The sequence below is a fragment of the Melitaea cinxia genome, chromosome 16 (assembly GCF_905220565.1).
Source record: "Melitaea cinxia chromosome 16, ilMelCinx1.1, whole genome shotgun sequence".
NCBI lineage: Eukaryota > Metazoa > Arthropoda > Insecta > Lepidoptera > Nymphalidae > Melitaea > Melitaea cinxia.
In genome coordinates this window covers 5461017-5605195 of record NC_059409.1, presented here as the reverse complement: position 1 = coordinate 5605195, position 144179 = coordinate 5461017, and the positions used below count along the sequence as shown (strand labels likewise).

Genomic DNA, 144179 nt, shown 5'->3' with positions numbered 1-144179 from the left:
TTGCGTAATTTCTTTCAGGCTATCCTGATCTGGACCGGACCGGGTCCTGATCTAGTATGCCTTACCATGCTTGATTATATTTTACATCAGGCTATCCTGATCTGGACCGGACCGGGTCCTGATCCAGTATGCCTTACCATACTTGATAATATTTTACATCAGGCTATCCTGATCTGGACCGCACCGGGTCCTGATCCAGTATGCCTTACCATACTTGATTATATTTTACATCAGGCTATCCGTGACTGGACCAGACCTGGTCCTGATAGAGCTTGCCGGATCTGGGATGCCTCATTCTATCCTGATCCGGTCCAGATACATGATCTGGTTGAGCCTGACCTTTTTTCTAGTCGGGTAGCAAATTACCGAACACTTCTTCACCGACTTTACTTAATTGTATTGTATTTATGACAGTCGATCCTATGACTGTACTATATTTAGTCATCGTGTTAAGGGTTGCCAGGTCGTCAAACCTAGTAGCTGGACAGACTATCTAGTTTGGCCGGACTTCTAGTTAAAATTAAAGGAATAATACGAAATATTACAAAAAAAATTTTTGGTTGTAAAACTACTACTATACAGACTATATTATTTTACTACAATAAATCTTTTTAAATTCAAACTAGACAAAATTAATAAGAAATTAATAATAAAGGAACTTCAATTGAAACAACACATAACATATAAAATATTTTGTTAAAGTAGGGCAGACAGTAGACCATACATCTTGTAGAAATTTTGGTGTACCTACTGATCTGATCTGATTCTCACTCAATTTCTCATTTTAAGTATCGTGCTGAAAATCTAAAACAACCCGATTGGAAAAGTACGTGTCTATCTTACTGATCACACCAAAATAGCTACTCTTAAGTAGTGGTGTGTTCCTGTAATGAGTACGATAGTTAGCAAAGTCCTAGTGCTGCATCGGCCCTTCGACTACGATATCCGTTTATCCTTAGTCACCCAATAAAAAAGCGCCGCTACAAAAACGAAGCGACAAGAAAAACTGGTCACCCCTATCTGTAATCTCTAAATGAAGAAAATAAAAATAAAGTTACGAGCAAAAGATAATTAACTTTTTTGTCAACTAATTATTGTCATTATACTACGAATCACGATCTCAGAATCAATTTTTGGAATAAATAGATATTTTATTTACATTAAACCATGACACGGGATTATACTAAAAGCTTTGAAATACGGGTTTTTATTACAGGTACGTACAATGCTCATTCATTCGTAAAATACGTAAAAAGATTGTGTGTTTTTTGTTATGAATAAACTCGTCGCTTTTACACAGTAATTAAAACTTAACACAACGGTTCATATTTGAAGAGCAATTTGAAATACAAGTATTAATAATTAAGATGTCTGCAAAGCATCTAAGAAAAGGTCAAGTACAAACTAGGCCACACGCACTATTTCTTGTTAGTATTTGTAAATTTATGAACAAAATAATTGTAGCAGGTACCAACAAAAACAATATTTATATATTAAATAATTGTAAAAAAATAAAAGCCTAAGGTTGACTAGAAGAAAATGCCATTAGGCATTAAGCCTACCTTTGTGTGTTTAAATTGTGATGAATCCTCAGTTACAAAATGGTGCCAAACACAGTTTCAAAGTGTTAACACAATTACACGTTTGTGGTCACGTTTGTGATACACATTTGTGATCGATTATAAGCAAACACGGCAACCATCTTGGGGATAGCTTTCTCATACCCAAGTGATCCTTCAAAATAGAAACCACTGAACCATGAGACATGCCTGTTGCTTCCACACTCTTCTTTCCACACATCAAAACACTGCTCGGCCATCATCACACCGTGAATATTTTCAACCGTTTCAAGTATAGCGACTTTATTTTGGCGTCCAGAACGTTCAACGTCTACTTTCCTTGTAACAAATACAGAAATCTATTTTTAGTCACAAACATTTTTCAGTCCCTATAGTATTTTCAAGCTTAGTCTTGATTTGAGTGAAGGTTTTTCGAAGCAAATAATAATGCTTCATGAAAGTCTAGCTACATAAAAGAAATTTCGAAGTTGCAAAATGTTAATCATCTATATAAATAAAAACTAGCTGACTCTGCAAAATTTGTTTTGCCATATATGTTATTAACACCCTTAATCCCCTCCCCCCTTATAACTTAGGGGTATGAAAAATAGGTGTTGGCTGATTCTCAGACCTACCCGATAAGCACACTTAATTACTCTTTTAGCTATTGTAACTAACATTGTGACTCGAGAAATTTATATATCAGATTTCATGTCACGATGTATGTTAGCGATAAACTTTAAAACTACTACCAAACGTAGACGGGAATCCAATCTGCAACCCGCGGAACAGAAAGCACTACAAACTGCGCCAACGGGCTAGTCAAAAAGTTGTAAAAAAGTTCTAATACGTATCTAGCCGTATTAATGTTTATCTTTCAGTTACCAAATACAATACCATATTACGATTCAACCTGTAACATCCCATTGCTGGGCATAGGCCTCTACATGTAAGAGAAGGATCGGAGCTTAATCTACCGAGTTGGACGATCGGTATCAGGTGTATTCAATAACAACCAGGACCCACAGCTTAACGTGCTCTCCATGGCACGGTGGGAAGACCCACAAGGACATACATCCGTACCAGAAAGAAATATTTATGCAAATACAAATTATCTATCCCGATCGGAAATAGCCCCGCAAACCTTTGGTGTTTTAATCGCTTACACGTACACTTAGCAAATACAAGTTTCAAAATATATAATTATCATTGTTCAATTATAAATATGAGCAATTTTTCATGTGACGTAATATTCTACTGACACAAAAATCAATATCGAGTAACGAGACGTAATTAGTATGACGTGTTTAAAAATACAATATTTAATTAGCATCATCAATTACTGTAACAGTATTAAATAACTGACCTTCCAAGTACCACAAAAAAGAATAATGCATTTGAAGTAAATACACAAACCATTATAATGTAACCCTATTACGACCACAAAAACCTAAATAAGATAACAATAGTTTACTCAGTGGGTTATAATTAAATCAGTTGGGATCGGATGTCTTATTATTTATCTTTTTTTTTTAATATTGTACATAAAGCGATTTATACGGTAAAACATTACGTATCTCTAATTAATATTAGTTTCACTTACTTTATTTCTCTGATTTACTGATTTCATTTGTTCAGCCTAACACTTTGATTGAAGCTTCGTGATATCTAAGCGGACAAAAAAATTCTGATTGATGCAGATTTTATAGATTTTCTTCCCCTGTGTGTTGTACCTAGAGTTTTGATTGATTAATTAAAATGCTTAAAATAACTTATAATACAAAAGAAACACCTTATCTAGAAGAAATAATGATAAAAGAATATAAGGATATCCATAAAAGAATCAGATTCATCTACATAGTATGTAGTATTAAAAAGTAACTAGAGTCCATGGACTCTATAGTTTTTAGTAGTAGGATTATGATAATAATGATTTTGATTATGTAGTAAGTGGATAGATAGAGTGACTTATTTCTTTCGGCGCACAACGAGTATTAGAAATTCACATAAGAAGCCGTAACCGACTAAAAAAAGGTCAGGCTCAACCAGATCATGTATCTGGACCGGATCAGGATAGAATGAGGCATGCTAGATCCGGCAAGCTCTATCAGGACCAGGTCTGGTCCAGACAAGGATAGCCTGATGTAAAATATAATCAAGTATGGTAAGGCATACTGAATCAGGACACGGTCCGGTCCAGATCAGGATAGCCTGATGTAAAATATAATCAAGTATGGTAAGGCATACTGGATCAGGACCCGGTCCGGTCCAGATCAGGATAGCCTGATGTAAAATATAATCAAGCATGGTAAGGCATACTAGATCAGGACCCGGTCCGGTCCAGATCAGGATAGCCTGAAAGAAATTACGCGAACTGAGCCTGAAAGAAATTACGCGAACTGAGCCTGAATCGCGCTATTAATGTTTTTAAGCGCACTTAGTATATATACAGTTATCAGGACAGTCTAGCAGGGAGTCCATCTACACAGTGGAGCAGTCGTAAGTAGTAGGAAGTAGTTAATTAGTAATTAATTATTAAAATTTAATAAATAAAATTTAATTAAAAACATTAGCTAATTAACAATATAAAAATAATTTATATTTAAAGTAAAAACATAAAAAAATTATACATTGGAAAAAATAAACGGAAATGAATATCATAATAATTATGTTAAGTAACATATTTATAATATCAATTATATTTTTTTTGTTAAAAATTTTTTTTAACATATTTATAATATCAATTATATTTTTTTTGTCAAACAATTTTTTCAAGAATATACATTCGTGTTTTTTAAAAGGACGGGACCGAACCGGCTGATCAGGATGAGATGAGATTTCCTGATCTGGACCCGATCAGGAAATCTCATCTCATCCTGATCAGATCCAGACCAATCATCTGCGTTACATGCCTTATCTAGTCCTGATCAGGCATGCCTGGTCCGGTCCTTCTAAGGAAGATGAAAAAATTTCTACTCGGGTAGTTGGTGAACGAGTAATTGTTGACAAAAACCATGTCACAGATTTACTACAAAGAAGATATTTTAGTTCTCTATTCTAAATTTTTTAATTACTGCATAACCATCATCACTTCAGCCTATCGTAGTCCACTACTGGATATAGGCCTCCACACAGTAGCGCCAAAAATGACGTGAATTTATATGTGTTGCCCATAGTCACCACGCTGGGCAGGCAGGGTAGTGATCGCAGGACTAGGTTTGTCGCACCGAAGACACTGCTGCCGCCTTCGGTCTGTGTAATTTAAAGCCAGCTATTAAATGGCTATCCCGCCATCGATCACCTGTTTAAGTTCCAAAGTGGTAGTGTAACTATGTTATCTCTTAGTCATCTCTTACGACACCCACGGCAAGAGAGGGGGTAGCTATATTCTTTACTGCTGTAACCACACAGCAAAATTTAATTATTGGGTAAATTAATTATTGACTGAAACTTGGGTAAATTAATGATTAACTGACAGTTTAAAATGTCTAAGATTCGCGTAAGGACACAGAAGTTATGGTTTTATCACAATGTTTCACTCTTTTTTCTTATCGTGCTCAGCCAACAGAAGTTTTAAGTAAATAAACTCCTTGAAACTCAACACAAACACTACTAGCATGAATTTGGCATTCCTGCGCTGTATGTCCATATTTTAAAAACCCAGGCGCAAAAAATAACAAGCAATTACCGTTGTCAGTCCTACCAAATCTGTTTGTTTATACGCTTTTGTTTCAACCTGTAATATCCCACTACTGGGCATAGGCCTCTTTCCCCATGTAGAAGAAGGATCAGTGCTTAATCCACCACGCTGCTCCAATGCTGATTGGCGGATATATTCCCTACTATGAGTAACAATCGCTATCAGGTGTACATGATAACAACCGGGACCGACGGCTTAACGAGCTCTCCGAGGCACGGTGGGGAGACCCACAAGGACTGCACAAATACCCAGACCACGGCAAACACCTGTATGGCCAATACAAATGTTTGTCATGTGCGGGGATCGTACCCGCAACCGCCAGCGCAGTAGGTACAATCCATGGCTGTAACCGTTGGGCCAACGCGGCGGTGTTTGCTTATATTTTAATCATTAACACGTAATCGCCCTTGTATATATATGTGTTATTTTATTAGTATGGGAAATATTTAGTTAGTGATGTTAATGTCCAACATACAACCTCTACATGTTTTACATTATAAACATATTTTATATCAAGTGTCTATGATTTTCATATATTTTTCTTGACCAGTGCTTGCTAAGATATACTCCATTATTATACATTACACACTCCATTATACACTCCATTTATTTCCACTATATCATTTAAAATAGCAACTTGTAATTACGAGTAATCTAACATACGTAAATGTAAATGTACTCCTTTATTATTTTTTTATATGGCCAAGAATAAATCATTTGGTAATGTTCAAAAAATGGTTAAGATCTAATGAGGAAAATTTTTATTGGGGTTGGCAATAATCTTGAAAGCTAGCAACATCTCGGAAACAACATACAAGAACAACAACAACATACAACTAGGGACTGACAAAGACAAAAAAAATTATAAAGCGGCTGAAGGCTCCCGCAGGGGTTTGGTCGGTATTGCACCCCCAAGTAATGAAGCCGACATACGGTCTAGGACTGCCTATCCGGGCGTCCTGGATATCGCCCGTAAATGGTTTCCCCTGCGATACCAAAAAAAGACAAATCATATTTAAGCTTAACCTGTAGTAATCAATTTTGATGGCAAAAACAACCAGGTAATCTTACTAATACAATTCTCTTGTTGATTGACACTGTAAATTACCATATTAGTTATTTCGAAGACATATTTTCTAGAATATAAATGTTAATTTCCATGCCAATCTGCAATTATATTCGAAATAAAATAAATTTTATCTAAATATGCTATTAAAATAATCATAATTGAGTGTGTATGTTTAAATAGAGATAAAAAAATCAATTCTATTTATATTTTAGTGTACATGGACGAAACAAGGCTTGCGTTTCAATTTTTTTTTCTATTATTTTATTTGAATGAATACTTAAACAGTTCCTTAATCTGTCAGTCATTTTAATTGCCAACCATTAAATTCGGCATAGCATATGTAATCGCAAAGATAACTAAACTTTGCTCGCTGGACTGCTTCAGGCAATCTTGCAGATTTACATTACTGATTGCCGATTTTTCTCGACACGTATAGAATTTGTGACGATATTTTTAGACATATGCGTTTTTTTCAGCCGCCCGCAGTCTTTTGCTGTATATTGACCTCCGCCAGTTTGTGCCAAATATCCCAATTGTTCTCAATACCAATTCAGCTTCTGTCGGAGATCTTACAGATATCGTCGGTCTAGTTGGCTGGAGAATGACCCATACTGTGTTTGACAACACGCGGTCTCCACTGCAAGATACCTATGTTTACTCCAGCGGCAATCCTGCGATATACGTAACTAGATTGCTCCTTTGCCATATCTGTAACTTTGTTTCTCTCGCGGATAATCTTATTTCGATGTAGGACCTAGCAAGAAATATCCTGCTTAAAATTTGGAACAGCCCGACTGGGAAAATACCTCAACCGTGCAAAAAATTGCAGCCAGATAATACTGCTTTCAAGTGGTGTTGTGTTTTTGATTCCTGACTTCCTTTGTGATTAAGGTGGCCAGAGCTCAGGAGCTCAACACTTGCGCTTTGCAAGCACCTCTCAGGGGAGGGTCGGGGCTACGGTAGGCAAAGTGATTGCGATCCTTCTTCTTCATCAAGAGGCCCGTATGTTGTTGGCTACCCTAGTAGTATAAAAACAAGAAATAAAGATTTCTCGAAGAGAATCGTAGGCGATTTGAGTTCAATTTGCCTTGTATTACCTGTCTATACTAGTAAAACAACATTTTGTATTATTGATAAATGTCTCAAGATGAAAGGACGCTTATTGTGTGACAACTAGTTCTTGACCCATTTTCAATATTTCAATTTCTGTAGTTTTATTTTTAAATGAATTACAAAAAATATTGTCGTCGAATGAGTAGTCGAAAACTTAATTGAAGTTTTGTATGTTCTTATTAATAAAACTAATTAATACATGTAAATAAAGCAGTAAATCTACAATGTTAGCAAAATTGTGAAAAAATATATTCGAAATTCTTTTTATTGAATAAAATTGTGCCCAAACTATCTAATATTACAATGCATTAATAAATAATTTACGACCCTATTTGTTAGATTAAATATACTATTTTTAAAACCGCATGCATTGAAAGAAAATCTAAAACATTTATAAGTTATCCGAAGAAGCTCTGGAGCTGGATGAATAGGGTGAATATAACTCAACGAGTATTATCATTCATAAATAAATTTATAAGAACGATAATGCTATTGGATTAAATTAAGTAAAAAACAATAACATTATTATTGTTGCAATTATATAACATTGATAGAGGACATAATAATTTAATTGCTTTCACATAAAATTTACGGTCAAACAATATAAATATTGGAAACGAAATGCGTATTTGTATGACGTGTTTCAGGTAACCTTATAAATGATTGGCACAGTGTCTACCCTTATTTTTTTGAAACGTAAAAGTTTACTGTTATTGTTGAAATGGTAATAAATTTTAATCGTTTATTTGATATACGTCTCAAAATTAAATTATATATTCGATTTAAACTATACCATTAAAATAATGATTTCCTACAATCACTTTATTCAGTATATTTTTTTAGTATTCTAATTAAATTTATCAAGATCTAAATCTTATAAACATTTACATATTTTTACAAATTTGCGTAACCTCGGCGTATAACATACTATAATTATAAATTTAAATAGTGACCTACATTAAATAGCTTTGTACAAGTCCAAAAATAGATTTTTATTTAATAAGTATAAAAAACTAATCCTAATCCAATATGTGCTGTGTGGCTACGGCACTAAAGAATTTAGCCACCCCCTCTCTTCCCGTGGGTGTCGTAAGAGGCGACTAAGGGATAACAAGGTTCACAACCACCTTGGAACTTAAGAAGCCGACCGATGGCGGGATAACCATCCAACTGCTGGCTTTGAAATACACAGGCCGAAGACGGGCAGCAGCGTCTTCGGTGCGACAAAGCCAGTACTGCGGACACCAACCCGCCTGCCCAGCGTGGTGACTATGGGCAAAACACATGAGTTCACGTTATTTGTGGCGTAAACTTGTGGAGGCCTATGTCCAGCAGTGGACTGTATAGGCTGTAATGATGAATCCAATATAACGAGCCGTGTTATTGAAACTTAATTGAAGTAAAATAAATAAGGACATTAAATACATAATATAAAAATACTAAAAACGTACGCCTTCTGGGTGATACCTGTTTGCATCGTTTACGTGTACAGAAAAACCGAAATAAATAAATTTAGGTATGTAGGTATTTGTGTACGTGTGAGATAGCGTTAGAATCAAGACCTAATCGTCGCCGTTATTGTCTATTTTATTTATTTTTATTTATTACTTCTTGCATACATATAATCAAACACTTTTATGTAGTAAAAAAAGGAAAAAAAAAACAATAGTACAGAAATAAAATTAAACAAAAAGTAGTTACAATGATAGCATGCAAAGGCGGTCTTATTGCTTTAAGCAATCTCTTCCAGACAACTTCAGGTAAAAGGAGATGAATGATCAATGAATGAATGATGAGAGAAATGTCTATATTAAAAATCAGAAACGTAATCCCCAGCTTAACAAAATTTACAAGTAGAGGAGGCATATTTTAGGAGTGGGGGGAATTGTGAAGATTTAGTCTCATTTCATTTTTAAACAATTTCAAAAAAAAACGAGGAGATTCTTAATTCGACTGTATTTTTTATGTGTGCTACCTCATAATCTTTATTTGGTCTTCACTGAAAAATAGTCATCAAAATCGGGACGACGGAGTTTCCAATATACGAGTTACTGATAGGCATTTACTTAAACTAATAAACAACAACTTTGGATTTTAGAAGTTTCGGACAGAGATATCTGTTAGATAAAATGGTTTTCGACGGTGAATCAAAGCTTCATTTAAAAAATATTTGTGTAATGTTAAGCCTGCTTATTCACGGTACTAAATAATAAAACATAACTCGTCGAATAAGCGAAGTAATAACATTAAGTGGGATACGAGTTAAGTACAATTCAACAAGTATTGACATTTGTCGTTGGTGGAACAATCTATTTGTATGCACTAACTAGCCAGTTATATTATTAACAATACGAGCAGCTTGTAGCGTAAGTTCTCAACACGTACATATCTAGGTATATATTTAAAAAATTAATGTTTGTCTGTATGTCCTTTATAGAATCGTAAACTATGCACTTGATCATGCCTTCATCAAAGTGTTGTGCATGATCCCACAAAGGTTTCTGAGTTGGTACGACCAAAAATAAAAATAAAAATAAGCGTAGCAACGCGCGCAGGTACAGCTAGTACCTATATCAATAAAAATAAACCAGTGAAATGTATGTACGCGCTTAATTTTCGAACGACTGCAACAAATAGGATTATTCCTTTTTCGTTCAGTATTGTCAAGACAAGGTATAAAGAAAAATCAACAAAAAAACTCCATATATTCACAAAAAAAAGTATGGCAGTATGAAGCCCGCCGGCTTAGCCAGTGAAATATGCTTCGATACATTAAAATGAGAAAAAAAAAAAATTATTCTTTTAAATATAGAGAGGTATAAGAAATGGAGGAGATATTAAAGTTATTTCAAATTTTTTAAATTTGGTATATTTTTTTTTTTGAAGTTGTCTCTTCATACAAAAAATTAAAAATAATGGTAATAAGAATTTGAAATACCTAATGGTTTTCGAATAATGTTGCATAAGTAAGGGATGCTTACAAAAATGTATAGAATTCATGTGATATAACATAAGCTATGACTTTTACCTATTGGAGTTTTGTAAACAAATGTTTCTTAAAATTATTTGCTTATTTATACTTTAATTTTTAATTTGATTTCGTATCACTTAACAAACTAAAATTTAACCACTAAATATACGTATTTGTTTATTTGCTTTTGCAATTAAGAAACCACATGTTGATAATTAAAAGAAAGAGATCCTTCACTGAGCATATTGAATTAGCTTCTCATAATAATAATAATAAAACTCACTAAAAATATAGATCTTAAAATACAAGTAAAACGGATGTGGAATCTAAATATGCAACAATAGTGCCGATAGTTACATTATAGTCCACAGAGGTAAACCTACAGGAATACAGGATTCAATTGACACAATAGGTCTACAAAAGAAGTTTTATATAATTTTACAAAAGGCTGTTATATTAAAGACTTGAAGAATTGTAAAAAAGTTTCTTCAAATCGACAAGTACATCGAACCGGGCCCGTGGACACTCACATTACCCGGTAGCTATGCCGAGGGCTTAAAGCTTACCAAGAACAATATTTATTTCAGGTTTTATCCATATTAAAACTTATTCTAGTGTTAGTAACAATTATTCTGAGTTGGAAGCCGTATTATATATTCAAGTGGCAATTAAAAGAATACGTGTGCAAGTAAAACAATGCATTTCGAATCCAATTCGGCCTACTGAGTGATTGCACTGAATAAAGCATATTTTGCTAGACTTGAGGACCGTTCCCAAGTTATAGATAGAGAAAAATATTTGTTAACGATCATTAGTAAATTTCTGTAGGTACCTATCTCTGATAGTCACTTTTCTGTAGATATAGATAGCTAAAGAAATCAAGTTCTCCGATTCGCTTAGCCTAGGAATTGCTCGATTTCGAATTTTCTGTTTTCTTAACACTGAAAACTACTTTTAAACGATAGCTTGAGATTCCGTGTCTTTTAAGTAAAAAACCGGTCAAGTGCGAGTCGGACTCGCGCACTGAGAGTTCCGTATAAACAAAATTATTTAAAAATATTTTTATAATATGATGTAACTGGAAATGTATGCTTTTCGGATTTTTTATTTTATTTGTGCTATTAGACGTTGCTTTCTACCAAATGTCAAGATTCTGACTTCACGGGAAGTACCCTCTAAATTTTGCAGCATAAACGGCTGTATCTTTTGATCAGTGACGTGCATAAAGTTTCTAGACAGGGTAAGCAGTCAAAAAAAATATGAACAGCCACACTGCACCTACTTTCTCGCAATTTTTTTCTAATTTGTTTCAATTTTGTTGGGAATAGAGGCTTTTAGATAATTTCAAGAGCAGACAAGTAAATAATTGGACACGTAAAGTGCATTTATACTTATAATAATGCAGGCATACAAATACACATACAGCAACCAACTGATACTTATCAAACAAATCAGTTACTGGATAGACACAGTGACCTCATAAAGCCGGCACTCTGATAATTTCGTTTGTGTCAAACATAGGAAATCATTGATAACACTATTAATTAATAAAGTACTTAATAATAAAGTACTTAATAATAAAGTACTTAATAATAAAGTACTTGTTTATTTATTAGTAAATAAAAAATTATAACGTCATTGTTATTTATATGTTAAATCGATACGCCTGAAGAATTTTTAATTTATCCGTAAAATCGAACGTATTGAATTTGGATGCACTATTTACTTTCATCAAACACACATCTCCGTTACATATTTCACAAGTAAACTTATTCATCACTAATTTATTAATTATTTCATTAATAACAAGAATGCACAAACGAAAAATTCAAAGCGAATTACTACTAATACGAAATTACTCTGTGGAATGTTGCGATTATGCGACCGTGTCAAAAATCATAATTATTGATAAAAACGGTATCGAATATAAATAATAATATAATATCGAAAAAAGACAATTTGGTTTGACAGGTTATTCTCTTAGGCTGTGCCTACTCTCATTTTTAAACCGACCAATGTTAAAAACACAATACTTTGTTCGTATTCCATATGACGCGCGACATTATAAAATTGTAGGATTAATATTATAATGTCCCACTGTCATTGCTAACATTTTGTTAGCGATTGTAGGCAAAAGTTTCATAAAAGGCCCGTCGTCGATTCGCGTGAAGCGCTGATATCGCATATATACATATATGATGGTGGGTTTTTCAATTGAAGCGGATTTAAATTGAATTATGGTTTATGTCTGTTTCAAAAATATGTAATGTTCATGTTTTATATATCATTTTTAGTAACATGACGAAGTAGGCAGTGCCTTTCTGCCTATTTGGAATTCACGCTACGGCTTTTGATTGCGTTGGCTTAGAAGTTTAATTTTTTGCAACTCCAACGAGCAATAGACTTGAGTAGTTGGTATGAATTTCAGCTTGATACCTCCTCGCGTTCCGAAGAAAAAAGGGTCTTGACAGACAGACGGACAACAAAGTGATCCTATAAGGGTTCCGTATTTTCCTTTTGAAGTACGGAACCCTAAAAACTGGAACATTCGTTATTATGTTAAGGGTTTTTGAAGTCAAAGGATGGTTAGCAAGCGGGATCGATACAAGCGAGCAAGAACGCTCTAATTAAGGCTACAACATAAATCAAAGTCAATTTAGTTTCATAGTATTACTCTCAAGTACACGTAACTCATCAAGGTTTTTTTTTTAATGTGTATGTTTTAGCAACGTGATAGTTTATTTTTAGATATGCAAATGAATGCAATTTAAATTTAGAACTAGTATTAATAAATATTTTTAAGTTACATAAATATACAAAGGTAAACGAAATCATTCGTCTGTATATTTTGTAATTTAGTATATCATATTTATTCTATTTTTTGTCTCGATTTCTTAGATAAAAATCATATAAAATAAGTATAATAAAGTATGTGTAAAGTAGTAAAATCTATACATACAATAAAATGGTAGGAAAGTCAAAACTGTACATTGAATATTTTTTTTTTTTTTTTAAAGAATACTTGGGGTGTGATCTACAATCGATACCGAAGCCAAAAATATGTTTTTAGAATTTTTGTCTGTTTGTCTGTTTGTCTGTATGTATGTCCGGGATAAACTCAAAAAGTACTGCATGGATTTACTTCAAATTTGGCACGAATATTATTAAGAAGTCGGGTCAACATATAGGCTACAAATATCACGTTATCACCTACGGGGAACAAGCAGTGAACCTTTAATAATAATAATAATACACTTTATTGTACACCAAAAACAGAAATAATACATATCAAAGAAAGAAAGAAAATATTGACAATATATTCATTAGGTACAAAGGGCGGCCTTATCGCTAAAAAGCGATCTCTTCCAGGCAACCTTAGGGCAAAGGAAACGGTCTAGCGTCAGCATAGGTGTACAAGTTACAACAAATTTGTTATAAATATTCAAATAATTAAACATATACATACATACATACATACCTACATACATACATACATAAATAGATACATAAATACATACATACATACATAAATAGATACATAAATACATACATATATACTGACATATATACATATATACCCACGTACATGCAGACATACATGTAAATACATATATGTATACATTATAATTATAAATTACTTGTTTATTGTTGAGTTTGAAGAAAATGCTTCCAAACAGTCTTTTTAAAAAGTGCAACCTTTATTTCTTCAGCGCATTCTGTAACAACGTGTAATCTAACGACGCATATTTGAATGTTGTTATTATGTTAATAACCATGCTATAAGCTAGCTTCATACTATAAATAAAGACATTCTGTAGTATATTTAGTATCAGCATTGCACCCGTGCGAAGCCGGGGCGGGTCGCTAGTAAGTATATAAACAAAGTATATTCAACTAAAATATCTTTTTATTAATATAAATATATTTAAATAAATTAGTATCAACTAGTAACCAATACGTCTTATCAGACTAGATAGACTTCATAGATACTAACATTGTAGATAAACATGTGAATGTCTATATGTAATATTTTCATTCGTTACTTATTTCTCAGGAACGCAGAGGCCACTAAAATTTTTATCTAATAAATATATATACATTAATATATAGTAATAATAAATATATATACTAATATATAGACACATAATACTACGAGAGGATGTTCCAGATATGTATTGATTAATAATATTTATTTATTTTTAAAAATAGTTATTGGCTGTGTGACAATGGGCGGACTTATGGCGCCTATTTAGCCATTTCTTCCAGACAGCCTAAAAATAAGAAATAAATATTTAAATTAATCAATCATTCGACAAGAGGTATTTGTAAAATTAAAGGTTTCGTTAGTTAGTTCAATAAATTGTAAATTAGGAATTTTGTGAGAGCCGAGAAATCTAGAAAAAGATTTTATTTAATTTTTTTACAGGACCCACCTGATGGTTAGCGGTTACCGTAGTCTATCGATCATTTCCCATTTCCAACCCCACCACCGACCCACAGTGGGAGCTCCGGCTATCCTACTCTCCACAGGAACGCAACACTACTTGAGAACCTATGTTGAGAACAATGTTTTTTGGCTGTGATCTTCTGTGAGGTTGAGGAATTTCTCCACTCAAACTATTCTAGATTTTATGCAAAGAGAGAGGTTATGTACTAACTATTGTTTAAAATAAAACACAAATATAAAAACGGAATTCTCCAAATATTATACAATAACGATATTGTGCAGTGCACATGCACTCTATTTTATAGTCTGATATTATCGATACTATCAAGATATTTATTTGTTACTTTTTATTTTTATTTCTACTCTTTTAATTGTGTATGTGGAATGTGGAATTGTGAATAAAGTCTTTATCTATCTATTAAAGGGTATAACTTACTCTTTTGATCCCCTGCTTAATTCAGGATTGTAACTGAAATCTAGTAATATTGCCTTCTAATAATAATCACTAATTGCATTATACTGTAGTTCTAATATGAAAAACATATTATATCTATATAATTATAGTTATTTTTAATTCATCTTACAATACAGTACACTATTAAAGTTTCTAGAATATTTATAGACCAGTACGATAGTTATAACTATTGATTTGAACATGTATATTTATAAGTTAAATAAAACAATAATATTAATAATACTAAAAAATATACCGACAGGTAGTAAGACTTATTTTTTTCACATTTTTGTTGCATAATCCTATAAATTGATCATATTCTTTATATATTATTAATATTCTTATCGGAATTCTTTCTTTTAAAAAAACTATTTTTTTTACATTACAAATGTATACAGTTATAAAATATTGTTAATATATACATATAGTCTGTCAGCAACAGTATGGCAATATAACAACATGCAAGTATTATAAAAAAAAACTAGAACTAACGTAATAATATATACAGTCGACTCTGGATAATTTGACACTCGTTAATTTTGAATCTGTCAATAATTTGATCTTTTTTTTCTGATCGCATGAATTATTGAATAATATCGCTATCAATTGGTCCCATCGGTAATTTCGATTGTCTTGCTTATTTTTAATAATTTGAATTATTTACCATGTGTAGATTTATAGATTATTCTTATTCTTCGAACGTTAAAGAGATCGATTGTTTAACATTTTCAATAGTTTAAAAAAAGCATCATTTGAAATTTTTAACAAAATATTTAAGTATAATATATAAAAATATACCTATAGAAAGAGTGTGTAAGTAGTAAATCAAAATGGAAAAAACCTCAAACCAGCATAAAAAATATCATAGAAGTACCCTATCTCGATCCCTCTAAGTGAGCTAACTTATTAGCCAAACATTTTACACTGCGCGAAAATCCCCAATACGTATCCATATCCTAAAAAAAATACTACTACCTCTTGTTGGGTATGCCCAAGCGTTAATTTTTAATGTTAGAATTAAGTTCTTAATACACGACAAAACAACAAAAAAACGACCTATTTTGTTATCTGTAGAATCTAGTTCTAAAAACGCGCTCACCTACATACAGCCAGAACCGCGCGGATATGAAAGGGACAGGAGTGCGGCGTTCAGTTTACAGCTTTATATAAAAGAAGCAAGATTTCGCAACCATTCTGACTTGGAATCTCGTCGCGATCCCGTCGGGGTGCAAGCGAGAGCTGAGATCGATTCGCGTGCGAAAATTTGTAAACGCGTATTAATTTTTTTTTAATTTTCCAAAATGGCGGTTACAAGTGCCAGGAGCATTATCAATATGAAGGAGAAGGGGCATTTCAATCATGAAAAAACGAGGATGGACAAATATACGGTAACTTCTTTGTTTAATATACGTTTTATTGTTTTATAAAAAAATACATTATATTTCAGAAGACGCACCTGAAAATATACACGTCAATTTGCTGATTACTTTTTTTTTAGCAGTTGTTCCTTTTGTTCTTTTATTTATTTCAATGTACGCCTATTACTCATTGCACGTTAAAAATTAGATTATAGAAAATGACAATATTCTAACTTACAATACCTTACAGAAAACCCTTAGTAATAGCTAAGATATTAATTACATAAAAATATAAGTATGATTATTAATTTATTAAACTACCTACATATTATATACAGTAGGTGCGTATATAAATAAAATTCAAATAAGCTAAATATACGTAAAAATATATATAAAATATACATACATGCCATACACGTACGTATTTAACACAAATAAATAATTATATATATAAATACACACATATAACAAAAATAATTAAACATATGTTATGGGGGTAGATACATACAATAAACGATTTAAAAAAAGTAAAAATAGTGACCAGAAGATATCGTTATAAATATGTAAACAACACGTCGACAAGTTATTGTTTTTCTAACAAAATAATAAAAAACATTTACGTATAAAATATAATTTATAACAATATATATATATATATATATATATATATATATATATATATATATATATATATATATATATATATATATAATAACAATTTTCTTCAATAAATAATTTCGTAACTAATATTTTCCAAGGCTGTTGTCATTGGTATGTCTCGTATTGTTTTTAAGACAATAAGCACAAAAACTCTAGAAAGATGTAGAAAAATACATGTCTATAAAGTTTTCAAGTCAGTTGCATTGCTATGCAAAACATATTTTAAGAATTTTAAAACTGAAACGAACGGTAATATTGTTTATAAATATTACTGTCCAAACAAAACAATCTCACAGATATAAACAATTTAAATAACAATAAAAAGTTAATGTTGTTTGAGTTTTATTTCTACCAGACTGCACGAGAATTAAACCAGAATATACTGGAGAAATGCGAATATTACTTTGCTATAACAAGAATTCTTTCCTTACTTCTTTAACATTACTTAATATATTTATTTATTTGTTTTGGTTGACATGACATAAAATTATTCGATATTGTTTTTAACGCAAATATTATTATATACTAGCTGACCCGGCGAACTTCGTATCGCCTAACACAAATTTTCTCGTATGGTATTAAAGTTCAAATTGACTTTTAAGTATTATCATAAATCTTTTGTATGGGAGTATAGAAAAGTGTTGTTTTTAGACTTTTTCAGGAAATTAAAATTTTTTTTTTTTTAGAATTTTTCTCTCCGTAAGAACCATCCTCGTACTTCAAGGAATATTTTAAAAAAAGAATTAGCGAAATCGGTCCAACCGTTCTCGAGTTTTGCGCTTAGCAACACATTCAGCGACTCATTTTTATATTATAGATTATAATACTCCTTTATTCCTTTCCGTCACTTCGGCGCCTTCGTCATTCGAAACAAATTTCAATTAATTATGTTAATCATAATTTAAATCATTCTTCTTTCTTTCGTATATATAAAGATCATAAACATTTAAAAAAACATCGTTATCTCTTAAACTAATTAAACGCGACACAATTATTTCTAGCTTTGAATTATGTTAGTGTTATGATTACAATTAAATAATATAAAAGTAGGAAAGATACTGATTTATTTCTAACCGACTTCAAAAAAGGAGGACGTTTCTCAATTCGACCGTATATATATTTATTTTAATGTGTGTTCGCGGATAACTTCGTCGTTTATGAACCGATTTTGATGATTTTTTTTTTTTGTTGGAAAGAACATATCCCAAGACTGGTATCATGATAAGAAAACCAGGATGTGATGATGGCATCCCAGAGAAATCGAGGGGAACCTTCGAAAATCGTTGTGGCGACTAGTGCGTCCGTTAATATATTTTTTTTCGTCTTTTTTTTCGTCATTGTATAGTAATACAACAACGAAAAAAAAAAGACGAAAAAAAAACAAGTATGTGGATGTAATTGAAATCGGTTTTTTCGTTTCCTAGCAAACACAATTACATGTTTTTAAAATAAGATATCGAAAATGTTCCTTATAATCTTAACCACTCAAATGTCGAGTAAAATTGCGCTATATTTATTGTATTCTAAATTTAAGTCTAAATTATAATACTGTTTTGAAGTTTAAATTAATAAATTTAACTTTTGTTAGTGCTCTGGATTTACCTAATGGTATTATAACCTAATGCTAAGAGTGACCTGGGTTGATCTGAAAGCTTATTGGATAATACCAATACTAATTGGGCTATTTTATATAGATTTTTTGTCCTATTTTTACGCTGCTACTTTTTAAAAGTATAACTTTAATACTATATTTTTAAAATATGTCAATTTCATTAAATGACAGGAAGTCGAGCCAGTATCAAATGTGTTCAACCTTACGTAGACTTTTCTTTTAAATGTGTATCTAAAACTGTCTATATCAAATACCGGCAAGTAAGGTTGAGTTTTTCTATATTTCTGCTTTTGGAATCGTTCAGTCCAGTTTATGCAACCATTTCGGAACTTAGTATAATCAATTTCGACTTTATTCTCCAATTCAATGGGTTCTATTCACATCGCATTCGAATTCAGCCTATAACATCCCACTGCTAGGCGTAGATTTCTTTTCCCATATAGAAGAAGGATCAGAGCTTATTCCACCACGCTGCTCCACTGTAGGTTGGCGGATATGTTAACTACTACGAGTAACAATCGCTATCAGGTATTTATGATAACAATCGGGACCGTTGGCTTAACGTGCTCTCCGAGGCACGGTTGGGTGACCCACAAGGAGAGACATCCAAACCGGAAAGAAATATTTGTACAAATACAAATATCCATCCCTAGCGGGAATCGAACCCGCAATCCGTCGATGTTTTAGGTGACTAGTCGCACCACTAGACCAAAGCGGTTATTCCAGAGAGTTTTTATATTCACCAAAAAAAGAAAGCAAATCAATAATAAAATTTTCTACTTCAAATTTTTTTAATTGTTATCCTTTGAACCTAAAAACGTATTTTAAAAAATGTTCTCAAATTAAATGAAGCACCTATTCAGTTTTATAAATTAAAAGCTTTTTTTTATTTAACTTGCGATGCGTATGATGTTGCGATGTTGTGTATGTATGTATGTTTGTTAGGGTGGAAACTTGCAACTCAATTATAAAGCATATCTTCAACCAATTGAAAATAAAATTGAAATTTTGTATATACGTTTAGTATGGATAACAATGCATGGTTAGCTGTGTGGCGTTAATCAAATCCAAATATTAACTAATCATTTTTAAACACTCCTACAATATGTATTAAATGAAATATCAGATTGAGAAACCAGTCTAGCAATAAATAAGTAAAAATTAAATTAAAAACATTTTTTTTAAAAAGCTTTCATTTAAATGCGCTAAAATAAAAATGAAATCAAATTTTCCTTTAAAACTTTTACTAGTTATAACGTCCGTACGATTAACATATATACACAAATAAACAAGTAAAGTAAATAACTTGGTCTGATCGATCTTATTTATATAAATTTTAAAGTAAGTATATATAGTATGAAATAAATTATACCTCGCGACATACCATTTAAATTGTGACTAGCTCATTTAAATGGAAACTTGTGTATCAAAAAGTTTTTTTTTTTTTTTTACTCTTATTTTTACAGTTGAAATCTTACTGACAACATCTGCAAACAGGAAATAAAAAGTATTACTTGGGACGTTTACGTGATTAAAAAAATTACCTTTTAACAAATGTCTCTTGTCTGGATTTTTTAATCGTAATTTTATTTTCGAAAAAAATAAAAATGAAAAATGTCAAGGCCGTACGCAATTAAACTGAATGCATAAAAGTGTATATCCTCATATCTTGAGACACAATGGAGAGATTGTGCCGGTGATTCGACCTCGAAGGTACTGATTAGAGCGAACACGGATAATAGGCTTTACAGGTCTGGCATAAACACGTTAAATTCCTATGAAATCTGTAACTAATATTATATTCTAGAAACGATTACAAACCAAAAAGTGAAGCATTTCTATAATCTTTAAAACTAATTTTAAACAAGACACAGGATTTTGAGATTTATTAAGTCACAGAAAGTTTTAAAAAGTCTTGTGGGTAAAACTAGACAAGGGGCAGAGTAATTATCGTTATATAGCTTCTCTTACATTTGCAAATGCTCAATATAAACTGTTCTTCAGCTTACATTAAATGCATCTCAAATGAAAATTCCAACTCAATGTATATTTAGTTTTTGGCAACGTACCAACCTTGTAAATACCACACTTTATCTAAGTATTTATAATGTCTACGTTTATAGTAAAAGTATAGTGAAAATGATATTAAATTTCATAATTATCTTATTACTAACAACATGTTGCTCGTGTTGTTAGATGCAATAACTATTCCTTTACGATGAACCGTAACGTGATTTGTATCGTCAAACGTTGCTTCTTGACAGTGTAACTTCTAGATGTTGAGAAAATTGTTGCACTCGGTTCTACAGTGCTAAAGTTTCTATTATAAGGAACAATTTTCTTCATTATATAGATAATATAAAACATATTTAAATAATATACAATTATTAATTATAATTTATCTAGGCTTTGGTTAATATTTTTATACACTGCATTAAGGAGTGCTGATTTTTATTTATGTATGTGTTTCACACAGTTTTAATTACAAATAAATTTTTATAGTGTTAGCTTATAATTAGCCGAAGAACATAGTTATTAAGTATTTATTTAATTAGAAAAATATTGAAATCCGGTTGAAATACCCGCCTCAAACGGAACTAACTCTATTCTCCGAATCAACTTCGACATCCTATCACAGCATGGTTATTTTTTAATGATACAATGCAAGTCACGGAACTAAAACAAACCACGTCTTACTTCTTATTTTATTCGTAGACCAGCTGACCGTTGCCATTGCTTCGAACTGGCTAACGCGTGATATTTCAATAATCATACGTCTTCTAAAACCTTCCTTTTTTCTAGGCAATTATCGTAATTTTAAATTCTGTAAGAATAAACAAACAACAAAATTCTTGTTAGAGTAAATGTAATAGAAAATAAGACCAATTACTCCAGCCGTTTTTGAATTTTGCGCTTTGTACATTTAAGGGCTAATTTTTAATTATGTGTAGGTAGTTGACTGCAGAATTTTCCTTTAAGAAAACGAATCACTCAAATTTTACGGTTTGATAATTGATGAGTTTTGAGTAAAAAAATGCGATTACTTTTAAGAAACCTATAGTCGTAACGATATACCCCTTAATGTTACTATTAAGGGCTCAAACTTTCACGATAATCTTTTTTTTATCATCATGAATGATATTTTCACAGCATCATTAATTAAATAGTCGTTTTTTTGACCCAGTTTACTTAACATTTTATTCATTGGTCAATTGATTCAGCCTGTAGAATCCTACTGCTGGGCATACGACTCTTTCTCCATGTAGCTTAATTTCAACTAACCAAACCACCAAGTTTACCAAAATACACGCATGCTCTACAGCTTAATTTTTTATATTAATTTTTTGCTCTCTGCTTCAATAAGAACAACATTTGTTATCAATTACACAATTCATTACTTTTAAGATTTCCAGTAATTAATTTTTTTCTAAGATTGGTAATTTCAATTTACAAAAAAAAATATTTATGCGTTATAACCTATTATTATCTGATAATTATTTTCTATTAAGTTGTATAATTTTGTATAATTATGGTTATAAAAAAGTGGTAGAAAATAAATAACAATAAAATTGAAAAAAATGTGTCGAATTCCTTTCCAATGTGATTTTAAAACATAAACATACTGATATTCTAATCATATACTACTAAATTGTAGGCATTTTATATATCTAATTTTCTGTGTTGATATATGTTGTCCCTTTCAACAAATGTATGTGTTCCTCTCAGTACAGTAAGTTTATGAAAGGGACAGATTTTTCCTTTAAATACTAAATATAAATATAAAAAAATACATTACATTGGTTATGAAAATATTGTATTTGCTTAGCGATGTATTCAATTTCATATTTAAGTGTAAATAAATTTTAATTGCGCTGTGTGACTACGGCAGTAAGAATATAGCCTCCCCCTCTCTTCCTGTGGGTGTCGTAAGAAGTGACGAAGGGATAACACAGTTCCACCCACTACCTTGGAACTTAAAAAGCCGACCGATGGCGGGATAACCATCCAACTGCTAGCTATGAAATACACAGGCAGTGTCTTTCGTGCGACAAAGCCAGCCCTGCGGTCACCAATCCGCCTGCCCAGCTTGGTGACTATAGGCAAAATACATGAGTTTGCGCCATTTTCGGCACGAACTTGTGGAAGCCTATGTCCAGCAGTGGGCTGCGATAGGCTGAAATGAATTTAAATTAGCGTTTTATTTGTTTACATACTTACACACACTCTAGTGTGTACAACATAAATTAATATATCATGCTACCACTCCCTTGTAAAGGTGGGCTCATCTTTGATAGTGATTTCTTAAAGAAAACCCCTGACTAAGGAGGAAATATTGACAACTAAATATCTATTTTAATGAAACACTTTTTTCGGGTTTTATCGCGGTTTATTATTAACTTTTGATTCCCGACGTTTCGGATAATTTACAGCAACCATGGTCACAGGAGGAGGCAGTCCTCCAAAAGTTAATAATAAACCGCGATAAAATCCGAAAAAAGTGTTTCATTAAATGAGTAAAATTCGCGTAAACATTAGAAAACAACTAAATATATATATATATATATATATATATATATATATATATATATATATATATATATATATATATATATATATATAAATAAGTGTTTATTGGTATGTCCTTTATAGAATCATTAACTATGTATTTGATCATGTTATGATCTTCAACAAAGTAGTACAGCTAGTATAGTATGAATAGCTTTAGAATGTGAACCTATAACATAAAAAAATATCAATTAATATTACACATTATATTATACTATTCGTCAACCCGCAGTAGAGGAGTGTGGTGGACTAAGGTTTGACCCTTCTCCTAAATGGAGAAAGAGTGACTATATCTAGTAGTGGGATGTTATAGACTTACTCCAAATCAAAATCATTATATTATACTTTTTTTCCACGTACGTTTTACAGATCAGCAATCCTGAAATCCCTTTAAGCACTTATTTAATAATTAATATTTCTAATACTAATTAATCGTTTAAGGTATCTTATCTATCTTGTATCTATGTACTTAATTATTGAACAGGTATAATTTGAAAAATTAATTAATAAATACTCATAATACAAACAAAACCAACAATTTGTCAAACTTTCATCTGTAAAAGGTCAGGGATTTATGACAGGTTTTTATAGCGATAAACTTCGAGATTCAATTACGTTTCAATTCATTAAACAGTAATTGTCTTGAAACCCGTTGACTCAGTGAGCAGACCTTGTTCACGATCACTATCAAGGTCTAAGTTCGATGATCGCCTTTCACCTCGCTCGTGCTGGGCACTTGTCAATTAATTTTATCTTAAAAGAATTGTCTACTGCCTTATTCTTAAGAACAACAGGTTTTAGTAAAAAAAATGGAACCACCGAAAAAACTGAAAAGCAAAAAATAATAAACATTTTTTATTTAATTTTAATAACTAAGTTCATAAACTAACATAAGTAGTTTTGTGTCGTTACCAAACAATCAATGAACAAAGAACACTAAATTAATGTAAAGTTATATCCAAATTAAATTAATAATACAATCTCCAGCTATAAACTTTAACATTCAAAAAAATGCTCTCTCCGCCAACCTTAATTCAATTTTTTTTTGAATATTTCCACATACATACCAGTCTAAAGATTTAAATCATCATCATCATTACAGCCTATACAGTCCACTGCTGGACATAGGCCTCCACAAGTTTACGCCAAAAATAACGTGAACTCATGTGTTTTGCCCATTTAAATGATAAGATTTAAATGAATTGTTGAAATAAAAAGTCTTACATAATATTAATATAACATTTATAATTAATTATTAAATTTAAATCAATTGTTTAAAAGTATTTTTACTAATATACGATAGATACAGGGGGTATCACTGAATATCAGTGTTGGCTTTCGTTTTTATGAAAGCCAACTCCAAGCTGAGTGATATACCTTTTTTGGGCACAGAACTTACCTGCGGACGGTATTTGTACTTATATAATTACTTATTTTATACATATATTTTTTTTTCTTTCTAAAAATTAGAGATTTAATTTTTTTTATGATTTGTTTTTTGATGTTGATTGACTTTTTTTCTAAATTATTGCTGATTTTCTTTTTGTTCAAAAACTGTCTACGATATTTGTGATGTCCCAAATAAACGTGTTTCTTTCTTTCTTTCTATATAATGACTAAATATTAAAAGAAATAGGAGGATAGGGAGGTATGAACAGGGTGAATGTGGACATTTAGATACTATTCAGTTTTCAAGAATCGTATAAACAGACTAAGTAGCAATCAATAATAGTAATAATTAACAGTTGATTATTATTATAGTTAATTTGAGATTATTTTTCTACGAGCGCGGTGTACTACACTCAGCGGCACGGAATCTTGGCCAAACTCATAACATGCGATAACAAATTTTTAAGTGTGTCTAACTTTTTTCTTATTGTATAAGTGGGTAGAAATAATGTTTACGTTATTCCTAAGAGGATATTTAACTGAGTTGAAGGGCATATTGGTTTGGATTCTGAAGTTTAGTTGAATCGTGTCATTTATCCGACGAACTCTACGTTTTCAATTGTGTTGTGGAATTTGCGAGTGTTAAGTTGTCGAAGTTCTTTGGTTTTGTTGTGATAAATAAACATCTAAAGGCGCCTAAGAATCCATAAAAATGCCTTTGTCACCAAGTCAGATAGCACAAGCAGTGGCATTACTCGAACAAGGGATAACCCATCGTGAAATGGCTACTACCCTTAATGTACCGCGTTCTTCGATCCAATATGCACTAAAACGGTAGCAAGAGACTAGCCTCTGCACACGCAGACCAGGTAGTGGTGGTTTGCGTTGGACATCAGCTCTTGACGACCGCTTTATTGTGTTAGAGATTTTAAGAAATCGCTTCCTTACTGCTGTCGAGATCCAGCAGCGGCTTCAAATCTCCAGGAACGTAAATGTTAGTGAGCGTACGGTGAGAAGATGTATAGAGGAAGTTAATTTAAGGGCAAGAAGACTAGCCCGTGCCCCACAGCTTCTCCCACAGCATAGAGCACCTCGACTTTAATTTGCCCGCGAACATGCTAACGGTGTCATGAACAAAGGGCAGGGGTTTTCTTAACGGATGAGTGCAGGGTCGCTTTAAATGCATCTGACGGTAGACAACGTGTGTGGAGAAGGAAAGGTGAACGATATCTGGCGATTAGTAGCACTCCAACAGTGAGTTTTGGTAGAGGCTCTATAATGGTTTGGGGTGGCGTTAGTTCTGATGCATGTACAGAATTTGTTATCGTCAATAACGCTCTAACTGCAACACGATACGTCGAGGATATCCTTCAAGAACATGTTTTACTCTTTGGAGGGTTTATTGGATATGACCAATTGATTTTAATGCATTATAATGCACATCCTCACGTCGCTCAAATCGTAAATGAGTACCTTCAAGAGGTTGGTATTCAAAAATTGCAGTGGCCAGCTCGCAGCCCCGACTTAAATCCAATAGAGCATATTTGGGATGAGCTAAAAAAGACAATTAAAACAGCATCGAACCCACCACAAACTCTTAACCAGCTTCAAGATGCTGCATTGATTGCCTGGCGCGACTTGTCGCAAGTGGACATCAAAAATGTCATCCAAAGCATGCCAGACCGAATGCAGGCGGTCATAAGGGCTAGAGAAGGAAACAAGCAATATTAAAAAGCTCACCAAAGATCAAACAGTTCAAACAGTTTTTATTACTAGTGCTCAAAACTGCAGTGTTTAATTTTGTGTAAATGTGATTTTGCGCTTAAACTTCATTATAAACTAAAAAAAACATTATTTGTGTTTAATTACGTATTAAAGACGTTAATTGGATGAACAACGATCAAAATTGGCTTAAATTTGCAGTGTAAACTGAAAAAAATTAAAGTTATCACAAATTTTATACTTGGCCAAGTTTCCGTGCCGGTGAGTGTAGTTAAAAGCTGTAATACAATATTATTTTCAAAAGCATACGAAGTTCGTAACGATTTACGCTTTTTTTTATGTATAGTTACATAATTAAGGAATACATTTTTCTTAATGATTCAATACTTTAATTAGTAACACGAGTATCCAATGAAGAGATCTTAAGTAATGCCGTTCGATATTTGTTAAGTGTTCAGTTGTAAACAAACCCAAAAAGGTCACCATGAGTTTATTCAGTGTAAACTTATTGACTGACTGAATTGTGAGACTATCATAGTCATAGAATTAGAACCCAACACCAAAGATAACGTTAAATTACATAATATCGATTTTAATTATATTTTTAAACTAGATACATACCGACATACTAAGCGGCATATTTAATCGTCCACCTACATTTTTTTTTACAATTCAAAATTTCTACTAAACCGATTATCTATACATATAATAAAATGGTAGGAAAGTCAAAACTACATTGAATATTTTTTTAAAGAATATTTGGGGTGTGATCTACAATCGATACCGAAGCCAAAAATATAGTTTTTAGAATTTTTGTCTGTCGCTAGTTGTTGAATAAAAGCAATAAAAGTAAACAATTTGTACGTAAAATTGATTTGTGTATTGCTGGAACACCCACTGAAGTTACTCCTAGCACTCAAAGTGCAAGATAACAATAACAACCGATATCGCATTTTAGATGGATGACCCGTTAAATTTGCCACTGACTTGGTATATCTAATATTTAAATGTATCAAACTATGTCTATATACTGTGCCAATTGTTTCTATCAGCATACAATTGCCTTTGAAATCTTATATCCATACCCGATAACATATAAAACCGCAAATTAAGCTACAATAAATAGTCGGACTAAAGGTTCTATCTACATTATTATTAATAAAATTTTAAAGAAAAAGAAATATTTTTATGTTGACAAGACCTTTTTCGTTATCTTTAAATAACAATTCTGTAATAATGGAAATAAAATGAGCTTTCACGCACGAATATCAAATACAATAAACAATATACAACCAATATCATACTACGTACTAAAGTATATATTGCAGTCATAAAATAGTATTAAGTAGTGTTAATTTCGATAAACAGTTTATAATGGAATAAATATATATTATGCGTAAAGTAGTACATCTAATATATAAAATTCTCGTGTTGCGGTGTTTGTAGTTAAACTCCTCCGAAATGGCTTAACCGATTCTCATGAAATTTTGTGTGCATATTGGGTAGGTCTGAGAATCGAACAATATCTATTTTCATACCCATAAGTTATAAGGGGGAGGGTGGGGGCATTAAGGGGCTTTATAACATATATGGCGAAACAACGTTTGCGGGGTCAGCTAGGATATGCATATTTTTTAATTAAACTAACAGTGGCAAAATAAAATATTTAAAAAGCCATAAGCCAATCATTGATAACAACCGCTCTGGTGTAGTGGTCCAAGCAGTAGCCTAAAACACCCACAATTAGCGTGTTCGATTCCTGCTCGGGTTGGATGTTTATATATGTACAAATATTTCTTCCCGCTTTAGTTGTCTGTCCTTGCGAGTCTCCCCACCGTGCCTCGGAGAGCACGTTAAGCCGTCGGTCCCGGATGTTATCGAATACACGTGAAGGCGTCTGGATTGTTATCATAGACACCTGATAGCGATCATTACTCACAGTAGCGAATATATCCGCCAACCCGCAGTGAAGCAGCGTGGTGGATTAAATTCCAATCCTTGTTCTACATGGAGAAAGAGGCCTATGCCAAGCAGTGGGATTTTACAGGCTGAATGCAATAAATGATAAGTAAAAAATAGCGCGTTTGTCTATGAATTAAAAGTAATAATTAAGTATTTTAAATTGCACTTATAGGATACTCAATACTTCAAAACGAAAACAAAAAAAAAACGATACACCGAAAATTCAGATGATGGATTTTTTTTCAATTCAGAGTTCAAATTAAATCTGATGTCCATCCTATAAAACGTGTTAATGTCATAAAAAAATATTCATTATAATAAAAATACACATAAATAAATGAGAATAATATATCAATATCGCAGAAAAAGAAATGGAGCAGCAAAAAAAAACAAAGATCAAACGATGTTAGTTCGCTCCAAGCCAGTGAACGGGAAACTCATACTAGCTCGAATATAAATGAAATGCAGCACAGCGTAAACTGTGGAGAACGTCTCTATATAATTCTATATATGAATACATGAAGCAAAAACTTTGTACCCCTATTTACGAATATTGCGCGGACGGAGGAGTATGAAATTGCGTACTCTTATAGTTTATATAGAGAAGGAGTCCAGAATGCTAATATTTTTAATTATGCATACAAATATATTAAAGTAATAAAAAGACATTACACACACTGTAAGTAGACAGACGTTGTATATTATGTACCGTTTGTCTATAACTTTAAAAATATTTTCATTATATTTCTTAATAAATCGAAATTCATAATAAAATTAAATTTTAACTTAAATAAAAATTATGGCTTACTTAGTAGCAAATAAGTACTGCTTAAGACAATTCTTAAAGCAAGCTAGCGATAATTTTTTTTTTTATTAGAAGCCGAAGAGAGTTCCTCGAGCGAACAACTTTTATAGTATAGAAGGAAGTTGTGTGGGAAGGTTTTTCTAAAATTAAATTTGATCCTGTTTGAGTTGTATTGTTTTTACCACCCTATTCTTTTTTAAATTCTCAGTTAAGAAAATCCCATTGCGTCTCTCATAGATATTTTGCTTTCGGATAGGATTTCTTCGAATTATTCCCCTTATCGCTTTGGCCGCCTTTTTCGTACGAACATCACGAGAACGGCCAGATCTTTTTCTGTCACAAACAGAGGAGGTTTCATTGTATCTATCAATGGCCGTCACACAAATATTTGACTAATACCAAACGTATGGAGAGTTTTAAAAATTGTATTTGGCTCCATACCTAACTTTGTGTACCTAATGCAATCACAGCGATTCGGTTCTCTTTATCAACCCGCTCCGTTTTGATATCACAAAATATTTTACAATGTATTGGCGTGAAAATGAGAAAACCTTTTGAACAATCATATAAAAAGTGACAGATTCTAAATTCAAATGTAATAATTTTGTTTATTTTTAATTGTAACAGTATTTATGGCCATACTATATATCACATGATGTATACGTATGTATGTAGGTACTGTATGTATATATTTTATATGTATACATTTTTATGTATGATAATTAGTATTTATCGTACGTTTACTTATATTATTTTGTTCTAATTTCTCTCTGTACACTTCCTAACCGCTTCTTCTTTATCGTGTCTTATGGCCAAAAGTTGTCTGGAAGTAATAGCTCTTTTAGCAGTAAGACCGCCTTTGTACACATGTTATTTCATAATTACTTATTCGTTTATACTCTGATGTACAATATAGAGTATTATAATTATTAAATTCCGTATTACGAGTGGACAATTTATTTGTAAATTTTATATTTAATTTATTTTTATTAATTAAAAAAAAATTGAAAAAATCAAAGGAAACACAAAACCTACAATTCAATAATTAAAATTATTCAGTTCTTCAGAATCCTGTGAAAACTATTAAAAAAAACATGGATATTGATGATTTAAATCCATAGATTTTTAGTTTAGTTAAATTTAAGTCATAAAATCAAACTACAAGAAAATCTAGGTACTCCACTAAACAAAATATTCGATATGTATCTGATAGTGTTTTATGCTAAAACACGGTTTAACATAAAACTGAATATTTATTCTCAAGCACTTACAATCAGATATCGTTTATGTAAAATATTGCTTTATTATCACTTACTGAGATCTATTTTCAATTTATTCTTTGATTAGTGACTATAATTCAGTTACTAAAATACTTTTACTATTTTCATTCATAGAATACCACCTGACCTGGTGAACTTCATACACATACTATATATATATATATATATATATATATATATATATATATATATATATATATATATATATATATATATATATATATTAATTTTGCAATAAAGTTATCGCGGTTATTAATCGAAATAAAATATAGCCTATACTTTAAGTTGTACAAAAATACATGTGTAAACTGTAATGTGTAACTGTTACACTGTGTAAAATGTCATTAAACTCGATCCAGTAGTTTCAGAGGTTAGCCCACAACGACAAAAATCGTGACACGAGATTTTATCGTGACATCGTTTTTTTAATTTAATTTCGTTGACGTGCCATATTCTTAGCAGTTAAAATCAAATACGTTATTAGATATTATTTTTAAGTCACCTTATTATAAATTAAAGAGTATTATTGAATTGAATAGTTACTTCCTACATTAACAGCAATAGAAATTCATATGTGCCTTCATATTGATATCTATTTATAATAATATTTATTTATTAAGACGTATGTATTATCGATTTTCCCTCGTCACGAAAAACGATAACATATGGCAGGTTTGCGACGACATTAAGCGTTAATATTATTGATTTAGTATTTTCATAAGCCACGTGATAGTTATTATATCACATTAACGTGATTTTACTTTCTTAAACTTATTTATCGCTCTTATTCATTACATGTCACACAGATAACTGTATGTTTATTATGATAGTACTGCAGAAAAATAAGAAAATAAAATAAATATTAAATGCAATGCACAGCCAGTAACATACAATATTTTGCAGTTGGAGGGACGGTGTTATGGCTAAATTGCCGTTTATTCCAGACAACCTGAATCAGTAGAAAGAATTAATAACGGAGATATACATAAAAATCATGACAAAAGTATCTCATGGCATTTAAAAAAATAGTGACATACGTCACATATGAACTTCATATATCTAATTAACAACCGCAATATAATTATGCGTAGTCAAAAATTTCAGTGCCGCTTATATAATCCCGTAGGGAAACTAATCTATCCCTAATTTCATCGAATTCCCACTTGTTTAGAAGTTTAATGACCTACACACGTAAAAGTTACACATATACCCGTACATTAATTTAGTAATGGTAGGAATCTATATAATGATATATTTATTTAAATATACATATACGTATTGTCAACTAAAAATTTTAAGTTCATTGCCATAGCGCTTGCTTGAAACTTCTCGTACATTCTCATTAATCCACTGTCATAGCGAAGGAAGTAGGTCAAACTTTGAATATTTTTTGACTTGTCGAAGCGATCTCATAGCGTGGAAGGGCGTTTCGCTTGCTTTGTATTTTCAAAATTATTTGCAATATTCTGATTTTATCGCGTAAACTTTTCAGATAAACGTACCTTAAGTTTTGCAAAAACATATTCAAACTGAAGAGTTTTAGTTATTTAAATATCGGAATTTGTAAACTTTAATAAGGTTTTACATTATATTTTTGTTTATCTATTTTGTTCGTATGGCTATATAATAAGGCATTACTGTCAAGTAATTTGTAATAAGTAGATCGATCGATATAAGATACAAGGGATGCTCAGTAATACATAATTCCAATAAATTTTCTTAAATTGACGCTAACTTCTGCTGTTAGAATTAAAATAAAAACAAATACAATACATTTTATACTTTTATAATTTTATCTGTAATCAAGCTTATGTAGCATTTCCGTCACCGCGCGTTATTGTCGTCGTGTTGCCGTGACCAAACATCGACCTATCCTTACTTCCGACCAATTTATCATCACGACAGACAACAATTCAACGTCTTATATAAATGACAAGGTTTAGATTTAGATAATACTAAAGCAAATTAAATTTGATAATTGTTCGCAATCTTTTTTTTTTTATTGCCACCACCATCGGATATATTGACATTCGCTTCGTCAGTTAAGGCCTTTCTCACAATATCGGTCAATAACGGGAACTAAAATGCAAAATTATCTAAACCTTTTTCAATAAAATAAATCATGTATAAAATAACATAACAATACACTTTATTGTTCACCGTTACAGAAATAATACATATCAGATTGATTTTAGCAGAGTATCATAAGGTACAAAGGGCGGCCTTATCGCTGAAAAGCGATCTCTTCCAGGCAACCTAGGGGCAGAGAAAATGGTAATGTGTCGGTGTAGGTGTACAAATTGAGACATAAACGTGGAATATACAATACAATACAAATACTCTTTATTGTACACTATCAGAGAAAAATTTATTTACTTATATAAAAACATATACATAAAGGTACATACATACATACAAACATACATACATACATGTATATAATTAAAATAGTTATGATTAGAACAAAATTAACTTATCTGGAGTTATTACTCGTTTCTATCAATAGGGATTCAGCTATTAGGTACTAATAACTACATTAATTTATAGTAAATAGACAAATTACTTGGTTTTATCCATACAATTTACTAAGAAGCTACCCGGATACAAGTTATAAACATCAGAAAATACCATTATTTTCTGTAACTAATTGCTTATTCGTATTAACTTTGAAAATAAATCACATCAACTGGATGATTGTCTCATCTTCATTCTTAGAAAATTGCTAAGTATTATGAACGCATCTATACCAGCATATATAGGTTTTACATAATTGTGTTTGCTCGCAAACGAAAAAAAAAACCGACTTCAATTACATCGACGAGTAATACAACGTAGATCGACGAAAAAATAGTCAAGTGACAACGCATTATCAAAGATTACTCAAAAAGTAGTTATCAGATCTCGATGAAATTTAAATGTGACTACATAATAAACTTCGGCTTTCGATTAAATTAAAAATCATTAAAATCGGTACACCTAATAAAAAGTTATTGCGGATTTTCAAGAAGTTCCCTAGATTTCTCTGGGATCCCATCATCAGATCCTGGTTTCCCTATCATGGTACTAAGCTAGGGATATCTTCTTTCCAACAAAAAAATAAATATCAAAATCGGTACACCTAGTAAAAAGATATTGCGGATTTTCAAGAGTTTCCCTCGATTTCTCTAGGATCCCATCATCAGATCCTAGTTTCCTTATCATGGTACTAAACTTGAGATATCTCCTTTCCAACAAAAAAAGAATTATTAAAATCCGTACATCCAGTAGAAAGTTATGCGGTATAATACAATGTAGGTCGACGAAAAAAGCGTCAAGTAAAAACGCATTATTAGATATAGCTCGAAAAGTAGTTGTTAGATCTCAAATAAATTTAAATGGGACCAATTGGCACACACCACCTGTCGATTAAAAGAAAATTTGTCGAAATCGCTTCACCGAGTCAAAAGTTCTGATGTAACATACATAAAAAAAAAAAAAAAAAAAAAAAAAAAAAAAAAAAAACAGACGAAATTAAAACCTCCTCCTTTTTTGGAAGTCGGTTAAAAATATTAGACGCTACGAAGTCAGCTATCAAACTTTAAGGAGATATGTGCTTGTTCATGAAATAACTAAAAAAAGTTTTAAACGGTCAAGGTTGAATAAATAAATGAAATTTATTTTATAACATTTGCCAAGGCTATAAACGCATTTCCGCGCTCGATAATCTATATACCCTAAATGTCATTTTATTTTTAATGACGTGCGTACATTTACCCATGTACTGTTAAGAATGTTATGTGATGACTTGATAGTTTACTAATTTAATCACTGCAATACAACTTTTAAACTTTTTAGTTGGATTCGGATTGTTGATTCTGAAAAGCAAGAAAATCGCACAGTTCGATTCAACTCACCCTATAACATCCTACTGCTAGGCATAGCCTATTTCTCAATCTAGGAGAAGGATACTTAATCCACCACGCAATTACTCCTATGAAAAAACAAAACTGTGTTTGATTTTAGTGCATGGTCTATTAACTTTAGATTCGATTGATTTTGTCGTTAAATACATGGGTACTTAAATTTTAGTCCTATTAAGTTTAAATTGGATTAATTTGTCGTTGGGGACAAGGATACTTAAATTTTACGGCGTATAGATTAATCGCCACATATTATGTATTGTAATTAAAATCCAACTTTTTTATTGATTATATACTAGCAAAAAGCTCAGATTTACAAGGGCTTGCGAGGTTATTTTAACTTAGTAATAGTAAATTTGAACCATTTTTTATATAATGTTTTTCACACATTTTTTTTTTATTTTCAACAGTCAACAGTAACAGTCTGGTTGAATCGTTGAAAGGAATACGAGTATTCTTCGAGTTTACTCTAATCATTACTAATGGAATCAAATATATCTCGTAAAACTTACTTTGATTCATTTTGTCTATATAATGTGGATATCAAGAAATGTTTTTGGATACTTTTGATGTAAATAATAATTTTTCTTCTAAAAGAAATTCAATTGAGATTTATATCGATTATAATATCGGTTATCGATTATATATCGAATACCGAATATACAAGTATTCCCATTTTGCAAAGTCACCCAAGGAATCATACGAAAAATTTAAATCTAGGATGTTCTAAAAATCTGCCATCTCCATATACCACAAAGATTGTAAATATTCAGTATGATAAATTTTACAAACTCGTCTGTCTATCTCAAAGATAATCTTTACCAGTAGGTAAAATTTTCATGTAATGGTATACCCATTACATGAAAATTTAAAGAATGCAATTTCTGCTTCGGCATTTTGTTGTAAAAATTATTATTAAGGGTATTAAACATTAAACTCAAATAACGTTTTGCTACGTTTTTGTTGTAGGTACTTATATAAATTTAAACCGTTTCAATAAAATAGTAAAACTATTTTTTTCAAAAAATTTGGCCAAAATTATTATCACGTTATAAACTACATTTTTAAGCATTGTACGATTGTGTTCGTTGATTCGAAAACCATAGTTTACACAGCTTACTCAATTGGAGTGACTAATATCATAAGCCCTGATAGTCGACGTTTTAATTTTATAACAGACGACACGCAGTAGTACAATATCATTATTAATATGATTTTTTTTTCTTTATAAGTCTATCAATTTGTTTTGTAAGAGTCATATAAACATATATTTAAATTACTATGTAAATGCAACCTGAAAATTAATTAGTTTTTCCGTAAAGTGTACCACAAAACTGTACAAACTGTACTGTGGGATTTATTAACAGTAGTACCTATATTATAAAACATTTATGTAAATTGCAATCGTAACACCTGCCGGAGGGCACTGGCTAAATCAACTTGAGATTCAGATTGAGTGCATCAAACTACATAATTTTTTTACAAGTATATTTTTTTTTTTACGTTTTTTAGCGATTTTAAGTTTTTTTTTTTTGCCATTTACTGTAAATTTAGAGTGCTGAAGAGCCAAACTAACTTCGGTTTTTTTTTTTCATTTGCAATTCAATGCGTGTGCGATTTTAAGCCATTGTGGTGGTTTTTTGGTATTTACTTAAAAACGTACAATCCGAACGGATCAAATGGACCTCAAAATCGGATTTAACTCATCGAAATACATAGCTCTAGGGGGGTTTGGTTAAAGGTACAAAGCACTATTTTTTAAAATGACCAGTATTTTATATAGAATAATATAATTGTGATATGTATTTCTCGTAGTAATTTATATAATCATATGAATTAGTATAAATTCTAAGTGCAAACAATGACTTTTCAAAATTAAAACAATAAATGCATAATATCATATCAATGTGAAAGTTTGTGAAGATGGATGCATGTATGTTTATTACTCTTTTACGCAAAACTGCTGAACTGGCTATTGGAACTTGGTACGTCGATAGCTGGAGAGCGATAATAATCTATGGTTAACTTTTTTTTCTAAATTCTCACAAGGTCGGAAATTATGCGGGCGATATCGGTAACCGCAGCTACTTTTTTAACTAAGTAAAAATTATACAATAAAACGTTACAAAACATTTGTATTTGATAATAAAATATACAACACACCGATTAGTTAAAAAAAAATCTTCTTTGCAGTTGTATATTTGATGTTACATTTCTAAAAATATTTCGCAAATATGACTCATGGCCTAACATCTTCGTCAATAAACAGAAAAGGTTTTAATTGGAAAACGAATTATTGAAATATTTAAAAAAGGACGATATTTTAAAAACTTTTTCATCAAGTAATAAAACACTCATACTAAAACTACAACTTATGCTCTGATTTCAAAAACTTGCAAAACTAACGATAAAGATGAGATGAGCAAATATCATAAACGCAGTTAAAGCTACGAAAAACGTATAAAAATAATATAATGAACTTAGATACTATTTCAATTTACCTTAACTCAGTATTACCTACAACAAAAGATATTTTAACTGTCGCAACAAGAAACATGCCAATTTAACACCGCCTAGAATGCCTACCTAACCTACATATTTACAAAGGCTTGCGCTGAATAATACTGGAATACTTCATATATATTATTAATTCTGTTACGCAAATATAAAACGTAAATTGCTTATGATACAGAATTAATTTGTGTGACAGTTTCTGAAATTGACACATTACAGTATATCTGCCACCTCTAAGTCACGATTTCATTACGTTTAGCAATTTAAGGGTTAAGGCGAGAGGCCCTATCAACAATTATTTTAATTATGCATTGTATACTGTTTAAATTTATTAATATCTTACTATATCTGTATAGTTTTATTTTTATATGAAACTAGATAATATTAAGTGATTTCTTTCGTTTATTTTTGTAACTGAAATGTACTATATTCTCTTAAAAGCTAAGTAACTTACGAGTAATGCATTCATAATAAAAGAATTGCTACAATTAGTTCAGTAGCGCTTCAGCCTGTAATATCCCACTACTGGGGATAGGCCTCTTTCCCCATGTAGGAGAAGGATCAGAGCTTAATCCATCACGCTGCTCCAATGCGGGGTGGCGGATATATTCCCTACTATGAGTAACGATCGCTATCAGGTGTACATGATAACAACCGGGACCGACGGCTTAAAGTGCTCTCCGAGGCACGGTGGAAGACCCACAAGAACTGCACAAACACCCAAACCATGGCAAACACCTGTATGGCCAATACAAATGTTTGTCATGTACGAGGATCGAAACCGCAACCGCCAGCACAACAGGCACAATCCATGGCTTTGACCGTTGCGCCAACGAGTGGAAAGATGGACAAGTAATAGAAATACATATATAATGTGAAGGCAACGAAACAGGTAATAATACGTAACGATAAAATAACATATAACTAAACAATAGCAATTACAATAATGAAAAACGTCGTCTTAGACTAATTTAAATCTTCATTGCAAGTAGTCAAATAAATTTTTCATCATAGAACTTTTAGAGTAACTTTAAACTTAACTTTTATAAAAAAGGCCACTTCTGATTTACGATACATCCCAAATCGTTTTTTTTTTGTGTTATACATTTTTTTTTCAATCTTACGTAAATACCCATTGTTAATGATCCAGCGGGTTTATATATAATACGACAGACCTAAGTGCAGTTTGAATTAAAGATGAGTAAGCGTGTGACATTAAAACACTTCGCCATATCTTTTGTTCCCCATATCGTGTTACGGTGACACTAAAGCACAATATCCATTCATTCGGTCAGTTCGCATCACCTATATTCACTGGTTCAGACATTACTAAGTGTTAACTTTTCATCGGACAAAGACATCAAATCATTTTTCAATAATAATTATATCCATACAAATTCATTAAAATAAAGGAATTAAAATATAGACTGATTGTAAAAATGATACAAAGGTTTATAGGGATGATTCTTATCTTTAGTTCTTTAGTTCAACGAAATTAAAGTATTTTGTAATTGTAGTTGGCCGACGAGCTGCCAGCGCAGCTTTCGGAGCTGGACCTCCGGCCACGGACTATGGCTCCTTCGTTCACCCTGCGCAAGTTGACGCCAAAGGACAAGGAAGCAGCGATAGACTTCTTGAGAAGGTACCATCACATATAATTAATTACTCAAAGACACCGACGCAATAACAGAAATATCACTTAAAATATCACAATGTTTCTAACGACGTTTGAATATAATATTTGTCGAAAAAAAAAAATAGAAAAATTCATAATTTTCACGAAAATCATGAAAATCACGAAAATCGATGCTGATGTAAAATACATATATATAATCGTTAGATCATTCATTCATCACAGAATCTCAAAACCTACTTAACGTATAAATATAAAATTTGGTAGAGGACTATTTTATAGTTAGTAGACGTCCGCTAATAACGGACTTAAATAAATTATATATTTAATGGGATGAAAGTTTGTACGGCAAATCCATAATTTGTCGTAGAAACAAGAAATTTTATTTATGACTGCTTATAAAAATTAGTAAATATTTCATTACCTGTTTGTAAAAATTCTACCCTTAAAAGGTATTTTTATATTATTAAAAATTATTAAACACGTGTTTCAACGTTTGTATAAATTCTATCCTCACATGAATAACATAGGAGATGACAATTTGTATGTAAAATCGTCTTTTTTTATTTTTAAGCTAAACAACTTTTTTAATAAAACACTTTTTTCGGATTTTATCGCGGTTTATTGTTAACTTTTGATTCCCGACGTTTCGGATACTTTACAGCAACCATGGTCACGGGAGGACTGTCTCCTGACAGTCCTCCCGTGACCAAAGTGTTGAAAAAAGTGTTTTATTAAATGAGTAAAATTCGCGTAAACATTAGAAAACAATATCTAAACAACTTTGTTATAAGGCTACTAACCATAATTAGACGAGTGAAGCCACAGGCAAGAGTGTTAAAATTTTATACGTTTTATAATTTCCACTCCTGTCCAATTTTTATTCTAATTCTGCACTTAATAACTATTTCACGTTTTTATAAATTCATTAACTACAAAGTTACATATAGCGCACATCTCTGTTATTATGTGAATTTCGTTTTAAAAATAACGAGAACTATAAGTACGCCATGAACTTTCAAACGATACGCTATCAATTAAAAACATATAAAATTACAATTTGTTTGTAATCTTATATCACGAAGATTGCCATCAAACACTGTAACTGATTAGAATTATCGACGTTTTTCATTCATAGATTCTTCTTCCTTGACGAGCCACTGAACCAAACAATCAACCTTCTGGAAACACCTGAATCTCGATGCTACGAACTAGAAGACTACGCGGCCAGTTCGCTGGCTGACGGCGTGTCAGTTGCTGCAGTCGATGAAAACGGGGATTTCGTCGGTATCGTCATCAATGGACTGTCTAGAAGAGATGTAAGTATTCAATAATGTTGTTATAGGAAAAATGTATATCCACGTATTTGAGGTACCTTCGTTTTTTTTAAGTAGACCAATAGCGAAACTTTTTAATTCGACCCTCTTTTTAAGCAGACAAACTTGCGCTCATCTGAGTGTTTATAGGGGTTATAATCTGTATCATAAATTTATAAATATATTTGTAAATAAATAACGATTAACAAACACGAGAACACAACCGTTAAGCTTCGGAATGACTAATGGTGATGTCAGAATTAATTACGCGTATTTGTTGCAATAAAAGAAATGGCACATGACTAAGATAAAACTCGAGATGGACTATTAATTTAAGAGTGAAACACGACACTGGAACAAGTTCTCAGACACACAGGCGTCGACGACGTCATTGTCATCATCATGGGAAGATTTAGTTTTAACATTCATCATGGGAAGATTTAGTTTTAACTATCACATTTCATTCCCATTTTCTTTGAGCGTTATACAAGTTCTTAATGTTGCCGCAAATATATTCCTATATTTTACTAGCTGTCCCGATAAATATGCTACGATTATATTCTAACGATGACAAACAGAAAAAAAGAATTGTCCTATCCAGTCGTTCAAAAGCTAGGCGCGTACATACATTTTGACGATTCAATATCATTTACACATTTATTTAGTTTTAAACTAAGATAGAAAATAAAAATACATCGTATATGGAATCAGGGGTTCAAAAACTAACCTAACACAAGCATTTTCTATCTTGACGAACATCCATAAGGGTAAATTTCAGATATAAACTTATGAGCGTCAATCGAGCTGAGATCCATCTATGATTGATTGATCCATAATGATTTCATTATGCTATCAAACCATAATGCTGCGATATCATAACTGTTAAAAAGAAATATTCGAAAGTTATCGATCTAGCTTGGCCTTTTGGCTTCTGCTTTAGTAAAGTTAAGATCGTGATGCTGACAATAACTGAATATTCTGTTAACTCTTATCATTTAATACTCACTTGCTAAATGAGATTTGCTGTGTAGTTACGGCATTAAGAATATAGCCACCCCCTCTCTTCCCGTGGGTGTCGTAAGAGGCGACTAAGGGATAAAACAGTTCCACTACCACCTTGAAACTTAAAAAGCCGACCGATGGCGGGATAATAACCATCCAACTGCTGGAACACAGGCCGAAGACGGGCAGCAGCCACTTCAGTGCGACAAAGCCAGCCCTGCGGTCACCCACCCGCCTGCCCAGCGTGGTGATTATGGGCAAAACACATAAGTTCACTCCATTTTTGGCGCGAACTTGTGGAGGCCTATGTCCAGCAGTGGACTGTATTAGGCTGAAGTGATGTGAAGTGATACTAAATGAGTATTATTTTGTACAAAAAAGGTTTTCTATTACTTTCCAACACGTCACAAAGACAATTAATAATTGGAATTAAATAAGTGACAATATCAAATAGCCGTTTTAACATACTTGTACCTTAAATTTTTATTACACAAACGATGATTCATAAATTTAATAAACCCAATATAATAAACAATAATATTTACATACAATATTTTAAACTTGTTCTCAACAACCCTTTCCAAACTAAACCGAAACGTAAGCTATCCATTGTAAGATAATAAATACGAAACTTCCGCGCAGGTGTTGATTGAATGTCACCAAACGTGGTATGATTTTTAATAACCATGTTAACATTAAACGATTGTTTTCGTAACCTGTAATCTTGTATGCAAGTATGAGATAATAGCACTGGATCTAACATAATAGGCCTTTATTACTGGTTTTGTTTGGAGAATGTTATCTTGTAAGCCTTGAGAGACATTTAATCCATTCTTCGTGATTAATTCATTTGCTTTTTGTTAAAATTATAGATGTAAAATTACATTTGAATTTGTTATTAGATTCATTATTTTGGCGGTTTGAGAATTAATTGACATTGATGAATTTATTTTACAATTTTCGTGATGAATTTGCATAGTCTGATTTATACGGCGAATTGCGAGTGACAGAAAAACAATGAGTTTAACTTACTTCAATAGAATACCAAAAACGTTTCCCGGCCTTTCCCTTATCATATTTATGACCTTATTCAATTCATATTTTTAATAATCATTTTTTCAGTAATTATTATTAAACCATTATTGTATTTTAATAAATAACAATTATGACATTAGATAGATAGAGTTATAATTATATGACATTAGATAGATAGAGTTATTTAGAGAGATTAGATGGATGAGCCATGATTATTGTTTTTCTAAAATTAGAGAAAAGAGCCAAAATGTAATCAATACAAGTAAACAACTAATCCTTGGAGAAGACCAGAATAAGAAGATAATTAATATTAATAATTAAAATAATAATAAAATAAATTATTAATGTGCTGTGTGGCTACGGGTGCTGTGTGGCTACGGCACTAAAGAATTTAGCCACCCCCTCTCTTCCCGTGGGTGTCGTAAGAGGCGACTAAGGGATAACAAGGTTCCACAACCACCTTGGAACTTATGAAGCCGACCGATGGCGGGATAACCATCCAACTGCTGGCTTTGAAATACACAGGCCGAAGACGGGCAGCAGCGTCTTCGGTGCGACAAAGCCAGTACTGCGGTCACCAACCCGCCTGCCCAGCGTGGTGACTATGGGCAAAACACACGAGTTCACGTTATTTTTGGCGTAAACTTGTGGAGGCCTATGTCCAGCAGTGGACTGTATAGGCTGTAATGATAATATTAATCAGATAAACGTTCCACACCTTTTCGTATCTATCAGTCATGGCGCCATGAAATATAGCCTACAATTCTATTTAATACTTTAAAAATAAAAATAATAGATCAAAATTAACAATAAAAACCAAACGTTTAAATAATGCTTTGCATTGCACCACAGACTTAGGACAGACTCAGGCGGGAATCGAACCCGCAACCCACGCAGTAGAAAATAGGGTCACTACAAACTGCGCCAATGGGCGAGTCGAAATATTTCTATTATATTCTATTAAACTTGAATAAAATAATACAGTTTAAAATGAACGCAAGTATTAGTCACAGATATTTGATATACATAATTGAACGCCACGAGGAATTAGACACGATCGTTTTGTGATTCGATTATGCAACAAAATGAGTTGTAATACAAACCGATATTGAGCGGTTAGCTTAGTACTAAATAATACATTTTAAGGTACTATGTACGGTATTATAATAGCAAATTATTTAATTAAACTTGTTTTTAAAACGCTTCTCAATCTCGGCGGTGAAATATGAAATAAGGAAACCTATTCCTTTCGAAAGAAATGTTATGACGTTACGCTTTTATTCAATGGACTAGCTGTGCCCGCGGCTTCGCCCGCGTTGAAATTAGTGTGTCACAAAGTTTTGCCGGCAAACTTCCAGTGAAACTCTCATCAAAATCGGCTTAGCCGTTCCGTAAACCTTCCTCTTGCCAATGGTGGAGCCCTCTCTACAATGGTGAAACCGCATGAAAATCCTTTCAGTAGATTTTGAGCGAATCAATCACATACACTTTTGGGGACTTTGTTTTATAATACACTATTTGTTGCCCGCGATTACGTCCGCGTGGTTTTGAACATATGCATTACTATTAATATGATAACGCAAATTATTTTTTTATTTCAGTCACTTGAAATGCTTATCAAACTGAGTAACTTTTTAAAAGGCACAATTTAGTATAATTTAATAGTTATTTTTATAAAACCTCCCTATACACCATATTTTTGATTTTATTTTCAGGCTGTATATGTTTCATACAAACTATCAACCCCAATTAAACCCCCTTAGCGATGGAATATCGTAAAATCCGTTCTTAGCGGACGTCTGCTAACTATAATCTACATCCCTGCCAAACTTTATCTTTGTCCAACCTGGATGGATAGACCATCCAGCGGTTTTTGAGTTCTCGTGATGAGTGAGTCAGTGACCTTTCTCTTTTATATATATAGATTACGATGCATTATTTGGACACCTCCTCACCATCTATAGAGCATATATTTTAAATTTCAAGTCTCTTACTTCAAAAACATAAGACTTTCATACAAACTTCCGACCCCCGTTTTATCCCCTTAGGGGTCGATTTTCGTAAAATCAGTTCTTATCAGATGTTTACGTCCCATAAGGAACCTACCTGCCAAATTTCAAGTTTGTAGCTATTATAGTTTCGGAGATTTCGCGATGATTGAGTCAGCCTACCATCCCCCGTTTTAACCCCAAAAGGGAGTTAATTTCTAAAGATACATTATTTGGTCACCTTTCTACCATCTATAGAGCATATATTTTAAATTTCAAGTCTCTTACTTCAAAAACATAGGACTTTTATACAAATTTTCAACCCCCGTTTTACCCCCTTAGGGGTCGAGTTTCGTAAAATCCGTTCTTAGCGGATGCCTACGTCTTATAAGGAACCTACCTGCCAAATTTCAAGTTTGTAGGTGTTATAGTTTCGGAGATTTCGTGATGAGTGAGTGACCTTTCGCTTTTATATATATTATAGATTATAGATGAAAATTTAGATCGTAATCCAGTAGTAAGATATTTTCAGGGTTAACAGCCCGGATAACCTGTTAACGACAGAAAACACAATACTTTCAAATAAATTCCAATTGTATTTTTATTGTAATGACTATATTTTTCGTTTAACTATTTTTCATTTTTTTTAAATAATACATTTCTGCCATCATACATGGTTTAAAACTAAAAAATCTTCAAAGTTCATTGTATTACGTATATACAAAACATTCATATAAAATTCATGCAATACAAAATTAGTAGGAGTAAAGCCTAGTTGAACCATATTAAAATAGTATTTGGTCACAATTTTCGAACAATCTTTTACTTCTGTTTTAACTCCATTCAAGGAGTACAAATAGAACTATCACTAAGTTTAGGGGGGTATCCATAAATTACGTCACACATTAAGGGTTCGACGAAGTGTGTAACAAGGGGTTAAAAGGGATTCAAAATTTTATGATATTATATTCTAAAATAGAACATATCTAATTGTTTTGGTCCCGGTTGTTTTTATCATAAATACCTGATAGAGATTGTTACAAATAGTTCGGAACATATCCACCAACCCGCAGTAGAGCAGAGTGGCGGACTAAACTCCAAATCTTCTTCTACATGTATTTGTGTTTGTATTTGTGTTTGTATTTGTGTTTGTATTTGTATTCGTATTTGAACACGAAGAAAGAGCCTATGCTGTGAGATATTACAGGCTAAATGACTGTGAACTTGCACCAAAGGCTGCTACCAAAATTGATAAAAAATTTAAGCGTACATGTACTAATCTATAATATAAAAATGAGTCGCTGAATGTGTTGCTAAGCGCAAAACTCGAGAACGGTTGGACCGATTTCGCTAATTCTTTTTTTAAAATATTCCTAGAAGTACGAGGATGGTTATTACGGAGAGAAAAATTCTAAAAAAAAAATATTAAAATTAAAGAATCGACTGTTAGGCGATACGAAGTTCGCCGGGTCAGCTAGTGGTTAAATAAATATGATGGAATAACTTAAACTTATCCTATTTTTTGTTACAGGAAGTCGATTACACGGATAAGTCGGCAGACTGCCCAGATCCGAAGTTCCGAGTTATATTGAAAGTTCTCAGCGATCTCGATCGCCAGGCGCGGATTTGGGATAAGTTACCGCTATCCTGCCACACAGTCCTAGAAGTCCGGATAGCATCCACCCACTCTGGCTGGAGAGGAAGAGGACTCATGAGAGCTCTATGTGAAGAATCAGAGTAAGTTAAGATATAAATATACATTATCCTTTTAAGACTAAACCGAAGTAAATTTTCGTTAAAAATAAGTATACAAAAGAAAAGGCATCAGTCGCATGAAGTTGAAGACTTTCGACATTGACAGATCTGGAAATTCAGTATATGTAGATTTTTGTCCTTATCAACAAATAAATTCCATTTGACCCTATGTACAATAAAATTACAGCATACAAACGTGACTTTATATAATTTTGATGTATCTTCAATTCTCAATAATTCCTAAAATTGTATGCTTGTCCGTCTGTATATCACCTTTTTTATATTATAACTAACTGTGCTCGCTACTTCGTTCGCGTGGAATACTAACTTTGGACAGCATTTTCTCGGATATACGAGTATCTTTTGGTTTATTTTGGATTATGAACACCATCATTTGGGTATTTACATGTTCAACGTGAGTTTTTAAATTGTCATAACCTTTTTATTTATGAACCGACTGACATGAAACAAACACTAAATGTTAAGTGAAGCTTACCACAATATATTAGTGAAAACTACATCTAAATCAGATAAGCCGTTTCTGAGTAACGTGCACAAATGCACAGACAAACAGACAATAATTCTAACAACCATCATTTTGCTATTTGCGTTAATAAAGGTCTCATTATTGTTTTTTTACCGACTTCTAAAAAAGGAGGAGGTTCTCAATTCGACTTTATTTTTTATGTTATTTTTTATGTATGTTACTTAAGAACTTTTGACAGACTGGGTGGACCGATTTCGACAAAAAAAAATTTTAATCGAAAGATGGTGTGTGTCATTTGGACCCATTTAAATTTATTTGAGATCTAACAACTACTTTTGGAGTTATATCTAATAATGCGTTTTTACTTGACTATTTTTTCGTAGACCTACGTTGTAATATACCGCATAATTTTTTACTTGGTGTACCGATTTTGATGATTTTTAATTTAATCGAAAGTTGGTGTTTATCATGACATGATAAAACACCACATTGTGGTCACATTTAAATTTCATCGAGATCTGATTACAACTTTTTGAGTAATCTTTAATAACGCGTATTTACTTGAGTATTTTTTTGTCTACATACGTTGTATTACTTGTCGATGTAATTGAAGTCGGTTTTTTTTTTCGTTTGCGAGCAATTACAATTATTATCATATATCTTCCAAGTACAGACAGCGACCCTTTACATTTTTACTATATTTATTGATGATAATTGATTTTTATTTCAAATATAAGTTGTTGTGTAATTGCATTAAATTAATAATCTATTCTTATATTATGAAGAGAAAATATTCCATTATTTGTTTTTTTTTGCAATAAATGAACTCAAAAACTACTGAACCGTTTTGAAATATATTATTTTACTAGGAGAATGCCTCAATATCACTTACGATCAGTGACATCGGCTATATTTTAATGGGAAAAAACGCAATAACCAAAATCGTGTAATCGACGCAGAAGCCGGCGACGGAAATTTTTAGTTTTAATATAATATTAATAAAGTTAATGGGACAAGAGTTTTATAAAATTAAATTACTACGTACTTTGTAATTATAATTCAATTATATAATTGTTTATGACTGTTATAAAAACCTCATACAATATATTTATGCAGCATGTTTTATAAAATTAAAATAAATACACAGAGCGCATATTTCTAATATACACATACCTAACGTTTTTATTTTATTCCGCTATTGACAATGCTTGTGAATACACATTGGCGTGAGTAACATACTAGAAACTAGAGTTTCAGTTACTAAGCTACTGCTTATGTCTAGTACAATGTATACCTATGTACATTTATTATAAACTATAACAAGCCATTCTATATATAAGCCATGTTTATATTTTAATGAATGTTTTTTTTTTATATTTTCATATTTACTTATCATAACGAAGAAAGTGCTTTTGTACCGTAAGAATTCCTGAAATTTTCTTTGTTTTGACTGACTGAAGTTAATCGTTAAAATTTTAAGTTTCTAAGACTATGTACGTGTTCTTTCAAAGAGAATACGGAAACTTATACGCATAGACCTTTGCTCCTCTAATACGAGAGACATTAAAACTCTTATAGAGCAGAATAGAGGATCAAAGTTTTTAACAACCGTTTGCTCTTGCCCTCACATCCGAGACTCTAGAAATTTTAAGAACAGCTATACTCGTCGAGCGCACATAAACCTGAGACTGCTTAACGACAAAAGTCTTCGAGCAATGCTTTCGGCCTGTTTTAACATACGATGCCGACGTGGACACTGACGACGGGACTAGTCCACTAGTTTGAAGTCGCTCAGCGTGCAATGGAACGGGCTATGCTTGGGGTCTCTGTCAAAGATAGGTTTAGGAATGAGACTTTTCACAACAGAACGAAAGTAACCGACGTAGCCCACAGAATTATCAAATTGAAGTGGAAAGAGCAGACTTGTCCTGAAATAGAGACCGCGTGTTGTCAAATCCAGTGGTGGGCATCCTATGGCCCACTGGAGCGATGATCTACGTAAGATTGCCGGTGGGGACTGGATGAGAATCGTGGAAAACCGAGATATCCAGCACTGGACTGCGATAGGCTGAACTGACTGATTAGCTTTCTTTTCATTCAACTAGTTATGGCTGTTGTTTTGTTCCGGTAGGATTATAGCTACAATTGAAATTTAAGTTTAAACTGTATTTCGGCTACGTTTTCATACGAATATAACTCTTAAGATAACTTACGATTAATTCCGATGCTTAGAGTTAAGTATATATCGCATTTTAAATGCAGTGGATTATACACAAGTTTAATGTTTTTTGAAAATCGTGACTCAATTAACCCTTGTACAAAAAAAAAATCTTACTGACACTACGCTACAAAAACCTAGACGTTTTAGATAATTCTTATAAACCTTGTTTGGCTGAGCATTGATCAAACAGTCGGTTTCAGCTTCCCATATTAAGATTGTCGAGACAAAAAAAAAGTGATACCTTGATAAATTTTGTCAAACAATGTTCTAAATATATCACAAGGAAATAATTTCCAGGTTATTTAACATCTTAACGCACCGTATACAGTGTTGTCAAAATGATCTAATTAGAATGGACCTTGAGGCAAAAAACAACAGTCATTCTTAAATGACATTAAAAACAAATTTACATTGCACAATTAATCACAACTTTTTTTTTCAAATGACTAGCAAATTGGTCGCACTCTATATAGCCATTATATAGCGTTTTCAATATACTTAATCAGATTTTAGAACACATTTTCTTAGAGCTATAATATAATAGAAGCAATGAAATAATAGTAACTAACTAACATTATACAACTATTATAATATATTATATAATATGAGGCTTAATTTATAGAATATTCTTTGAATCTAATATGTCGACCTTACCAAGAAGGTCCAGAAGTGCTTCTTGCACGAATATTATAAGATATCAAATTTTAAAATAATAATAAATGGCAATAAAACATGGATCAAAGAGTTTTCTATGGAGACACTACTGATGAACCCTTATTTATCATGTTTGCCACAAAACTTTACATAAATGCTTGTAATTAGGAAAGGTTGAGGTACATTTATTATTTCTTGGTATCTTATCATCTATTATATGTATCTGATTGTTAATATTTTTCTCATCTTTATCCTATTCTAGTTAGTTATTTTGAATTTATCAATAATAAAAGTTTGATATAGATTTTATGTGTTAACATTATAAATCAAATTTAATTACCTATGACAAAAGGTCACAGGTCTAAACAAGTAAATAATTGTAATAAAAGAAAACCTTATACCTCTTTATCAACTTCCTCAAACAATTAATTCAATCAAACCTTTTTACATTTACCGTAATACCGTAATACAATTGAAGGAAGTTGCATTATTTCAAACGAGTCTTGTCTAGTTTGCCTTAGTTTTTTTTTTTATAAATCACAAGTAAACAAGTATGTCACTTCCATGCATTCGATTGTCATACGCGGTAGTGACATTAGAACAATCGTTTATAGCTGAAGGCTTCTGTGAATAAAAAAATATCACACAAGCAAAGACTTTAATATTGCAATTGACATCTATTAACATTGTGGGGACTTACGAGGATTATTTTGATGAAATAATCATTTAAATATAATAAAAATAAGTAAGGAATATTTAAATATTCTTACGTTTTAATTGTTGAAAAATTGGTATTAAAGACTTTTAAAAAAGATACATACATACATACATACTCGTATAATCACGCCTCTTTTCCGTAGAGGTAGGCAGAAACCACTTCTTTCCACTTGCTACGATCCTTACACACTTCTTTCGCTTCGTCCACTTTCATTATTCCCTTTATACATGCTCTTCGGTTTAGGGTACTCTTTACCAAGCTTTTTTTCAAGACGTCCCTTTTTTGGTCTCGTCCATCTAGGTCTACCCCTTCCAACCCTTCCAACCCTTCCATTCACACTCGCCTTATACACTTTTTTCGTCAATCGTTCTTCACTCATTCTCTCGACATGGCCAAACCATCTGAGCACACCTTTCTCAATTTTTGTCATTACATCTTCTTTCAGACCACAACGTGTCCTTATCTCACTATTTCTTATCCTGTCACTTAGTGTAACTCCTATCATACTTCCTAATGCTCTCATCTCAACGGCATTTATTCGGCTTTCATGTTTCTTCTACCATACCCAACTTTCACTTCCGTACATGAGTGTCGGAACCAACTCCCCCTCATGCACAGCCAAACGAGCCTTGTTACACACCTTCCGCCTGCTCATAAAGGAGTACAAAGCTCCGTTTACCCTGTTTCCTGCATTTACTCTTTCAATATCACTCTCACGCTTTCCATCTCTTGTAAACTTTGAACCCAGATACACAAACTCATTCACCTGTTCAATTTGTTCATCTCCAATCACGATATTGCAGTCTGTCACTGCCTCATCTCTTTCAAACACCATCACTTTCGTCTTCTTTATATTCATCTTCATTCCCGTCCCTACAAAAGCTCCACTCATAGCAGTTTCAATCTGCTGCAACTTCTCGGTCGAAGACGCAAGTAATACTTGGTCATCAGCATAGAGAAGACATTTGACGAGTAACTCATTCATTCTCAACCCAATTTCATTCTCTTTTAAATCTGTCTGTAAAAAAGGATATTTAAGAAACTATTTTGTATATTTGTCGCTTTTTTAAAAATGGGCTTTTGTTTAAATAATTTAGTAACTCTTTCATAGTCACATTTAGATTTTATCATTTCCATTAATATTTTAATTTGATAGATCTATTTCAGGACAGTGAAACTGTTAGGTATTCTATCTCATTCTCATAACACTACGTAAAACGTGGCAAGTAATTCACTGCATAACAATGTGCAAGCTCGTATCTAGGTTACGAAAACAAAAATTACTGTCCTCCGAACGAAACAACTTCATCTATAGCTAAATAACTCATTAATAAAATGGCGTGAAACAATAAAATTGTTAAATTATTACGCTGTCCATTCCTCACATTTAATTTAACAGTCCATTCTTAACAAGCTGTCGCAGAGCAAACGTGACAGTAGACCCATTTTGTACAATTACAACGTCAACCTTTGTTATTTATAATCATTTAGGGACATCGTGTATATCTTATATTGTTTTCGGTTAAATTAATATGAATAACACCGCTTATTATAAGTTTTGGAACTGTGCACAGAGAATATAATTTTTTATAAAGTTTGTTCCGCATTTCAAACGCAAATTAGAAATATTGTAAGTTTTTTTTATATATAAAGTTATATCCACAGGCTTATAGTGCCCGTGCTTTTGTTATTCCGATTTTTAGTTTTGTTACTGATCGTTTACTTGTTACACTACTGCAGCTTACATTAAGAGAACTAATTATTCTATCTTAGTATCCCTAATGCAGACGTGAGTCCACCGACCAAAATTATGCTAAATTTAATTGATATCTTACATGCAAAAAGACATAGAATTATATTGCGCCTTACTTTAATTATTGTTTTTATTGTTATTATTATTATTATTATCTTTGTTTATATTACACTTACTTGCTTATCTATAATATATGTACACTTATTGTCTAGTTAACGTATATGTACACTTATGGCCTACTTGGCCTGGCCTACTTACAATATACACTTAACCTATGTTATTATTAGTAGTTTTTTATTCCTTAGTATTAAATATTGTAAGTTGAAGGAGGTTAGATGTAAATATTAACAGATATTAACAAAAAAGTGTGTGTCCTTATGTACGCACGTAAGGAGTTATACTTTACTGGCTAGCTAACTTCACGTTGCTAACTTCTTCGTTGACTAGCTAACTTCAGGGTGTCGGGGTTTTTTTTTTCGTGAAGGTGTGCGCGCGCATCCTAAAAATTTACTCTCGAAATTTTTCCCTAACGCGCCAAATGAAGTATAACTCCAAAAAATCGTATCTATATATCGGTATCATTTAAGTTAAAGAAACGCGGTAGGTAAATATCCCTGTGGAAAAACTCCGATATAAAATGTTAAGTTCCATTAGGGATCCTGATAGTTCTGTCTGGATCGAAAAAGTTCCAGATAAAAATTGTATTTAAACGTATCAAATTTGAATAAAGTATTTGGAATCCCTGTTTCAAACATACAATAGTTTACAATAACTTCCTATCAACCATCGTTTTTTATTTGGAACTTTCAGCAGGGATTTTAAATACTTAAACTTTTTAGCAAAAATTGTGTTTTTCATCTCATAAACGTTAATTGTAAACTGGTTTTAATAGTTTTATTTCACTAATGTATATGAAGGGCTTTATGATTTTTATATACAAGTTGTGGAAAAGGCTTATACGGGACTTTATCACGAGTAATATTTATTGACAAACTTTTCTTTGGATATGTGTATTATTTAAAGTCTTACATTGTTTTCTTACTGCATTCTGTTCTGTGTAGCGTGCATGAGTTGCATTACTAAACATCGTTCATCACATTCAATTTCTGTAGTGTCGCAGATTGCGCGTGACAATTAAAGAAAATAACTTTATTAATAGACTATATTTTTACGTATAATAATTTTAGTTACGAATTAATTTAATATACAAAACATTTTATAAATATTTAAACCTGTTTTACAGTAAATGATAGATTACCTAATACTACAAATATGTATAAATATAGGTACAACTAAGGAAAAATTTGATTTTTTGTTTGTTGAAATAGATTTCAAAACTACTCGACCAATTTTAAATTTCTTACCCCAGAAGAATACTTTGTCAATGGTCAACAAAGATTTTAATTTAAAAGAAGAAAACGGAATAGCCAAAATAGTGTATTTGGATTACAAAGTGCGAGCAAAGCCGCAGACGATAAACTTAGTACCTATTACATAAAACAAAAGTATATAACTATTGTAACTATTTGTGTAAAAAAATTAACTGTTTGGGTACGTATTAAAATTTTAAAGAACGACTATGATTGTGTAATAAAAGGAAGAAAGCAGGATCTGGCTAACGAAAAAAATTTTAAGTGGTTCAAAATTAGTTTTTCTTAATTTTCTTTTTCCTCAGTAAAAAAAATTTAAATGGAATTTTCATTTGTTATGTTAAACAATTTATGACCAATTTTGAACTACGACTTCCAAAAAAGGAGGAGGTTCTCAATTCGACTGTATTTTTTTTTAATGTATGTTACATCAGAACTTTTGACCATGTGGACCGATTTCGACAATTTTTTTTTAATCGAAAGGTTGTGTGTGCCAATTGGTCCCATTTAAATTTATTTGACATCTAACAACTACTTTTCGAGTTATATCTAATAATGCGTTTTTACTTGACGCTTTTTTCGTCGACCTACGTTGTATTATACCGCATAACTTTCTACTGGATGTACCGATTTTGATAATTCTTTTTTTGTTGGAAAGGAGATATCCCTAGTTTAGTACCATGATAAGGAAACCAGGATCTGATGATGAGATCCCAGAGAAATTGAGGGAAAGTCTTGAAAATCTGCAATAACTTTTTACTGGGTGTACCGATTTTAATAATTTTTAATTTAATAGAAAGCTGATGTTTGTTATGTAGTCACATATAAATTTTATTGAGATCTGATAACTACTTTTTGAGTTATCTTTAATAACGCGTAGTTACTTGACTATTTTTTCGTCGATCTACGTTGTATTACTCGACGATGTAATTGAAGTCGGTTTTTTTTCGTTTGCGAGCAAACACAATTATTTATTCGATTTTGTAAAATATAAACATTATTTAGGTATTTAAGCATTAGTTTTAAGAAAAGAAAGCCCTGGTGAGGTTATCATTTATTTATATAATGGATCTGTTGTAAACATATTGCTATTCATCGTTTGCCTTTGAAACAATCCTAGTGTTATTTTAAAATTCTGGCCCTTAACTATCGAGTGCATGCTAGGTCATCTACTCGTATCAATGTTATATAATATTGCGGACTTCATAGTAACTTAGCGTCATACATTTATTTATTTCTATTTATATTTTCTAATATTTATTCGTGATATATGTATATTTTGCTTGAAAATTTTGAAAATGTACATAGGTGTCAACCGAATATTGCAGTATGCATGCTTGTGTTACTATGTATTGTAGCTAAAATTGCAATATGTAGTAGGTAAACTTTTTTTTTCAATATAAATAGTCTAAGATAGATAATAGATATATCATCTTAGACTAAGATATCAAAGATTAAGTTAAATCAGCCAATTGTTATTGTTAATGTTCGCGTCAAATACATGTCGAATAGCATTGTCTTATTTGTTGCTTACGCAGGTGAGTAAGCTTGGGTACAAAAACAGATGCGACATGCGGACAAGATGATAGCGTGTTCACTTAATCAAAAAGTCTGTTATAAAAACTTTATACGAATAATACATAAATACAGGTGTGGCTACCTACCACATAAAATTACTATTACTACTCAAGTAATATTTGTCCATCGAACGTTTTGACGGCTAAAGTATATTTTAAAAATTCATGTTTTTTTTTCAATAACCTAAGCTTAGCCTAATGGATATTTGCGACCAGTCCAGCTTTCCCTGTAGTTTTTAACCGACTTCAAAAAAAGAGGAGGTTACTCAATTCGACCGTATATATATTTTTTATGTAAGTTCAGGGATAACTTCGTCTTTTATGAACCGATTTTGATAATTCTTTTTTTTTGGAAAGGAGATATCCCTGGTGTGGTACCATGATAAGGGAACCAGGATCTGATGATGGAATCCCAGAGAAATCAAGTGAAACTCTCGAAAATCCGCATAACTTTTTCTGGGTGTACCGATTTTGATAATTTTTAATTTAATCGAAAGCTGATGTTTATCATGTGGTCAAATATAAATTTTATCGAGATCTGATAACCAGTTTTTGAGTAATCTTTGATAACGCGTAGTTGCTTGACTATTTATTCGTCGATCTACGTTGTATTACTTGTCGATGTAATTGAAGTCGATTTTTTTTTCGTTTGCGAGCAAACACAATTATTGTTTGCCAGCAAACACAATTATATGAAGTGCTAAATATACACTTAGGGTCTGTTTGTTAGTAACCTATTTATGGTCTGTCTGTATGAGTCTGTGTGTATGTCTGTATCTGTGTCAATGTAAATGTGGATCTTAATTTTATACCTATAATCAATGTAAACAAAAAAAAATTAGATATGTTTTAAAAGCGTTTGATTAGAAATAAATTATTTATATAAAAACTAGAATAAAGTGAAGCGGTAATATAAGGTCAGTAGAATATATCCAATTAATATTAAAATTACATTTAAATCATTATAGATAAGCACTTACTTATTTCTCAATAAATTTAATAAAATTTAATAAAATGACATATTTTTCGTGAACACGTGAAATAATCCGCCAATCCCTATCAAAATGAGCATAAAACATAATGATTATAAAGGGATGGATGGATTAATAGGTAATTATAATTATGCTTGTTAGTCTCAAGTCAATAGCTGAAGACTTGGATTATCACAAAGAACGCTTCTTAACTCGAAATTTTCATAGAGATAGACTTACAGGACAGTAAAATTTCGAAGCTTACAAGGAAAGTCTTTCCGCTGACCCCCTTCGATTTCAATTAAATTGAAATATGTTATTCTGCATCAAAATCTAAGAGACACGTATTTTTTTTTATCGGCGGAAAAACGTTTCTAAGGGGTGAAAATATCCCCTAAAGTTGAGACCTCCGAGGGTAGTTTTCAGGTTTCGCCTATTTTCACTCGAGATAAGCGAATGCACCCAAATGGATAATCAACTTAATGATAAACGATGGAAAATGCAACTGGTTTCATATCGGGGGGTTGCACAGGAAAAAAGTTATAGGGGTTGAAATTCACAAAATCGTTATAACAAAAAAACTATAGCACCTATCTCGATGGTTTCAATTGCATTTTGAAGAGGGCAAAAAAGTAGTAGATACGGGTTTTTGCGTTTTTACCGCAAATGAAGTTAAGGGGGTGAACTACCCCTATATATGTTTACAGTAAATCTCAATAAAACGGCAGTATTTCTTTGTTTTCTTATTTCTTCTCCTTGTGATACGTGTTTTCTTTCAATTTTCAACGTCTACATCTCAAACGATGGATAGATTTTTCTGGAAATAGCATTTCCATAACTGGTGAAAGCGATAGAACCTAAAGTGTGCGTTCAATCTTAATAAGTTGTTTTTTATTTGAAGGCAATTTAAGACACTAGTTATACTTAAAAGATTTAATTTTCAATGTATTTAAGCAATGAATTTTACCTAATTGAGCAAGGAAATTTCGAAACAATAAAATTTCCCTCTGAAAATTCTACCACTCTATCAATTTTTTATTTTTTGTCACTTTTTACGGTATCCATACCAATCACATCCGTAGTTTCAAAGAATTTTCTTATTTATTTATTTTTCCCGAAAATTACATATGGGTTAATTTTTACGGATCACCATTTTTTTTATAAGTCAATATTGAATAAGCCAGAAGATGAATTCCAAAAATATCTACACTTTTTGATCTCACGAAAATTTAGTAAATATTGACGCAGTTTCATAGTTATCATAACTCCCCTCTTTCTTAACGGTGTTATCTGGGAATCACTTCTGTTCAGTTTGTGACTCGCTCTCAAAATTAGATTTCAAATACGACGTAGAAGCAGTAACAAAACAGCGATCGCGGCATATTTTCACCACAGTCGGCTATTTTTTTTTACAGGAATGCAGGCACTTGTAATTCGAGACTATTTAAAACGAAATTGTAAATATTAATCAAAATGAAGATAAATCCTTTGAACGTTATTAGAATGCTTCTCGCAACTTTTGAAGTTATGCATTTACCGGATTCACCAGTAAATAACGATGAAATACAATTGAAAGAAAACTTTGAAAATATTTTGTTGACTGCAATGAACGAATACAGTGGTTTCGAAACGGTGGAAGAAAATTCTTTGCATTTTGAAGAACCGTTCAAGGATTGGAAAATGGAAGTTGTTGGAGATAAACCAAAAGTGAACACTTTTGGTTCTATCGCTTTCACCAGTTATGGAAATGCTATTTCCAGAAAAATCTATCCATCGTTTGAGATGTAGACGTTGAAAATTGAAAGAAAACACGTATCACAAGGAGAAGAAATAAGAAAACAAAGAAATACTGCCGTTTTATTGAGATTTACTGTAAACATATATAGGGGTAGTTCACCCCCTTAACTTCATTTGCGGTAAAAACGCAAAAACCCGTATCTACTACTTTTTTGCCCTCTTCAAAATGCAATTGAAACCATCGAGATAGGTGCTATAGTTTTTTTGTTATAACGATTTTGTGAATTTCAACCCCTATAACTTTTTTCCTGTGCAACCCCCCGATATGAAACCAGTTGCATTTTCCATCGTTTATCATTAAGTTGATTATCCATTTGGGTGCATTCGCTTATCTCGAGTGAAAATAGGCGAAACCTGAAAACTACCCTCGGAGGTCTCAACTTTAGGGGATATTTTCACCCCTTAGAAACGTTTTTCCGCCGATAAAAAAAAATACGTGTCTCTTAGATTTTGATGTAGAATAACATATTTCAATTTAATTGAAATCGAAGGGGGTCAGCGGAAAGACTTTCCTTGTTAGTAGATACGTAATTATTAGGACTATTTGAGACTTCAGATAATAGCGCGAAATAAAACTTGATTAAAACTAAAACGCAATTATAAAATTAACGTTTTTTAATGATTATATTTACGAGGAAGAGATGTGTGACAATAATTATGTTTTCCGAGCTGTCATAAAACAACATGAACAAAAACCATGACACAAACGAAATGAAAATGCTATAGTGGGCAGCGGGAGTCACAAGACTTGATAAAGTACGAAATGAGTATATTAGAGAATGTGTGAAGGTCGCACCCATTGTAAATAAGACGGTGGAATACGGGCACGTGTTGAGACAGAACGAATGTAACCCCGTAAAATCTGTCCTAACTGTCCTGGACAAAAAAAAGGGTAGATGAAGACCACAGGCCACGTAGTAGACAACCGTTACAAAAGTTCTGATGCTGGCAAACTTAGATATAGGGAGAACCGAAATTCGTCTGACTTGACGAAGGAATACAAGGAGACCCGCCCCCAAATAAAGGGAAGAGGCACGGAAGAAGAAGCCTTTTATTGATTGTAAGGGGACTGAAAATATTGTGGAGATGGCAACTCTATTTACCATGTCCGTGCTAATTAGTCTTATAACTATAGATATTGTAGAATAATAAACGTAATTGCTTTGTGCTATGCATATTATGTAGGTATATTATTATTTTTAATGAAAAATTAGTTTAGCTATTAAATAATTTAATCAATTACCTTACAGATATTTCCGTGAGTTCGATATACAAGTATGATTGACTTTTCCGCTGTAACTCTAACCTATAAAAATTATTGTGTTTTTTATTGTATAATATCTATACATCTATACAAATAAATAAAATTGGAGTGTCTGTTTGTGATATTAAAATAACCGATTTTTACTAAATACGGGTGGTACACATACTTATACAAAAAAGACATTTATACAATTTTTGTCTGTCTGTTTGTTCCGGCTAATCTCTGAAACGGCTGGATCGATTTTGAAAGGACTTTCACTGGCAGATAACTGATGTAGTAAGGAGTAACTTAGGCTAATTTATTTTAGATTTTTTTTTTATAACTCTGCGAACTGAACAATAACTTTTTTGTTAAATCACAACACATAATCACAGCTAGTATACGAATATAAACAAAGATCGAACATTAATGTGGCGTATGAATAATTTGTCCAAAATAATGGTGATTCACTTTACAAAATAAGAATTAACTGAGCACTGTAAAATAATAATAGTAGGTATCAATATTATATTTTTAAAATACGGTGAAAAAAATGACCTTTAAGTTCTTAAAGTACTTACAGGTCATATTTTCAGGCATCATAATCTCGTGATTTCTTTTACAACTTCACAAGTTTAAAAGACAAGACAGGATATCTGTCGGGCCAGTTACTAAACACATATCTAAACATAGTTAAATAACTCATTGCCAAAAAGACCTCAAAGTCGTATTACCAGTATTGTGTTACAGGTCATATTTTCAGGCATCATAATCTCGTGATTTCTTTTACAACGTCACAAGTTTAAAAGACAAGACAGGATATCTCTCGGGCCAGTTACTAAACACATATCTAAACATAGTTAAATAAGATAACTCATTGCCAAAAAGACCTCAAAGTCATATTACCAGTATTGTGTTGTACCAGTTTTAATTATGTTCATTAGCCAAATAGAGCAGAACATGTTGTTTGCATTAGCATGTCTTTGTTTCTTTTTGACTAGAAGGCTACGAGTTTCGTGAATGATGTTAATGAATAACGTTTCATGATACCCAATGATTAGAACACCGGTCATTTTAATAGCGTGATTTAAAATACACTTTAATTTCAATAAGACAGCTTATTCAGGTAACGCGGTTGAAAAATTAAACGGATAATTAGTTTTTAAACGCGATCTTGAATCGTTCAATGTATTGAAAAGAATAAATTATGTCCAAACATGAATACCTGTCAGTTACACTCTCATAATTTTTGCATTTATATACAAAACATGTGATATTTGATTGTATTTTTCTAAAACAATACACTTTTTTCACATCAAAAATTCTATACGACAAAAATAATGTTGAACGTAAATTCATTGAAGCGTAACAAATTACCATACAAGTGAATTAATATTTCAATTTAAATGGACTTTATTACAAATATCATTCACTGCATTGTTCTTTCTTTTTTTTTATTTAAGTTGTAAACGTTTAAAACTCAATATAGTACTGAAATTATTATATTTTAGTAGCTCAACCGGCAAACTTCGAACCTACCATCTTCTTTTTTGTGAATACGTCGATATTTAACAAATAGTTTTTTGATTTACAAACTTTGCCCTAACAATAACGAACACTACAAATAATAAAGAAATACCCATCTAATTTGTAGCAGTCGTTTGAAAGTTATGCTCGTACATACATTTCAGTGATCCATTTTTATTTATACAGGATATATATATCGAATAAAACTATAGAATTAAACTATATACTTTTTATTTCTATTTATAGACGTATAGGAAAAGAAATCGGCGCAGGTGCCTTACGAATGGACACCACATCTGCTTTCTCAGCTGCTGTAGCTGAACGCCTGAAATACAAAAAAGTGTACGACGTCTTATACTCTGACATGCCAGACGCACCTCACCCTGAACCACCGCATCTTGAAGCAAGAGTGTACATAAAAGAGTTTTAAGGTAAAAGATGTGTTTTTTTTTTTTTTTTTTTAATATTGTAAAGAATAAAATAAAATATTATTTTACAATAGATAAACGAAAAAACGAAACCAACGAACTGACCTTTAAACGTTTATTGTGCTATCGACTACTAAATATCTCATCACAACTCGTAACAGAGGAACAATAGTCATAATTTTTAATACAGTTTAAACCTTATACTGGATAGGTCAATATATATCGACGTAGCATGAAGAATCTATGATACGAATATGAATACTATTTTTAGCCGACTTCCAAAAAAGGAGTAGGTTCTCAATTCGATTGTATTTTGTTTTTAATGTATGTTACCTCAGAACTTTTGATTGGATGGACCGATCTCAATAAATTTTTAATCGAAAGATTGTGCGTGTCATGTTGTCTCATTTAAATTTAATTGAGCTCTGCCAAGTACTTTTTGAGTTATATCTAATAATACCCATTTAGTTGACTATTTTTTCGTGGACCTACGTTGTATTATACTGTATAACTTTTTACTGGGTGTACCGACGTTGATGATTCTTGTTTAAATCGAAAGCTTATGTTTGTTATGTGGCTCCATTTAAATTTTATCAAGATCTGATGCGTACTTTTTGACTAATTGTCGTTTGCGAACAAACACAATTATCCCTGCTGAAAACTCCAAATAAAAAACGATTATTTGTATGGGAAGTTATTGTAAACTATTCTGGGTTTGAAACGGAAGGGATTCCAAAGTTTTTATAAGATTTTTATCTGGGCTATCTGATCCAGATTGACCTATCTGAAATCGAATTTCAAACAAAAGTTTTTAAAGTGGTGAAAATTCGTCGTACCATGCGTAACTGTTAATATAAATATATTAATTAATTCATTTTTATTTGTTGCAGGTCTTCTTATGTCATCATTAGGAGTTATGCTGTAACTAAATCAGAAAAATAGGCAAATTGCCCAAATACGTGAAATAAACACTATCCAGTTCGAGTTTACATAAACACAGTTTGAACATGCTAGTAACTTAACTGATTCTAATAGAATAATAATAGATTTGATCGGGAGTAAACTGTAAGGTCGGATTGCTTAATAAACAGTTCCGCGCAAATAAAAAGTCAAAAAGTCAAACTAAAAATGTATTAATTTTATTAATGCTTGGGTTGTTTGGAAGAAATGGCTAAATAGCCATAAGTCCGCCCATTGTACTTCATAGTCTGTAAATATTTTTTAAATGTGTTTATTGTTTAAAATGTAGTTGTGGTGTACAATAAAGTATAAATAAATAAATAAATAAATAATAAACTCCTGTATAAAATGTACGTAAAAGTGACGATGCTGTGATACAACCCAAGATTGAAATCAAATATCAAATTTTATTTAAATCCCCAAAAAAAGTATTTGTTGTATTATTTAGTTCATAATTCTTCTGTTATACATATTATGTTTGTAATATTATTCTTAACCATAATTTAAAACAATTGTGCACGCCTTTGTAAAAACAAAAGCAAATTCTTTGTAAGACCAAACGTTAAAGCAAAAGTGATAATAAGCCGCCTAAATGATGCGGTGGGTTTGGGTAGTTATAAATACTGTAGTTCCTTGTATTGTTATTAAAATATGAAGCATGTATTGTTATTGTATTGTAGTATTTATCATTAATTATGGCTGTAGTCAAAAATACCTGTGAAATGTTCAATTAAATTGAATTTAATCGTTTCGAATATATAGACAAAACAAAACTTATTACAATAAACTTTATGAATAATATTTGTTTATTATTATTAGTATTATTATTATTACTGCAACCTTATCATACCTGTCATAAAACATACTAATATTCAACCATAACTTTAAGTAAACAGATAATAGACAAATTTATCGAAAACTAAACAGACGCAATCAAAAAAAATAAAAAATAAAATATATTCTTAGTACCCGTAGTAGTCATTGTTCATTTTTGAGCGACTTCAAAAATGGATGTCATTCTCAATTCGATTGTATTTTTTATGTGTACCACATAACTTTTTACTTGGTGTACCTACTTTTTTATTTTACTGCGATTTTGATAATTTCATTTGTATTCGAAAGTTGATGCTTGTCATGTGGTCTCATTTCAATTAGAGCATGATCTGAAAAATAGTTTTTGAGTTATACCTAATAATGTGTATTGTCATCATATTCATGTCTAATAGGTATATATTGATTTTGATTCATATCATATTGATTTTGACTATACGAGTACCAGTGTGCTGTGTGGCTACGGCACTAAAGAATTTAGCCACCCCCTCTCTTCCCGTGGGTGTCGTAAGAGGCGACTAAGGGATAACAAGGTTCCACAACCACCGTGGAACTTAAGAAGCCGACCGATGGCGGGATAACCATCCAACTGCTGGCTTTGAAATACACAGGCCGAAGACGGGCAGCAGCGTCTTCGGTGCGACAAAGCCAGTACTGCGGTCACCAACCCGTCTGCCCAGCGTGGTGACTAGGGGCAAAACACATGAGTTCACGTTATTTTTGGCGTAAACTTGTGGAGGCCTATGTCCAGCAGTGGACTGTATAGGCTGTAATGTATGTATGTATGTGAGTACCAGTCGGTGTAAATTGAAGTCTGTTTTTTCATTGTTTGAGAACAATCACAATTATTATCGGCATTATTTGTGCCACAGCTAAAGGAATACAACGAAGAAATTGGATTATTTACTGCCATAAACAATTCAAATTAAATATTTGATATCCGTGCTATTTGATAAATTTTTGAAGTAGCAACGATATGATACGATCAATTTATTTATAGCGTATAAAATTACAACAAAAAAGCGAGGACGCTACTTGTAGCATTAATTTAAGGAGAATATCATTCCTAAAGATCGTAGTAGACAGTTTATAAATAAATAACTTATAGGTATATAGAAATTTTCAGATAAGCTTACAGTTAAAATTTTTGCATAAATTAAGTATTTATTGTGTGTTGTGTGTAAAAAAATATACTTGGTAAATACCTATTACAGAAAATAATTAATAGCACTGCATGTATATGATTGATGAGGTTGCACTACGTGATTGCAAATGAATGAACAAGAGTCGAAAATAAATTAACAATCGTTAGGTACTTCTCTTGATAATAATCTTCAAATGTACTGTGATTACATAGTAACCGATAGTATTGACCTTAACATTACGAGTACTATTTTTATCATTCACCGTTAACACACACACCGAGCCGTCAAAACAAGCTGGTCGTGCGGGCCTCAAGAAACATTGACTACAAACTGTCAAATACAGAAACAATAGTGAAGTTGCTCATCGCTTTCAATTGTATTATTCAAAAACTATAATAAAAGGTACGTAAAAAATTCTTAGTTTTTTATTCATAAATCATAATAAAGTATTATTATAATACGACGTAGTAATCATTATTGTTACGTCCATGTATTTCACATAAAAGTCATTGGTTATTAAATTGTATTTGTGTTAAAAATATCGATGCTGATATTGTAAAGATTTGGTTTACTATTTTAAAAATAAATTATATTGCTAATAATAAATAAACAATTTCTAGGTAATAATGTGGATACATATTTTAATTGTCCAGTGTTAGTACTTAGTATTTGTTGTTCATAGCGTAAAGATAACAGTGAAAATACGATAATAGAAAATGTATTCTCCGTAAAACTACCCGAACTTAAACATTTATTACATAAAAAGTTGTTTTAAAATTATATTCTGAGAAAATTTACTTAACTATATCGTTTCAATTTTACATTGACCACGTTTAGTTAATAACCGAGGTTTTGAAATAAAATCACTTTTTTGAATATAAAAAACCGCGTTAAATGTTTAAAAATATTTTATGTAAATAAGTAAACATTAAAGTATTTTTTCCTGGGAAACTCAAATCGTCACTTTTTCCTAGAAATATAATCATGTCAAAGGAGAGAGCATACACCATCAGTCTTATAACTGAACAAGATGCAGTACCTGTCATGAAATTGGTGAAAAGGTATGTAATATTTGCTACAAACGCCATTTGCTTCAAAATTTATGCTAATTTTTGTTTTTTCTATATATTAAATACTATGTCAAAATAAGATATTAAACAATACATTAGAAAAGAATATTGGTATCCTAAGTTTATTTTGAAAACATGAACTTGTTTAAGCTGACTTCGACGAGATAAGTGCGTGTCCAACGCGTCGCGGATAATCAAAACCTCCACCTAGCTCTTACCTAGGTATTGACTTTGGCTTCCTAGGGAACAGGCTGAGCCTGCCTTTTTTTGTTCCAAGGCCCGATAAGCAGGACTGGAAGAAATTATGATATCGCTGTGGCGCGCTCCCTCCTCCATTTACTTTCACATAATTGTTATAAATGAGACTGACAATATCTTCGAACGGATTAATATCCCTCGTTGTAGGCGCGATCATGCGCGTCCATTTTGAAAGGAGATATTTCACTTATATTATGCTACTAGAAGGCAAAGCTTTACCAACTGACCGATCCGGTCCTACGTGAAAGCTATTTTCGGCGGCTTCGTGCGAGATTACAAACGGTACAAACGTACGATGGTAGCTCTATTGACGTTGAGCACTTCAGGTGCATTCTTCCGCTACTTAACCTTAAAGAGCCGAAGATATTTGAATATTGATGATGTGTAAGTAAATAGCATGCCCATTGCCACTTTAACCTGCAGATTTTGAGAGCTATGTTGGTAACTTTCGTTCGTCTATAGATTTCATCATTCTGGATTTCTCTTTCCATCGCTCGCCGAGCAACCTTGAGTCTATGGAAAAGGCTAACGGTAAAAGACCACGTCTCAGCGCCGTAGATCATCACTGTTGACAACATACACTGCTCAAAACACTTAACTTCAGTCAGTGAGATATACTGGACGAAAAGATACTTTGTAATTTTATTCAACATTATTTTTTTTTAGCCAAAACATAAATCTCTTGTGAACATTTTGGAGCCTTGGTTCCACTAAATTATGTTCTTGATGCTTTTCATGTTGAAAGTACGCAGATCGCATTCTCTACTGTTGTTTATTGAGCCGTTTGTATTTTGATATCAAAACCGGGGCTCGAACACACAATTCACGCCTTTCCTTAATGAGACCGAGGGTACGCTCAGAGGGCACTTGAGGTTTACCACTTGAAGTCTTAAAGAACTTGGACTCTACCTAGTGGACGGTTTATACCATCCTGGTGTTAAATTCGTTCACAGACTGAAATTCTTCTAGGCCCACGAAATGATTTTACAAGTCCAGATGATAGTTTTCGGAGTCCTGGATTTGGACAAATGTTGTTCGGAGCGTAGAACTCATTAGCCGTAACCATTTTTGCTTAATATTTATATATAATGTGCCTCTTATCACCGAATGTGATCACTCCCGGTTGTGAGCCTATTGATCACGGAGACATCATTAAATAGTGGCGTTTGACTGCCAGAATGAAGCTTATCTCGCCTTTGAGGCATGTATTATAGCTCTACTGATGTCCTCATACACAGCCTCAACCACATCGTCTGACTGTGTTGAGGTCGGCACATATACCTGTAGACCTTCAACGAATACCGCCTCCTCACTCCGTACCAACACTTCTGCGCTCACAGGTCCACTCTGAGAACCAGAAGAGCACCTGGAGCGCACCCTCACCTGCTGGTTTTGGTCCACGTAGGTCCAAAGACCCCTACCACCGAAAGCGAGCGGCGTTGCCCTATCCACCACCTGCGGATGCGCCCAGCAGGAGATCTATCAATACCCGTGGCAGCGAGCTCTAGGCCTACGTCAGCCTGGGTGAAATCACTTGCGATCGACCCTGGTTTCTATTCCTGTTTCTAATATGGCCCCTAAGAAATTCCTTCATAACTGAAGCCTGTCGGTTTATCGGTCTCGAAGGTCCAGGCGCCAGGCAAGGCGAAGATGTCGTTTTTATCGGTGAGACCCAAATTATAGACAGAATTTTGCAATGTCCCCAGACAGATATCTGAATCTTGCTCTTTATTCCTATTGTTCACGGAAGTGGTGACGTATGTTCTCTGTGCCGCTATTTTAAATTGAAGGCGCTTGGATTAGCTCAGTGAAGCCTCACTGAGAATCGGCCTTGTATTTGGGGACGACGGTTTAGCCTTCGTTTTTTGTAAGCTTAGATTTTGTCTTCATATACTATGATAGGTATTAAGCATCCATTGTAATTTACTATGTTGCTTTTAACAAAGCTGACCCTCGTGGCATTCAGGCTAATATTTCGTCATTCACCATCCTTGGCCTTCCCCGTTAAGTTCTGAGCGAATCGAGCATCCAACGTTATTTAAAAAAAAGTCAAAATGATATAAAACAATAGTAAAAATGTTTTTACAGAATACAAATTTTCATTTTATATAATAAGACATAGGTACAATAAATTTAATGATATTGACGGTAACGATTAAAGTGATGCAATACTGTATTATTTTAAATTTTATTGTTGTTAAAGCTACAGTTAGAGAAAATTAAACTGTCCTTGTCATCAATAAACCCTTCAAAAGTAATTCGCTGCAAAATATTCTAATAGTGCAATTTATAACACAACATTAATAAAAGTATAATAACAGTTATAGGGTTAGGCATTGTACAATATGATAGACATTATCTTTTGACAAATAGTTACGACAAGACCGCAATAAAAATCAAAAGAACCAAAAACTACAACTGATAAGGATAAACCTTGAATGTTGATAAAAGACGCACTTACCGTCATATTTGTATTTTATGGAATTTTTCAGACAATTCTTTTTATCTTACTATTCAATTCCATTTCTAATTCTTTATCCTAATATTATGTATACCCTATCTATTAACTTTAAAAAAATCAATAATAACAAAATTGTACAGACGGATACCAGCGAGAGACATTGATTTGTATCTACGTACAACTTTTAAGCCCTATAGAAGAATTTAGTCAAATATAAGCAGTAGGTACCTAGTTAGTTACAATTGCTCAAGATAGGCTTTCAACTGCACTTGCCGCATACACTTTGTATCCATCTAGTAAGATGGATATATAATAAAGCTAACTTGTTGTATGGTAAACGTTGTTTTGCCATACCTACATGTTATTAACCTTCTTAACCCCCCCCCCTCTTATAACTTAGAGGTATGAAAATAGATGTTGGCCGTTTCTCAGAAGTATCCAATATGCATACAAAATTTCATAAAAATCGGTCCAGTCGTTTCGGAGGAGTTTGGCAACAAACACCGCGACACGAGACTTTTATATATTAGATCTTATTGACTGCTACAAGATATTGATACTTACTTTAATACATATTGGTCCGGGAGCCAGGTAGGTCAAATATTTCGCACCATCCGAATCTTCGTAGAATGCATTAGGGATTTATATTATGAATATTTGCGACCATCAACTGCGACACAGTGAATGGGACTAGCAGTTTTTTTATTCATTTCTTTCCGCTTTAAAATTTGTCGGATTATAGTTTGCCTAATATCTTGAAGGAAAAATAAAGTCAGCTAACCATATCATGGTGGATTATACGTCAGCTGGCTGCTTGAATATTAAAAAAAAATACATTTTCAATGATTTCCTGTCAACTAAAAAGTTACCATTTTCTTTTTATTCTACTTAAAGCAAGAATTCCTTATTTTTAGATTTTTTTACCTTGACGAACCCTTAAATCGCGCTGTAGGGCTTTGCACATCGGAAACAGACCCATGTCCCGAGCTTGACGATTACTGCACAAGTTCAATTTTGGATGGTCTCTCCTTCAAAGCGACAGATGTTGATGGAAACATCGTTGGAGCAATGATCAGTGGAGAGTGTCCCTTGAAAGAGGTGAAATTTTACAAATGTCATTATATTTTACAAATTTCATTAAATTTTGGCTAGCTGTTAAAAGTGCAGTAGCGTTAGGTCCGTTTGGGTACAATAGAAAATTAATTACATAAATAAAAATACATTTAACAAAATTTTACTTTATAAATATTATATTTTATCAAAATTGTAATATTTTTTTTTTCTTATCCTTGGTATTTCTTTTATTCTTGCTTTATTTACAATATTTATATCTGAAAACAAGGTCATCAAAATGTCCGTTTCTAATAAGACCTATAAGATCAACTGTAAACTTAACTGCAAAAATTCGTAATAGGTACTTTTTTATACTTATCGTGATAAAATGTAGCCAGAAATAGTTCTATAAAAATATGCTTACCTTTACGAAGTACTAAAAAGTAATTAAAACATTTTTTATCAGTTCCTACACATATACTAAATTTTATCAGTGTTAGGCTGAGTTATTGATACTACAGTCTGAATTAAACTGGCAATATTTTCAATATTACGTATTCATATGATATTCTCTGATATATATCTATAGTAGGTACTTATATTTAAACAAAAACAATCTCTTCATACTTAATGATTTTTTTTTTTTGCGTAATCTGTTTGAGATAAAAAATAATATAAACCTTTTAAATACGATGAACGTTCAAAAAGTAATTAGAATGACATATAGGGAGTAACAAATAATAATTGCTTCGCATATATTATTGTCTATGTAAAAATACTCACAATTAGCTATTTTTTTACTTTACCAGTACCACTTGTGACTTGTACATACATTTCGATAAAAATGGTTAAAATGGATATTCGTGGGATGATAAAATATTTTGCCTTGAAAAGTTTTACCACAGAACATGTTTTTAACAAATCACATGAGACATTAGGAGAGGCTGCTCTGCCATAGTCAGCGGCTCGGTGGTGTGCAGAGTTTAAACGTAGAAGAACAACGGGTAAAGATATTCCGCGTTTCGGCCGCCCTTCGACATTTACTCAGGAAACGGTCGAAAAAGTTGAAAAAAATTGTTTTGGAAGATCGCCGTTTTATTGCTAAAAATCGAAAGATTTCAGTTGGGATTGACCACAGCGTTTAGCAAGATCGCTTGGAAATGAAAAAGATATCCGCGCGTTGGATACCTTCTTAGTACTAATGGAGGCACAAAAGCAAACGCCACTCAAGGTTTCAAAGAGCTTATTACAATTGTTTCAACAAGATCCTGATTATTCATATTAATATACGATAGATAGTACGTAGCATAAAAAAAATGGTTTTTCTGCGCCCAAGTTGATTTTTTTTTCAAAGGGAATTTTGGCTCTACAAAAAAGAGATAAATGTATAAAATAAGGTGATTATGAAGAAAAATGAAATTATATTAAACCTAATAATTTTCTAACCTATTCTCATTACTTTTTGAACGTTATCACAAATTGAACAGTTGTTTTTGATTTGTATTGCTTCAACCCATGATAGGATTACATTTAATACTTTTATATTTCAGGATGATAATGGCAATGATTTGCTTAGCCAAGCTCAGCGATGTCCGAACCCGAAATTCCAAAAAATCCTCTACATTTTGGCACGGCGTGAAAGTGGTGCTAAACTATGGGAGAAATTTCCACATGATGAGAAATTAGTTGAAGTTAAAGTTGCAGCCACTGACACCAATTGGAGGAAAAAAGGCATTATGAATGCGTTAACACAAGAAACTGAGTAAGTATTACCTTGATGTAGTAGTACTGTGTGGCTACGGCACTAAAGGATATAGCCACCCCCTCTCTTCCCGTGGGTGTCGTAAGAGGCGACTAAGGGATAACACAGTTCCGCTACCACCTTGGAACTTAAAAAGCCGACTGGTGGCGGGATAACCATCTAACTGCTGGCTTTGAAATACACAGACCGAAGACGGGCAGCAGCGACTTTGGTGTGACAAAGCTAGTATTGCGGTCACCAACCCGCCTGCCCAGCGTGGTGACTATGGGCAAAACACACGAGTTCACGTTATTTTTGGTGTAAACTTGTGGAGGCCTATGTCCAGCAGTGGACTGTATAGGCTGTAATGATGATGTAGTATATACATATTAATATTAAATCGTAAAGTGAAAAATCCTGCTCAAAATATGGACCAGCCCGAATGGGGTAGTACCTCGACCTTACAGAAGACCACAGCTAAATAATACTGTTTTCAAGCAGTATTGTGATCTTGTTGGTGAGTAAGGTGACCAGAGCTCCTGGGGGGGTTGGAGATAGGGTCAACAACGCGCTTGTGATGCTTCTGGTGTTGCAGACATCTATAAACTACGGTAATCGCTTAGCATCAGATGAGCCGTACGCTTGTTTGCCGAAATGCCGACCTTATTACATAAAATAAAAAATAAAAATCATATGTAAAGTCCACACAACAAAAAGATATACCGAATAACAATATTGTTTTTCTTTTTTTTTTTAAAATACAAGCAGATTAGTATCGGTTTTGGAAAAAATTACCATAACCATATGTCACCATTGTCAGCTCCATTACTCATGTGTTAAAATATAAGATTAGTGTGTCGAATTATACGAGTATGTTCATCGTAATACCCATTGAATATAATTTGTAACGCTTCATCGATACTTAATTATTATTTTAATTTTAAAATGTATAAATTCTTTTAATGTTAACTTTAAAACGGTTTACCGTGGCTAACTAAAATTCCATGCAATTCATTTGTGAAATAATATTTTTGTTACAATATGTGATAAATTAAACAATTACTTTTTTTTAGTTTGTGGTGTTGAATCAACTGAAATATGGGTTTTGTTATTCTTTAGAATAAAACAATTGCTTGACTTTTTCTATAGATAACAAAAACAAGTAATAAAACATACACGATTTTAAATACAAACGAATTGGTTACTTAGGACCAATCATCAAAAACAAAAACACCTACCATATATTTGTGTTTGAAGGTAAAGTAATAACAAGTAAATACTCATTATCAAAGATTACTCCAAAAGTTGTAATCAGATATCGATGAAATTTAAATGTGCCCACATGATAAACATCGGCTTTCGATTAAATTAAAAATCATCAAAATCGGTACACCCAGTAAAACGTTATGCGGATTTTCGAGAGGTTCCCTCGATTTCTCTGGGATCCCATCATCAGATCCTGCTTAACTTATCATGGTACCAAACTATGGATATCTGCTTTCCAACAAAAAACGAATTATCAAAATCGGTTCATAAACGTCAGAGTTATCCCCGAACACAAATAAAAAAAATATACGGTCGGAATTGAGTAACCTCCTCCTTTTTTGAAGTCTACTACATCTTGAAATTAGGAAACCTTTCAAATTCAACATACCTACTCGGAATTTGCTTTTTGAATCGATACGTCGAACGAGTTAATATATTTCTGATGTCTAAGGGTATCCAGTTATAAATAAGCTGCGCACGGTCATAATTATGTTATTAAACTTTGGGTTTGGACGTATTTGCTTCAAGTTTTAGGTAAAACAATGTAGCATCCGTATCAAATGAAGGGGGCATTGCGGGTGCGTCGAATGCACGAGAGATTAACTTTTTTCTTCTTGTTAAAATGTAGTTAAATCTTTTTAAATTTCAGAAAAGCTGTAAAAGAACGAGGTATTAGATTACTTCGCCTCGACACATCTAGCGCGTACTCAGCGATGACTGCCGAAAGATACGGTTTTACCCGTTACTATAAAGCTCTATACAAAGACATTAAGATGAACGGACAGCCGCTTATAGTACCGGAACCTCCGCATTTGTACGACTGCGTATATATTAAAGAGTTGTTTCCATTATCTATAACACAATAAATATAAATTATCTTTTTGAAACACCATGCTTGTATTTATTGATTATTATTAAGAAAATTAACTCTAAGGTATGTCATAAAATAAATGTCACCAGCTTATACCTGCAGCAAATAATTTGGCGCGATGATATCACGTTCGATACGTGTACTCAGAGTGTGGCAAGGTCGGGCATTTGCCCCATCCTGATTCAAAGCTATTAAACGATGTAAAGAAGATTTAAAAAGAAAATTTTAGGTAGATTTAGCTAAGACGTCCGTCATTGAAGTAGTGTAAATAATGAAAGCAAATGAAAAGTTGCAATAAATAAAAAGTATTTTTAATTTCTACTACATATTGAGCTTTTACATTTATTTTATTTATTTATTTATTTATTAGGGATGGTACACAGCACGGAAAAAGTTATAAAAAAAAGAACGAAATATAATCATAAAGGCCAGCCGAGGATCCATCCGTTTAAAATTATATTAACAAAGGTGAAAATAAGAAAAGTAAAAACAAAACAAAAGATTATTTATTTTTTTTTGCCTCGCTCCTACAAAACTCTAGGTACGTCCATGTAGGCTATCGCTGTTTTACTTAAATGTGTGTGTAATTAACATAGATTATTATGTACATTATGTAACTTATGGTACAGCCCAATGAAAAAAAACTCGTAAACCATATTTTTATGAAGTTTATGAGGAATTTTTGCTATAGGGTAGTCCTTTGACTCCTGGACATTTTTTGATTGGATGGCTAATTAGTTCACTTCCAGTTATAGACCTTAACGAGGCTTGTCATCAGCAATATATCTGCTACGAAATTTTTAAACCAGATCGAATAGAGTTTATTCTGAATAGCAACAGCGAGTCAAATGATTCATCAAAAGATCCTTATTTACAGCCACTAAAGTGGGAGATGGGTTGAGTTGTAACTCTATATCCTAAGACAAACATCACCAGTAGAGGAGCTGACATCAAAACTGCTCCTAGAGTTATACGAAGAGCCAGCCCCAGAATCTTTCCATTATTAAAGTACTCCTATCGCATGTTAAGTTTTCAAGGGCCATGTAAAAGCATAAAGTTTATATTAAATTGATTTAAGTTCATTTATTCTGCTATTTGTAATAATTATAAAATATCACCAGTTTAACGCATTACCAAAATATTTTATTAGGACTTAGGAGCTTAACCTATATAATACATGATAGAAAATATAAATTTAATATACATGCATAGGTATAGGCATATACTTTTCATACAGCGCACGCAACCTCCTCTTCCCCCACGGAACCGCCGCTAGGCATTACTTCGTGGAGGGAGGCTCTAGCTACTGTTCTTCCGTCATGCTGATGTCACTGGTTTTGTTTTCCGACCGCTTTCTTTCCAACCGACGGATCTCCTGAAGAACTTCCGTCGCAAAAGCACTTGTCGCTTGCCATGCTGCCTCCGACGAGAGCATAGCTTCTATCAGAAACTCTGGCTGAATTTTCTTCGTAAGGGCCTCTGCCCAGATACTGCGTAACAGGTCGAAACGAGGACCCGTAAAGAACACGTGCTCTGCATCTTCACTAACTCCTAAGCAGGTGGGCACATCGGAGGCACCTCCTGCTTATATTTGTGTATGTATATGTATTGGTGTGTGTGTGTGTGTTTGTTTGTGTGTCTATGTTTATTCTGTGAGTGTCTTTGTCTGTCTATCTCTTTCATAATATTAATATTCTTTATTCAAGTAACAAGGTTAGTAAACAATATTTCTGACTTACTATGTTAGTTGTATTATTTGATCTTTTTTTTAAATAAATTTAAATAAATGTTAAAATACACACGAATCACCGCTTATATACTGGATATCATGACCAGAAGAAGAATTCTGTTTGCACTACCCCGTACCCAACGCACCAGAGACTTACATCTTTTTCTCATAAGGGCGTGTAAAACAGTCAACATGTACTTCAGCGAACATCTCTGAGGCGCTACAGTATCGAAGCAGTCAGAACAGCACCCTGAACACGTTATTGTACTCAATGCGGAGAACACTATAAGATTTTTGAGTATATCCCGCCCATAGGCTGCACGTGTGAAATGGTGTACAATATGCTCTAAATAATATTATTTTAACGTTAGGTAAACTACGTGCAAACCAACGAGCATGCATATTCGCTCTCACCTACAATGCTCTTCGCTCCCGTTCAATTATCGTCTTTTAAATCGGAAGTCAGATAGTGTCCAAGATATTTAAAATTATCCACCCTATCCAGAGTACAATTATTTAGTGATACCGGTGGTAATTCATTCGTACACTTGCCTCGGACGTTAAACACAATTACGTCTTTTTTAGCTTATAAGTTAAACCGTTTAAAGGAGGAATAGTTATTGTACTAGGCGTTCACAGATCACTCACACTTTGTTTTACGGTGATCATGCCTTACTGGTCTATTTTCCCTATGTCATCGATTCACAATGAAACAGCGCTCATTCATTGATCAAGATCATTGATGTTAGATAACCCATTCGCTGCGGCAGACGCCTTTCGGCGTTTTTTTTTTTTTTTTTTTTAATTCCTTTATCTTATCAAAACAAGTCACAAAAAATTATACTTGCAATACATGCACATTTTTTTTTAAATACAACAAGGTACTGCGCGCCGTTTCTGAAATTTATACTTTTTGAAAAATTGCGAATTCCATCCTAGGTGCGGAGACGCCTAATGACGTTTTCCAGGACTTAACAACCTTTGATTCTAAATAAATACCTATTATGTTTTTTTTGCAATATTTCCTAAATGTATTTAGTTAATATTATTTTTTCTATAATACAGGTATTTATTAGTACTGCTTCCCCTCTGCCGCTTACGTGCCCTAACGCATACGGTTATTCATAATGTGATATTCTTTTCAACTCCTCGGCCACTAACTGACCAAAAAGGACATTCCGTCTATCTTCTCTTCCTATATTGTCGTTGACAATCTTACAATCGTTGCATGTTACATCTTTTTTAATCTCTTTTTATTTGGCATAGTTTGGGATAACAAAATCGACTGAGACATATTACTAGCGTTCCAATCTTGACCATCGTCTAATATATTGGATGACCATGGACGTTTTTTATCTGGAAAAATAAAGAACAAGGCGTTAAGTATAATTTGGTGTGGCATCGGGAGCCTAGTGCATTAGTGCCGACAAATAGGGTGGGCTAGGGCTGCTGCATAGGATATCCCCGTGGTTCGACTTCGACTGTCCATATACAAGAACGGTAAACAGTATTCAGTCTATCGGTTCACAGAAGAACAGAATACCGAGTACAGTCAACCCACGACGTAAATTATAGGTAAAACTATTCTTATACTTAAACATTTTCTATAGAATCATTCCTGTTTTAATGAGAATTAATTACTCAGTCTATTGTGTCAATCACTGAATTAGTTATCCTTTGACAGCACTAGTCAACATAATTTAACGTGTTTAGAAACAAATAAACATCTATGAGTTCATCTACTTATTTTTATACAAATTAGATAAATATTTACGAAGTTAAAATTTTAACAAGTTGAAACTTGTCCGTTCTCTATAATGTCGACGAATTGGATCAATTATTTCAACAAAAGTTCATTTTGATACTAATTTTCAGGTTAACGAAGATGTCTATAAAAATAAGGTCTGTAAATAATAATAACATCATAAAAGTAATCAAAAGATTTGCTACCTCTGATATTAATTTATAATGATAATTTAGCCATTGTTATCAGTTGAAACTAAATTATATGAGAGTGTAGTTTAGAAATGCTCCAAATTTTCACAATCCAACTATTAAAGAACAAAAACTTCACAAAAAAAATCCTAATTGATGTAAATTTATTTTTTACACTAAATACGATCGTTACGTTCTCGTTTGGCGTATTTGTAGTTTTTTCTAAGATTTTAACGCTAGAATGATCATTTTTAATTCATAATACTGAAAACGCCGATCGGCGTTCCATATTATCCTAATGAGGTGCGGAAGACGCCCATCGGCGTTCGCGACGAAAACCTTCCCGCACCTGCCTTTTAAGCGTAATTTTTAACGCCACAGAGAATGGGTTAAACATCTGAGTGGAAGTAACTAGAACACACCTGCTCACACCTTCCAACCAGTAGATATGCCAGAAAAATAATAGACAGCCCCAAGTTTGCATTTTCTACGGGATGAATCCGGTAAAATAAAAGAAAGAATAAATTTTATACTTACCGACAGTAATCTATTAAATTTATTCATTTAACTCGTGCATTTTTAAATATAAAAAAAAATTCAATTTTAAATTAATATAGCCTGGCTAGGATTTTTCAGGCAACCTGTTCGCGATTATTTTTCTAATACATTTTAAATATGACTCCGAACGAACGAACCGAAAGCTGATATTTGTCTTATAGTTTCATTTAAATTTAATTGAGATCTGATTACTACTTTTTGAGTAATCTTGGATAACGCGTATTTACTTTACCTACTATTTTTTCGTTCTCCCAAAAATGAATTATTCAATCAGATGCAGTTGTTCTGAAGTTTTATTTATATAGATAAAGATAAAAGATAGATTTATGAATAAACAAACGTATGTAACAATTTTCTTTATTAATTCATATAAAATTATTTTCGAGTTAGTAGCAGGCACATTCAAACAGAGGTCATCTTCTACTATTATTAGTGGAACCATATTGTTGTCTGACGGATCTCTGAAACATTTTAATAGTATTGTAATAGCATAACAAAAATTTGTTGACTGTTATGCCTAAGTTACTGGCACATTTCCCACCTCCCACTTTGTCTCGGAGAAGAGAATGTAAAGAAGTCGGTCCTGGTTATTATAGCAATTATTACTAATTATGGTAGGAGCAGCGTTATTGATAAATTCCAAGATGTTCTCCAATATGAAAAATAGGCTTTTGTCTAGCTGTGGGACTACATATGTTTTTATAAATCAAAACAATTATAAAAATATTTCTAATGAATACATAACCAAGCCTACTACACTATTGTAATTTTATTACTTTACCTGACCTATATAACTATATTACACGAGATAATAATGATTCAGATTAATAATACTTCATACCTTCTCACTACCACACGTAAAAGTATATCCTGTGGAGATTTGCAAATAGAATAAAAGTATTGCGGTAAATAGGTACAATGAAAACACACACACAGACTACTACAATAAAAATAGCTCTATTTCTATTCTATTCATACAGAAACATATAAACCCAATTTAATGACTCATTATATATTTAAGGTCAGTAGGTTTATGTATCAAAATTAAGTTTGAGAAAAAATATATTTGTGTACTTTATTAATATGTCAGGGCCACTCTGTACCATGAGTTACAACGTTAGAAACTGGAATAATGAACACAGTTACAAATCCAGACAAACGTTTATTACGCGTTGAGCTGTTTGATATGTCGCGGGTAATTAAATCAGCTACAATTCTGCTTAATCAATCTAAAAGTGAAACAATAACACTCTCAAAATACATATCAAAATCAGTATTAGAATGTACATAATAAGACAGGAAGTAAATAAATAAAAATATATGACTAGTAATAGTAGATATATGACTAGTGTAGTGTAATATATGACACTACCGTGTGGTTACGGCATTAAAGAATGTAGCCACTCCCTATCTTCCCGTAGGTGTCGTAAGAGGCGACTAAGGGATAACACAGTTCCACTACCACCTTGGAACTTAAAAAGCCGACCGGTTTTGAAATACACAGGCCGAAGACGGGCAGCAGCGTCTTCGGTGCGATAAAGCCAGCCCTGCCAACCAACCAACCCGCCTGCCCAGCGTGGTGACTATGGACAAAACACATGAGTTCACGCTATTTTGGCTCGAACTTGTGGAGGCCTATATCCAGTAGTGAAGTGCGATAGGCTGATGTGATGATGATGATGATGACTAGTTCCTACTTCAATTCTATATAAATAATAAGTCAATATATATCTTTTATGTAATAATTTTAATAAAATATTATTTATTGTACACTACTATAAAATACAATTGAAAAATATTTACAAAAATACTTTTACATCTACCTTCTAAATGTATATTTACAGTAACAATTTAAATCAATGAAATATGTTATAAATATTTGCTATTCTTTACATCATTAATAAATAAAATTCACTTTTTTTCATCGGCCAAAGATTGTCCCAACGACGCTGTGGCGACGCTCTGGTTCGACGATGTTACAATTTTATCTAATAAGATTTGAGTTTGCATCTGAAATAAAAGTTATTTTCAGCAAAACGTTACATTGGTATAGAGCTAGCTTTAGCATGGATTTTATTTATAGCTTAACTTTACTGGCATTACACTTCTAGATGCAATACTTTTCGTGTTATGATGAAAAAAACATACAAAAAAACAATATATGTATTATGTATATATTTTACACAACATAATCACTAGTAGTACATAGTATAAAACAAAGTCGCTTTCTCTGTCCTTATTTCCCTATATCCCTATGTATGCTTACATCTTTAAAACTACGCAACGGATTTTGATGCTGTTTTTGATGATGTTTTTTTTAATAGATAGAGTGATTGAAGAGGAAGGTTTATATGTATAATAACATCCATTAAATGGTGGAGAAATACTGTTATTTTTGAGGTTTCTAATGTGATGTCGTAAATAATTAATTTTTTCCGCTTACATATTGCAAACGCAGCGTGAACCCTACGAGATTTATCAAAATAATTTACTAAGTATTGTACACACTGAAAAGGTCTACAGAAAACTCCGCTATGATATATGTCTATCTCATAAGGATATCCCACAATAATATTTTTTTGTCATTTACTTTTTACGTGCTGTGTGGTTACGGGTGCTGTGTGGTTACGGCACTAAAGAATTTAGCCACCCCATCTCTTCCCGTGGGTGTCGTAAGAGGCGACTAAGGGATAGCACAGTTCCACTACCACCTTGGAACTTAAAAGGCCGACCGATGGCGGGATAGCCATCCAACTGCTGGCTTTTTTAAATGCACAGACCGAGGACGGGCAGCAGCGTCTTCGGTGCGATAAAGTCAGCCCCGCGGTCACCAACCCGCCTGCCCAGCGTAGTGACTACGGGCAAAAAACCCATTAGTTCGCACCAAAAGTTTAGTTAGTTCATTAAGTTAATTAAGTGGAGCATACTGGGGTTGTCTAAAGTCCGAAGACAGGATGAGGACACGATGATCCTGGACTCCGGGCACTTGTTCTACTTCCGTGAGGGTGATGGGCTTTCCCAAGGTGGCGTCGGTTTTCTGGTCCACAAGACTCTCACTAGCAACGTTGTGGAAGTAAGCAGTGTGTCGACCCGGGTAGCATACCTTGTACTTAAACTCACTGACAGGTACTCCCTGAAAGTGATACAGGTATATGCGCCGACCTCGGCACACTCTGACGATGATGTCGAAGCCTTGTATGAAGACATTGCAAGGGCCATACATGGCACTACTTCGACCTTCTACAGCGTTGTTATGGGAGACTTCAACGCTAAAGTGGGAGTACAAGACCGCGACGGATCGAGCATCGGACCACACGGATTGGGGCACAGGAATCGCAGGGGGCAGATGCTTGTCAACTTTCTCGAATCGGAGGGGCTCTTCTTGATGAACTCATTTTTTGAGAAGAAGCCCCAAAGGAGGTGGACATGGCAAAGCTCCGATACTGTGAGCTGTTTTCGAGGGTTGTTACGAATCGTCTCGCCAGAAGACTCGACGAATTCCATCCACCAGAGCAGGCTGGGTTTCGAAATGGCTACAGCACCGTGGACCACATCCATACTGTTCGGCAGATTATCCAAAAGACGGAAGAATATAATCAACCGCTGTGTATGGCATTTGTGGACTACGAGAAAGCCTTCGACTCTGTCGAGACCTGGGCTGTCCTGGACTCTCTGCAGAGATGTCATATCGACTGGCGATATATCGAGGTACTGAAATCTATGTACGACGCGGCGACGATGACCGTTCACGTCAATGACCAAAGAACAAGACCTTAAGACCTTGGATTGGGGGGAACGAGGCATCAACGTCAACGGTGAATTCATCTCTCACCTTCGTTTCGCCGACGATATTGTCATCTTTGCGGAGACGCTGGATGAGTTAGGCCAAATGCTGGCCGGCCTAAACGAGTCCTCCCGACGTGTCGGTCTCTGTACGAACTTGGATAAGACGAAAGTTATGTTTAACAACCAAGTCATACCGATACCGGTATCGGTCGATGGTACCCATCTCGAAGTTGTTCAGGATTATATTTACCTAGGCCATACTATCCAACTAGGCCGCAACAACTTCGAGAAGGAGGCCGATAGGAGGATTCGGTTGGGCTGGGCGGCGTTTGGCAGACTCCGTCCACTCTTCACTTCGAAGATTCCGCAATGCTTGAAGACAAAAGTTTTCGAGGAATCTGAGCAAGTTTCGAGTGTCCTGCCTGTGTTAACATACGGAGCCGAGACGTGGACACTGACGAAGGAACTGGTCCACAAGTTTAAAGTCGCTCAACGTGCAATGGAACGGGCTATGCTTGGGGTCTCTCTCAAAGACAGGATTAGAAATGAGACTATCCGCGAGAGAACGAAAGTAACCGACATAGCCCACAGAATTAGCAAGTTGAAGTGGCAGTGGGCTGGTCATCTGTGTCGCAGGACCGATGGCTGTTGGAGTAGACGGGTCCTAGAGTGGAGACCGCGTCTTGGCAAACGCAGTGTTGGACGTCCTCCGGCCCGTTAGACCGACGATCTACGTAAGATTGCCGGTGTAGGCTGGATGAGGATTGCGGAAGACCGGGATGTGTGGCGCGAACTTGGGGAGGCCTATGTCCAGCAGTGGACTGCGATAGGCTGAAGTGATGATGACAAATAATGGCTAATTTTCAAAGCGATTTTAACCTATACAGCATTAATCCTTATCTAATTAAATACCTTAAATACATTGTTGATTTAATATAGATCTATATGGCCAGTTTTTTCAGTGAATGACATAGGCTATAATTATATTTTATACCCGTGCAAAGCCAGAGCTGGTCTGTAGTAACGATTTAAGTGATGATGATTTTAATGATATTAATCTTTGTTTATTCGTATATATGTCAATACATAGAAGCTAATTCTTAAACATAATCAAAATTTTAACTATTTAAATAATTAGAAACATAAGGTCATTATGTCACACAATTTTGATATCGTAGGAGCAGAAAATTTCTACACTACATTGATATTATACAATTTAATTTTCATGAGTCAATTTCTGAACTCACTAGTCTAAGTTGAAAAATAGTTTTTAATACGAAAATCAATAAACCGATATAATAATCAATTTATATAGATTTTTTTACACAAAACTGAACAGTTCCAAATATAAAATTTTTGTTTTGTTCTGTGTAAAAACTGAAGTGTGTCAACTCAACTGTTTGTTAGTTATAAATGATCATTTACAGACACCAAAAGTAAGGATAAATAACATCAAAGATTTTTAAATTGATATACCTACCTGTTCCTACCTAAAAACTGATAATAATAAAAAATGGCTTATAGACAACTCACCCATGACACTAAAATACTCGATGAAATTCAAATAATTGATATATTTATCATAAATATTTTCTTCAAGGATGTAAGATTTAAGCCAATATCATATTCTTTACAAACATGAAAATGAAACTAAAGTGTATTACAGTCTTTGTCACCAAATTAACCAAAAAAATTAAATAAAAAATACACTTACATCTCTAGTTTTTCCTCTCGCAGCAGCTCTCACTCTTTCCAGCTCTTCTGCCAAAATTATAGATTTCTCTTGTGTCCTTTGTCTATGAATGAGGTAGGATTCCCTGCAAAGTAACAATTACGTGTGAAAAAACATTTTAGTGTTAACAAACTCACTTAAAAATAATAAATGAGGAACAAACAACAACAAATGCTCTCGTGCTGTATATGTGAAATGTTTAGAGTTATTTACTATTTTGTATGAAAACCACATATAGTTTACTTACTTAATCACAATCACTTGTAAAATAACTCCTATAATGGCTATACCAAAACATATCATAATAATAGCAGTATTTGATAACTTTTTAATCCCCTTCACTCCATAGTATGAATTTGTTTTTGCATTATAGCTTGAGTTAGATTGTGTATTATTTGTATTGGTTCTCCAACTGAAAAATAATAAACACTATTGTTTAAATACAAATATACAACTTCAATCAGAACTGAATATGTCGAAGATTGGTGAGCACTTATTTTATTTATTATAAAACCAACAGCTTATACATACAATTTTTATCATATAGCGTACAACAAATAATGTAACCAATAACAGGTTTCCCTTAAAGTTAATAAATTGGTATTATGGAGATATTGTTGAGAAAAAAAAAAAACTTAAATTTAATTAATGATATAAATACTATGAATCTTCTCACTCATGAAGTCACTTTATTTAATTATCACTTTTAAAATTCTATACCAAACCTGACAATATTTTATAAAACTACAACTTAAAATTGTATTACAATTTTGTCAATGTATCTTTTTTTTTATACAATGATAGGCTTGCGTTTGACCACTATTTCACCTGATAATAAGTGAAAATGCGGTCTAAGATGGAGCACACTTGCCTACCTAGTAACCTCCACACTCGCAACTTACAGATCCCCAGGTTAAAATTTTCCGGAAACACAGAACATCTTTGTTTGACAATTAACATTTAATTAGATACTAAGATTGTATAACCTCCATAAGAAGATTGACCTTGTGAGATTAGGTAAATTATACCACAATATGAGAATACTTTTTTAATATGACTAGGTTGGAAAAGAAGCATACCACTCACCTGATGGTAATCGGTTACCATAGCCTAAAGACACCTGCAACACCAGAAGTACCACCAGCATGTCCAACCCTACTCTTGACCCTCCCCAGGAGCTCTGGCCACCTTACTCACCATGGGTACACAACACTGCTTAAAAACAGTATTACTTAGCTGTGTTTTTCTGTAAGGTTGAGGTACTTACCCAAGCAGGGCATCCAGATTTAAAACAGGATATATTCTGCTGTGCCTTACCTCCATAAAATTGATTTCCTAATTTTAATTTCATATAACAAGTGGAAAGGTAAAATACTCACTTATAAGGTACATGAGTCTTATAAACATAGGTGTAACCACTTGTTTCTATCTTCGACGTCTGGTCATACTGAGCTCTGGTGGTTGGCTTCCCTAGAACATTATACGCCTCAACAATCCGCACAAAATTTTCTTGGGCTTTTGAACTTTTATTTTTATCAGGATGATACTGTAATTAATTACTTTAAACATTAATATATTACATAATTGTAATTCTTTGTAAACGAAGCTAAAAAACAGTCAGCATATACATATTACATTTATCACAAATAATAGAATAGGTTTGTTTTATTTATAGGCATGAATTATTTATAGTAATAAATACATTTTAGACAAAATATTTAAAGTTTTTTTACCTCTTTACTCATCTTAATAAATGCATCCTTAATCTCTTTATCCGTACAGTTTTTCTGTAAGTTAAGTACCTCATAGTGAGTCTTTCTACCTGAACTACAAAAAAACAATTATTAAATTACGTGTTTTAGAATAAATTATAAATCAGATTCTTAAAAGAATTGTTGTTACATTACCTATACAGTCGTCTAAATTTACGTGCTGAATTAAATACAGTATTACTTTTAAATAAATACATTACGATGAAGATAGAAGTCAATGTTTAATTTAGCATTATATTGAATGTTTTTCATTGTATTTTTAGGCAATTTCCATTTTTGTCAAGAAGAATACACGAATATAGTTTGTCATTTTGTCAAACGTCATTTTTATCAAACTGGTTATCCATAGACAAAAAAAAAATCTAAAAGTGATATTGGCGAAATCATCTAAGCTTATCAATTATCTTGCTTGGCACTAATGAAAGCCATTAATTCTAAATTTCTAATTATAATTTAACAAACGAAATCTGAACCAGACAATGAACCTTTACGTTTCAATATACAATACTGTTACTAATGTATCTTGCTTGTGTGCTAGTTGAAATTTGATCAATTAATATACAAATCATAAATAAAACTATATGTTTCAAATATCACAAAACGAAAGATTCAATTTCTAATGGTCTAGGACGCGTGATAGAAAATACTCAAGTTTTGCATTTCTATATAATATTTTTACCACCCTCCTTATATAGCAACACCAAGAAAACTCAAATATACGAATTTGCCCGCGAAATCTTATTCTTATAAAGTAATCCTAAATTATAAACGTCACTACAAAAAGCTATGGTATCTTACGAAAATAACTGGGATCAACGAAAAAGTGTGGTGATTTAATCAAAATTAAAGTTAAGTATTATTTATTACGTTATTTATGATGTAGGCGACATTTTTGTAAATTCCTATTGCTAGGTTCGCTTCACCCTGTAATATCCCACAGCTGGGCATAGGCCTCTTTCCTCATGTAAAAAAAGCATCAGAGCTTATTAATCCACCAAGTTGCTTCAATGCGGGTTGGAGGATATATTCCCGACTATGAGTAACGATCGCTATCAGGTGTACATGATAATACACAGCTTAACGTGTTCTCCGAGGCACGGTGGGGAAACCCACAAGGACATACACCACACTAGAAATAAATATTTGAATAAACACAAATATCCACTCCAAGCGGTAATCGAACCCGCGACCGTCGATGTTTAGGCGGCGCAGACACGGCATATGTATTATTACACCAGGACGATCGTCGCAACTAGGGTACTATTTAACTATTTTACTTAAATACTAAATTTCAGATTGTTTATTAATTATTAATAATACGGGGTAAGTAGAATGGCATAATGTATATAATATCATTAGGTGATTAGTGAAATTGTATTTTAATTGCTATTAATAAATAAACATGTACGTTGCAAATAACAACAATCACAGCTTCTTAGCTATTACGGTAGTTAGCAATTTGCTGGACGATGCTTCTTCCCGAAGTATGTACTGTATGTATATAGATGTTAGACCCTCACCAAGTGCCGACGCGATTCGCGACACAAATGGCACCGCTCGGCGCAGTGTTCGCGCGGTAAACGGCGCGGGTGGACGTACGGTCATGCGAGAGGCGGCTGGAAGGATGGCCGAACTAGAGTTCGAGGCGCCGCTCGCCCAAATCGAAGAGGCGGACGACTGTCTCTCGACAGCAGACTACCCACAGAAGACTATAAATGGAAATGAGATTCGTCTCAACAATATTAACAACCTGAAAAATGATATGATAAAAATACAAACCGATTCCAACAAAATCAACGATAATGACGAGCCGAGACCGGTGAAGTGTAAACAGGATAATATGCAGAACTGTGAAGGTGACAATTTTACGGAAACTTTCTCCGGTTCGCTCGAAGATTTGGTGAACACTTTTGATGAAAAGATCACAAAGTGCTTTGGAAATTACGAAGAAAGCGTGGAAAAGTTGGCTCCAGTACAAGTTCGTTCTCAGGAGGAAATTATGAGCGAATGCCAGTGAGTATTAACTATCACCAAATAGATTATCGATTCGAACGAACAAATATGATATCATCGATTCAGTCATCATTAGCATATTTTTGTAATTTTTTGTATCTCGTTTATTCACGACAATCGTTTACTTGCATTATCGTTTACTTTACATTGCGTAATCGTGATAGGGATAATAGATTTTTTTTAGAAATTTTTTGAACCATAAACAAAAAGGGCGGACTTTGCGCATGGCGTTAGTAGTTGCAGGATCGATCAATGTTTTGGTTGGGGGTGTTTGAGAGGGTGCGTGGAGGGTAGCGATGACGCATCTAGTCGCGCCCTGCTTTGTACATCCAATCTAGAAGAACTTTTGTCATTACTGACATAGGTACCTACATAATTTAAAAACAAAAATAGGTCCATGTAAATAATGTCATTGTATAATATGCATAGGTATTTATTTAAAAATTAAAAGACGCCAACCGATATCCGTTTTATTATATCGATTTAATATGAAAACTATTGACATTAGAATAAATAAATTTTGTAGTAAAATAAGTAGATATAAACAAAATAACTTAAACTAATAATTTAAAATATGGGCGTGTTTCAGTTACGTGTTTAAAGATTTATCAAACAGAAAATAAATATTAGACAAGGTAATACCGTGAAAATAACACTAAAATACATTAAACGTGAGAGTCAACGATATAAGATTTTTTAAAATACGATATTGAATTTTTCTTCATCATAAGCATGACCTGTGGACAGTCATGAGCTCGTATTCTACACGTATTCTCATTATAAAGCTTCAACTATTATAAAAACATGTAGCAGAGTCTTCATGGTCACATCGTGTGTTTTTTCACATTCATGAGAAACTAATCATAATAACGGAGCTCCCACGGGTTGACGGGTACCAACCACATCTCTCCATTGTTTTACATGAGCATTACTTTTATACTAAACTATGCGAATTTTTACTAACTTACGCCTACATTCGTATATACATGATTTGCAAGTCCGCATTAGTTTTGATTAGTTAATAAAACGTTAAATGAAAATGTTTCTTCATAATTCTTATCAAGTTTACGAAGAATACTCTGGACAAAAAAAGAGTTGCTTTTTTGTTTTTATTTCACTTCGGTAACTACTGATCTGTTATTGCTCTAATTTTATGAAAATTTCATATTATCTAGCGAGTTCGGTAAAATAAAGAAAGTTTAAAAATGTAATGTCTAAAAAATAGTTTTGTAAACTTATTCTTATGTCAAACTAAATTTTTGGAACCAATCCAGATGACCTAAATGTTACTATGTCGGGGAAACCAATAAACTTTACAAATTGCGAACATTTTTCAAGGGAATACAACCGCCTCTCTATTGACAGACTAACGACGTTTAAAACTCAATTAACCCATTTTATAAATAAAAGCATATGTTAAAAAATTTAATATGAACTCTGTCCTTTAAAATCACTTATCTACTCTTAAAATTTAGCAAACTGATGCTTATTAAACTTGATATCTAATTGGGGCATATACTCATTTTAATAATATTTTTAATAAAAATAAATAATACAAGATGAAACAATAAAAATTGTTTTATACAAAAATGTTTGATTATAGGTATGTAGTATTTTTTGTTTAGTATAAACATTCATTTCTTACACTTAGATAAATGGAAAATTTTAGGTACAAATCGTTGATAGTTATAAAAGAATCTGTTAAAAAATAGAATAAGCAACTTTCAATATGAAAATACGAGTATAAATAGCCAACATTATGTTCATCACGCGGTAAAAGAGGACAAAATGTTCAAGTCCGACATAATTATTGACTTTGAACAGGTGCAGATGTATTGATTCCGTTGTGATTCTTGTCGAATGCAAACTGCGCAGATGTTGCGACCACCTTGTGTGATTCCAGGAACACTTCGCCGAATATTAAATAACCTCCATATGAAGCCTTTGCAAATTCAAGACAACCTTTACAATTCCATTGCGATAATAACCTTAAGTTAAAATCTTGCAATTAAAATTGTGTTAACTGGAACGAAACATCAAGTTCTACATAAAAGATTCAATATACTATTACTATAAATATGAAACGAATGAGTTTGTCTGTTTCTTTTAACGTGCTGATCTTGTGATCTACTGGCCCGATTTTATTTAAAAAAATGAAAATAATTTTCTGTTAGAAAACCTGCTTATCGGCGAAACTTTTATATAAGTATGTACTATGTATATTGTCCATGAAACAGGCATACATAAAAGCGGAAAAAATAAACATAAATAGGAGTAAAAGTGCACTAATATAAAATATAACGCATGAATTATTTGATTTGGTGCTATTTCCACATATCGTTAGTAATATTTTCCTTTAAAATGAATATAGGCAAGTAAGCTGTTAGCGTACCTCCGCATAAAGAAAGCTCCTAATATAGGAACAAAGTGCACAACTGAAGTTTTACTGCAAAAGATCAAGAATAATTAATGTATGTATTCACAAAGAAGTCACAATTCAAGTTGCGGCGCCGTGTATTTAACATCTATCGCGGCACACGACGCACGTCCGTCTCGCTGCAGTTCCCTTTGAATACAAATCACTGCTATCAGGCGCTATCACATTTACAACGTATTCGAGCTTTTACTTATATTTTATCCAACAATTTTCAATAATTATTCAGCAATATACATTAATTAGAATCTCACAATTAATTATGTTTGAAACGATAGTAACAATTAATATGCTTATAAAGTTTGTTGCTCTAATGTTTCATTACTAATTTACTACCAATGTTAATTAAATAAAAATTATGTTATAAATCTGAAATCGTAATAAATTCTACAACAGCGTAAATTATAGACCAATCATTTATTACAATAGTTAATAATGAAACTCCAAGTATAAATAAATTAAATACTAACTGCCGTAAATGTGTATTGTAATTGTAAATTTAAAAACCATAAAGTTCATAATTTAAAATAAATTATTGTTATGATAATGATATAAATATGCATTTTATATTTTTATCTAAGATGAAATATATTAGCGATCATTTAAAACCAATAATAAAATTGTGTATGGTCGAATAATCTTGAAAAAAATATACAAGACATCGCGAGTAGGTAAGCAGATTCTTGATCTTAGGAGAAACCTAGTAACTGATATAATGTGTATACACACACATAAGCTATTTTCTAACCTAAGCCTTGAACGCAATAACGGGCTAACGGTTTTTATTACATTATTTTACATTACATTTTCGCAGAATGCACCAGTAATGCGTGTAATATCCTCTGACCTTACAAATATTTGCGTGTTCGATACAAAGCTTACAACTATATTATAGGTTTTCGTCTTAATTTTCAAATATATTTTAGCGTAAACAATACCGATGCAGCTATGAATTATCGCATGTCTATTTTAATTGCTTAATTGCTGTAGCCTTCCTGAATAACTTTCTAAAACCATATCTATACTAATTATTAATATTGCTACGTTTTTTTAAAGAAAAATAAATATTATTTGACATATACTTGTATGTAGGTGCAAAAATTATGAAATAGAATACTCGTTAGAGTCAGCATGCAGTCTGTTGTTGTTAAAATACGAAAACGTGGACGTAGACACATTAAATATAATCATCAGTAATTTGATATCGTTATATCTATAATAAGGCAACGATGAGTTAACAGATAAATACAAATCATAATAATCATAATATTCTACACTGTGTTAAACTATGTTGGCTAAGTATACGATTATATGTATATATGTGTGGACTAAGTAGTACGATTACTTTCTGAAACTTCGAAGCGTAATCAAAAACATACCTGGTTTCGTTGGTTGGATATGGGTACGTTATACGTTAGACTTATATAACCAGCGGGTAATTAACAATCTAGCTTCATATACTATCTTTTTGTAACAATTTGCATCGCTATCAGCTGTTCCGGCACGGATGCACGTCCTAGATAATAATATGCCAACAATACGAGAGTCGCTCGTTTTCCACAGCTCGAAATTTGTTCAAGTGTTATGGTTCTTGTAAATTTAGCAATTCAATGTTTCAGCTGCACTGTTATATTTCGACGATTTTATTTTTGCACAGTCTTCACTGTGGCTTTATTAAACTGTTTACGTAACGAAATGAATAAAAAATTATGATAATCGTTAAATAAACAACGACATTTTTTTATGCAAATGCGAAATTTAAAAGTTTTAATTAACACAATTTTCTTTGCAGTTTACTAACTTACTGTTTTAAGTTTTGTTTTTCATTTTTATCGAATGACCGAGTGGTAGGTGTAATATAGTTACATATTTGAGTATATTTCGTTCTACCTCAGACGTTTGTATTTTTTTACACCAAATAATTATTTCTATCAAGTGAAGGTCAAGTGTGGGATGAAATTATAAGTTCTACTTGTTTAGCTAAAAGTGTTGTGCAACTTGCAAGTGATAACTTACGTAAAATGATACCTACTATTTTTAAGCTGTAAAAGCAAAAACTTAATTTAATCACACATAAGCAGTGTTTCTTTTATTCGTTAACTTTTATTAACAAACGTATACAAACTCAAACTACATATCAGCATGTGCTAAATAAAATATTAAATGATAAATTTGATATCTATAAAAATGTTACAATACATTTTGAACAATAGGTGCGATGAATTTATATATTTAGCCAAATACTGGAAACATGATACATGTATTTTTATACACAAGTAAAACAACTTACCGATTAGACTGTAGAATTAATATAATAATTAGTAGGATCCTTTGTATTTAAATAATCTATGTGACCATTGAATCTGCCATATATAACGAATTTAAATTTAAATATATGGATGAGGATTAAAGACTGGTCATTGCTTCACCCACTCATGCGGGCTAAGTTGAACGACCTGCATCTTACAATTCGCGAAGACCTACCTACATGAACACATAATTACTCGTCAATATTAAGTAAGAAATTATATATAATGCTGAACTTACAAATACAAAATAGGGATGTATGCTTCGAAAACTCCAGCTACGGAATTTATGTTACTTAAGACAGTTAGTTATGACGACGAATCCGGTTTTGGAAGGTTCATTAGAAAGTCGGTGTTAAACTTTTTAAGATATGGCGGTGGCTGTAGATTTTATTATTTATTTATTACTTAACAATGCAATAAAATTTTATGTTAATTACTGTCTAGTATTGGTTAACCTTTTCACAATATAATTTAACCGCAGTCAATGCCTTAGAGGCTATAAAGAATCAATCCTGATTCGACGGTTAGAGGTTTGAAAGTAACAAATGAAGCTCATCTGTAAGATTGATAAATTAAAACAACCTGTAACAAATCTATCTACATAAACAAAATGTAGCTGAACTGAATATGTCCGTCTATATCTACTTAAATTAATTATGACTACATAAATTTAAATATACCCACATACTCTGAACTCAGATTATCGCTTGATTTGTACTTGAGGTACCTACCAATATTATTAACTCAAAATTAGAACACAAATGATCATTGTATCTCGTATCTAAAAATACCGACTAAACTTCTTATTTTACATTAATTTTATAATATCTACATTATGTCATAGTATTCTAAGAGAGATAATACGTATGTGACGATAGTTTTGTGAAGTAGATGCGGGTTCAAAAAAACGTGTGTGATGGTCCGACACACAGATTGATGGTATCATTTTATACCTTTTACGCCTTTAATCCGAACAATGCCAACGTGGGCATGCAAATGGTATTGTGTAAATGTAAATAATTATTCGGATGGTTAACTTAACTAACATATACCTAAGTATGTAGTAGCGAACAGCTTCAACATGATCACGTCATTGTTCCAGAAAAAGTTTTTGTATTAAAGTATTTTATTTTTAATGCGATCAAGTGGAATAAATTTTTAAATAATACAAATTAAAGAAGTATGTACCTATATCATATAGATAAGAAAGTCTTTCTTAGATGGTTAATTGAATTAGTATGGAAATAGTATAATGTATATTGAATACTACCCCTACTAACTCCTAACCAGGCTTAAGTGCTTTTCATTCCACACAGAGGTTTATAAGAGATCATCAAAACCGTATAAGTACCACACAACGTCTGCGCGAATAAAAAGAAGTCTGCAGGAACGTTAGTCAGGCACAAAACAATGTGTCTGGAGTATGACAATCGAATCCTGTTCTTGGAAAACTGCTGTGTAATATGTTTTTTTATACTACAAACTATTTTACTATCACGCTTCCTTAAATAATAACAAAAGACAAAAAATAATGTTCAATGGTGTGACTTTGATAATTGTGTTTGCTCGCAAACGAAAAAAAAACCGACTTCAATTACATCGACGAGTAATAAAACGTAGATCGACGAAAAAATAGTCAAGTAACTACGCGTTATCAAAGATTACTCAAAAAGTAGTTATCAGATCTCGATAAAATTTATATGTGACCACATGATAAACATCAGCTTTCGATTAAATTAAAAATTATCAAAATCGGTAAACCCAGTAAAAAATTATTGGGGATCTTCAAGAGTTTCCCTCGATTTCTCTGGGATCCCATCATCAGATCCTGGTTTCCTTATCATGGTACCAAACTAGACATAATACCTTTCCAACAAAAAAAGAATTATAAAAATCGGTACATCCAGTAGAAATTTATGTGGTATAATACAACGTGGGTCGACGAAAAAAGTGTCAAGTAAAAACGCATTATTTGATATAACTCGAAAAGTAGTTGTTAGGTCTCAAATAAATTTAAATGGGACCAAATGACACACACCACCTTTCGATCAAAGGAAAATTAGTCGAAATCGCTCCACACAGACAAAAGTTCTGAAGTAACATACATAAAATAATTTTTAACAAAAAAAAAACCGACTTCAAAAAGGAAACTAAAAAGTGAAAAATAAATTTACTTAGTACAAAGTAATTCGTATTTTGATGTAGTTAATCAGAAATGATTAAATAAATATTTTATAATTTTGAAGTTGGTGCCAAGTAAATACTACAACAACCTGGCTACAATAACAAATACAAACAGCACACACACAACAAACAAGTACAAAAAATATTATTAGATATGTCAAAACAATAACAGAATAATAACAGTATTCAACCTAATAGTCAATGAAACAAATTATGAAAGAAAACTGAATACAACTTATGAGTAGATACTAGAGTAGTTATGGTTTTACTTGGCACCGACTTCAATATTATAAAATATTTATTTAATCATTTCTGATTAACTAAATCAAAATACGAATTACTTTGTACTAAGTAAATTTATTTTTCACTTTTTAGTTTCCTTTTTGAAGTCGGTTTTTTTTTGTTAAAAATTATTTTTATACGGGAAATATTGTGTTATCCATGTACCGTTTCATATTTTTGTGTACAGTACACAATAAATAACACAATATTTCTCCACAGAGCTTTGAATTTTTTATAATACAATTATTGAATAAGTTTTTGTTTATTTCATTTATTCAAAATACATATATTATGTTTTATAATTTTTTACCTAAGGAATGAGGATACCTATATTACAATTATAATTTAACTGGAGTTATTTGCTGTGTCCTACCTCAATTTAGCTGTTTGTGCATAATAGAGGTACCTACTATTTTTTTAATGTGACATATTACACACATAGACATCTTTCTATTTCATACCTTAGCTTTAAGTTTCCATTAAACAATATTTATTTCGTGTTAAGAAATAAGATAAAAACGTAACAAAATTTATTGAAAAATTACCTTTCGAATCATTACTCAAAAAAATATTCTAATAAACTTGTAAGTCATCGAAAAATAGTCCGAACTTAGCCGAACGTACATAAAATTACATTCACATTTGTATTAATTAGCACGTAGATATATAATAATAGATACGTATACGTCAGCGTAATGTGTGTATAGCAGCTTGTCTTGTTTTTTTTTCTGTCAGGAAATTGTGGTACTACCTAAAAGCAATGTTTTCAATAAATTATCACTCCAATTATAAATTTCAATTATAGTAAATTTGTCATTAATTGCTAAGTATTTTTCCAATGATTAATATTTTTGTAAAAATTCATTCTTTTTCTGTTCTTGTTAGTGTATGTCTTGTTGGTGTTAACGTTAAATAAATAAATGTTTAATTAATACATAATTTTAATAAAAATGTAATCGCTGGACTGTGGATCGCTGTCTGAACATTTAATATATAAGAGAAAAAAATATTATTTGGATCTTCATCGACGCAAATAGCACCCAAAACAATCATTGTCAGAACTTTTGTCTGTTTGTCTATGCGTTTGTGCACGCTAATCTCAGAAACGGCTTATCCGATTTAAATGCGGTTTAACTAATATATTGTGGCAAGCTTAGCTTAACATTCATAAAAAAGTTATACTAATTTAAAGAATCACGTTGAACATGACGGTCACTATTCCACACGGACAAAGTCAAGCAAGCACAGCTAGTTTAGTAATAAGTATTTTGATTCTTGTTCCACTCTGAATTTAAACGCTCTCGTCTTTAAAATATGTATTTTTTTTTGATCTCTTGACAATTTCTAACTGCTACTTTTTTTCAATAGTCAAAAATTAATGTGGGTTTTAATGATATAATTGTGTTTGCTCGCAAACGAAAAAAAAAACCGACTTCAATTACATCGACAAGTAATACAACGTAGATCGACGAAAGAATAGTCAAGCAACTACGCGTTATCAAAGATTACTCAAAAAGTAGTTATCAGATCTCAATAAAATTTTTATGTGACCATATGATAAACATCAGCTTTCGATTAAATTAAAAATTATCAAAATCGATACACCCAGTAAAAAGTTATTACGGATTTTCGAGAGTTTCCCTCGATTTCTCTGGGATCCCATCATCAGATCCTGGTGTCCTTATCACGATACCAAACTAGGGATATCCCCTTTCCAACAAAAAAAGAATTATCAAAATCGGTACATCCAGTAGAAAGTTATGCGGTATAATACAACGTAGGTCGACGAAAAAAGCGTCAAGTAAAAACGCATTATTAGATATAACTCGAAAAGTAATTGTTAGATCGCAAATAAATTTAAATGGGACCAATTGGCACACACCACCTTTCGATTAAAACAAAATTTGTCGAAATCGGTCCACACGGTCAAAAGTTCTGATGTAACATACATAAAAAAAAAAAAAAAAAAAAAAAAAAAAAAAATACAGTCGAATTGAGAACCTCCTCCTTTTTTGGAAGTCGGTTAAAAAATACAGTCGAATTGAGAATCTCCTCCTTTTTTGGAAGTCGGTTCAAAATCATGAGCTAATTATTAAATCATAAACTTTGATAACAGCTATACCTATATAGAATCACGACTGTACGAACTTAATTAGAATACCTAATTTTTTTTTAATTCAAATCTTATATGGAAGTACGTAGGTATGCATTGTTTCAATTTTTTAAGATATGCTTGTGTGTAGATATTGCAATCAAACAACAGTCTCTATAAACACGTAGAGTACATTATCTAAGAAATAAATAAAAGAAGAAATTGTAATATTTGTTTTATTTTAATGTTTGTGGACACCGAGTCGGTTGTACACGTACTATTTGCCTATTATATGCGAGATTAAATACAGTAGTAACAGTAGTTATAAAGTCTATAGTTTGACAACAAATATATGTATTGCGATAAAAGTATTTTCTTTTGTTTTAACAAATTATGCGAACTATTTTCATTACAATATGATTATTTTGATATATTACTTCTGAAGAACGTAAATACTATAACAAAAATATTTTTAGAATAATAGGTCGTATAATCTTTTAAGAGACATTTGGCTTTAATAATGGTCTTTATCATTTCCAGTTCTCTTGAACGCATGACGGAAAAAAAAAACATTTTTGACTATTGCAATTAAGCAGAACTTTACTATTTTGTATTTCCGTTTTTTGTTCAGCCCCAGTTCTCGTCCTGATGTACCATATCTTTATAAAATTTATAATTATTTTATGACGTTCAAAGTTCACAATAGGCGTGAAACATAATATTCTGCGGGCTAGCATCGCGTTCATATGACGCATCTCCGCCATATGGACTGTTTCCTTGAAGTCGCCAACACGATAACAAATTATACTTGCACAGATAATTATTTTAAAGTATATTCGCATGGGTAAAACTTTACTTATGATTTTACAATATCTATTCAAATATAATGCTACAAAACTACTTTTCCTAGATTATTCTTTGGAATCTGGATATTTGTTTACCGTCTATTAATTCTATCCGCGTTCAATCAAATAGGGCCTCAACACAGCATGTGTTAACTGCATTGAGCATTCCTGGTCCATCTCACCGCATTGACCTTCCATTAATTTAAAATAGATTACGCTTGCGAGGGCAGCGGGAGGTAAATGTTGGGATACGTAGTTTCAATTTGCAGTTGTATCATTTATTTTTATATTAATAATATTTATTGGATATCTACTGTGATATTTTATTTCATTATTAAAAACTATATTTAAGAAACGGTATCTCAAAACTGTAATCAAATATTAAGTTAAAGCATTACCAGATTTCATGGCGTGCAATGTGATTGACGTTGTTAATGATAGTGACAATTTACTCCTCGTAATAGTTTTCGCTTAGTGATTATTGTCCAGACCGGTACTAGTAGACCGTTACGTAACAAAAAGCAGAATAGCGGTTTCGAATGGAACTTTTCCTGTATTTTGAAATTGTTTTCAGTAAATAAATACTAATAGACATAAAACTTTCTCTAAATTTAATCTTATGAATAGACCGAATAAAACGTTAAATTCGTAACGATTTTGCGTGACTTATTTTTATTTTGTGTTTTATATTTTAATGCATTTGTTATATAAAGTAAATAACTTTCAATAAACGGTTCTCGCGTCTATTGTCAAATTTATCGATTATCGTCTTCCTATAGACTAAAAACAACTTGGAAATAAACCTTAATGGAAAGAAGAAAGCCTAAATCTTTAAAAGAATTGTCTTGTCTGAACACACACATAACTCTATATTATACCTAAGAGTTTTTCTAGGCTAAACTAGCAAATCTAATTTCGCGTACAATAATCCGTCTTATCAAAACATAAACTAGTTTGATTTGAAATCGGGTTTTGGCGAGTAACAAATAAACAAAATCAATCACGTGGTGTTTTTAGGCACATGTGTATAGTCCGATGATTTTTCTAACATTATTAAATAACAAAATGACTAAAATGTTTTCGTTAAAAAAATAACATAAACATCGCTATTTAGATTTTCTGTTTTACATTTTGTTCTAACAGATTTAATTTAGTTTGAGGTTTACTCACTGTTTATTTGTTCATCAAACACCTCACGCTTACACTCACATCATAACGCCAGATTTTGCATTGTACATTCCATGTATGACTAAAATTGTAACACTACACATCATATTAATGAGTAATCACTTTTCAGGCGGGATCTAAATATGTGCTCTTGTTTCATTTACGAGTTTTTTGTCTTTCATGTTTTTTTAAAGTAAATCTTCTTTACGCATGCTTTACTTAGGGAGTAACCTGGTGAATGCGTGGACGAGAGGGTTACGAAAAGTGTGATCGGGCGAGGCGAATGGAAGTCGAGAGGGAGATCTAAGTTAGTGAAGATAGAAAGAGAGAGCGAGTTACGTTTCGTCTATTACAGTAGGGGCAACTAAAGAAGTTTTACTCCAGGCATATGGTCTGAATCACACTTGTTTTTTATACCATGGCTAACGAGTACCTACGCGCATAAAAAATTTCCTAGTCAGTTAAATATGTTATTTATTTTTGTATACCCTTATTTAATTTATAACTGAGTATGTCTGTAACTGTTTTGGATATACCATATATGCAAAACCTTTGCAAAAACTCTTCAAGGACAATCTCTGTCGCGATCTCATCCGGCCATTACAAAGGACTTCTCCCTTCTCTTTCCACCCCATTGCGTACGCCTGAAATTATTTAAAAACTTGGTACTTCTATAATATACAGTATGAAACTAACATTCTTCGAAGAAATGATTTACGATATACGAGTATGTGCATACCGATAAGTTTAGGTACCGCCCCAGCTTTAATTTGGTACGCTCTCCTCTCACGTGTCGCGACATTTCTGCTCATCCTCACAATGTAAAACTGGACACGCTTCATTCGTTGTCTCACTCTATCGCATAACCTTAACAAACTTAGAAAAACTTTTGTCAGGAATATTCTGCTTTCGTGCTTCAGGAACTTAAACGTGGTCGTATAGTATCTATTGCCATTTCATTCACTCCCGTAAGCAATAGTTTCTCGAGAGTTAAGTGTAAATCAGTGTCTCAAAAAGCACATTGACCAACGGACGCATACTTGTACGTAAATCTATAGACTTTTTTTGCTTTATTTTTTAAGACATACTATAAGAAGATATCTAATTGAATCGTAACTAATTTACATAGTCAAATTATTTGCTCTAATTTCACATATTTGATTTAAATGAGAGAAAACACTGTTTTATTTAAATGTTAGCATTTTATAGGAATGTTTTTAATATCTAATTACTACAGTTGATTAATCTGATGTACAAAAAAAACATATTTAAATATCACGTAAACTCAAATATTTACGACACGGTACTTACGACAAAAAATAATTAACTGATTTTTTTGATGTCGGAATAAAAAAACGTTATATTTTCTTTAAAAATATAATATGCAATAAAATTTTGTTAGAAAACTAAAAGAAAAAAATACTGTGTTGTGTTAAGCTTTCGCGCAATAGAAAGGCTTTGGGGTTGTTGTTCCAAAGCTCGTATTAGTCAAAGAAAGTCAGGTCCTACAGACCGTCGAACTGGATCCCACGATGTTGGACCGGTTTGACCGGCGCGAATCCTGGTAACACTGCTTTATATTGGGTTAGTGTTTATCCGTGAATTGGTTCACGTGTACATATGTATACTATATACACAAAAATAGATAACATATTAGGTACATAACCTAAGTTGCAGTTTCGTTTGAAATCATGAAGAAAACTGAGGCCAAACAAAAAAAATAGGCGGAAATACTATTATGTACCTAATTATATTCCAAGTAAAAGTCTAAATATAACGTTATGCAATTGTAATTAAAATAATTTTTCGGCCTTCGTTTAACTTTAAAAATTGTCTGAGTTTCCTTAAAATGCATCTAGTTATTCTATTTAGTTGATATTCTATTCTATTGCCCGTATTATATTATAATCACAAAAAAGTATCTTTAAAAAACCGATTTAAGTTACGGCATCTTATTTTATAAATACTATATATACGATTTATACACGAGAAATCTATATATCTGCATATTCCACAAAAGGAAGTTTATGTAACATTGTTAAATGCCTACCACGTTTAGCGAAAGTTCGCATGATTCGGCATGGCAGGCATGGCATTTTAGTGTCCAGATGTCTGAACAAAAAAGTGCATGACCACGCCAGTGAAGCTTATGTAATTGTAGTACTACAAAGATGACTTAATAACACTGATAATAATATAACTATGCATACTTATTGTAGTTATTACAATTTTCAGAGAATTTAATTATTTTTTTTAGTGTTAGTTACTGTTTACTTATTGTCTTCTGTTTCAGTTACACATGTTATTCATTTATACGTATTACGATTGCTACTCTTGTTGTCTACATTTAGAAAAAACTAAATTAAATTTCAACGCCAGCCTTATAAAAACTTAAGAGCACAATAGAAACCAAGTTTTAGTTGGGCTTTCGACGTCGTCTGTACTTATTTTTCATTTTAAAATGTTGTCATGATGTGAGGTGATGGAACTACGGGAGGTAGTACTGCATCTAATAAATAATACAGATATTAAAACAACAAACAATCTATAGTCTAAACATACTAATTACGAATATGAAAGACAACGATACACAACAATCCTTTGTAAACAACAGTCACCGGTCGCATTAGATAATTTACTATGCCTGAACAAACACATCAACGAATCTTGACTATTAAATATATGTCTGTTAGCAACTATCTACCGATATTGGGTGGTGATATGTTTATTAATAATATTGGTATGAAAATAAATGTTAAATTGCCCTCATGTTTTATTTGTGTTTTAAATATCAAAATTAATAATATCCTAATAATATATTTTGTTACTATGTACCTTCTTTAAGGTAAAAAGAAGTTATTAATTTGGTTTCCTAATAGCAAACCCGAATGACAGATGACGAAAGAAGCATCGCTATCATGCATGCAGTTAGGGTTGCCAACTTTTTTTGACAAAAAAAAACGTATAAAATGGTTTGGATAGGAAAAAATAAAGTATTTGGAAGAAAAAAAAAGTATTTTTCAAATTTTATGTTTTTATTGCTTTAAAAACGTATTTTTGTGTGCCTTTAGCACATGCTAACAATTTTTTGTTATATTTAAATGTTTCAAACTTGTTTAAAAATCATTATTTAAATTTATATAAATAAAAATTCGTTTCTAATTAAATTTATTGACGCTATATTTCTCTCTTCTCGCTACTTTAGATTCATTACTAAAAAAACCCTTTCAGTAAAAGCTTAAGTAGTGGGAACAGAAAGTAAGTAAGAATTTTTTTTTATATTTGGTAAGCTATCAGGTGCATTTTTAAGTATATATTGCCATTTTTCAACTGTACTTTTCACTGAAATTTTTTTATCATCATTAGTGATTTTTTTTTTGTCTTATACATTCGGAATATATATCCTGCATCTTAACATTTAATCCGTCTTGTAATTTAGTTTTTATAATTATCATTTCAAAATTTTCAAATTTAACCGCATTTTTTAAGGACACGTTAGGGAGTATTGAAAGCCAGTTATCTTCGCTAAGGTCAAACAATTTTTCCAACCATTGATTCCTTAACTGCATATAAACAAAGCCAACGGTCAATTTTTCTACAATATCGTTGATAGTGAGTAGTGACATCTGTGACAAATGTCAGATTGTCACCTGTCCTGTCACATTCAAAACACCACATCTGTCATCTAACATTTCGTTCAGTAATTTTAAATCCTTTCCATCATCCGTTTTACCTTATGTGTACCGTTAAATAGTTAAGTACCCATAATGAGTATCTTGTTTCACGCATCACAGTAAAGATTGAAAATAAAGTATTTTCATATACTTTATTTGTATGCAAAAGTATAAAGTATATTTACCAAAAATAAAGTAAAATACTTTATTATAAAGTATGGTTGGCAACCCTACATGCAGTACCTACAGACAACCCGCTGTATAAAATAAGGAAGAAATAATGATATAATGTTATTAAAGCTTCCTAATTTTAGACATCGTTGCGTTTATGTAAAGCTTTTTAAATGACTATTAAGTGTATAATAATATGGTCACTTTTTTACCCATTATTATTTTCCTACTTCGATACATGGGCTTACTACAATTTGATTTTCAAATTCAAAGAAATTCGTCAATACCTCTCTCCAGGTTAAAAAAAATATCATTTTTTTCGAAAATCTACAAAAAGATCAGATATTGCATAGATTAGCGTTAGTTTTAATTTAGTGCACCTGATAGCTCCTTTCAAAGTGCATATAGGTGCAATGTTGCTGTATTAACATCACGTTTATTTAGAAACCTAATAAGGGCACGTATACACGTGCCCTTATTAGGTTATTAGGCCCTCGTCACACTGTTTACGACACATGCTAAGCATAATACTACTAAGCATAATACTAATAACATTTCTAGGGAAAACGTATTAAAGCATTGTATTTCACTAGGTATTGTCTGGACTAGGAATTTACTGTTGGTTTTATTTACTTTTACTTACTATTTCAACATAGGTACGGACAATAGTTATAGACATAAAAATCTATAAAGCTGAAGGCAAACATATTTTTTTTGTTAATTGCAGACAAGATTGATATCGAACTTATCGTTAGTCAATATGAAAAATCAAATTATATCCGACAAGAGAGAGAGCGCACCTTATTTCTTAATCAAATTAGTTTCTCCTTCACATAATATGATCTAACTGAATAAATTGATTACTCTTTCAGTAAGTACATGTACAGTAAATCTTATTAGATCTGAATTCTGAAGTAGCCAATATATTCGAGTTTAATACAGCAATACGTCCTTCGCTTCCTCTTTATAAACTCCTTCCCTTCATTTTTATCCTATTTTTATACTTTCTATGATATCTTTTGCGGCAGTGTTTACAGATTAGGTGATCCAACTGCTCGTTTGTTGGCATCCTCCTAATGAAAACTAAGCGTTATACAAATGAATCCGCTGATAGTCGTTCGTTCGTCTGGATACGTATAAAGCAAGATTCTCCGACGGTAGTAATCTTGCATCGCTATCGCATTATTATTCAAATAACCATCGAAGTATAAGAATAATATATTTTTATAATTTGAATAATACACTAGGCTAAATATGGAAGGTTGTATGAAATAAGTCTATATTTCTTAACATTAATTTATTTCTTTAGAACGTTATATGTCTAATTTCTTAACCTAAAATTAAATCTATAAACTACACCGCGAATCAATCAAAAACCGACTTGCGTTTAAGTACCTAACATGACAATTTTGATCGATTCAGTAAGTAAAACCTTTTTTAACCTTATGTTTACTGTTGGAAATAATATTTAAACTAAACTGACAGTTTAAAAACTTTTTTAGTATTACTAAATTATAATTAGATATCTATACTCTGTGAAATAAACGACCTCAACAGTATAAGTATCAGTAAGGCTTTAATATATATCTACTGATTTAGGTATTAATATCTAGTATCCATCTAGTGTCATATTACTTAGGTATATGTACGTTATTTAATATATTTAGTCTCCATAATCTGGAACCGGTTTTCACAGCATTACAATCACGAATAAATACTATAAATATGCAATTAAACAACTCATCTAAAAGCAACACAGCAATGAACTCTTACTAAACTTTTTTTTCAACTACCTCCACTAATAAGTACCTACGGTCAACGGCCTATCGTTGCTGCGATAATGCCAAACTGATCTAGATTTTCTGGTTTTATTTCCTTTGTAAAGAAATAACGATAAGCATATTTGTAATACAGGGATTTACATTTGTGTAATTCCACGAACTTTTATGACTGTATTTAAGTTTAGAGGTTTATCTGTAAAAAAAATTATATTGGTATACAACTTGCAATAATCGACTGCTATTAATCTATATACCTACTGCTAACTAACTTCCTAATTTAGACATTACTACTAATAATGTACATTTTTTAATACATATTTTTGTTTTAATTTGAAAACCAACCGCGTTACAATTCATAATATTAACATAATATTAACAATTACTTTAATATTTAAGTAAATGCTAATAACAGAGTAACTAAAGTAAGGTTTCCGACAGTAGGCACCTTTCTCTCGACAGTAGGTACACGCCTGTAAGTAGCTACTTCTTCTATTGCTTCAACAAAATGATTTATAGATATAAATTGACCTGTTGCCTATTTAGACGTCGCTCACATAATATATGATTCCTGCACAAAAAAATGTCTAACCGATAAAATAAACTTCCTGAGCGTAGTCACGATAACGGTGACGCGTGATTTCTTATGAATACAATACACTTCATGGCACGTTTTCCTTTTAATGTACTTTCATTTACTATAATTATATTACATATAAATTAAAATCGGTAGAGTTGTTTTCAAAAGACTGATAAAGACTGGTGGTGTTGGTTGGTAAATTAATTAATTTTGTGTAAAGGATTACTAGATTTTCAATCAAGAGTTCAAAAGCCAAAGACCATTAATTTATGTACAAAAGTGCTATTTACATTTATATAATTTTCAATTGTATACCACATCTAGCTCATTGTCTAGCTAATCAATCTAAGGCTAAGAACAATGTTACTAAAAATTATATGCTTTGTATGTTAATAACTCAACACGTAATAGGTATATCAAATTTCAATAATATTAACATAGTATATTTATTTTGTTCAATTTGTTCAACCATCCACGAAATTTTTGTCCTTGGGCGTAAGGAGGGCTTATATTTACATAGAGAGGGGCAAAGATTTTTTTCTGTAAATAAAAGATACGTGTTGAAGTGCATAGAAATTTATTATATGTAGGTACATAAAATGATATATTCACTTGCTTAGAAATAAATTAACGGAAACACGTCTCCATATTTTTATTTAATTAATTAAGTTTGAGATAGTTAACGGCTCATTATAATATTAATTACTATGTAAATGTATGTAAGCGTCAATTTAGAAAATTAATGTATGTGTTAAACTGTTTATGTAGGTACTTATGTGTTAAATGATTTTACAGACATATATTTAGTTATTCCTTTTTATAAATTAACTAATGTTAATTGTTATTGTTTTAACAATAAGGATGTTTTAAAGCACTGTAGTAGAAATCTGGTGAGAAGATTTTTAGAGTTCATACAATTCTAAAAGAACCCGTGTAAAGAAGCTTAATTATACTGTGAAAGCAAGACATTTTAAGGCAAAGCTTACAAAAAACCAACCAAAAAGTTAACTTACAGCCTACAGGCAAATAAATCGTCAAACAAAATTAATAAGTAACTTTCAAGTATATAGGTACTATATATAAATATTCATCAATCCTAGTAACATCAACTTTTGTAGTAATATGCATTGCTGACCAGTTTTAAAAATCAGATCCTTAAATGTTTCAACAAGTAAGCCTTCGTAGTGCAAGTACAACACTACTGAGTTTTATTTTAATTTTATCAGAGTTATACATATTTAAAAAATATAAAATAATCATGACGCCGACATGGTGACCCACATAACAAGAGGTCACATATTACGTCACCAAATCTGTTAGGGATAACCAAATATATAAAAAGGTAATGTTATTATATCTATTTCTATACTAATATAATAAGGAACGATTTGATTTTTTGTTTGGTTGTATTCGATAAACTCAAAAGCTACTGGACGGATTTTAAAAATAGAAAAATGCTACGTTGTCACTGAGTTGCATGAGTTATATCTGAACAGAAGAACGGAACAGCCCAAATAGTATATGATGGATAGGTATCATGGGCGAGGGGAAATCTAACAGATATAAATAGATAAATATTTGTGATACACAATAATTATTTATTTAAATATTCGAAATAACAAAACCCACGTTACGAGTCTTACTAAAAGTAAATAATTACGATGTGCATCAGTAAGCGACCTAAATATTAGCTACCATATGCTAGGCGATGAAATTAAATATTTATATGGTTTTATTTGATCAAACGCTATTTAAGCAATCATTTGTCATTGACCGATAGTCAGTCCGAATGTAATCGTCAATGTAGACCCGAGTAGGTGGTCCGACCTTATGTAGGCGTTAAAAATTAGAAGTGTTTACTTATGAGAACCATGACGTACATACAATGGTATCTTATTATTATTCAGAATAAAAAAATAAGTACTAATCACCTTGCCTATAATTGACACACTAACGAGAGATACGGAAAATAGAGTGTGTGTTTAAACGAGCTTATCGAAAGATTGTTGTTCCCTATACTAATATTATGAACAGGAAAGATTTGTAACGCATAGACACATAACGTACTAGACCAAACTTGAAACTTTTTTTACTAAAAGACAAAACTACGTAATCACTGAACAACATAGGCTATATTTTTAACGGAGACAAAACGGAATAGTCAAAATTGTGTCGTACACCCGGACAAAGTCACTGTGGAAGGTTAATAAATTATAAGACAACTATTTAAAATACACAACAGGCGGGTAATATCGATCAGTATTATTTATAGCAAAAAAAATTTAGTCTCGAATGAATTAGCAATCAACATTTTTTTTTTATATACAACAGGATAAATCAAACCAAAATCAAAAACAGTTTTATTCAAATAGGCCCCAAAGAAAACTTTCGAATCGTCATTTTACAAAATCAAAACTTTAAAAATAAATTATTATTTTTGAAAAAGTAAAGCTACCACTGAATCGGAATGTGGATTCTGCAGAGAAGAATCGACAAGAAACTCCGCAGTTAATCTTATGAATATATAAAATATATAAACTGTGTTTCAGTACAAAATTAGTAACATGTTGCATAAAATACAGCGTCACTAAGTCCACACATTTTTATCAACTATGTAATCCTGCACCGAATAATAGCTTTATCTATTATTATTATTTTTTAATAAAAACTTTATGTTGAGACAATTCCAAAATTGTTTGTGGGACATTATTATACATGCGAATACCATAACCCAGAAAGGAGACTACTTTGCGCAGTCGGAAACTTGGAGTTACAATTTTGCTATTCCTTCTCGATAGATAAATTGAGTTAAATAGATCATGGTGGGTAGATGTAGATCATATACGATGTGTTGTAACTAACGTCATTTAGCCTTAATGTTATGTGAGTGTTGCATGATAATTACATAGTTATAGACAATTTGTTATTGCAATGACACTATGTAATAGGAACTCAACATAGAAACAAATAAATAAATATATATAGCTCTGATAGATATCTCTAGATAAATATAGCTATTTGCTATTAAAGGTAACTCGGCTGCTCAATTTCAAAACACAGTAAGGGACAAATTTTTCGAAATCAATTTTTTAGCATTTTTCGTTCCAATGGAATCATGTTTTTTTGTCACTTTCGGTGTTTTGAAATTGAACAGCCGAACTCTGAAAAAATCAATACTATTTTTTAATTTTACCAAAATCGGAGCTACCGATGCATTAAGTGCACTTTAAAATGCATAATATATAAAACACTCTTTTAAACACTTTCTCTTTTTCGTCTTTTTTTCTCTCTTTCTTTTACTTAAACAACTTTAAAATCAACAAGACTTCTGCTAAATTCTACTTAACTAACCAGTAATATACATATACTTTTACATCAATAGTTAAATAAATAGCAATTATACTTTTAATGTCGTTCTAAGGTCCTTCCTAATAATGTCGTAGGAAAACAAGACAAGCAAACAGTAGGCGGTCATACATTATTTTTTGTTTGCTGGGTGCGGCAAAGGCCATATGTTAATGCATTGGTCTCGTCTTGTTTTGGATGACAAGTGGCATATAACTCTTAACTAGCGTACACTTTTACTTTCAAAGACAACTTTATAATACTAGGCACTAGGGTAAATTGTAAATAGTTTTCATAATATCTATGTAATAGTACTGTAAATAGATGCCTTATAAATTATTGGATGAAAGACTACTTACCTTTATTATTAAGGTATAAAATTTTATTAATATTTATTGCATCTTATCATAATAGACCGTATTTCTTAGGTAATATATAGAGTATAAGTATCTATTTATCTACCGTACGTCTGAAGTAAAATGTCAAAAGAAAAGATGTTAGGCTTATAAAATTCAAGCACCTACGTAATGTATCGTATTAATGTTTATACTTATCAGTAGATTTAATCTCTCGATTCCTGCAGCATCATCTAATAGTTCTCAACCCGAGATATGTTAAAAAAGGAATGCTATACACATAAAAGATACAGCGTCATTAATTACGGTGTGAGGTGTCCATTGAATCACGATTTACCACTTCCTAACTATATTGTATTGAGTATAAACAAGATGAATATAAAAACTCGCTCTTGTATCGTTAAATTTTTTCATGACGCATTTAAAAAGGTTTAACTATTATTTCATTATAGACGTAAAATGTACTATGGATTAGGAAATAGTGGGGGAAAGTTGGACTGGTTAACGGCTTCCTATTGGTTGGTATTCTAACCGTCTAACGGAACTGTCATAAGTCGGGGGAGTCCCCAAGTGTTTATAGCTACGTCCTCGTCGTCTCCCCTGGACCCTGTCCTGACCCCGGTAACGCAGGTGGCAGGCAGGTGACTGAACGCTGTAAGCTGTACTTGGCTGTGGTTTGTTCTGTCCGTGTGACTACGATTGTGAAACGATGCTTCCTCTACGCGAGAGCAGAGGTGGAGCTACCAAGGGCCCTTCTCAGGGCCAACCCAACGGCCCTTCTCAGGGCCAACCCAACGGCCCTTCTCAGGGCCAACCCAACGGCCCTTCTCAGGGCCAAACCAACGGCCCTTCTCAGGGCCAATCCAAAGGCCCTTCTCAGGGCCAGTCGCAAGGAGATATCGAGGTCTTGGAGGACATCTCCATCACCTCGTTGTCTGAGTCGGAGCTGGGGCGAAAGCGCCTTTACTCGGGAGGCTCAGAAAACTCTGGCACGGAGATAGAGATGGGAGCGAGCGTGGGGGCTAGGTCCCGGCCAGCGGCCAAGAGGGGCAAGGCACCCACACTTACGGGCGCCAGAGCAGCTCTGAGAGAGCGTGTGGAGAAAGACCGGGAGAACGAGTTCGAGACGTCCCTCCTCAAGAGAGTATACAGGAAGGAGAAGGTGGTGGGGGGTCACATGGAGGAGACCCCAATCGAGTTGGACGATATCGAGAACCGGGGGGCTGAGGAGCTGAGGGTGGCTTCTGAGGCCAACCTCAATTTAATCCTTGGCCTGACTGGGAAGTCGGTCAACCTGAAGGGGGGTTATGCCGCCAAAATTAGAAGGGCCGCCGGCGCCATTAGGGACATGCTGGAGTCCCTAGTGGTCCGCAACGCGACGGACGAAGTCCGAAGACTGAAGGCGGACATCTGTCGGCTCACTCGGGAGCTGGAACTGAGCCGTGAGGAGGTGCGGGCTTACAGACGGGAGTTCGAGGACAGCCGCAAAAAGGTGGCTGAATCCACGAGTGCAAAGGAGCCTGCCGACTTAATGCAGGACATAGCTGTTATGGTCGGCAACATTGTGGACGATCGCATGGCGGCTCTTCAGCTCCCGGCTGCCCCTCCTTGCGGTCCCGCAAGGACTGGGGACAGCAGACCGCTGGCGCGAGCCACGAGGGCCTCCGGTGTGGACAATGACAGAATGACGGCGGCCTCTAGCGCAAGAGCGGGTGCGCAATTAAACTCGGAGGAACTCCCCACCCTCCCCAAAGCATTGAGAAAAGGAAAGGGGAAGGGAAAGGGTAAGGGGAAGGGAACGGTTAAGGAGGTGGAATGGACCGCGTACGGTCCCTCCTCCTCAAAGGATGCTGCCCCTCAAGGGAAGGAGGGAGAGGTGGCGAAACCCCAGGAGGAACCGTCGACTAGCTGGACGGAAGTCGTCCGTCGCAAAACGGCGGCGAAAAAACGGACGGATTCAGCGCCGCTGGCGAATAACCCAGCGAGCAAGAAAACGGCGGCGTCAACGCCGCCCGCCAAGAAGGAGGCCCCAAAGCCCAAGCTGGCGCTCCCCCGCTCAGCGGCCGTAATAGTAAAGTTACGGCCGGAGGCAGCAGCCAGGGGGGCCACGTACGGGTCGATATTGCTCAAGGCCGAGAGCAGTATCGACCTCGAGGAGATGGGAATCGGCCCGCTCCGGATCCGCCAATCGGCGACCGGGGCGCGCCTCATCGAAGTGCCCGGCTCCACGAGCGGTGAGAAAGCCGATGCCCTCGCCGCTCGGTTAAAGGAGGCCTTGGCTGAGGAGGCGGAGGTGCTCAGGCCTGAGAAGACAGCGGAGATAAGAATCTCAGGCCTGAGCGACGCTGTCACTGCGGAGCGCCTAGCTACCGTGGTGGCGAAGGAGGGGGGCTGTTCCCCGGGGCAAGTCCACGTGAGAAATATCCGCGTAGGACAAATAGGCTCGGGGACAGCCCACATTGAGCTCCCGGCGGTGGCAGGGAAAAAACTGCTGCAGGCCGGGAGCATAGCGGTGGGGTGGAGCAGGGGAGTCATCCACCTCCTGCAGGCACGTCCTAGGCACTGTTTCCGCTGCCTGGGACTAGGGCACGTTGGTGCCACGTGCCCAGCTGGCACTGATCGCAGCACACTGTGCTATCGCTGTGGTCAGGCTGGCCACAAAGCCGCCGGGTGCTCGGCCGCCGCTCGTTGCGCGGTGTGCGCGGACGCCGGTAGGCCAGCGGGCCACGTGATGGGGGGCATAGCGTGTAAGCCCCCATCAACTCGTGGGAAGTTCCCCCCGCAAATATCCCAAGGGGGGAACCGCGTGGTGTCGGCAGATGCTGAGATGACTGAATAATGCCCGGGCATCTCAGCGTCCTCCAGGCGAACGTCAACCACTCCGCTGGGGCTCAGGACCTTTTCCTGCAGTCCATGGCAGAGTGATGTGTTGACGTCGGAATCGTTGCCGAGCCATATGCCGTGCCTCTTTGCCCACAATGGGCGGGAGACACCGAGGGTTTGGTGGCGATCGTGGTGAGGCCTGGAGCCGGACCCCCACTCGTCATCAAGGCGAGGGGCCACGGGTATGTGGCGGCGGTTCGGGGAGGGGTGGCTTTCGTCGGAGTCTACTTCTCCCCGAACCGTGACCTGGCGGCTCTGGAACGGTTTCTCGACGTTCTGGGGCCGCTGGTGGGGCAGCTAGCTCCACTTCATGTGTTCGTAGCCGGCGACCTCAACGCCAAGTCCACGGCTTGGGGTAACCCGGTTACGAACCCAAAAGGGAGGGAGGTGGAGGAGTGGGCTCTTGCTGCCGGACTGTCCCTGCTCAATGTTGGGGCAGTCCAGACGTGCGTGCGTTGGTCGGGAGGTTCCGTGGTTGACGTCACGTTCGCCACGCCAGCCATCGCACGCAGAGTGGAGGGGTGGAGGGTGGAGACGGAGGTGGAGACTCTCTCGGACCATCGATATATAAGGTTCGAGGTGTCTCCAGCTCCCGTACGTCCGGCGTTGTTGTCGTCATCAACGTCGTCCATTGGGCGTAGTCAGTTTCCGCGTTGGGCTCTCTCCAAGCTCAACCGGGAACTGGCTGAGGAGGCCGCAATCATCGGCCGCTGGAGTCTTCCGCCGCTTATGGAGTTTGGGGTGGATGAGGCGGCTAACCGGCTCTGCGACGTATTTACTGCTGTCAGCAGAGCGGCCATGCCACTCGCGAAGCGTCCACCCATGCGGCGGGCGCTCTACTGGTGGTCGGCCGAGATAGCCGGTCTCCGGGCCGCCTGCAACGGGGCCAGGAGGCAATATACTCGGAGCAGGCGGAGACGCCCCCAGGACGTGGACAGGGACGACAGGCTGCGCAGGATCTACGTGGAGAAAAGGAAGATCCTGCAGCAGGCCATATGCCGAGCCAAGGAAGAGGCCTGGCTGGAGCTAGTTGGGGGTCTGGAGAGAGACCCCTGGGGCCGACCGTATATTTGGGCGCGAAACAAGCTCCGCGCCCATTCGGCCCCCACCAGCGAAACGCTCCAGCCGGAGCAACTCGGGAGGATCGTCGGGGAACTCTTTCCCGACGAACCCGAGGGCTTCGTGCCCCCCAGGATGGCTCGGCAGACGCCGGACGAGGAGGAGGGTGTTCCCCCACCCGTCACAGAGGCTGAAATGGAGGCGGCGTTGTCCCGCCTTCGGAGTAAGAAGAGGGCGCCGGGTCCAGACGGGGTGCACGGGAGAGTACTTTCGATCGCTCTCGGGCACCTCGGCAACAGCCTCCGGGAACTTTTTGACCGCTGCCTGCGGTCTGGTCAGTTCCCGGGGGCCTGGAAGGAGGGTCAGCTCTGCCTACTTCCTAAGGCAGGGCGGACCCCGGACTCGGCTTCGTCGGTGCGACCGGTGGTGTTGCTGAACGAAGCTGGGAAACTCTTGGAGAGAATAGTGGCTTCCCGGCTCGTTCAGCACCTGGAGGAGGGCTCGGGACCCGGACTGTCGGAATCCCAATTCGGGTTTCGAGCGCGCCGATCGACCATCGACGCCCTCAAACGCCTGCGGGCGGTGACGGGTGAGGCGGAACAAGGGAGGGAGGTGGTGGTCGCGGTGTCGTTGGACATCGCGAACGCCTTCAACAGCCTCCCGCACGCAGTGATACGGGAGGCACTGAAATTCTTCGGAGTGCCCCCGTATCTAGGGAGGCTGTTGGAGGCGTACCTCTCCGATCGGAAAGTAGGCCTCGAGAATCGGTCGGGGTCCGTGGAGTGGCGGCGAGTCGGCTGTGGTGTCCCGCAAGGATCGGTGCTGGGCCCGATCTTGTGGGACATTGGTTACGACTGGGTCCTGCGAGGCCGTCTCCTCCCCGGGATGGGTGTCATCTGCTACGCGGATGACACCCTCGTTTACTCTCGGGGACGAGACTACAAGGAGGCGGCGCGGCTGGCCGAGGTCGGACTCGACCTCGTGATCAGCCGCATAAAGAGTTTGGGGCTTCGGGTCAGAATTGACAAGACCGAAGCCCTCCTCTTCCGCGGGACCGGACGTAAGGGACCCCCACCGGGGGCTACCCTACAGATCGGAGAGGGGAGGGTCAGGATGAGCTCCCAAATCAAATATCTGGGGCTCATCCTTGACGGAGGGTGGACCTTCGGCCCACACTTCGCTGTGGTGGGACCGAAGGTCGTGAAGGTGGCGAGTGCACTGGGCAGACTCCTCCCGAACCTCGGAGGACCCAGCGCCGCCTGCAGGCAGCTATATTCCGGAGTCTGCCGGAGTATGGCGACATACGGTGCCCCGGTTTGGGCGGATCGCCTCACTGCGAGGAATAAGGCCGCGCTGCGGTCTGCGCAGAGGATCATCGCGGTGAGGGTGATCCGGGGGTACCGTACGGTATCGTGGGCTGCAGCTACTGCTCTAGCGGGCGATCCCCCGTGGGAACTCGTGGCGGAGGTCCTTGCCGAGACCTACTCATACGTCTCGGGTAGGAGGACTCTCGGTGAGAACCCCACGTTGGACGGGATCCTACGGGTGCGCCAGGTGGGGCAAGAAGCACTAATGCGGAGGTGGGGGGAGGACCTGGCGGAGCAGCCGTATGGCACACGCGTAACGGCTGCCTTGCGCCCGGTCCTTGAGCGGTGGATGCGCCGCAAGCGCAAACCCCTCACCTTCCGTCTGACGCAGGTTCTCACCGGGCACGGTTGCTTTGGTGAATACTTGTGTCGGACGGCCCAAAGGGAGCCGACGACTGAATGTCACGATTGTGGCGCGGCGGTGGACTCTGCCCAGCACACCCTCGAGGTGTGCCCGAGATGGGCGGCGCTACGTCGCGATCTGACGACAGTCCTCGGAGGGGACTTGTCACTGCCGAGCGTTATCACCGCGATGCTCGGCGACGACGAGTCCTGGAAGGCGATGGTCTCCTTCTGCGAGACAGTAATGTCCCAGAAGGAGAACGACGAGCGGATGAGAGAGGGGGCCACCGACGAGGCCTCCGTCCGCAGGCGACGAACGGGGGTGCGTAGGAGGCGCTACTTAATGCGTTTCCAGTAACGCCCCTGTGCCCGTGTCGGGCCGGGATGGGAACCCGGTCCTGCTAGACATGGCGTCGTCGGGATTGTTCAGAGGTGAGCCGGACAGTCCCATGGAGGAGAAGTCTGGTCTTTTCGCCGAGGCCAGCCTGTCGCTGGAGGGATCCTGTTGCCTGCAGATCCGGGACCCTCCAATTAAAGCGGCTGAAGGCTCCCGCAGGGGTTTTGGTCGGTAGTGCACCCCCAAGTGCTAAGCCGACATACGGTCTAGGACTGCCTACCCGGGCATTCTGGATATCACCCGTAAATGGGTTACCCTGCGATATCAAAAAAAAAAAAAAAAAAAAAAAAAAAAAAAAAAAAAAAAAAAAAAAAAAAAAAAAAATAAACTGTCATAAGTCAGTATAGTATTGAGGACTAGGTACTATTTCGTTAATGACTTTAATCATATATCTACGTGAAGAACCTAATGGAGGTGAAATTCTATAGCAAAATATATTTTTACTTTTACTATAACTCAATTTTTGTTTTACTAGAAATACCCATGTATTTGTGTAAAATTGCTATTCACGTCCTTTTAAATAATTTATACATTTTTGTCTGTACTAATTCTTATGTTGATTATTATCTATAAAAAGCTTAAGTAATGTGGTTTAGATTTAAAAAAAACACACAACAACTTCTAGCTTTCTTCTATTTTATTCTAAGTTTATACGATATATAATTATACGATATCTATGTTGTACTGAATTCATTTAACAATATCATGGAAACCATTAGCATCTGTAATACATTAAGAACATACTTTAAAATTAAAATATACTATCATCTCTAATAAGTATACGTAGGTAACTGTATAGCATTTAAATCTTCTAACAACGGTTCAATAAAGAAACGAACAAATCCTCAGCTATATAATATGAACTAAAGATAGTCGAGTAAATGGGGGATACCAAAGATTTCTCAAAAAGTAGTCATCAGATCTCGGTCAAATTTAAATGGAACCACAAGACAAACATCAGCTTTCGATTAAAACAAGAATCATCAAAATTAGTACACGCAGTTAAAAGTTATGTGGTATAATAAAATAGTCAAGTAAATACTTGTAATAAGTACTTGTCTTTCGCTCAAAAATAACCATCGAAATTGGTCCACCCAGTCTAACTAAGTTCTGAGGTAACATATATTACAGTCGAATTGAGAATCTTCTCCTTTTTTCAAGTCAGTTAATAAAACAAGATACGCGTAAAAATAATACCGCTATCCAATAATTATGTATAAAGTTGGACTTAGTTTTGTTGTGGATTTGTTAGAGGAAGTGGGCAACACCGATGGCCTGTCCACTACCTGCTGATCGGTTATGGGTATCTTGCACCTGCTTTACAAAAAAAATGTATACAAACTGGTCTATTTTTGGGGACCATTATGATACACAGACTACGAGGCAATGAACTGTGAATTATTACTTAAGACGTCATGTTTTTATAAAACTATTAAAAGAATGGCTATGTATTCCTCGAAATAGCGATTCCTTATACTTTTGTTTGTTGGAATAAATCGGAAATAAAATCTCCTATTCTAAACTGTTTCAAAAAAGCGTTTATATTGATTTTTTTTAAATTAAATTTCTCAATGAAATAGGACAATGGAACATAAGTCTCCCATTTCTGAGTATCAATCGTGCTGAGCTGATAATAAACAAATAACAAGAAACAGGCGGTAATTAATAGATATTGATAGACATAAATTAATTACGAGTACAAACTGCTTCTGGGTGGCACGGTAGAAAAAAGAAAAATACAATCGTATCGAAAACCTCCTCCTTTTTTGAAGTCGGTTAAAAAATCAAAAATGGTTCAAAACGGAAGCGGGTTACATATTTCAAACTATGAAAAGGATAAAAAAAAGTGTTAACGATGACACTATTCATATAGAGCTACAGACGTTGCGCTGAGAACTAAAAAAAAAAGAATCGAGCTGACTGATATAAAATTCTAAATTTGAATCTCCCCCGCCTTTTCTTAATAGGACGCCACGCTATTATATCACACGATGCGGTGTTTATGAGGATGACAGTGTTGGATTAGTTATTTTATAAGGTTCGTTATAAATGTTATATATAAAATAATAGAAGATTTCTTTTCCGCCCATTAATTTAGATCTTTTAATACTAATGATCTAAAACATTAAAGGTATCTGTGCAATAAATATTATCTCACCTAAGCAGTTTTATTAATCTTTTACTACTTTGCCTTACTAACCTGTTATCCATTTCAGTGTTTTATAACAAACTAGCTGACCCCGCAAACGTTGTTTTGCCATATATGTTATTAACCCCTCCTTAATTCTCCCCTCCCCCTTATATAGCTGTATGAAAAATAGATGTTGGCCTATTCTCAGCCCTACCCGGTATACACACAAAATTTCATAAAAATCAGTCCAGCCGTTTCGTTGGAGCACTGTGACACGATAATTATATATATATATATATATATATATATATATATATATATATAATTATATATATATATATATGTGTGTGTGTGTGTGTGTGTGTATGTGTGTGTGTGTGTTTTTTCACTTAATTTTTTGTTAAATTACAATAAAATATATGTCACTCCTGAGTAGTGAAGCTTTCTTGTTCTTTCTTTTTTTTATTTTATAGAAAATATATAAAATTTGTACCAAAGCATGATGAGCAAGAAAATAAACATTTATTTATTAGATGCACTTTATTAAATTGAAAAAAAAACGAGTGTGTTTAACTTACGAAACTCTCTTTCTATATTCACTAACTTATATCCTTAATTTCCGTTCGCTTCGCCCAATCACACTTTTCGTAACGCTATCGTAACGCATTTTGCAGCTAACTAGCATCTTCAATTAGCAAAGTTGGTAATGAAAGTGTTATTAATGAATTACGATAAGGACCTGTATCGTTTTGAGTATTTTAGGAATTTGGACTAATTAAAAAAATGTATGACTCATTGTATTGATCGAGTAGTTAGTAGGTCGAGCGGAGATGTGTGGCCTGTGATCACGGCGACAACCCTCTACGGATCAATAACAAAAATGGGACAGTAATGAAACTGAATGTTTACTATGCGATCATATCACGTAATAGTTATTTACTATTAATAATCAACACAAACAAATGATTTACTTGAATATTGCTAAGAATAATAAAAATAGATATTATAAAACAGATGTGGGCTTAAAAAATGTATACTAGTGTTTTTGGTCCATCGAAAAAATAACAAATAATAAATAAATAAATATATAAATCGGTCCTATAATAATGAATGATTAGGAATCTAAAGTTAACTACTCCTCCGTCCCTAAATTAATTCTAGAAACGAGACTAGGTAACATAACTTTTGTAGTTAATATATCGAAGACTTCAATTAACCTTAATCAATTTTGTTGCATAAAGTAGACCGCCCAATTTGCACGATGTAATTCCCGTGGAATTTTTGGGTAAATAATCACCTTAAAAACTCACGTTGATATAAAAGCAATAGTTTAATTACATTTGTAAACTTAAGCTGTGTCTAAAAAAACCTTTAGTACAGATCGCTACATCTACATATCATTCCCATACTCATTTGTTGATTAAGTGATTGCACTTGTGTTAATTACCAAAAACAGGGTTTATCGTAGACACAAAATTGATTTGCAGTTTAGCTTATACTAGTCCTTTTATTTGTCTGATTTTTTGTATACAACTTATAAGTGTTATAAAATAAGTGCAGTTTAATTGAATGCTTCTTGCTTGTATTAACCTGTACGTCTAACGTAAAGAACAACAAGATGTATTATAAAACTAGCGTAACTTAGGTATATTGATAATATAATACATTAACTTAAAAAAAGGCTTTCTTTTTTACAATCAGTAGATATAACAGAAATATTAAACAGTTTGTGGTTAGCCGTCTCTATGACAACGGACTGTGGATCGATAGCACATCCAAGCAATAGCGTGTACAAAACAAAAATATACCTATGTTTCAGGTTTTACCAATAAATACTCACTATGATGTGTAATATGAGTTTTTCAGTAATTACTAAATCCATATTGTTGATAACACGTTTCCAATTACCTTAATCACAGGTAATAAATATCTAACAGTGGAACAGGCACCAAAATTCAACTCGAGTATAATCATAAAGCACATTACTACACTAGTTATCATTTCGCTGGTAAATTAAATTTATTTTTGTGACTTAAACATCATATTATGTTCTTTTAAATTATTAATAACACATACATCATTATTGTATAGTGTCGCTGCATTTGCTCGGAGTTATCTACATTAAAACGATAAAGGTTAACAAATATTTATATTATATACAATTTGTTGAAAATATATAAGATAAATTTTAATTCGATGCCTATCATGCTTAATGCCCTTATTAATCATATTTTTGGATTCCATTATTTATTTTAATTTATTTTTCTTAAACGAGACTATGCCGCGACTTAAAAATCTGGCTACGTCGCAAAGCCTTTAAGCCTATATTATACAATTACTTTATTTTAAAAAATGTATCATGTTTCTGTCAGTAAAGAACATTTAAAAATACAAACAGTTCGTACAATTACGCAGAAAATGACCTGTGACCAACGGACATTTGCAGATAACAGCATTACGGTAGATGAAAAAGTATAACAAAATTTAACTGCGCTTACTGTTATTACGGTTCAGTAATACGACAACAAGAAATGCATTGAAGTCATATTTTCACAAGATTCATAACGTTATTAACACTGGCATGCTGTAAATATATTTCCTTTCATAATGTATGAACTTTCGTAAAAGTGACCCGAGTTCGTAAATGTCATGATGGCATTTCATTGTTGATTTATTAGCGCACTCTCTGGATCTCGTCTCGGTCGACCTACTGAGCCTTTGTATACTTTGATAACACAAATACCACGAACTTAACCCCGTTTCTTGTGTATCATACGCATTACACACTCAAAGGTTTCATGTCTGTATGCGTTCATATCGTAAATGATGTGTATAAAATGTTACTGCATTATCTTGCTGGTCCTGGATTAATTATAAATATAAATAAATCATTATATATAAGGTTTTCTTAGTTAAAATTAATAAGCCCTAGAATTTCACTTAGGAATAATAAGAAAACAACAGAAATGCAATCAGAATTTAATTTCCAACTTTATATTGGTTTATTATATGGTTATTTATATAGGCTTCTCTGTACAACAACAAATCTCGCCGTAAGACAAGTGCATACAACACATTTTTCCCGCCACTAGTGACTGATGCCTTCAATAAAATACCAAATATGCATTTCATTCGCCTAATAAAAATAGAAAATTTATGCAATGCGCTAAATTTATCCACAAAAAGGTATGTAAAATCAGACCAATAATTGGACGACTGCAAATACCTCATTTAAACTATCATTATTAATAATATTTATTACATTTATTTTAATTATTATTAATATTATTTATATATTGTAAAAATATCATTTATCAAAGAGGTTAATGACTGACGTTATATAATAGATAAACTTATATAAAACCACATTACGTGTCTGAGCTTACGTGCTTTTATTAACCGTACCATTTAAGGCTGCAGTGGAATGTTGCATCCAAAATCCAGTCTTGTTTTAAGTTCCGAGAAGTAGAGAGTAAAAAAATAATTGATGCTTCTTGAGAATTCTCGTCTCCAGCATTTTAAGAACATGTTTCGTTCGATTATATTAAATAGATTACATGAAAATTGTTTTTCTTTTTCTCTGAATCAATAAATAAAAGTTTCGTAATATACTCGTAATTATAACATTAGTACACTAGTTTACAATAGATAGGTACATCTGTTAGTATATAATTTCCTAAATATTACTGTTTCTAGGTAAAGGTCCTTTGCATATTTGAGATAACTAAAAAAAGGTAATTAGCAAGTCGGCAATTACACAGTTTACAAGTCCTTTTATAGATAAGGTGCACTAATTTTGTACAAAAAATATTTTTACAGTTACACATTCACACAACAACATAAGCTAAATTTTTGCATTACATACATTTCTAATTTACTTTACCCAACTTGAAACAAAAAATATTTGATTAAACTATTTTCATAAATTGTATAACTTAAACTAAATATCGAAAAACTTAACGAAGGACTCCTTTGTCCTAACTTAGTAATAAAAAGCATATCTTTATAAATCGTTTTAAAATGTTCATTTTTTATCATTCCAATTGAACCATTGCGTATTGTACATACCTACTACATATTAATGATAGGCAGTAAAAGCAAACTATTGACTGGTGGTTACACTTACCCACAACTCTAAAATTTTGTTCCTCCCAGATTAACACAGGTTACCAAAATAATAATAAAAAATAAACAAACAAAAGTACTTTAGAATTTCCTACTAATACTGGGTCGGTTTTTATGCCTCCATACATTCGAATCAGTAACATAACGCAATACTTAATATTTTAGTTTTAATTCAGTTTAAATTAATTTGTAGTGACCAATTACTATGTACATATTGCATTGAATTCAATCAAGCGTACATTGAATATTATCTAAAATACTCGTAAAACAATCTCGCCACAGCGTAAAAGAACCGGTACATTTCTCAACAATTTGCCAAACCATAAAAATGCATATGTTGAAATCAAACTTACAACACAGATAAAACTATATTTATAAACAAATTGTGTTAACAAAATATCCTAAACATTTAAAACTTTTACATACTTACGTGGGTGAAATTAATAGCGTAGCAAATCGTGTTAACAAAACGAGTGCCTGAGAATAAAACGTAAGAAAACAATTTGGTCATTACACTAAAATTTTTTTTTTTTGAAATCATTATTTTAACTAGCGTGTGGGTTGCTACTATAATGGGAACGTTTTAACCATTATTTCTTTTATATTGTCTCAATGTCGTTGCTTGTTACACTAAATAAACTTTAAAGTAATTTAGTACGTTTTTTTTTTCTTAAGCTTCTCCATACTTGGCCATACTTAATTTTAAGACTTCCTGTGATAACTTCAAATACGAAATGTGCACAACGTTGTACATTTTGCCGATAGAAGCATACTTTGTAAAACATTGTCAGAAAGATCAATTTCTCCAACAAAGCACAGTTGCCAAGTAAAAGTTTTAACTTTTCTGTTAATTATCTGAGACATTGTTTCCAAATTCACAGCCTGAGAAAATATTTTTTTCACAGCCATTTTATTTCAACTACCTTCTGAATCTTCTCAAGTTCTCACACAACAATAAGCCAAACGTAGATTGTTAGCGATGGCTTTAAAACATACGCAATAACTAACGGTAAAAATTACCAATGCCATATCGGCTTACGTACGTTTCACTGCGTGTTCTGGGACAGTCGTTACTTTTTTGGTAGACAACGTACATTAGGAGATGCAACTTTCATGTCTTTATCCAAATATCTACAGTTAAATTACAACTACTAAGTAGATATAATTATTATATTGTAATTTACAGCACTAAGTAGATATAAGCCTACTAAGACGTATCGTGCACTTGACCACGTTAACAAGATGTTAAATCAGGTGAAACCGTATGAATGCCAAATGCTACTGTGTCTTTGACAGGGCAAAACCAAGAACTCTAAATTTAATTTCCGGTTTCAAAACGTTTTGCTCATCAATCTTTTATGGAAATGTTACACTTACAAACTTATATGGATTAGAAATTACATAATCCAATTAAATATCGATGAACAAATATAACTTGTCCGCACTTCTCAAATCTTTAACATTAATTAGTGTCATAAGTAATTGTTAAAGTTGCGTTATCTTTATTTACTGATGAAGACTAACTTAAAGTTACTTCTTGCTAGTTTTTTCTTGTCTGTTAGTTGACTTGTAGTTAATTTGATCAATAACTTTTTGATATATCAGAAGTAATTAACATAAATTTCGTCGTTTATATATTATCTTTGTGCATGATTTATCGGACTGTTATATTGACCGAAGTGACCCAACGAAGACAACAAGCTAATTTAAAACATTAGCATGAGATCCAAATCGAGGATAAGCTTTTTACAAGTCTCTTTATTCGCAATTTGCTTTAATACATATAAAATTAAGACGCTTTTAAAAATAATTTAAATTTAGACATGATAGTTATTGCGAATATGAAATAATGTAAAAAAATCACGCGAAGTTTAGATAGCATCGCTTAAATAGGTACGTATTAACAACTTTCTTATGCAGTTAAGTAAAAACAATATCTCATTACGTTATACATGAAATCTATTATATTGGTATGAAATATATATATATATATATATATATATATGTGTGTATATATATATATGTGTGTGTGTGTGTGTGTGTGTGTGTTTATTTTTTAATTTAAAAATTAACATCCACAGGCTCAAAATTACCATGCCTTTTGTTAAACACAACATACATTACATACCACAGGCCATTTTCCAGTACAACTACAAATCGACAGTCCTGTGACTGCCTAGTAAAACTATGACGTGGTCTGACGCTGACGGTTTTTTATGCCAAATACTCTGAAATATATTGAAAATAGCCATAAATCAACAATACTTTAAATACGATAACAAAAATGTTTGACTTACTGCATTTGTAATAACAAAAGGTTAAAAAAGGACCGCCCTTTTTAAATCTTAATTTCAATGGCGAATAGTCATCTGCAAACCACATACCATATGGCGCACTTACGTCAAAGGTCGTAATGACTACACCAGACCTGATGTTATTGAGATTGTCATTGGCAGACCATTAACAAAGATAAAATATAAACAGATATACCGCTTAATAACAAAACATATATGCAATGAAACATATGTGATAAGAATTAATCATTTGTTTTAAAGTTAAAAACATAAAAGTTCTAGAATAAAATAAATCACAAGAACGTATGATAAAATATTAAAATTGAAATAATTGGTATATCGTTACGAAATAAATAACATCACGGAATCAAACTCAAGATGCGTCCGAGAAAATTACACTGTCGTTGAGAAAAACAGGCTATGCGTGTTATTATTCTTTTGGCTGATGTTTTAATGTTATATTTTTAAAGAACACCTAAGTGAAAAGACTTACACAAAGAGCTTCGCACCACTCTAAAGGTTTAAAACACTATGTGTTAAATTAGATCACATTAAGGACCTAAAAACTTATATACCTAGAATCATCTAAAAACCTGTTTCTTTTATGAATACTTTTCTCATTATTAACGTTATTTTATTCTTAATTATAATGATGGTCTGTGATCGAAGTATAGAAGTACAGACAATGGAATCTTAGTAATAGAATTTCGGTTAGGTTATTTAGGTAATTCTAATGATGTAATACATGCAAAACTTCATCAAGTACCGCTTCAATCAAAACAAGCTTCATCAAGCATAATTCCAGTCTTTTGTCTTTTAAACTAAGTTACTTCATCTAAACTTCTAAAGAATCTGAGTCAGGTACGCACTGAAGGAAGTAAGCGTGTCAAGTTGCTCTCGACCCGCTCATTAGCAGTTTTCTTGACCGTTATAGCACAAGAACTAAAACTAAAACATTCTCACTCAAAAAACTTTTTAAATTCTTTGTTATTATTTGCAAAAATTATGTTAAAAGTAAAAAAAATATATAAAATATCATACGTGTTTTTCAAATACTACTGATGATGTGGAAGTTTAAATAAAAAAATTACTTTATACGAACAAATACACAAAGTAAAGAAGTTTTAAAGAGAAAACTACAAATACTTCGAGTGATTAACTTGATTCCGTTAAGGAGAAATAACCTTGTCTAAAACCTGGCATGGCAAGCACTCATTCTAGATAAGCAAACTTTCTCAGTTGCTACCTTAAAAGGTTATCGTAATTTATCAGTATTTATAATTATATTTCATACTGTGACGGGTGAGGATGTTAAAATTAAAAATATTTTATACATTAATTTGTTACGTGAATCGTCGAAAACTTTTTCCTGAAAAATTCAACATTTTTACATTTTATTATATGCCTATTATCTACATTAATCATTTTAAGTTTGTATGTTTTCGTCATAATTGAATATATTTTTTCAAATTCTAATTGATTTTATTTCATGTTTTTTTTTCTATCATTATCATCGTATCAGTACTAAGATATTTTTGTTTATTTTAAGCGTTACTTTCAGTAACTAATAATCATCTACGGCTACAGTTTTAAAATATCTTTTAATCTTGAAAGCCTGTGTTAATCAAAGAACTGCGTGTGTACCTAAGTGAACCAATCTCAAAGTCAAGTCAAAATAATAATAATAATTATAATGTCTCAAAGTTTTATAAAAACCAAGTATTATGTCTTTATCTTTGAAAATAATAGGACCTTGTAATATATTGTCATTATAAGTAACTACCTCCCAGCTGTACAAATAACTGATTCAATTGCGTTCTACTCCTGTCATTGTTTATTGATATAAAGTAACGTTTGTATGTCATCGTTGGAGTCCACGTCTCTGATAAAACCACAGCGAGTGCGGACAACTTGTATGTAATGTAAAGTGACACATTCCTCAATTGAGCCGTGACGTACCGGGCGATCTCAAATTGACGCCAATTTGTGTCTCCGGCTGAGTCACAGGCGCTCGTGTGGTTTCATGTACAGGGTTCCTGTGACCTCACTCGAAAACATTGAAATACATACTGCGTAGTCTTTTTGCCTTTTATTATACCTACTTAAATATATTTTAATTTTCATTAAATCTACCCATTCTATAAGTTCGAAAATTATATTCGTCACGATAAAACAGTGCTAGAAAGAATGTCATCTAAATTGAATTATTTCTTATTTCAAACAAATATTTACATTGTAACAGGAATATGTTCCTTATATAATTTTCAGAAATACCAAAATATTTTGTTTATATAATAAGCTGAAATATTTTTGTGGTACGTATAAATAAAATCATCATCCTTCGCTGACCTTGTACGCAAATAATTGGGAAGATTGACGCAATTGCGCTGTTCCCAACACATACCTCACGGGTAGGGTTGCCAACCATACTTTATAATAAAGTATTTTACTTTATTTTTGGTAAATATACTTTATACTTTTGCATACAAATAAAGTATATGAAAATACTTTATTTTCAATCTTTACTGTGATGCGTGAAACAAAATACTCATTATGGGTACTTAACTATTTAACGGTACACATAAGGTAAAACGGATGATGGAAAGGATTTAAAATTACTGAGCGAAATGTTAGATGTCAGATGTGGTGTTTTGAATGTGACAGGACAGGTGACAATCTGACATTTGTCACAGATGTCACTACTCACTATCAACGATATTGTAGAAAAATTGCAGGTTGGCTTTGTTTATATGTAGTTAAGGAATCAATGGTTGGAAAAATGGTTTGACCTTAGCGAAGATAACTGGCTTTCAATACTTCCTAACGTGTCCTTAAAAAATGCGGTTAAATTTGAACATTTTGAAATGATAATTATAAAAACTAAATTACAAGACAGATTAAATATTAAGATGCAGGATATATATTCCGAATGTATAAGACTTAAAGAGATCCAAAAAAAATCACTAATGATGATAAAGAATTTTCAGTGAAAAGTACAGTTGAAAATGGCAATATATACTTAAAAATGCACCTGATAGCTTACCAAATATAAAAAAAATTCTTACTTACTCTTTGTTCCCACTACTTAAGCTTTTACTGAAAGGGTTTTTTTAGTAATGAATCTAAAGTAGCGAGAAGAGAGAAATATAGCGTCAAATAATTTAATTAGAAACGAATTTTTATTTATATAAATTTAAATATTGATTGTTAAACAAGTTTGAAACATTTAAATATAACAAAAAATTGTTAGCATGTGCTAAAGGCACACAAAAATACGTTTTTAAAGCAATAAAAACATAAAATTTGAAAAATACTTTTTTTTTCTTCCAAATACTTTATTTTTTCCTATCCAAACCATTTTATACGTTTTTTTTTGTCAAAAAAAGTTGGCAACCCTACTCACGGGAAATACACAGAAAATTGTTTCACATCATACTTGCGGTTATGTTTACTGGCAAAACCATAGCCACATTTTATTCACCAACCTTATGTACAAAATATGTAAGATGTAACGTTTCTTTGCGGCTTAGCAACATTTACTTTAAAAGCTTATTACATTGGTTTAACTATTCCTGTCAGTTCTAGATTTATCTATAAAGACGTGTCTTCTTAGACAGATAGGTTATCTCAAAAAACCCAAATTGATTAAGAAGATTGTAGAATAGGATCGATGAATGTAATATTTCTGTTTTACGATCGTAATCAAGAAGAAAAATAGAAGACAACAATCGTATTTTTGGTTTTAGGTGATATTTATTATTTGGGGATTAAATGCAACATTAGAGCTTAACGTATATAGAGAACAGATATAAAAAGATTAGGTCAAATAAATAAATAAATTATATCAGTTACATACTTAAAAAAAATCCAATTAGAAACAAAAAGTTTTACGGCCTTAGAAAGATCAGAATCTTACTCGTATAAATACGGTTGACATAAATCTGACCAGTAAATGCGAACCGGACATTTATTACAGCACTCGATAAATTACACGATATATCGCTGATTAAAATTGTAATGAACGCTGATACTAAATATCTCAAGACAGGCCCTTAAGTATACTCTGTTTATTTTTATATGGATATCTCGAAATAACCAGGAAATCTTGTAATCTTTGTTATGGTTACCCATTTTAGAATTCAGTGAAGCTAAATCGGTAAATTTTTGTTACAGAATGTGGTGGACAATCACTGGGAATTTCGGGAACATTCTGCCGATTGACTGGACAAAATCTTTTTCGAGAAAAATGCACATTCCAACATTGAATCTCAGCGATAAAAAGGTATAATACATCAAATAAACATTGAATACGAAAATATTTCGGAGAACACAGTATCCGTAAAAATTTAGGCTATAATCTTTTATGTGAACGACAATAACAATAGTAATAAAGAAATATATGTTACATTTTATTCTAATAAATATTTAAAGTAACATAGTGGACGTAAAAATTTTGAGATAATTAATCGAAAAAATTATCAGTGATTCAGTTTTTAAAGGAAGTTCAGGTTAATTTTTTATTAAGTAAATAAATAAAATAAAAGTAAACAGTCATATTCTTATTATTTCTTAAAATAAACGACGCGACGTAGATGATTCACGACTGCTCCAATTTCATACAGTATATTAAAATCTAAGGTCGAACGTATAATTGTTCCACTTACAATTCACATAACTACAGAACATAAAAACAAAATACGTCAAACAATTTCGTAGGTTCCTAGCTAAGAAGTATTTTTTCCCGAAAAACATTGATATTGAAACTTTACTGATATTGCAATACTATACGGTAAAATTAAAATCTATAAATAGAAATAATATACTTTTACATTCTGAGTTAATTTACAAGATATTAATCGAATATTAAGATACTAAAATGGTCCATTAAAAAGAGTTATCCTAAGATCTGTAAATGAAGTATCCCAAAAATTTAGGTATTATTACTGAATATTCCGGGACTGTTGCTTTTAAAGTCTATAAGCTATTATTTATTTAATATTAATGTTATACAAATCTTGTCTGAAATTGGTAAATAATAGCCAAGTTTAAAAACAATTCAAATCACCATAAGTACAACTCGGTTATAATTTCCGCAATTTCCCTAAGTAGGTTGCCCCCAGCATTGAAGTTTGTTCTCGTTTTGCATAATACACCATAGAAAATATTTTGGAGAGCTGGAAGCTATTCATTAGAAAACTTTTCGTCCATTGTTACACAAACGCCGAGTTCACAGACCTCCAAATAGGGTTATTTAGTTTACTTGTTTATATTAACTCTTTGTAATGTTGTATAATGTGTTGTAATAATATAGTATTTAAAAGTTTTCTTGATTAAATCTTTGCCGTAATGTTTTTGTCAAAATACATTTATAATTTATACTTCAACATTATAAGTCTTCTTAAGTAGATATATACCTAACTTAAAACGTTTTGCGGAACTCAATATCTTCAAAAATATTTTTGTTTGCAAAAACTAATGAACCGAACCTTAATTTGCCACTAGAAAGCTATGTACGTAAAAGTAATGCAGGCTATAGAACAGCACGCAAAAATTCATCATCACACACTATTTATACGAGATCTTAAAATTCAACCAAGTAAAATCGCATTCTTGTCAACAATAAAATTACATCGCATCAAGTGTAAAATTAAGTAAAGCTTCTAGATTGCCGCTTATGATTAAAAAAAACTTGCATATTTCAAGCTACAATAAAGTTATCCATTCATTTTATTTTTAGTCAAAATAAGTAATTATCTTTCAAAACGCTAAAGTTTATCATGATGCAGCGCGGCGTGGAGCGAGCGAAGCGGCGACGACTCGTAAGTAGGCAACCTTTTAGGCCCGACTCGCACTTGATCGCTTGATATTTTTTTATCCTCTTTATATTCCACTTGTTTCACTAGTTCCTTTAGGCAGTTACGCTAAAAAAAAATTTCGGAAAATTACTAAGAATTTTTTTTCTAGGGCGCTATGACTCCTGACGACGAGATTCACAGCTCAGAAGACGAAGCGGTTGCGTCGGATTTGGATATGCATGCTCTAATCTTGGGAGGTCTTCATCAGGACCACGAGTGCCCTGTGAAGACTGCTGATGAAGTACGTAACAGCACAAAATTTAGAGCTATTTTCTATTGTAAATATAGTTTAATTACAAAAAATATATAGCCTAAGATCCGAACTAGACGCAATCTTCATCCATCTGCTTAATGGATAAAATTATTTTATATCTGCTTTAGTATGTTGAAAATAAACCGTGATGATGATGGTTGGCTGAAAAATTCCTGACCAGGCTATATAATATTCGCCAACCACCATTCAAACCAGATTTTAGCAAACAACCCTATGTCATCGTATTCGCAGTGAAACAGCACTCATTTTGATGTAAGTTTTATTTATTAAACATGTAGGTGAAAATAACTAGTATCAATATATATCAATATGCTTGTTTATATCTCTCAATCCAGTCGTTATGCCAGAAAAAAAGACAACCTAACAATAATCATATAAATTTCTAAAGCCTTCATACTGTCGGTTTGGTATTAAATTTACTCTTAAAACTTTTTTAATATACTTACTAAAATGAATATAAAATTGATTTCATCCAGTAAACATATGGGTGAAGTTCGTATCTAGTTCGTACCTCCTACTAATACGTAATAGAGAATGTAGAGTAAATGCTTTTATATCTGTCTTTGTAAACTAGATTTCTTATAGTTGCAGGAATATTATTGTTCGAATCTCTTTTATTTTTTTAGCTACTGATATAGAAGTAGTTCATATTATATAGGTAGAGGTATAACTACAAACTATGTAGTAGGTATATTAGTTGTGTAACAAACCTTATTTAATATATGAAAATGTTAAGTAACGCACTCGTCACTAGATGGCGCTGACCTTAGTTACACCAAGCTACCAAAGTTATACAGAAGAATTAATGTACCTTCCCGACTACCTATTGTCAAAATGAAGGAAGATACTTCTGGTGGAATACTAATCTCCAGCGCTTAGTTCGTGTACGCTCTTTTATGAGTTTCCTTTATGTGACTATTAGTCGTTGCTCTCAGCTCTCAGAAAGTCTTCGGTACAATATGACTCTGTATTCACCTCGCTAGGACAAATATTATTCTACGCAAAGTCCCTCTTTTATTGTACTCCTCTCTTTCGTTCGTAAAGTTACTGTAAAATTGAAAGACGGTGTTGGCATGTAATAATGTACTATGTAAAGATACTTGGTCAAATGTTCCAGGTGATACAGGAAATAGATGATATGATGCAGGAGACTCCATCGTCGGAAGGTGATCTGATAGAATACAACGAAGCTCTGGAGAAAGGGAAGGAGGTGCTCAATTCTCCACTTTATGAAGACAGTGAGTTTTTCATCAATTTACTATATAAAATAATCTGTATAAATAATAATTACATATATATCAACAAAGTGTGATTTACATAAGTCATTTTTTTTCGTAATACGCTTTTATTCACACTCGCATTTTTATTTTTATTCTTGTACATAACCGTTTATTAACATTGTTGTTTATTATTTATTCGGTTTAATTCAATGACAGGTAACTATCGATCATCGGAATACATACACAATTTATTGTAGGTCATACGGTACGCCTTGCATAAAACATACCGTCCAGCAGACAAGCCTTCCATAACTCGTTGCTAACGTAACTTGCGAAATAACAAAGAGACTACTACATATTTTTAAAGGAATAGGTTAACCATTCGTCTACATATTTATTGTTTTGTCAAATATGTCTTTCCGTTTTGTATGTTTACGCATCATACGTAGTAAAAACTAAATATTTCTATTTTGTCATAATTGTAACAGTGATATTTTCAAAGTTGCATATATCTCTGACAGTGTGGTTTACATCATCATCATCATCATCACTTTAGCCTATTGAAGTCCACTGCTTGACATAGGCCTCCACAAGTTCGCGCCAAAAATAACGTGAAATCATGTGTGTTGCCCATAGTCACCACGCTGGTTAGACGGGTTGCTGACATTGTTTACATAGTAAATACGAAATACTTTTAATAACAAGTGAGATAGATAACTGTACCTACCTTTTATTGCGTCTTCGATTTTACTATGTTCACTTGATCTTGAAAGATAATTAAATTGCTAATCTGTCCCCACTAGGCTTCTATAACGAAATAAAAAACAAAACTTGCTAACATAATTATTATCCTGGGCGTACCAGTTTAAATGGACACTGCAATCAATAAGAATCCTCAGTCCTTCATAAACATTAAACATAACGTCAAGAATAAATAAACATTTATAAAACGGCGCGAGATATTTGATTGTTTGAAAGACAATCGACGCATTTATATATTTGTTTATTTTTATTGCATAAACATAAATAAAAAGAAAAACGTGTAAATTTCTAAATTATAATAAGCAAATAGTATTTATTTTTATTGGTTATATTATAAACTAGCTGTGCCCGCGACTTCGTCTGCGTGGAATTTAACAAAAAAGTTATTTTTCAGTTCGCAGAGTTATAATATAAATAATTTCTAAAATAAAAATAGCCTTAGTTACTCCTTATTACATCAGCTATTTGCCAGTGAAAGTCCCGTCAAAATCGGTCCAGCTGTTTCAGAGATTAGTCGGAATAAACAGACAGACAGACAGACAAAAATTATAAAAATGTTATTTTGGTATATGTAGCTATGATACGTATGATATGTATATACGTATGATATACGTGTACTATATGCATTTAGTAAAAAGCGGTTATTCTATTATTACAAACAGACACTCCGATTTTATTATATTTATAGATAGGTCAGACAAAAACAAAAAACTATGTCATCTATCATCAAATTACATTATATGTACATACATTTGGTGGCCTTATCGCTAAATAGCGATCTCTGTCAAATCTTCCTAAATGAATAGGCCAAAATTTGAAGTAAAAGCATCAGAACACGTTCTTCTCATCTTCTTAGATATACAGTTCAACGTTGATGTTTAAAACCTTATAAAGAGCGAACAACCTACGCCATAGCCTTTCTAAAGTAGAAGTTTTTAAGAAATTATTTGATTCAAAGATGTCTCGTACTGTCGTGTGTGTCTTACGATGTCTCTGTTTGTAATACGAAGTTTGTTTACATAGGTATGTATCGAGAGAGCGTTCACCTCGAAAGTTTAGAATGATTCGCACATCTTTTGATCACTCTCAATTTAGACATCAAAGTTACGGAGGATTCCTTTTTTTCTTAGAGTATTATCTTTGGCATTGAACTCTAAAACGTAAATGTAGAGAATTATGCGTTTTTCAAAGGAGCTTTAAATATATTCGATGAAAATTTTAAAGTCAATTTGTATAAAAAGTAACGCCGGTACGTACATTTAGAGCTACTTTTAAATTCTAATCGACAATAACGGACCAAATAATAGATAGTATTTTACGTAAAATACCTATGACAGTTTAAAATACCAAATGTTATAGTTTCAAAGACATTATGTAGCCTAGATAACTTTTCAGTTAGAAATTGTGGGTTAATACCATGATTGCAGAAAGATCCAAATTGGCACTTCTAAATTTCGAAGTGTTGTTAAAATTTATAAAAATTTTGTCTTTTACTCCACTTTAAAGGAAAACATTGCCAGGTTACATGTTTGTCTGAAAAAAAATTCATGCCTTTTATATCCGAAGCAGCATTAAGAAATTGAATTCAAACTTTCTCTATAATTGATCAAGAGCTCGCTTTGCTCGTTACGTCATTATAAGTCAGACTAGAGTGCACTATAAGTATCGTATAAAAACCCAAATACATATTTAAATATATTCACACAATATTTATCATTGTGTTCGATTCCTGGCTCAAGTCTGGGTGTGATATACAAATATACCTTATTGTACACTAAGAGAGGAAATTTTTATGTGTTATACGTATTTATTTATTTATATGTATTTATCAACAAAAAAAAACATATCTAAACTTGTGTGACTACAGGTTACAAAAACAAAAAGTAAAGATTACATTACATAGTGTAAAGTAAATTATAATATTAATACAATTTTCAAAAATTGCAGAACTACGCCAATTATCACTAGCTCAGCTGAACGAGATATTCATGGAGCTCGAAGTGCTGATAAGAGAGTTCTCGGAGACGCTGATAGCGGAACTGGCTCTGAGGGACGAGCTCGAGTACGAGAAGGAACTGAAGAATACCTTCATATCACTACTGCTGGCGGTGCAGAACAAGCGTCGCCAGTACCACATCGAGAAGAAGAAGCGGCCGGGACCGCCTCGCTCGCCCAACCTGAACAACAGCCACTCCGAACCGAAGGTATAACGCAGTTTAGAGACTAGTATTTTAATATATATAATTCTTCTGTACGTGTATTTGTCACCTACCTAGGAGTAGGTAGGTACTCCTAAACGACTGGACCGACTCGGTTGAAATTTTGTGTGTACGTTTCAATGGGTTCATGCATGGTTTGGAAAAACTATTGGACCCAGTAGGTGGCGCTGCTGTCGGTATGTCAGCTATTAATTTAGGTAGCTCCCAGGACGATGTCTGCTGGGTTCGCTAGTTATCTGCTGTTTAATAATTTGTGTAGGTGAAGAGTGAGAGTAGGTAGGTTATTTGGAGGTTGTTTTATGGTATAGGGATGTGTTAGTGTCATTTTTTGCTCTTGAAATGATATTTTTCCAATAATTATGGCACCATATATGTATGTAGTTACCAAACGTTCATTGGTTCTTTTAATTCGTAATTTGATATATCGTATCTTTAGTACTATTTCTCTTTTGAAGTTTGGGTAAAAGCACAAAATAGCCGAGGCCATAAGAGTTTAAATCAGATTCACATAATTTCCAATGACTTATAGCTTCAAAGAAGTCTATGAAGTGGCGTGCATAAAGTTTTTAGACAGGATAGGCAGTCAAAAAAAAATATGAACAGCCACACTGCAGTTATTTTCTCGCAATTTTTTCCTAATTTATTTAAATTTTGTTGAGAATAAAGGCTTTTAGATAATTTCAAGTAAATTATTGGACACATAAAGTGCATTTATACTACTAATGCAGCCATACAAATACACGTACAGCAACCAACTGATACTTATCAAACAAATCAGTTACTGGATAGACATAGTGACCTCACAAGGCCGGCAATCTGATAATTTCGTATGTGTCAAACATAGGAAATCATTGATAACACTATTAATTAGTTACGAAATTGTATGCTTAATGAAAGTAGTAGTTGTTTATTTATTAATAAATGAAAAATTATAACGTCATTGTTATTTATATGTTAAATCGATACGCCTGAACAATTTTTAATTTATCCGTAAAATCCAACGTGTTGAATTTTGATGCACTATTTACTTTCATCAAACACACATCTGCGTTACATATTTCACAAGTAAACTTATTCATCACTAATATATTAATATTTTCACTAAAAACAAGAATGCACAAACGAAAAATTCAAAGTGAATTGTCATAGGTAATATTACTCTGTGGATGATTCGGATGGCGGATGCGATTATGCGACCGTGTCAAAAATCATAATTATTGGTAAAAACGGTATCGAATTCAAGACAATATGACGCGCGACATCATAAAATTGTAGTATTATATAATGTCCCACTGTCATTGCTAACATTTTGTTAGCGATTGTAGGCAGAAGTTTCATAAAAGGCCGTCGATGCGCACGAAGCGCTGATATCGCATATATTATGATGGCGGGTTTTTGAAATTGAAGCGGATTCAAATTGAAAAAATAAATTAAATCATTATGATGGATATGGTTTATGGCTTTTTCAAAAATATTTAATGTTCATGTTTTATATCATTTTTAGTAACAAGTGCCTTTCTGCCTATATAAAATGCACGCTACGAGTCTATGTAAAGGTGAATTTAAAGACCTTGCATTGTGTGATAATGCACGAGTTGTGGCTTTTACAAATATGTTTAGGAATATTAATCGTTAACGCCCATCATATTTGTTTGGTGTTATATAATGCATTATAACTTGCAATTAGTAGATTAGGTTGTTTTGTATTGCTTAAAAGTAAATTTTTCTTTACAGTATTTGACCACGGTGATACCATTCCACATGGACAACGGTCCCCCTGACAACCAATCTCTACAAGTTCTTATCAAGAGTAAGTATTTTGAATGATATTTAAGTGTGGAAAAATACATAAAAACAAATTGTTTGCCGTTGTTAATGATACTTGGGTAGAATTTTAACTATGAATAGTAAGTGGTATGAGAAAACCGTATGAGAAAACTGTATTAGAAAATTCACTTTAAATGATAGTCAATTGAATAATAAAATACTAATTACCTAGCTGTAATTTGTTCATTAAAATTTAGTAAAATGTTGTTTTTTATACTTTGGGGTCTCTTAATAAAACTTGAACTTGAGAAATAATTCAATAACTTTAAAATTATTTTGGGTGGTGCTTATGACTTACAATAAGATTCCCATTAACCGTTAACCTGTAAAATTGTCTTTGATTTGTTTGTTCCAATTGTATGCAACAAAAATAGTTTAATAGTTTAGTTTTTGGATCGGTATCAAGTTTTTTTCTTTGACAGTAATAAAGAACTGTTTTCTCCTGCAATAAATTAGGTCAGGCCATGCTTGCCAAAAAAAGTTGATTTACTTTCTTGTAGTTTTAGAATCATTGTAGGTATTTAAAAAGATAAAAATTTCATTTTTGTATTTTATTTTCAATTTCCTTTTGTGTACAGATATAAAAATATAATTATATTGAATTGCTTGTAATTTTCTTTTCAGTTCTAAAGGCAATAAATGAAGATAGCCCCACAGTGCCGACGTTGCTTACAGACTACATACTCAAAGTCTTGTGTCCGACGTAAACACACACACACGTACACAGATTTAGCTAATATTAAACAAAAAATTATAACTACATTTACGCTCATTCAGACGAAGCTTTATTTTTTAGAATTTGACGCACGTCGTGGTCGTAAATCATTATGATATAATAACGTCGAGGGATTTTAATAAAGAAAAGCTTAGGAGTGAAAATGTAGTTATATTAATGATTAATTTTCAAAAACCATTTCAACATTTCGATGTCAGCACATTCTATTTAATATTACGTCATTATTTCATATCAAAAAAAAAATTAAATCGGTGTATTGAAAACGCGATATAAGTAATTTTAAATATTTAAAAGCGAAACATTTTTAAATTAAAAAAATATAAAAAAAGGAACGAGTATAATGTAAAAAAACTACTCGCATTCGCAAGTCGCAATAGCAACTGTGTCTATGCTCTCAATGTTGCCATGTGTATTATATTATTGTTTTAAATAAAATCTTTATTTTGGTATCATAAGTTAATATTGCCATAAAACTTATTCTCGTATTTGATTTTATTTTGGCATATATATGATTTTAATACTTTTGCATAAATGAACTGTGATATCGTATTATGGTAGTTTGTTAATTATTGCTTCCTTTTAAGATTTACTTATTCTGTGCTGTTCTCAATTGTCGCTCATTACATTATTTTGTTAATTTAAATATGTCGATGAATTTTAACATTTTAATAAACAGTGTTGTAAATAATTATGATGATGGAAATAAACCGGAATTGCTGTCTCAAGATAAATATTTTAGTGAACTATTTATTTTAGGAGGTGAGAGCTGGAGAGGCTTGTAAATAATAATGATCAGCTTTGTCTTCTTTTAAGTATTATTATATGTTCTATTTTTAAACCATTTTAATCTTAAATAATTTGAAAAACTATTTCTTAGTAAAATAATGAATGATTAAAAGTCTCAAACTATTATTTTTAATCTGTTAATTTTTGTAACTTACAAGTAAACGTTTTTTAAGATACGAACTGTAAATTTATACCAACTTGGATTAACAGAAGCATTATCTAGTATATTGTTACATTTCTTTAAACATCGAATTTTGTTTTTTTTTTCGTTATCATAATATATAAATAGATACATAGATTAAAAATAATTCCATATAACAGTTAATTTGTCAATAAAATCAAAATGTTATTAAACACTAGCACTATGCAATAATAAGTAGTTTTAGGTTACAAAATTAATTGAATAATATAGGTTTTAACTCTAGTCTCAACGTTTCGTAGTCATAATTTTGTTAATTTTAAAATTTTGCCTTCAATTTATAAAATAAGAAAATTCCACAAATACTTTATACAATAAAACGAATCTGAAGATAATCTTACGGAATCACTTTATTTCATTACATTTTAAAGGCATATTGAAGTTTTTTGTAAGATTATTTTTATATTTAATATTTTGACAGCTCGGCAATTATATTAAATAAGGAATAATTATTAATTCAAGTGCATGATTCTATATGTAAAGTTGTTGTTGTAATTTGGAAATGTTTTAAATAAATGAAATGATAATTTTTGTTCGCAAATGTAACGCGAAGGCTTATGTCGCACACTTTTAAATTTTCCTGTAGCAACACCAATTTGTTGTATATGTAATTGTGTAGGTAACGAATGAGTAAAAAGGGAACGAGTGATAAAGATGTGCTGAAAATGGAAATTATAAAATATTTGAATAGTTGTGATATTATATCATCATTCACACCTCATTTATCACCTTAAGCAGTCACATGATGAAGACATTCTGATCAAATTAATTAAAATTGTGCACATAAAATTAAAGATGTGGCACAATTAGTTGAAACTAAAGAACACATATGAAAAGTAAGAGAAAACGCGTTATATCAAAAATACATAGTATATATGATCACTAAATCACCACTATGCTTAGTTATAGTCATACTTTTTAAAAGTCATGCATTGCCAGTTAGTAATTATAGAAAAATAAATTAAGCTCAAATAAAAATTAACTCATCACCATGTGACTGAATGAGGTATCTTCATTATTTTTATCATAATATAGGTAATTCTCAAATATCAATGAAATAGTTTTAACAGGATGTTGTTAAAAATATTCCATAGATAACAATTAAAATAACTCAACTATCAGATTGGACGCGTGGTACCTGGTCAAAATAAAGGAGCTTGAAAATAAAAAATGTTTTTTTTTTTTTTTTTGTTTCTAAAAAGTCTCGATGTGTATTAAAATCTGTTGATTTATTTAATTATGAAACATTTAATGGAGGCCTTCTTAATCACTCCTTTAAAAATCACCAAAGTAATCTGCAAATTACTATCTTCTATACGATATTATTAGTGTATATACATACATAGGCTATAAAGGTTCCAAGTCAACTTATAAAGAAGTCTGTCGTGCTTAGGGTAATGAAAACTTTCCTTTTTTATCACATTAGATTTCAAACGCCAGCTCTCAGGAATTAAAGTATTATTATGGATATTTTAAACGTATGGAAAATATGTGATAAGTAAATATGTATTTATTACAGTTAACGCTGCTTACATTATATAAATTTGGCGAAAGTGTTAAAAGTTGAGAACACGAAATTTCATTTATTTTAAATATCAGTGTACACGTTACGTTAAGTTACGGGTCTCTGTAAAGAACTCACTATAGACGGCGCCACGGTTCGCTTAAACCGAAAATAAAAATCATCATGTCAAAAATTTCGATCTAGCGGGTACATCGTTCCATAGCTTAATTGGCTAGAGCGCCGACACGGTCAGTCGGAGACGCGGGTTCGAACCCCGCTGGAGCGGTCAATTTTTGATATGATATTCAAAAATGTTTAGTGTACACGTGTTTCTATAGTTGATAGACATCTGTTGCGGGTTCGATTCTCGCATATGACAAACATTTGTATTGACCATACAGATGTTTGCCGTGGTCTGGGTGTTTGTGCAGTCCTTGTGGGTCTCCCCACCGTGCCTCGGAGAGCACTTTAAGCTGTCGGTCTCGGTTGTTATCATATACACCTGATAGCGATCGTTACTCATAGTAGGGAATATATTCGCCAACTAGCATTGGAGCAGCACGGTTGATTACCCGGGTAAAAAAAGTTATATATAATTAGATATAATTATATATAATACCATATATAATTATATATGAAAAATGGCCCTATATAATTATATATAACTATATATATCTATATATAATTATATATAACTATATATGACTATATATAATTGTATATTACCATATATAACTATATATAATTACATATAACTATATATAATTATATAAAGTTATATATAAATATATATATTTTGATATAATTAGGGATAAATATGCAGAAATCTATTCCATCAGGGTTTGCTGGTATTCAGAAAAAGTCTAATTTCAATCATATCCTCTTTATTTCGCATATATGCAGCACTTATTTTCACATTTCTAATTAATAAATATGTTAATGTATTGCTTCACAAGGAACTGTATTGCAAGTATTTCTGATAATACTGTAGGTAATCATAGGCCTGCTATTATAACACTTTTTTACCATTACAATTTTAAGTATTGTTACTAATAATTGCCTTTTTTATACCTAAATTAAACTTTATAAATTAAATTAAGCTGAATTTTTTAAGAAAAACTTATGCATATACATGACTATTTTGTACTACCCGGGTAAAAAAAATTATATATAATTCTATAGAATCATATATAATCTATATATATTTATATATGATTTCATATAATTTATATATAACTATATATAATTGCATATAATTCATATATAACTATATGTCATTACATATGTTCGTTTTTAAGATTATATATAATTATATAAAACTATATATAATTACATATAATTTATATATAACTATATGTCTTGATATATGTTCGTTTTTAAGATTAGATATAATTATATATAATTATATAGAATTATATAGAATTACATATAATTTATACATAAGTATATGTCTTTACATTTGTTTGTTATTAAGATTATATATAATTATATAAAACTATATATAATAACATATAATTTATATATAACTATATGTCTTTACATATGTTCGTTTTTAAGATTATATATAATTATATATAATTATATAGAATTACATATAATTTATACATAAGTATATGTCTTTACATTTGTTGAAGACTTATCTGATGACATATTATTTATAATTTATCTATTTAACAAGATAAAACTTAATTAATTTCACATAAAGTTGAAAAAATAATGTCGTGATTTGAAATTAACGATTATTTAAAATGAGTGTTTTAATTGTAAACAAATGCATATATCCATGCATTACGTATGTACATACATGTATATATATTATATTTATATAAACATAGCCTATACCCATACCCATACAGTGATAAATACCAATACATCGATTGCGGCGCTGCACTGTGGCAATAACTGCAAACTAACGATAGGCACATTTTTTGCAAATGGCGTCATAGTATCTCGCGCTACACGTGTTCATGTTGTAAGGCGTCATATATTGAATTGCGTTATTTGAAAGTGAAGTCAATTAAAAATAAAGATTGTACTAATTAAGCAAATATAGTTATATTATATTGTTTTAATAAAAAGATTTGAATATGTTTTATTTAATTGAGTGTGACAAAGATCAATCTTTGTGTACTGTAGAAGACTTCGAAATCGTGTGCGATCCCAATCAATTTATTGATTATTAAATTTTTGATTATTATCCATTTCTGAAATTTAATATTTTTTATCAGAGTTTATGCTTTTACGACAGAGGAGAGTATTGTTAAAATTTAATCATATTGCTAAGTATTCGATTTCCAAGATATTTAATCATAAAAAAGTATTACTAAGTTATTAAGTATTGTTAAGATATGAAATAAACTGTTGTTAGTCATAAAATAGTACTCGTAATTTAAATATGAGTCTTCAGATTATATAATGAATAATGCTTGAGCGTTTGAAAAAAAGTATTTTAACTTATAATGTGCATCTGAGTGACAAGACATGTGTGATTACACAGAAATTTAGTTCTTAAAAGTATATAAACGTTTAAGTTAATTTCTAAGAAATATTTAATGTTTGATGTTTGTTCGTTTTCTAATTTCATTTTATATGGTATTATATTTGTATTTTATTATCTAACGTTAAATTGTAATCTTCTATAATATATTATGATACAAAAAAGATTGTCATTAGGCATAAGATAATATGTATACGTAATTAAAAATGATAAATCATCACTATTTAAAAAGTGAGTATCAGTACTAGTAGTACTAGTAGTATTAATACCAATTGATACATTAGTACAAAATAGTCATGTATATGCATAAGTTTTTCTTAAAAAATTCAGCTTAATTTAATTTATAAAGTTTAATTTAGGTATAAAAAAGGCAATTATTAGTAACAATACTTAAAATTGTAATGGTAAAAAAGTGTTATAATAGCAGGCCTATGATTACCTACAGTATTATCAGAAATACTTGCAATACAGTTCCTTGTGAAGCAATACATTAACATATTTATTAATTAGAAATGTGAAAATAAGTGCTGCATATATGCGAAATAAAGAGGATATGATTGAAATTAGACTTTTTCTGAATACCAGCAAACCCTGATGGAATAGATTTCTGCATATTTATCCCTAATTATATCAAAATATATATATTTATATATAACTTTATATAATTATATATAGTTATATGTAATTATATATAGTTATATATGGTAATATACAATTATATATAGTCATATATAGTTATATATAATTATATATAGATATATATAGTTATATATAATTATATAGGGCCATTTTTCATATATAATTATATATGGTATTATATATAATTATATCTAATTATATATAACTTTTTTTACCCGGGTAATGTATCAATTGGTATTAATACTACTAGTACTACTAGTACTGATACTCACTTTTTAAATAGTGATGATTTATCATTTTTAATTACGTATACATATTATCTTATGCCTAATGACAATCTTTTTTGTATCATAATATATTATAGAAGATTACAATTTAACGTTAGATAATAAAATACAAATATAATACCATATAAAATGAAATTAGAAAACGAACAAACATCAAACATTAAATATTTCTTAGAAATTAACTTAAACGTTTATATACTTTTAAGAACTAAATTTCTGTGTAATCACACATGTCTTGTCACTCAGATGCACATTATAAGTTAAAATACTTTTTTTCAAACGCTCAAGCATTATTCATTATATAATCTGAAGACTCATATTTAAATTACGAGTACTATTTTATGACTAACAACAGTTTATTTCATATCTTAACAATACTTAATAACTTAGTAATACTTTTTTATGATTAAATATCTTGGAAATCGAATACTTAGCAATATGATTAAATTTTAACAATACTCTCCTCTGTCGTAAAAGCATAAACTCTGATAAAAAATATTAAATTTCAGAAATGGATAATAATCAAAAATTTAATAATCAATAAATTGATTGGGATCGCACACGATTTCGAAGTCTTCTACAGTACACAAAGATTGATCTTTGTCACACTCAATTAAATAAAACATATTCAAATCTTTTTATTAAAACAATATAATATAACTATATTTGCTTAATTAGTACAATCTTTATTTTTAATTGACTTCACTTTCAAATAACGCAATTCAATATATGACGCCTTACAACATGAACACGTGTAGCGCGAGATACTATGACGCCATTTGCAAAAAATGTGCCTATCGTTAGTTTGCAGTTATTGCCACAGTGCAGCGCCGCAATCGATGTATTGGTATTTATCACTGTATGGGTATGGGTATAGGCTATGTTTATATAAATATAATATATATACATGTATGTACATACGTAATGCATGGATATATGCATTTGTTTACAATTAAAACACTCATTTTAAATAATCGTTAATTTCAAATCACGACATTATTTTTTCAACTTTATGTGAAATTAATTAAGTTTTATCTTGTTAAATAGATAAATTATAAATAATATGTCATCAGATAAGTCTTCAACAAATGTAAAGACATATACTTATGTATAAATTATATGTAATTCTATATAATTATATATAATTATATATAATCTTAAAAACGAACATATGTAAAGACATATAGTTATATATAAATTATATGTTATTATATATAGTTTTATATAATTATATATAATCTTAATAACAAACAAATGTAAAGACATATACTTATGTATAAATTATATGTAATTCTATATAATTCTATATAATTATATATAATTATATCTAATCTTAAAAACGAACATATATCAAGACATATAGTTATATATAAATTATATGTAATTATATATAGTTTTATATAATTATATATAATCTTAAAAACGAACATATGTAATGACATATAGTTATATATGAATTATATGCAATTATATATAGTTATATATAAATTATATGAAATCATATATAAATATATATAGATTATATATGATTCTATAGAATTATATATAATTTTTTTTACCCGGGTAGGCTCTGATCCTTTTTCTACATGGGGAAAGAGGGCTATAATCAGCAGTGGGATATTAAAGGCTGAAGCAACTACACAGTTTTACAGAAATCTATAATCATCACATCATCACATCAGCCTTTCGCAGTCCACTACTGGACATAGGCCTCAAAAAGTTCACGCCAAAAATTGCCCATAGTCACCACGCTGGGCTGACGGGTTGGTGACCGCAGGGCTGGCTTTGTCATACCAAAGACGCTGCTGCCCGTCTTCGGCCTGTGTATTTCAAAGCCAGCAGTTGAATGGTTATCCCACCACCGGTCGGCTTTTTAAATTCCAAGGTACTAGTGGAACTGTGTTATCCCTTAGTCGCCTCTTACGATACCCACGGTAAGAGAGGGAGCGGCTATATTCTTTAATGCCGTAACCACACAGCATTTTATAATGAAATCAAGTTAACTATCCTTAACATTTCGCTGACGTAGGTAATATATTTACAAATAAATAAATATGGTGAAACTGTGTTATCATATCTTAATATAATCATTAACGAATGGTGATAAAAAATGTAGGTATTAAGATAAAAGTATAATAAATTTCAAATGAATTTGATTAATTGGTCGATTAAACGATAAATGGATAAAGTTGTTTGTGCCTATCGAGATTTATTATTTAGGGTTCTTTTGCCAAGGGTTTTTATAAAATACTATTATTAAAACTTCTCTATCCAACTGTATTTATATTATCTTTATATTTATAAATTTTTATTATTATTTATAGTACATATAATTATATTAGCTGCCAGACAGACTTCGTTCCGTCAAAATTTAATAATACAATTTTTTTGAATGTTTTTTTTTCTTTTTTAGTCTTAAAACCTGTGGGTCTTAAGGAACATATAAAAAAATAAATTAGCCGAATTGATCTAGCCATTCTCGAGTTATGCGCTTAGCAACATTCATTTTTATTTATATAGATTTTACTAGTGGAGCCGACAAACGTAGTCCTGTCTTACTTAATTATGAAATATGAATATTAAATTCGTACTGGAATAAATGTTCCTATCTATAGTTTATTTACGGCAAACGAACTGTAATTTTCCTCAAAATCAACCTCTCATACCGAAGACTGCTTTTTATTGTTGTTTTTTGAATTTTTGTGCAGTTTGAAAATAAAGACTTATTATTATTACTTTTCAGAACTCTTGTCTGGCACAAGGAGTCATTACGATTTGACCGTGCGTAGTGACCTGATTTAGTATCATTGTGCATTATGGTGTCACAGCTATAAGTCACACCAAGATGATTTAAAGGTTACAGTCATGATGCATCATTTGCAACAAGCAGCCTAGACGCTGATACTGAACTTTGTATTTATTACTTGTATATTTTTATCTTTGGTAATTAATACAGATAGATATCTTTCAAATATTTTAACACCAAGTATTTTTTTCTACCATAAATAAATAGCAATTTTAGGCTAATGAACTGGACTGCTAAAAGGTTAGTCTTTATAACACAGTCAGTTTGTACTCTAAAGGGCCGCTAGAGTAAAGTTTTGGGGTAGTTCTGATTTCTTTCATTCTACACGTGTTCTGGGGTGCTTAATCCAAATCTGAGGTTTACGGATAAAATTTCGAGACGCAATATTGAAAAAATCGCATTAAAGCAAAAAAACTGCTTTTTTTCGGTTTTTTGCCTAAAACTCGAAAACTATTAAATTTCAGTAAATGAGCCGCTGCCTTTTAGAAGGTCCTGGCTGAGGTTCCTATATCCTATTAGACCATATATTATTCCTGCATGCGATGAGCAGTTGTTTAATCAGGGGAAACCGAAATTTCTTAAAGTCCTGCAGAAGAACTGCAAACCTCAACCCGCAAACCTCAGATATGGATTCAGCAACCCAAAATACGTATAGAATGAAAGAAATCAGAACTACACCAAAACTTTTCTAGTAAAAACACAATTTATCTGAATCATTAGCTATATATATACAGCAGAAATAATAGCTTGCCAATTTTTTTACAGGCATATTTGATTTTTTTTACAATAATTGCATAATTTTTTAGATTATTAAAGTTTTTGTGGCGGAACAGCACCTAGCTATACTGTAACTTTTTTTTACCAAATTATTAGGTAGGCAATAAAGCACCACTAATAATAATCAATGCAGGTATATATTGTAAAGGTCGTACATTATGAAAAACCTAGATTTTCAAACAATATTAGTCGCTGGCTAAATTGTATTTATACTTGTGTATTTAATAATACAATTATTAA

At 32.8% G+C, this 144179-nt stretch overlaps 4 protein-coding genes across 5 annotated transcripts; 3 read left to right on the top strand and 1 right to left on the bottom strand.

Annotated features, from left to right (window-relative positions):
• Positions 1 to 38607: 38607 nt before the first annotated feature.
• LOC123661284 (arylalkylamine N-acetyltransferase 1-like) lies at positions 38608 to 61726 on the top strand. The gene is made up of 5 exons (XM_045596271.1): positions 38608 to 38722; positions 39852 to 40032; positions 45586 to 45791; positions 60374 to 60558; positions 61446 to 61726. The coding sequence occupies exons 1-4, from the start codon at positions 38652 to 38654 to the stop codon at positions 60555 to 60557; spliced, it is 642 nt and encodes a 213-aa protein (XP_045452227.1). The 5' UTR covers positions 38608 to 38651; the 3' UTR covers position 60558; positions 61446 to 61726.
• Positions 61727 to 63643: 1917 nt separating this feature from the next.
• Positions 63644 to 72229, top strand: LOC123661283 (arylalkylamine N-acetyltransferase 1-like). Of its 2 annotated transcripts, none has more exons than XM_045596269.1 (5): positions 63644 to 63893; positions 64439 to 64552; positions 68195 to 68378; positions 69884 to 70095; positions 71990 to 72229. In XM_045596269.1, exons 2-5 carry the CDS (start codon positions 64476 to 64478, stop codon positions 72204 to 72206), a joined length of 690 nt encoding a protein of 229 aa, XP_045452225.1. In that variant the 5' UTR covers positions 63644 to 63893; positions 64439 to 64475; the 3' UTR covers positions 72207 to 72229. The 2 variants fall into 2 exon arrangements, with proteins under 2 accessions (XP_045452225.1, XP_045452224.1); XM_045596268.1 differs by having other exon boundaries at positions 63646 to 63893; positions 64466 to 64552.
• Positions 72230 to 78272: 6043 nt separating this feature from the next.
• On the bottom strand, positions 78273 to 84068 carry LOC123660893 (dnaJ-like protein 60). Its single transcript, XM_045595915.1, has 6 exons — positions 83859 to 84068; positions 83685 to 83778; positions 83331 to 83497; positions 82199 to 82363; positions 81934 to 82036; positions 78273 to 78443 (listed from the first exon to the last, which is right to left on the bottom strand). Exons 1-6 carry the CDS (start codon positions 83918 to 83920, stop codon positions 78345 to 78347), a joined length of 690 nt encoding a protein of 229 aa, XP_045451871.1. The 5' UTR covers positions 83921 to 84068; the 3' UTR covers positions 78273 to 78344.
• A 1132-nt stretch (positions 84069 to 85200) lies between these two features.
• On the top strand, positions 85201 to 134731 carry LOC123661118 (fasciculation and elongation protein zeta-2). The gene is made up of 7 exons (XM_045596112.1): positions 85201 to 85736; positions 125725 to 125833; positions 127516 to 127647; positions 128798 to 128918; positions 131610 to 131866; positions 133616 to 133691; positions 134333 to 134731. The coding sequence occupies exons 1-7, from the start codon at positions 85210 to 85212 to the stop codon at positions 134413 to 134415; spliced, it is 1305 nt and encodes a 434-aa protein (XP_045452068.1). The 5' UTR covers positions 85201 to 85209; the 3' UTR covers positions 134416 to 134731.
• The last annotated feature ends 9448 nt before the right edge of the window (positions 134732 to 144179 follow it).

What these genes read in the sequence shown, in the direction of transcription:
- LOC123661118 (XM_045596112.1), top strand. Translation starts at nt 85,210, where the DNA reads ATGTACTGTATGTATATAGATGTTAGACCCTCACCAAGTGCCGACGCG. An exon ending in GAAATTATGAGCGAATGCCA is followed by an intron (nt 85,737 to 125,724) that starts GTGAGTATTAAC and finishes TTTTTGTTACAG; the next exon opens with AATGTGGTGGACAATCACTG. An exon ending in TCTACAAGTTCTTATCAAGA is followed by an intron (nt 133,692 to 134,332) that starts GTAAGTATTTTG and finishes TTTTCTTTTCAG; the next exon opens with TTCTAAAGGCAATAAATGAA.
- LOC123661283 (XM_045596269.1), top strand. Translation starts at nt 64,476, where the DNA reads ATGTCAAAGGAGAGAGCATACACCATCAGTCTTATAACTGAACAAGAT. An exon ending in GTCATGAAATTGGTGAAAAG is followed by an intron (nt 64,553 to 68,194) that starts GTATGTAATATT and finishes CCTTATTTTTAG; the next exon opens with ATTTTTTTACCTTGACGAAC. An exon ending in GAGAGTGTCCCTTGAAAGAG is followed by an intron (nt 68,379 to 69,883) that starts GTGAAATTTTAC and finishes TTTATATTTCAG; the next exon opens with GATGATAATGGCAATGATTT.
- LOC123660893 (XM_045595915.1), bottom strand. Translation starts at nt 83,920, where the DNA reads ATGTATTTATTTAAAAGTAATACTGTATTTAATTCAGCACGTAAATTT. An exon ending in AAATTTAGACGACTGTATAG is followed by an intron (nt 83,779 to 83,858) that starts GTAATGTAACAA and finishes GTTTTTTTGTAG; the next exon opens with TTCAGGTAGAAAGACTCACT. An exon ending in TTACAAGTGATTGTGATTAA is followed by an intron (nt 82,037 to 82,198) that starts GTAAGTAAACTA and finishes GTTACTTTGCAG; the next exon opens with GGAATCCTACCTCATTCATA.
- LOC123661284 (XM_045596271.1), top strand. Translation starts at nt 38,652, where the DNA reads ATGGCTCCTTCGTTCACCCTGCGCAAGTTGACGCCAAAGGACAAGGAA. An exon ending in GCGATAGACTTCTTGAGAAG is followed by an intron (nt 38,723 to 39,851) that starts GTACCATCACAT and finishes TTTCATTCATAG; the next exon opens with ATTCTTCTTCCTTGACGAGC. An exon ending in ATGGACTGTCTAGAAGAGAT is followed by an intron (nt 40,033 to 45,585) that starts GTAAGTATTCAA and finishes TTTTTGTTACAG; the next exon opens with GAAGTCGATTACACGGATAA.